Consider the following 144,179-nt stretch of genomic DNA (forward strand, 5'->3'; position numbering starts at 1 on the left):
AGGAAGTACCTGGAGAAACTAGGGAGTCACCTTGCCTTCCTTTTCTTTCTTTCTAAAATTAACCGTTAAACTCCATTTGCTCCAAATAGTGCAAATTGTATTTCCAAATTCCATTCACCTTTGTACAGCCAGAGGAAATCACTGAGAATTCTAGTAGAGTGGTTTCCAAATATAGGGAGGAAATAGATGAAAGTAATTTACAAACAAGCTACTTCCTTCTCAAGTCATTAGCTTTTTAAAAAGCTATTTTTAAAATACCATTTGCAAACATTCTCCTCTTGTCATATACTCTCAGACCATATTTTTAATGGGCCACCTTTCCTCCTCCTCCTCCTCCTCCTCCTCCTCCTCCTCCTCCTCCTCCTCCTCCTCCTCCTCCTCTTCTTCTTCTTCTTCTTCTTCTTCTTCTTCTTCTTCTTCTTCTTCTTCTTCCTCTTCTTATTGTTCTTCTCTTGCTTTTAAAATGTCACCATGACACTGAGAAGCATGCCACATAAATAAATAATTTACATTTTTGACATGAGCTCTGTGCATGGTCTTGTATCTGTATATTGTATAACTCTTAAGTTCAGTCTGCATGAGACTAATTAGCAGAAGGGTCACGCATGGATACTTATTTATGAGTAATCCCATTTCAAAGCCACCCTTGTGTTGACATATTTTGGACTACATATCACGACTCTGTAGCAGAGTCAACCCATTGATAGGTAATGGATATTGTCACTAACTTATTTGTTTGCAGGGTCAGCAAGGTGTGTTGTAGCATTTGTGATAACATGGAACACATGTGCTTGGATTTTTTATCTTTTAGGTCAATTCATGAAAGCATATAGTTCAAATTATTCTGTAATACAACATGCTAAAATCAGCATCTTGTTTTAAAGCAAGTGGGAAGAATTCTCAGTGTAAACAGCAAGTATATGGAAAAACGCTCATGTGGATAAAGAAATGGCCTTCTCAGTACCCCTGGGGTGAGCCTCATTGACTTCTGATGCTGGAAGGGTGTGTTTGACATAATCCTTATCATAGCTTTTCAGGCATGCTTAGCCTCTATCCAGTGAGATCCACCCAGTCAAGCAGAGAAAGGTGGGCAGGGCCCAGAGACCCAAATATATTGATTCAGGAGCATCCTCCTTCTAAGTCCTATAGTATTTTGGGAGATGTCTCTGTGTGACTGTTTTCCTTCTGAGTCTATTTAGGCAGCTGTAGCCACTCAGGTGAGGCTGGACTCTGCTGTTCCCTTATTAGGCAGAGTCAGGCTTCAGTCTCAAATGTAAAATTGGAGCATTGTCTCAGTCTCTGCTCATTGTGGGCACACTAAGGATTTTGGGTATTAAGTCCTTCCTCTACGGGAGTCTGGGGTTCAGACTTTTCCTCTCCAATTAACTTCGGAGCAGGGACCTGAACACACACACACACACACACACACACACACACACACACACACACACACACACGTGGGAGGCAGACAGGGCCTATCTTAATTAAATATCTTTGCATGCTGGCTGTACTGTCCCTTAGGGATTGAGAATTCCTTGAGAGAAGGGGCCATTTGATTCATCTATGTATTCTTTGCCATTCCTAGCCTGAAGTGGGTGCTTTGAAAGGTCTTGCCAAATTGAATTGGAAAAAGAGAGCAGAGGGCAGTCTAGAATTGAATCACACTCCAACACACACCTGCTTCTGTGTCGCTAAGAAACATTTTTTAGTGTTATGATTAAGGGTTTATTTTCCTTGTGTAGGATTTGAAAATCAAATCTAAACTTCTTGATTGTTGCTTTAAGCCTGAAAATTGTTCTCTCAGAAACAATTTAACGCTGATATCTGTATAAAACCCTGCTGGACACTTTGACATTTCTTGTATGCTTAGTTTTTTCGTGTTCCTGTCAATATTGTGGGATATTATTTTACCTAATTACCTCAGTTTCAATATCTTATTCATTCCTTTTATAATGCTAGGTGCCCTTTCCCATAATAGATGCTGTTTTTCTTTTTCTTCAGGTGAGAAAGCTGAAGTTCTTAGGGAACATGTTAGGAGGGGAGCAAGAGTGTTTCCTGAATTCGAGTCTTGCTTCTTTACTCCAAGACCCTTCTACCCCCAGACTAGAACAGCTATCTTTTTTTCTCATCATTCTCATATTCTCAACATCAAATGAGAATTTGCCATGATTTTACAAAAGTTATTGTTATTCAATGTCAGGTTGCGTTGAAGGTTCATGGATGTAGGGTATTGCCTTGGAGGTACTACAAAGAATGGAGATCTATTCATCCACAAGTTTGAGACATTCTGTGTTGTGGGAGAATTTTTTGTAAAGAAAGTACTTTATTTCTCTGCTGATTTTTTCGGAACTGTTTTCCTAAACCGCACGTAGGCCAGGTGGATTGTCGAGAATCTGTATCTATCTTCGCAGTATCTCTGTGACGGTGCAGAAAATGCCAGGATATGGTAGATGTACATAGATGGTAGGTGTTCACAGGTCTTTGAATTCTTATTATCTGCTCTAGTCCCTTCCTGTGTAGAGTTTAGCCTTTGGATCACAAGCATGACAATCTCTGGAGCCTTGTCAGCAATTCAAATTACCAGATTCCACTAAAGGCTCATTGAATCAGAATCCACATTTGATTTAGTAAAATCTCTTGTGATTCTTAAGCTCATTAAAGTTTGATGTAATTAGACCAGAGTAGCCTTTTCAGCAATCTCAGGCTGTTCTCCTGAAATACTACTTTGCCTTGTTTAAAATATATGTACACACGCAAAACTGAAATTAATCCTTAATTACTCTAGTGATATTTTTCTAATGTATAATTATACCTTAGGGCTTCTGTCAAGCTACTATTGGCCTTTGCTTGACATTCAGTTAGTTAAATCAGCTACTTCCAACTATAAATATCTTTCATACACTTCCTTGAGGACAAGAACTGCATTTTTAAAAATATTTGTATGTAAATGCCTGACAAACTGAAAGTTGAACCATGACTAAAAGACCTAATGAGCACACAGAAGAGGGGATATCTAGGTGGTAAATTTCTTGAAGACCAGGACAATATCTTAGTCATCTTTGAATTATGAATGCTAACAGAAGTAGTAATGTTTGTTGGTTAGTTTCTATTTGAAAGGAGACTAATTCTGGGATATGACTCCAGAGACTGAGAAACAATAGAAAGAAGACAAAAGTGCAACTTCGTGCATTGTTTCTTACCTCGCCCAATCATAAAAGCATCCTGTGAACTGGTGTAAACTGAATTATGAAATTCAAACACCTCGCACAGTTGTTGGGTGTGATTACCAGCACTTGCGTTCACAGGCGTGTTCTGAAGAGTTGGACTGATGGAAGAGTGATGAACCTTTATAATATAGAGTCTATATACGAAATTTCAACACACACACACACACACACACACACACACACACACACACACACACACACACACACACACACACACACACACACACACACACACACCGTTCTCAGTTCGTTTGAGCATCCGAAACTTTGTGGTTGCCGAAGAACAAGCTTTTGTTCTGGGGTTTCGATCAGACTGGGCAGGAACAATGAAAGGAAATCTACTTCCCGGCCCCGGACCCTTTCCGACGTCGGAACGCAAGTGCTAGACCTTTCCGATGCGGAGGGGACCAGAAAGGGACGGACACAAGGCCCAGCAGTTGCCTGGCAACGCCTGCTGGAGGAGTCCCAGCGTAAAAAAGGTCCGGGAGAAGTGTCAGCGGCCGGGAGTGGGACCCTGCAGTGCATTCTTTCCGTGCCAGCGGCTGTCCCCGCGGCTGGGCGGGCTAGGGCAGGGGAGATGTTGCAGGAGGAGTCGGACCTGTCTCTCATCATTGCCCAGATAGTCCAGAAACTCAAGGGCTCCAATTTGTACGCTCAGCTGGAACGGCAGGCCTGGGTAAGAGGGGCTGATGGGAAGCTATGGAGACCGGCGGGCCGCAGGACGTCCTGGCTGCCACACTGCCTTCACCCAAGCCAGAGCTCTCTGCTCTTCCCACCCCTTTTAGTGTCTTAAATCCCTCCCTGCGCTCCTCACCTTGGTTTGCTCAGACCCAAGCGTGGGGGCGATTGTATTTTTATTAAAGATGGGTGGGGCAGAACACGCCTTTCTTCAGGCCAGAGACCGGTCAAGGCTTCTCCTTCGTTTATTCTTGTAGTCATTTAAGGGACCTATTCTCTTAAGCTGTTGGACTCACTGAGTGGCATGTCTTCCTTCTCTTTTACTGTCTCGTGGGTGGACTGGGGCCCAATGTACATTTTTAAAATGTGTCACGTTGTTGCACTTCACTGGCCTTGCAGTGATTTCCGATGCACACACCTAGCATTTATTGACCACGGTCAAACAGACTAGGCACCGTGGGTATGCGGAATGACCGGGAGATCTTACTATATGAGAATGTCATCTAAATGGAATCACACAGTATGTAAACTCTTGTGGGAGCTTTTGTCAGCGTTAGGCTTTAGGGGTTCATCCATACTGTTGGTACTTCTGTACTTCTGCTTCTCTTAATTGCTGACCAGCATTTCATTGTTTGAAAGCCTCACTGTTAGTTTCTCTATTTAGTACTTACCTGGCAGATATTTAGGTTTTTTAGAGATCGTGGGTAATGATACTATTTATTTTCTGTGACTTTATTTTTGATCCATGGGTTATCTAGAAAATGCACTGTTTAGTTTTCAATTTTTGGGAGATTTTTTTCCAGTGTCTTCCTTTTGTTGTTTCTAGTTTAACTCTGGAAGGGAGAACATTTATATTAAGTTAATTATTTAAAGTTTGTGGAAGAGAAAGATTGTAAAGATCCAGAAGTGATGGATAACTTTAAGGACATGATGTCTTCCAGACTCAGCAAGACTGACGCTCATATGAACTCACAAAGACGGTAGTCCCATCACCCAGAGGGAAAAGTGGATACATTTTCCCACCTTTAATCAAGAAGCTATCAGCAATTGATATCCACTGGCAATAGAAACTCTCCCCTTCTTCCAATAGATTGTCACTGGGCAGATCACCCATGCTCCAGGGCAGCCCCCAGGCCTAGGAGTAGTTAGCCAATATAACATCAACTCCACGGCTTTTTTTTTGGTACACTTTATGTTTCACTTTGGCATTTTTGATCTTATTGATTTTTTGCTGTTTTATTTTGATTTCTGTGATCTTTTGTTTTTGTTTTTGACAGAGAGAGAGAACATAAAATGGGGTGGGTAGTTAGGTGGGGGGATCTGAGGGACATAGGGAGTGGGAAACATGATCAAAACGTATCATCTGAAAACTTTTTAATTAACATAGAAAAATGTGCCAATTAAAAATCAATGTAACAAAAGTGAAAGAAACTCAGTCTGCGTGTTTAGTAGTTGACAGCTATTGGCCCCTGTGTGTCAGCCTCCTTCCTTTCCTCCCATGCTCTTCCAAAGGCCAAATAGTGTGGAGACCAGTTTGTCCTTGGGTGACCTTGTTTAGAATGTGGCTCATTTTCCTTTCTTCATGGCTTCAGGTTTTCTTTGGAGAGGGGTCAGAGTGGATTCAAAATTATCATTTTATTCCAAATGGCCTGTAACTGGTGAGAACTGGATATTGAAATCACTCACTATTCCTGTGTTGGAGTGAAACCATGGTTTTCATCTAACAGTGTTACTTTCATGAAATTCTAAGATAATAAATAAACAAATAAATACATAATCCCAGTTAGGATTTTCAATCAGGTAGAGCGCTAAACTTTCCACTTCTATGCTTGCTTTTGGTTTTTCAATCTAGAAACTACTTTCCATTTCTACCTCTGTTGTTTTTAATCAAATGAATTTCTGTTAGTATTGTAAAATCTGGCAAAATTTTGTAAAATTCTCTACCTATTTCTTATACCATACAAAGTTCTTTGTAGTCTTATACTTTATAATACTTTTGTTGTATACTATATCTTGTTATATCTATCTATTGATATGCCTGTTACCGCTAAGTTTTTAAAGGCAACAATGCTATGACTCTATAAATAATATACATTTTTCTCATTGTTAGTCTGCAAACGATACTGTCTCACAGTGACTTTCTAAGATTTGTTGGCACAAACTCACTGACATGGGTGTTAAAGAGTACAGCTATGTGATGAGAGAAATAGCTGTATCATTTTTCTTTCTTATGTTGGTCAAGTCTTATATAAAGGTATTCTGGCCTCATAGAATGAGTAAGGGTGTGTTACCTTTTTCATTTGCTACGTTCTGCAAGTGTTAGGAACTTTTATTTTTTTAATATTGGGGAGAGTTCTCCAATAAAGCCTGTGTTTAGAGTTTTCTTTTTGGGAAGTTAACTATTTTAATCAACACACTTTGTTTTAGAATAGCTTCTGGTTTATATAGAAATTGAGCGGAAGGTGGAGAGTTCCTCATCACTGCTCTAACCTTCGGAGTGACTCCCTTTATGGTTACTGTGTCTCACTGGTGTGTGGTATCCCTTACAGATGCCTACAACTGATTTACTATTACTGGAGTCTATAGTTCCATTAGGGCTCTTTCTTTTTACTGTACAGTTCCAGAGCTTTCAGAAACATATATCATGTAAAATTCCATGTGCCTTACTGTACTATTCTTCATTTCTTTCTTGTCTTGAGTACCCAGACTCCACCTGTCGTTAGCTTTTTCTGTCTGAACGTTTCTCTTTGAAAATGTCATGCCACAACACTTATACAGTATGTGGTGTTTTCACTGGCTTCTCATACTTACCAATAATGCATCAGTTCCTAGTGTCTCTTACACGACTTGATAATTAAGTTTTCTTCTGCTAGGTAATATTTTATTGTGTAAACATACCATTTTGTACACTTAGCTGCTGAACAAAAATCTTGGTTTCCTCTAAGTTTTGACTGTTATGAATGAAGCTTCTATAAACAGTTCATGTTAATGTTTCAGGCGTAGACATACATTTTCAAATTTGAGCAATACCAAGGATAGTGATCGGTGGGTTGTGTGATAAGATTATGGTTAATTTACCAGAAAATGGCAACTGGCCTTCCCAGGTGGTCACAGTGTGCTTTTATTCTCATGAACAATGGATGAAGATTCTCTTTGCTCACATTTTCCCCAGTACTTGTCATCCATGTCTGGTATGTGTGGTGATAACTCATTGCTTTAGTTTTCAGGTTCCTAATGGTGTAGCAGTTTTAGGGACAGATTTTCTAGAGCAAATTGCTAGCTTTTGCTTTGGGGATAGAGTGCTAAGATCTGGAATTGGTCCAGAGTCTTACTTGCACTCCACAACTGAGTTATACCCCAAGTCTCAAATTTCTTGACTTTTATCCATCTAGTGGTGCTGTATTTGGCCTTCTAAGATGCAAGTGGTTTTCCTGCAGTGTGTTTGAGGTGTTACCTGCTGTCCTTTCCCTTGGCTCTGTTGAGATTCTCTCCTTTCTGACTATATGCTGCCTGCTTATTCCTGGTGGCTTTTAACATTTTCTTTCTGTTTGGGGGATTTCAGCAGATTTATTAAGATGGACCTTGTTAAGGTATTGTTGTTTTTATATTATCGTTGATGATCATTAATTCTGTTTGGATCTAATGTCTGTTTGACACAAGGGCAGTCTCTCAGTTGAGAAAATGCCTCCAAGAGATCGTGCTGTAGGCAAGCCTGTGGAGTATTTTCTTATTAATTAGTGATTGATGGGGGAGGGCCCAGCCCATTATGGATGGTGTTACACCTGTGCTGGTGGTCCTGGGTTCTATGAAAAAGCAGACTGAGCAAGCCAATAAGCAGTACTCCTCCATGGCCTCTGCATCAGCTCCTGCTTCCGGTTCCACCCTGTTTGAGTTCCAGTCCTGACTTCCTTCACTGATGAACAGTGATGTGGCAATGCAACCCAGATACACCTTTTCCTCCTCAAGTTGCGTTTGGTCATGTGCTTCATCACAGCAATAGCAATTCTAAGTAAGACGGTCTGGAGCCTGTTTAAAACCAGCACCAGTTTGGGAAATCAGCTGGATTAATTTTTTAATTAATCTCTCCCTTCCTGTTTAATTTAGAGATTTCCTTTGGACCTTCAAATTCATTCATCCTGTTTTGTACCATTTCATATCTCTGATAAATCCACCTAATGAGTTCTTGTGCATATTCTGTTTTTCAGTTCTAAAATTAACGGGGGCTTGCCTTTAAAGATAGACACATGAAGAAGAATCTGGATCCTTCCCGGGTTGATGTGACAGACCCTGAAAAATCCTTCATGGAGGCCCTTGCCCTCCCTGGGGAGTGGAGGGGAGATGGAGTGGGATGATGGGTTGGGAGGATTGGGGGATAGGGGAGGAGGGGAGGGAGAGGGACCTGAAAGTGACATGCGTAAAAAGTTAAATAAAAAATATATGGGAAAAAATAAACATACGTTTTTAATTTGTGCGGATGTGTGTCTGTCCTATGTGTGTGGATGTGTGACAGGTGGAGGTCAACAGCAGGCATCAGGTCCCCTGGAGCTGGGTTTGGGGAAACACACTCAGGTCTCTGGAAGGTCAGTGAGCGCTTTAACCGCTGAGCCTTGTCCCCAGTCCTTTCGGGTGACTATTATTTATGGAAGCCAGTTCTGAGTCAATTTTCCTAGATTTTTATGATAATTTTCCCATGTAGGTGTGGAGCTAGGTGCTGTGTCCTTCTTGATTGTAACAGTCCCTCTCATTAAAACTGTTTCCTAGATTGCTCACGGAGCACTTTGTAATCTCTTTTCCTCTTGCCTTTGTTTGCGTGATGTCAGTTAGACAGCAGCAGCAGGCCCTTATTGAAAGCTTTGCATTCTGGACAAATTAAAATATAGCCTATAAATGGCAACATCATTGTCATCTTCTCCCATGAGATAGTCTTGGGACTAGTCACCCACTTTAATGCCATTAAGCAATGTGTTAAGTCAAGGCTGAGTTTCCTCAAGATCAACCTCCCCTTGGTTCTTTCCTGGGCCTCCTAGCTTTTCAACAAAGGATTTGATGTATTCTGTGGGTCCTTTACATTTGAGTCTAAAACCTTAATCTTTTTTCTTGTTAAACTGTCAGAATCCTTTCTCAGTGCTTGTGTGTGTGTGTGTGTGTTTATGTTTTTAGCATTCTATCCCACAGAGTCCCAGTTCTTGAGGCTAAAACTGGCTGAGCATTTAATACTTGTAAAGTCCCTACTTACTTCTCCGTGTGTCTTTGGCAGCCCTGCATGAGGCTTTGTGATGGGCTGGTCCTGATTCTCAAGCCCATGTCTTTCTGAAAAGGCTTACAATCCCAGAGGAGTGTGACTATTGTATAGCCAGCTCCTCTCTCAGGATTTTCTAATTTCTGTTGACTCAGCAATGCTTTTCTACTTTTAGGTGTGTGTGTGTGTGTGTGAGAGAGAGAGAGAGAGAGAGAGAGAGAGAGAGAGAGAGAGAGAGAGAATCTTCATTTTTTGTTCTTTTAGATAGAGAGAGAGGAGAGACTCTACTCTTTGTTCTAGACAAAGGTATTAATAATCATCCATCTTGTACATATCCATTTGGTGAGGGCTGAACAAGATAATATATATGACAATTATACATAAGTGGTTTATGAAAGGAAACCTGTTTTTTTAAAGGTGTAAATGAGGCGGCATTTTTTTTAGCCAGTGTTCTTCATTGTCTCAATGTTGAATATAGACTTTGCCCTTCACCTTTGAAACACTGGCCCATTTATACCTTTAATTAGCTTTGCTGAAGTACTTTTGACCAGCTCATGGGATCCTATGTGTCTTTTACATTTAATTAGCATATTTCCCTGCTGGTACATCTGTACTGCCCCAAGTTTTCTGTTCAGGTGTTCACAGAAATTGATAGAGCAACTTAACACAGAAAACTGTAATTGCATAGATGTTTAAAAGCTAAGTACAGATTTTAGACTTTTCTCCTTGCAATCTAATGTCTTTAGCATTTTTAATAGCCACCAATTGTGTTTTAATGTATCCTCTTTTATATAGTAAACTGGTTATATATTTTTTAATATTCCCAAGTAATTGTCTTGAAGCCAATCTAAATCTTAGGATGGAGTTTTATTGTTCATTCTCTAGACACTGGGGTGACAGTCTCATTCCAAATTGATGTCCAATGCCACATCAGTATTGTTACTTTATTTTATTGTGGTTAAAATGAATGTTATATAAAGCCCTGGAATGTCATTTTTATTCCATTAAGCATTTAATAGATTTTGTTGTTAAATATAACTATTATAAGTAATAGTTATAACAGGAAGGACCCTGGAACAAGATAGGCTTTAGATAGAGGAATATGTAATAGGTATTATCATGTCTAGAATCCAAGAACATCTTAATATTTGTTTAAAAAAAGCCTCATGAAGTTATATCTCAAATACATAGAATTTACATTAGTATGAGACAGCTGGGCCACAATAAGAGCAAAATACATTTTATCTTTTAAAGAAGACTTAAAATTATTTTTAAAATTGTGTGCACATGTGTGTGTGTGTGTTTGTGTATTGTGTGTGTGTTTGTGTGTGAGTGGGTGTGAGAGCACTCGTGAATGTGGGTATGTGCTTGTGAATGCAGCTGCCCATGGATGCTAGAGGCACCAGATCTTTCTAAAGCTGGAGTTACAAGTGGTTGTAACCCACCTGATTTTGGTGCTAGGAACTGAACTTGGTTCCCCTGGAAGAGCAGTATGCATAGCCTGTCTTTCTTGTTATCTTTTTAGGTAATAATTGGCATATACGTGGGGAAGATCTAGATTGTACTGTTACAGTGGATATACAAATTAGAGACTTAGGATCTCCTGTAAGTGATGTCATCTATATCCATTTTATGTTGTATTTTGTTCTATCTTTAATTCCATAAAGGTAGAGTAATAAAGAAATGAGTGGTGGCATACAGAATTCCAGGAACTCTTGCCTGTATGGAATTTATACTTAAGATACAAGATACATATTACAATGTGAATTTGTCTTGTTAAGGCACATCTTATGTTTTATATCATTACTGAATTGCTTAGAAAATGTCACATAGGATTCCTGGATTAGTAAGAACAAGCTGAAAGGGTGAAGGGAGAAAATTGGTTACAAAAAGTGAACTGAGAATGATTTTATGAAAGGGTAATAAGAATAACGGTGAGAATAAAGGTAGAGAAGAGGGTGTAGGCAGAAAAATGGGTCAGCTTGGACAAGTCAGCAGAAGATAGCCAGGGAAGGATCCATCTTCAGGTGAGAGAAACCAGAGTAGGACTGGAATTAAATAGCACATGTTGAGTGTAAGGCACAGTCAGCGTTCAGGGCGCCAGACATTCCAATCTGAAATTAACACTTATTCCTGGCTACAGGGTGTCCACTGAGACTTCTAAGATTACAGCAATGAGTCTGCGCTACAGTTTTAGATGGAACCAGAAATATTAGGAAGTAATGGAGATACCCTATTCAACATGTTTTCATTGAGCATCTCATTAGTGATGGTAATGGGCTCTTGAGAGGAATTAGACGTAGTTTAGAACAATTACACTAATGACAAGGATGTGTGGGAATTACTGTGGGAAAGGCAATATCTTTTTAAGTAGTATCTCTCACTTTTATTTTTATGTCTTTAATTATGCTGTGAGATCCTCAAAAGTAAGGGAGGATATCTTCTTTTTATTTTTAAACTCATCAACTGGCATGTACAAAGAATTCAATTAATTATTGCAAGAGCAATGCAGATGAATGGGGCAGAAATGCACCTAGAAGAAACGTCTGGAGAGTCAGGAAGTCTTCTGTACACTGGGGGTGGGAAGGTGAAACCCAGTTGCCAGTGTTGGGGCAATGAGAAGGCCAAGTGCAGGAACTTTTGAGGTAGGTAAAGATATCTAGGTTGGGTGGGGCTAGCCTTTTGGAGAGTTAGAAGTTCCTGAATGAGTATTTATCAATTATTATTGCTGTTGTTGTTAACTACACAGGGCATGAAAACTGGAGGTGTTCTCAGGAGGGGGAAGCACAGGATTGTTTTCTGAGAACACTCATGCCTCTTTTCTAAGCAGAGTTGGGATAGGCTCTTCCTCTACTTGCTTTTACTTCTTTGTTCTACATGATCGTCTGTGATTCCATAAGCAGCGCACAGACTGAGCCCAGGAGGCCTCAACACTGCATAATGAACCACAGGCAACCAAGGAATGCTGAGAATGGGAGAAATAGTCTTCCCCAGGGAGGAGCACACTGATTATCAAGTCCTCAGGCCTGGAAACATGCATGCACAAACATTATACAGACTGAGCAGTTATATTTAGGAATATCTACACACACACACACACACACACTCACACACACACACGTAACAACTATTAGTGAAAAAAGATACCATGATTTGAAAAAGAGCAAGAAGAGGTACATAGGAAGGTATATGGAGGGAGGAAAGGGAAGGAAGTAATGGTGTAATTATAATCTCAAAAAATAATTTAAAAAGCACTTAGGAGTTACAAACAAATGGTATTGATTTTTCAAAAAGGAAACAGTTGGGAAACTGGCAAAAGATATTATAATCCACATGTATTCATGTGTGTACTTATCCATAGTATTCATTTGATTATTCAAAATATTTGGAAGATATTTTATCAAAAAATAAGTAAAATTAACATGCTCCTTAAAAAGAAAACCATTATGTTTAGTGATGAAATTTAAGCTTTGAATAAAAATGTGACATTGGGAAAGTGTGCCTGCCACTTTGAATGGCTTCCCAATATCTAAAAAACAATTTGTGCCATTAATGAATATTGCTTTTTGATGTTATTCAAAGAAATGTGTAAATCACTTGACTTAATTAACCAGTATTTGACCATGCATGGTGTTACAGAATCATATGTAGAAAATAGACTCAAGTTCATGGTTGACTGATACATTTTTATGTGTTAGAGATTGGAGAGTTTATTGATGTCAGATTCCACATCACAGCCAGTCTTTAGAAAAACACTACTTACCAGATTTTGATGTATTCTTCAAAGAACATCTTGAACTGTCTGAAAAGGACAATACAATTCTACTCCATTTGCAGTTGCATGTATGCATATTCCATATACATCAGACAAAACAGCAAGTGCTGTAGATTAATTGCCATGGAAATTTCAAGAATGTAATAGTTTCATCTACTAATTCATACACTCAAAGTTACGTAATGCTTCTCATTGATGTTTTGAATTTGTGTTTCTGAAAATTCAGCTACTTTAATTATTTAGGATAATATATAATGAGTTATGGTGATTATTTTAAAATGAATCAATTATTTTTTATTGTGGTAAGATAAGCATAAAGTTTACCTCTGCTCCTTAGGTGTGCACTCTTTTGGCATTAAGTGCACTCACACTGTTGTGAAACACACCACTGTCCATCTCCAGAACTGTTGAAAATCATCCGGGACTAAATCTGTGCGCTGTTAATACATACTGACTTCCCAATCTCTCCCTCTCCCTGGTCACCACTCCTCTTCCTGTTTTGATGTGCTATTCTGGGCAAAAGCAAATCATAACATTTGCTTTTGTTTTCTTATGTGTGTCCCTTTCATGTAACAAGATGTCTCCAAGTTCATCGATGTTACATATCATGCTTCAGAAATTACTTTTAAAAGGAAGAATGATATTCATATACACACAGCATTTTGCTTGTCTCTTCATTGTCTGTAGATATTTGGGCTGCTTCCACCTTTGGGGTGTTGAGAATAGCACTGGTGTCAAGTATGTTTTTGAGTTCCTACTTTGGGTTCTTTGGGGATGCAGGCAGAAGTAGAATTCCTAAATCACACAGTAGTCATCTGCTTCATTTTTAATCATCGTTACGTTATTTTTAATTATTTTTACTTTGACCAAATGGTGTAACAATATGTATAATCCACATACAGTATCCTGGAGTCCTCGGTGATTTTAAAGGAACGAGGACCCAGAGACTGAAAGGGTAGGAATCAGGATCTGGAAGATAAGTGAGTCAGGTCCCGTGGGAAGCCACAGCAGTAGGAACAAGTGAACCAAGTCCCTTAGGAAGCCATAACAGTGAAGACAGGCAAGGGGAGAGTTGCTCAGAGAACATCACGGAACTAAGACTATGATACAAGAGAATTTGATGACGCTTGAAACAGATGTGGCCTTGAAGAAAGCAAATTCAGAGAAGGCATGATAGCTATGATTAAAGGCGTCTCACTAAAAGGAGCAAGCCTACTGGCCCGAGGGTGGAGGGGATAGTGTGGCACGTGTTAGGTAAGTGCATTCGAATGAACAGGAAAGGCCCCGACAGTTGACAGTTGTTCAGAGCAGTCAGGTAAGGTGAGGTAGGACATGGCTAAGGTAGGAATGTAAACCTTTTCTAAGCTGGAGAACTGGTACAGCTTCCATAGTGGATTTTCTCAGGCAGAGGGCAGGAGGCTTTATGTAGTTAGTGGCATAGCAGAGCATCCTGCAGTCCCTGGAGTTCAGCACTGGTGTGTGAGTGTAGTGAGAAGGGGAGGTGATGGGCCCCACCAAGCAAAGGCTCATGGGAGCCCTTTCGGTGCACCCTGCTGTGGGGGCATGTGGCCTCCTCCCTCCCAACTGCAGCTGCTGATTTGCTTCTCCAGTTTCCTTGACTCACCCAGATCAGAAAGTTTAGAGTGTTCATAGGCAAGGCTTTGAACTTAGGACTGCTCTAGTAGGAGTGACAGCTGTGTGCATGTGCCCTGTGTGTATGCACACCCGTGCACTGGGAAGAGGAGGATCATGTGTTCTTAAGCGTGCAGCAGGTGATGTCGCCATCAGCCTGAAAGAATGAAGAGGATGCCCAGGGTCAAACTCTGACCTTCCTACCCACTGTCTTGCTCGAGGAGTGTTTCAGTTCTTGTGAGTAGGAGGCACAGGCTGAAGTTCACCAGGACTCAGATCTTCTTCCATGAAAATGTGTTACAGATAACCAGTCTATTGCCATCTGGGTGGATCTTATTTTGTCAGGTAACTTTATATTGGACTGCATAGCCTAAAATTACTTTGATAATTTTTCCTTGATTGTCATAATAACTTATTTTTGTTTTTTTCCTCTGTTAACTGAAGAAGAAACAAATGCAGAGATGTTAATTGACTTAATCAAATTAATAAGTAAGTCTCCGAGATAATTTCAGCTCTCTGGTGCCAAACCCATGCTCATGCCATCTTAAGAGCTTTTTAAACAGTGTTCTATTATATCCACTATTTAAAACAGGCAATTTAACAACTATATTAAATAAGTCCTCAAATTCATTAAGCATAGTCTGCATTGCTCCTGTAAACGTCCTATAAACGTCTGTGTTTGCATGTGTCTGTGTCTGAAGCTTTGCAAAAGTGAGGATGCAGCTGCAGCTATCATGTAAGGCAGGGTGTTGACCAGGGAAAGTGTGCATGTTCTCCAGGCTGCTCCCGTAGCCTACTGCTGGGGTGCAGCCCACCAAGTGGAAGGAACACCATGCACACTCACTTGAACAGCTGGGTCAGAAGCCCTAGTCTGAGTTCTGTGCTAGAGATGAGGGAATTTTAGATTTATCTTAAACATTTCTAACTCTCTGTCAATTTCCTGCATTGCTTTAGTTTGGGAGTGTGATTAGATTTCTAGGAAATTTATTAGTAATATAAATACTTCTCTGTGAATCAGAATTATTCTCCCTGTTGCACAATCAAAACAAAATACAGAAATAAGATACTGGAACTGTATCAGAGTGGAGCTGCTCCTTTTGAACACTGATTGAATGTTAGTGAGAGAAGGCTCATCCTCAGTGTGTAGTAAAGCTGCCTTCAGTGTGGTTTATAGAGCCGAATTCTTAATAGTGTTTCTAGTGAGTTTTCAGAGAGGTTCATGCTACTGAATCATGCATCTAGTCTTGTAGGGAGGCAGTCTTCAGCCAGTGTCCCAGGGGAAGAATGCTATGATGGTTATTTCCTATCAGCATCCATACATGGACCATGGAAGGGGTGGTTGCTATTCCTTCGTAGATCTGAGTCTCTGAAGTCTTTGACATGGCTGTGCCCATGTCAGCAGTACACACTCACTCAGGACTCGCTCTCACTCAGGGGGGTGGTTGCTATTCCTTCTGTAGATCTGAGTCTCTGAAGTCTTTGACATGGCTGTGCCCATGTCAGCAGTACACACTCACTCAGGACTTGCTCTCACTCAGGGGGGTGGTTGCTATTCCTCCTGTAGATCTGAGTCTCTGAAGTCTTTAACGTGGTTGTGCCCATGTCAGCGGTACACACTCACTCAGGCCTCGCTCTCACTCAGGGCTCCTTCGCTCTCTACAGGCTTGCATGCAGTATAAAAATCTACCAAGGAAGTCTAGCAACATTGAAATAATGAAAATGTTTAGAAAGAATAACAAGCTTTTTCTCTTCAAATTCTTTAAATTGGTACTCCATGAATCATTTCCAAATACAAGCCAGAGTAGGGAAAGAAAAACAAGAGAAGTTAAATTTCCATTTGTCTTGGTCATTGTGAATAATGAGCCTGAGGTTTTACAGCTTTTAAAATACTCCTGGGAATAATGAACTGGAAATCATTCTGCTCAGTTAAAAATAGTTTTATGAAGTTCCTTATTTATTCAGGATAAAATTGACTAAAAGGAATAGAACATGGTTGGGTCAATATAATTTTGTCAAGTAGCAATTAATGCCAGGGTAATACAGAGGATGCAAAAATAAACCTGGCCCTGGTCCTTCAGGTGATAACCCCGTCAGGAAGAGGAGCGAGAGGAGTGTTCCAGTATAGTTTCTGTGCTGTCACAGAGGACATGGTGCTCTGTCTGTGTTAGCAGAGCTGGGAAGGAAGCTTGGGAAACTACTATGTATTTGTGATGAGCAAGCATTTTTTCCTAAGGAAATGACATGAACAGAAGCTTGGAACCCTCAAGAGATTTCCAGTTGTGGGATCACTGGATATAACTTACTATGACTAGTGAGTACCGTGATGAGAAATTGAGGGCATTGTTAGCTTGGTCCAGCATTCCCAGTGGCAGATCTCTAGGGATAAAGTAGATATACATTGTAAAGGGACATGTATGCTTGTTGAAATTTTCAGGACCCTTTGTCTTTCTGGAGAACCAGGACAGACTTATATTTTAGGAAGAAAGCACTAGAGAGCAGATTGGAAAAGGTGATGTTTGTTCATTAATTCATCCAAGAAGCATGTATTGTGTATGTATTTTGTGAAGTATTTTAGGCTTGACATATAATTTGCCAATAAGCATAGTAAATGAATTGATTGATAGTATGCTGGGAACTAGTGAATGCTAAGAAAGAAGAAAAAGAACAGGAGCTTGGGAATGCCAGGTGAGGAGTGTCATCTAAGTAAGATAACAGCATGTCAAGTTCAGAGACTATTGCACTTACAAGTAAAAGATGAGGCCTGGGGCTGTGGCGATAACTCAGTGGTTAAGAGCACTTATTTCATGAGGATCTGAATTTGGTTCCTGGCACCCATGTCCAGTGCTCACCACTGTCTGTGACTCCATTTCTGGAGGATCTGATGCCCTCTCTTTGTGTAAATTTTAAAAGAAAAAAAAAAAAGAGAGGACTAGACTGAAGGTGAGACTTTAGAGTGGAGAAGGAGTGTTTTGGAAGACATGTTTCTTTTTTATCCATTTATTTATTTATTTCTACTAACTTGGATCAAGTTTCATGTTTGTTAACACTTTCACCAAAATAACCTCATAAATATGGAACTTTTGGTTTTCTTTTTTATTCCTGAAGAGTACAAAAAATTTTTAACAAGCATTTTTTCTTTTTTAATATAATTTTTATATACTTTTTAAATGTTTTTATTTAAATTAGAAACATGCATGCTTCAAATGTCAATCCCAGCTCCCCCCCTTCTCCCTCCACCAGCCCCACCCCCACACCCCCACTCCCAGCCCAGTCCCCACATCCTTCCCCAGGGAGGGTGAGGCCCTCCTTGGGGGAATCTCCAAGAGTCTGTCATTTCATCCAGGGCAGGACCTAGGCCCTTCCCCATGTGTCCAGGCCGAGAGAGCATCCATCCATGTGGAATGGGCTCCCAAAGTTCATTTGTATGCTTTGGTGAACACTAGTCTACTACCCAAGGCCGCAGAGATTTCTGAGGCCTCCTCACTGACACTATATTCATGGGATCAGTCCCCCGTTGGCCCCTTCGTCATCAGTCTGGGGTTCAAGAGCTCCCCCTTGTCCAGTCAGCTGTCTTTGTGGGTTTCACTAGCACGGACTTGACCACCTTGCTCATCACTCCTCCGTCTCTATTACTGGGTTCCAGGGGTCAGTTCAGTGTTTAGTTGTGAGTTTCTGTCTCTGCTTCCATCAGTCATAGGATGAAGGTTCTAGGATGTCACATAAGGTAGTCACCAACCTTATCATCAGGTAGGGGCTATTAATGTAGTCTCTCCGCTATTACTTAGTTTTCCAGTTGGTGTTATCCTTGTAGATCTCTGGAAATCTCACTAGTGTCAGCTTTCTCCTCAAACCTATAATGACTCCATCTCTCATAGTATCCCTCATCCTGGTCTCCTCTATTTTTACCCCAACTCAGCCTTCCTGCTCCTCCATGCCTTCTTCTACCATCCTCTTATCCCCCTGTATTTTTCCTGGTCCTTCCCCCCCCCCCCCCCCCGTTCCCAATCTACTCAGGAGATCTTGCCTCTTTCCACTTCTCTGGGGCATAATGCATATCTCTTGGGAACCTCCCTGCTTCCCAGACTCACTGGCCCTAGGATTGTAGGCTGACACTCCCCTGATCCATGTCTAAAATCCATATATGACTGAGTACATACAATGTTTGTCTTTTTGTGACTGGGTTACCTAACTCAGTATGGTTTCTTCTAGTGTCATCCATTTGCCTGCAAATTTCAAGAATCCGTTGTTTTTTTTTTTTCCACTGAGTAGCACTCCATTGTGTAAATGTACCACATTTTCTCTATCTACTCTTCAGTTGTGGGGCATCTAGGTTGCTTCCAGGATCAAGCTATTACAAATAATGCTGCTATGAACATAGTGGAGCAGACATCCTTGTTGTATGAATGGGCATCTTTTGGGTATATGCCTAAGAGTGGAATTGCTGGATCTTGTGGTAGACTGATTCCCATTTCCTGAGGAATCGCCATACTGATTTCCAAAGTGGCTGTACAAGTTTGCACTCCCACCAGCAATGGACGAGTGTTCCCCTTTCTCCACATCCTCTCCAGCATAAGCTGTCATTGGTGTTTTTGACTTTAGACATTCTGACAGGAGTAAGATGATATCTCAGGGTTGTTTTGATTTGCATTTCCCTAATGGCTAAGGATGTTGAGCACTTTCTCAAGTGTCTTTCAGCCATTTTAGTCTCCTCTATTGAGAAATCTCTATTTAGTTCAGCCCCCCACTTTTTAATTGGGTCCTTTGGTGTTTTGGAGAATAGCCTCTTGAGTTCTTTGTAAATTTTGGAGATCAGCCCTCTGTCAGATTTTGGGTTAGTGAATAGCTTTTCCCAATCTGTGGGCTGCTATTTTTGTCTTGCTGACTGTGTCCTTTGCCTTACAGAAGCTACTCAGTTTCAGGAGGTCCCATTTATTAATTGTCGATCTCAGTGTTTGTGCTAGTTGGTGTTATGTTCAGGAAGTGGTCTCCTGTACCAATTCGTTCAAAGGTACCTCCCACTTTCTCTTCTAACAGGTTCAGTGTGGCTGGATTTATGGTGAGGTCTTTGATCCATTTGGACTTAAGTTTTGTGCTTGATGATAGATATGGATCTATCTGCAGTCTTCTACATGCCAATATCCAGTTATGCCAGCACCATTTGTTGAAGATGCCATCTTTTTTCCATTGTATAATTTTAGCTTCTTTGTCAAAAATCAGCTGTTTATAGGTTTGTGGATTAATCTCAGAGTGTTCAATTTGATTCCACTGGTCTACCTGTCTATTTTTGTGCCAATACAAAGCTGTTTTCAGGACTACAGCTCTACAATAAAGCTTGAAGTCAGGAATGGTGATGCCTCCAGATGTTGCTTTGTTGAGAAGTGTTGTCTTTGCTATCCTGTTTTTTTTCCATATAAAGTTGAGAAATGTGCTTTCAAGGTCTGTGAAGAATTGTGTTGGAATTTTGATGGGGATTGAATTGAGTCTGTAGATTGCTTTTGGCAGGATTGCAATTTTTACTACATTAATCCTACCTATCCAAGAGCATGGGAGATCTTTCCATTTTCTGAGGGCGTCTTTAATTTCTTTCTTTAATGACTCAAAGTTCTTTGGATACAGGTCTTTCACTTGTTTGGTTAGGGGGTAACCTAAAGTAATTGTTTGTGGCAATTGTAAAGAGTGATGTTTCTTGATTTCTTTCTCAGCCATCTTATTGTCTGATATATATATATATACATATATATACATATATATATATATATATAGTAGGGCTACTGATTTTCTTGAGTTGATCTTGTATCCTGCCACTTTGCTGAAGGTGTTAATCAGCTGTAAGGGTTCCCTGGTAGAGTTATTTGGGTCACTTATGGAAACTATTCTATCATCTGCAAATAGTGAAAGTTTGACTTCTTCCTTTCCAATTTGTATCCTCTTGATCTCCTTTTGTTGTCTTATTGCTCTATCTAGAACTTCGAGTACAATATTGAAGAGGTATGGGGAGAGGGGACAGCCTTGTCTTGTTCCTGATTTTAGAGGAATCGCTTTGAGTTTCTGTCCATTTAGTTTGATGTTGGCTGTTGGTTTGCTGTATATAGCTTTTATTATGTTTAGGTATGTTCCTGTTATCCCAGATCTCTCCAAGATCTTTATTATGAATGGGTGTTGGATTTTGTCAAAGGCTTTTTCGGCATCTAGTGAGATGATCATGTGATTTTTGTTTCTCAGCTTATTTATATGGTGGATTACGTTGATAGATTTTGGTATGTTGAACTATTCCTGCATCCCTGGAATGAAGCCTACTTGATCATGGTGGATGAGTTATGTGTTCTTGGATCCGATTTGCCAATATTTTGTTGAGTATTTTTGCATCAATGTTCATGAGGGAAATTGTTTTGTCTTTGTGTGGCTTGGGTATCAATGTAATTGAAGCCTGGTAAAAAGAGTTTGGCAAAGGTCCTCCTGCTTCTATTGTGTGGAATACTTTGAGGAGAATTGGTATAAGCTGCTCTTTGAATTTCTGGTAAAATTCTGCACAAAAGCCATCTGGCCCTGGGCTTTTTTTTTGGTTGGGAGACTTTTGATGACTGCTTCTATTTCCTTAGAGGTTATAGGTCTATTTAAATTGCTTATCTGCTCTTGATTTAATTTTGGCAGGTGATATCTATCCAGAAAGTTGTCCATTTCCTTTAGATTTTCAAATTGTGTGGAGTACAGGTTTTCAAAGTATGACATGATGATTCTCTGAATTTCCTCAGTGTCCTTTGTTATGTCCCCCTTTTCAGTTCTGATTTTGTTAATTTGCATGCTCACATTCTGCCGTTTGGTGAGTTTGGATAAAGGTTTGTCTTTGTTGTTGATTTTTTCAAAGAACCAACTCTTTGTTACATTGATTCTTTGTATTTTCCTAGTTTCTGTATTGATTTCAGCCCTCAATTTGATTATTTCCTGACATCTACTCTTCCTGGGTGAGTTTGCTTCTTTGTGTTCTAGAGCTTTCAGTTGTGCTGTTAATTCTCTAGTGTAACTATTCTCCAGTTTCTTCATGTGGGCACTTAGTGCTATGAACTTTCCTCTTAGCACTGCTTTCAAAGTGTCCCATAAGTTTTAGTATGTTGTGTCTTCATTCTTATTGGATTCTAGGGAGTCTTTAATTTCTTCTTTGACCCAGGCGTGGTGCAATTGTGCATTATTCAATTTCCATAAGTTTGTAGGGTTTCTGCAATTTGTTTTGTTGTTGAACTCTAACTTTAAAGCATGGTGGTCTGATAAGATACATGGAGACATTCCAATTTTTTGTACCTATTAAGGTTTGCTATGTTGCCAAGTATGTGGTCAATTTTTGAGAAGGTTCCATGTGGTGCTGAGAAGAAGGTATATCTAGAGATGTCTGTTAAACTCAATTTGGTCATAATTTCTATTAGTTCCTTTGTTTCTTTGTTAACTTTCTGTCTGGTAGTCTGGTCTAGTGGTGACAATGGGGTGTTGAATCTCCCACTACAAGTGTGTGAGGTTTTATGTGTGGTTTGAGTTTTAGTAATATTTCTTTTACGAATGTGGATGCCTTTGTATTTGGGGGCATAGATGTTCAGAATTGAGACTTCATCTTGGTGGATTTTTCCTGTGATGAATATGAAATGACCTCCTTCGTCTCTTTTGATTGATTTCAGCTTAAAGTCTAGTTTGTTAGATATATTGTTTCTTGGGACCATTTGATTGGAAAATCTTTTTCCAACCCTTAACTCTGAGGTAACATCTGTCTGTGAAGTGAGGTGTGTTTCTTGCATGCAGCAGAAGGATGGGTTCTGTCTTCGAATCCATTTTGTTAGCCTGTGCCTTTTTATGGGCAAGTTAAGACCATTAATATTGGGGGATATTAATGACCTTTGATTGCTTGTTCTCTTTTTTTTTTTTGGAATGGTTGTTCTTGGTGGTTTTGTATGTGGATTTCTACCTCTTTTCTCTTTTGGGTGTTGGTAAAGTGGGGTTATCTATTGCCTATGTTTTTCTGGTTGTAGTTAACTTCCTTGGACTGGAGTTTTCCTTCCAGATCTTTCTGTAGGGCTGGGTTAGTGGATATGTATTGTTTAAATCTGGTTTTGTCATGGAATATCTTGTTTTCTCCATCTATAGTGATTGAAAGCTTTGCTGGGTATAGTAGTGTGGGCTGGCACCCGTGGTCTCTTAGTGTTGATAGAATATCTATCCAGGGCCTTCTGGCTTTCAGAGTTTCCATGGAGAAGTCAGGTGTAATTCTTATAGGTTTGCCTTTATATGTTATTTGACATTTTTTTCTTAGCTGCTCTAAGTATTCTTTCTTTATTCTGTATGCTTGGAGTCTTGATTATTATGTGTTGAGGGGACTTTTTTGGTGGTCCACTCTATTTGGTGTTCTATAAGTTTCTTGTACCTTCATTGGTATGTCTTTCTTTAGGTTGGGAAAGGTTTCTTTTATGATTTTGTTGAATATGTTTTCTGTCCCTTTGAGTTGGGTTTCTTTACTTTCTTCTATACCTATTATTCTTAGGTTTGGGCTTTTCACAGTGTCCCATATTTCCTGGATATTTTGTGTTAGGGATTTGTTGGACTAAAGATTTTCTTTGATCAATGAATCTATTTCTTCTAGTGTGTCTTTAGCACCTGAGATTCTCTCTTCCATCTCTTGTATTCTGTTGGTTATGCTTGCATCTGTAGTACCTGACCATTTCTCCAGTTTTTCTATTTCCAGCATTCCTTCAGACTGTTTTTTTTTGTTGTTTCCATGTCAGCTCTCAACCCTTGCACTGTTTGAATTGTTTCTTGTAATTTTTGCTTCGTGTTTTCCTCCCTTTCTTGAATTTGTTGGAATTTTTGGTTTGTTTTTCCTTCCATTTCTTTAAGGGATTTTCTTACACCCTCTTTGAGGGTCTCTATCATTTTCATGAAGGTGTTTTTAAGGTTATTCCCTTCTGCTTCATCTGCATTGGGGTGTTCAGGTCTTACTGGTGTAGAATCTCTAGACTCTGATGGTGTCATATTTGTTTTTCTGTTGCTGAGTGTGTTCTTATATTGCTTCTTCCAGTGGGCATAGAAAGAGTCTCTTCCTCTCCTGGTGAGTAGGGACCAGGGTCCCTTTCAGTGGGTGCAAGAAAATCCAATACTCTCTGGCCTCTACTCTCTGTCCTCTGCCCTTGCCCTGAGTGTGAACGGAAGTGGACCAGCTCTCTGCAGGCTCCTGGTTGCTTGATTATCCGTCCTGGCGGGAGCCGACCTGGCTGCAGTTCCCAAGCCAGGAGATCCGAGAGAGGGCGAGTGGGAGGAATTCGGGTCTAAGATGGGGACCTGGTGCTCACCTCTGCCCTCTGCCCTGAGTGTGGAAGACATGTTTCTTTTCTTTCATTTTTGAAGCTTTTCCATACAAACAAATGACAAGCCAGTAGTGTGTCGTTTCAAGGTAAATGACTTTGTAACACCTACTGTGGAAGCTGGTAAGACTGTCACAGCCAGACCCCTTGTTTTCCTCCTTAGCACTGCAGACCAATTCCTCCCTGGCTACCTGGTGTTTGGCAATCAGCCTCCTGCATATGTACATCTCTTAGTATAGCTTAGTCTTGCCAACTTAAGTGACAGTTACCTTCTAGTCTTTTAATATAGGTTTGTTTCTTTATCTGTGTGGTATATGTGTGTGTATACATGGTCACATGTGCTTATTATGCTCATGTGTGTGTGCTGGGGTGCATGTGCATGTGTTTGCATGTATACGGATGCCTGAAATTGAAGCCATGTGTTTTCCACAGCCATTCTTCACTTTATATACTGAACCACACTCTTGCTAACTTGACCCCTCTAGTGAGCTAGCTTACTCTGGGATCCTTTGTCATTGTCTCTCAAGTCCTGGAAATGGGAGCAGGCCACCATATGTGTCTGACATTTATGTGAGTGCTGGGGCTCCCATGTCCGGCCCTCATGTTCTCACAGCAAGCACTTTGTTCACTGAATCTTCTTTCCAGCCTTGTTCCCTTTCTTTGGAAGAATGCTTCCTCAGCTAAAGGGCTGGACCATTTATCTTAGCGTTTCTCATAGCCTGGAATTACTGACTGTAAACTCACCATGCTTGTGTGTTTTCTTAATTGGCAGCTGGACCCCAGGCTTCATCAGACTCAGGTGCCGTCCTTTTGGCACAGCTACTGGTAGTAGTGTTCTTTCACTGAGCAGCACATACTGTCTAGGTGTGTCTTCCGCAGAGTTAATAGCTGTGTCTGCCCAATGCCTAGAGTCAGCAATTGCCTGAGGTTGCAAAATATGAATTTTCATGATCTGTTTTAGTTATTAGATGTAGCTCTTTAGTTTTTATGTGTGTAAGTGTTTTGCTGAAATGTATATTATGCACCACATATATACCTGGTGTCCATGGAGCCTAAAGAGCATTGGAACCCCTCCAACTGGAGTTATGGACAGTTGTGAGCTGCCATGTGGGTGCTGGCAACTGAACTCAGGTCCTTTGTAAGAGCAGCAAGTGTTACCTGCCGAGCTGTCTCCCCGGCCGGTAAGCTGCAATGCTTACTAAATAAACATTTCCTTTTACTGTTTGGTTTCTCAGCTGTACAGTTCTTATTAGGAAGACAGGATAAATGTGCTTTCTTTTAGTTACCAGTTTTCAAGGTAATGAGTTGTTTCCCTGTCATCCACAGTTCGATTCCTTCATCCACGTTTTCACTCCAGTGTTATTATTAGAAAAGGGGCCTTGATTGGCTGAACTGCTCTAGTTTCTGGCTATCTCACACTGTTAGCAGCCCCTCCCTCCAGGGTTAGCCCTGCTCTACCATTGGCTCATTAGATGTCCTAGAGCATATTTGTTGCCGGTTGGGGGTTTTCTTTTTCCCCACACATGTCAGGTTCCCCTGATCTTTGGCTTCCCCTGCACAGGTGCTAACACTATAAAGGTCTATAAATGCTTTCCATGGAATTTTGGTTTTGTTATTAGTTGGTCTGTTTTTTTATGTGATAATAAGATTAAAAGAAAAAGCTTCAGACAGGAGAGATGACTCAGCAGGTACGAGTACACTGGGCTTCAGAGAACCCAAGTTTGATCCCAGCATCCATGCTGGGCAGCTCACAACTTCCTATAATTTCAGCTTCAGGGAGATCCAGTTCCTGTGTTTCCATAAGCATCTGAACTTGTGTACACACACTCTTGCACAGATAAAGACATATATCCACATAGCTACAAATAGTAACAGTAAGTCTTACAAGTCATTCACAGCCACCAGCCTCCTCTTTCCAGGAAGAGGCTGAGCCATGGAGGAGTTAAAGTGCAGTTGAGAATAGCTAAATTTGAAGTTTTTGACCTGGAAGATCAGGTGGTGGCAGCTTCCCTGAAGAAGATTTGAAGTTTGAGGAAAGGAGCAAGATACATGAGGAATGAGAGCAAGCTTTGTCTTAGTATGTTTGCAATGAGCATAAGATACCATGAAGTAACAGCAATGTCTTGTTAAGAACTGTACTGCTAACCTTTCCCAGATAGAGCTGTGTCATGAAACCCCAACTCCTAGAGAATGATTAATTCCATCACAAGTAGGAAAATAATGCACTATTCATGGCCAAAACTGCAGTGTGAAATACAGAGCATCCATCTGAAGATGAAGGAGAGCTTAGTAACCAACACGAATAACTTAGGAGTTTTATGTGTTTTTCATAAACTGGCACGACATGTATACATTGAGCAGCAATTCAAACTGCATGCACATTCAGAGATCTGGTGCTTTGGAGTCTAGGTGTGGATACCTTGGATTTGGCTGGAATATGAGAATAGATTGCTAAAATCTGAGCATATTTCTACTTGGGATTTAGACGTGCTAAGTATTTGTAAGCTGTACATCTTTTTGCTTTGTGTAGACTGCATGCTATCATGATAGTAGTGAGATCTTCTCCACGGTGAGCCCGTCCAGGTGGGTCTAAGCTGAGGTAGCCCCCGAGTGCATTTGAAGACATCAGGGTTCTTCTACACATTTGTTAGCATTACATATGAACTCAAGTGACTTGTAACTTTTCACTTCTGTTTTCTCTTTGCTTTCTTTTCCAAAATCTAGGCCTGCCTTCAGAGACCTGAGATCAGACTTGAGTCACTCAAAGAAGATATTAAGGAATTCTTTAAAGCATCAGGTTTGTAAAGTTCCCTGTCTTTAAGATCCTCAGACTTTCAGCTTTTCCCTCAACACTGGTATAACTTGGCTGAGGGACTTCTGTCTGGAGAGGATTAGAGTTCACACATTTTAATAAAATTGTACAAACACTCCAGGACACTGTAGGAATGACTGCTTTGCAATAATCAGTTGCTTTCTTCCTACTCAAAATATGTGCCAACTGTGGTGATTATATCCTTACTTAGTAGCTTGTCTTTTTATTTCCTGCAATGGCTATTCTCCTCCTACATTATTTTTCTATGCTTTCAAAAAAAGAAAATCTTAATTTGGGGGGGGGGGTGAGACAAGAAGGGATGACCTGGCATCCACACTTGATGTGGGAGCTGAACTATTAAGTGATAGCTCCTCGGAATGTTCATTCTGTTTTGCTGGCCAGAAGTTTGATGTTAACTAGTTGACTGTAACTGGTTCTTGAGTTCTGTCTCTGGTATGTACTGGGCTGTTTCTTGTCCTTCTCCCTGACACATCTATCATTCAAAGACATTGGCATTTATTTAGCACATTGACAGCGGAAGAAGGTATCATCCTTAACTTGAGAAAACGGTTCAGTAGTTTTACTTACATAGCAGTTGATAGTTGAGAGAATTCTTTCACAAATAACCATGCTGCCTACGTTTTAGTGAGTAAATCTTAAGTTGGGGCTAGAGAGATGGCTCAGCAGTTAAGAATACTGACTGCTCTTGCAGAGGACTCTAGGTCAGGTCCCAGAACACACATGGCAGCCCACAACAATTCTAGTTCCAGAGGATCCATTGCCCTCTTCTGATGTTTGTAGACTCATGCACAAATTTTGGTGCACATATACACATGAAGGCATACACACATAAAATAAAACAAATTTTATACTAAAATTTTACTATGTTTCATATTTAAGACAATAATATTTATTTTTCTAAACTTAAAAACAGGTTGGGAGAAGAAACTTCAGAATGCTGTTTATAGTGAACTGAATGTGTGAGTTCTTTTTATCTATTTTGACATACTTTTTTTTTAAAAAGTAGATTTACCTTGTAAGTAGTAAAATTAATGTTGCTGTTTATACATGTATTCTCATTTCTCATTAGTATACTAATAGGATTTCAGGAAAGTTAATATCACAAATCACTGCAGTCTAGTCTGAGAGTGAGTAATGATTAGGTGGTTCTTTTCTATATTACCATATTTGTATATAGAGAATGTATTCAACCAGCATAATTAGGTAATGGGATAGGTCTCATAATACTTATATTCTTTTTATTGTTAAATTTTGAATATCATACTTTTTCCTGTCATTACAAACTGATCATTCTAAACATTTCTTTTTCTTTGTAAGATTACTATTGTTGCTACTATTTTTATTTTTATTTGTCTTGATTTACTATCAGGGCTTTTTAAAGTTTATGGAACTTCTGCTCTAAAAAAGGAAAAGTCAGGGTTGGGCAGATGCCTCAGTGATTAAGAGCACATTACTGTTCTGGTGGAAAACCCAAGTTAGATTCCTAGTGCTAATATCAGGTAGCTCACCCACCTGTAACCAGCATAAAGGGATACAATGACTCCCTCTTTTGGCATCAGTCAGAACCTGCACTTGTGCCCATACCTCCTCCCCCACAAATGCTTAATCAAGATTAAAACCTTTTAAAAAGAAAACTGTAGGCAGTAATATTTGTTAGGTAACATTAAATAATTGGATCTAAACACATGCACTCATACCTAATAAAGTTCATCTCATTTTATTTGTTTTAATAAACACTTCAAAGATTTTAGGTTTCTATTAAACAGAAAGCCTTCCATATTCTGCTGTTGACATGAAATCTGCCACTCAGCTCAGTTTGGTACTTCCCACTTCATATTGCACACCTTGTTTCATTTTCCATTCACTTAAGATAAATACATGTTTACTGTTGCTTTAACAACTATCCAGATTATATTGGTGATAATTTGTATTGCTGGAATGCTTCTTAAACACATTATGTTCTTTGGCTTATTTATGTACCAGAACCTAGGTTCAATGTCCAGCCCTAGTCCCCTAAATTAATAAGAGAGAGAGAGAGAGAGAGAGAGAGAGAGAGAGAGAGAGAGAGAGAGAGAGAGAGAGAGAGCTGGAATGCAATCTTTATAACTACTTCTACCAAATAGAAATTCATATCATCACCATGGAAGAGTAATCTACCTGACATATCCAGTTTTTTGACATTTCACTGTTCATACTCAACTTCTCAATCAAGTTACATAGAAAAACAATTGCAAACAATCCAGTGATGTTTTAGTGGTGTGGTAGTTTGAAAGAAAATGGTCCCCATGGGCCCTTATGGAGTGGCACTATTAGGAGTGTGGCCTTGTTGGAGGAAGTGGTCACAGGGAGTGAGCTTTGAGGTCCCACATGCTCACACCATGTTTCCTGCTGCCTGCCAATCTGGCTGTAGAACTCTCAGCTCCTTCTCCAGCACCAGGTCTGCCTGTGTGCTGCCATGCTTCCCACAGTGACGATAATGGACAAAACCTCTGAAACTGTAAGCCAGCACCAATTAAATGTTTTCCTTTAAAAAGAGTTACTGTGGTCATGATGTCTCTTCATAGCAATAGAAACCTTAACTAAGACAAGTAGGTTGTGATTTTGTTTTGAGCCACATTCACAGCCATACTTGGGCACATATGGCCCAAGGGCTATAGGTTGGAAATGCCTAGATCATGTTTTAGTCTGTTTTGTGCTGCCCTTAAGGAAGACCCAGCAATTATTTAAGTTGGCGGCAGCAGTTTAAGTGTCCACTCCAAGTTCATGGGTGAGATGTAATTGTCACTGTAACAATATTGCCAACAGAGGCTCTAAGGAACCATTAGGGTTGGACTGAGATACTGTAAATGGCCAGGTTTGGCCATGTTTTCCCAGTGAACTTCTTAGCTTCTGTCACCAGATGTTGTTGTGATTTTCTTTTGGGCCTCCAATCAGCTCCCTAATAAGGACATGGGGACTTACTATTAATTATGAATGCTTGGCCTTGGCTTAGGCTTGGCCTACTAGCTCTTTTAGCTTAACCTGTTTCTACTCATCTACATTTTGCCTCTGGGCTTTTTTTTAACCTTTCTTTCATTCTACGTGTCCTACTTTCCTGCTTCCTCCATGTCTGTCTGTCTGTCTAGCCCCCAGCATCTCCCTGGCATCTCTTTTTCTTTTTTTCCAGGTCTAAATTCCTCCTCCTATTTACTCACCTATACCTCCTCCCTTGCTATTGGCCATTCAGCTTTTTATTAGGCCAATCAGGGGCCTTAAGCAGACAATGAAAACAGCAATACATCTTTACATAATTAAACAAATGCAACACGTTGTTACATAGTTAACTATTCCACAACATGAGCAAATGCAACAACCAGATGATATAGGAGAAGTCTGTCTTCAGATGTTGGCATCTGGATGTTTGACTTCCTGGAGCCTAGAACTGTAAGCTAGAGTGCTTCTGTTCTTAACTGATTATATTTTAGCTGATGTGGTGTTGCACACCTATAATACCCGCACTTGAGAGGACCAGTTCAAGGCCATCCTGGTCTGTACAGCAAGTTCTAAGCCTGACAGGGCTACCCAGTTGGACCTTGTGTGAAATACAAAACAAAAACATTACCCATTTCTATAATGGTATAATTAAAATTTCTATTAAATCGGGTATATACACCTGAACAGATACTCTATTTCATTTGTAGCAAGAACTGCAGAGGTAAGTAACTTCTTCTCAAGAGAATTCATTATTGCGCCCGCAGTATGCTACTTAGCTGCCTCTTTCTGCTTCTAGGTATCCTTTGCCCAGTCATCCTTCTGCACCTCCGGAGCATCTCAAGGAACCTTTGGTGTACATGAGGAAAGCACAGGTTGGCCACTGTTCATTTTTGTTTTCCTTTTCCATGCTAAGTAGTACAGTGCAGAGTATATTCTTATTGGCATAATATGTATTTATTCTTCATATAAAGACTGGGTAAGACCCTCTTAAACAGTGCTAATAATTCTTGTACACTCTGCCTGTTTATTTTTAGTAATCAAGATTCTTACTTGTTTAGCTATAATAACCATGGAAAACATTACATATAAAGAAAAAGGTCATGAGCTACACTGACTTGAAGTTTGAGATAGGATAAAGTCTTATATAACAATCTACTCGCCATGGCCTGTGAATTTAAAAGAATGAAATGCAGATAAACTAATGCATTAAAAGCAAAACATAAAAACCATAAAAAATCAAACCAAAACAAAAAAAACCTTTGAAGCCAGTGTTACTGATACCATATTAAAAATAGTTTTACTCTCACAGCAGGCTGCCATCATAGATGGATGGCGACAATGAAGAAATGGTGTTAAAAGGAAAAAATACAACACAAATAAGCACAAAACTACAAGAACATATTAGCATGTAAAGTTAATGAGCCTGTCACATGTCCCGTCTCTCTAGCTGTCCTTCCCTGGGCAGAGCCCATCCTCCTCTCTGGTCCAGCCATGCCCATGAACTTCCTGTGAGTGCTGGAGGGCCGTGGGCCATCACAGCCAGAGGCTGGGTTCTTCCTTCTCTCCCCCATGGCCTCAGAAATAGATTAAGTTTTTCTTTTTTGAAAGACATGAATTTTTTTATTTTAAAACAATCTTTTCTCATTTTACATGTCAATCCTAGTTCCTACTCCCTCCCCTCCTTCTATGCTCCCTACCTCTCCCCTCCCCCACTCCATCCCAACCACTCCTCAAAGAGGGTAAGGTTTCCCATGGCGATTCAAGGAAGTCTGACCATCTCTTTGAGTCAGGACCAATGCCCTCCCCCTATATCTAGGCTGAGCAAGGTATCCCTCTGAAGAAAATGGGCTCCAAAAATCCAGTTCAGGCACTAGGGCAAATCCTGGTCTCACTGTCAGTGGCCTCACAGACTGCCCAAGCCACACAAGTGTCACCCACATTCAGAGAGCCCAGTTCAGTCCCATGCAGGTTCCTCAGCTCTCAGTCCAGAGTCAGTGAGCTTCCACTAGCTGAGGTCAGCTGTCTCTGTGGGTATCCTCGAATGGTCTTGACCCCTATGCTCATAGTATCACTCCTCCTTCTCTTCGACTGGACTCTGGAAGGTTGGCCAGAGCTTAGCTGTTGATCTTCTCATCTGCCTCCATCAGTTGTTGGATGAAGGTTCTATGATGATAATTAAGGTAGTCATCAGTCTGATTACAAGGGAAGGCCAATTCAGGCATCCTCTCCTCTAATGCTTAGGGTCTTAGTTGGGGTCAACTTTGTGGATTCCTGGGAATTTCCTTAGTGCCAGGTTTCTCACTAGCCTCATAATGACTCCCTCAATATCTCTTTCCTTCCTTTCCTTTCTGTCCTTCCCCCATTTCCACCATCCAGTTTCCTCATGTTCTTCTCTTCCCTCTCCTTCTCTCCTTCCCCTCCCCTTCTGCCTTCCCTTCTCCCCACCAACCATGTTCCAAATTTTCTTGGGAACTCTTGTATATTTCCCTTTCACAGAGGGATCCATGTTTGTTTCTCTTAGGGTTCTCCTTGTTACCTAGCTTCTCTGAGGCCATGGACTATAGGCTGATTATCCTTCCCTTTATGTCTATTATCCACTTATGAGTGAGTACATACTTTGTCTTTCTGTGACTGGGTTACCTCACTCAGGATGTTTTTTGTAGTTCCATCCATTTGCTTGCAAATTTTATGATGTCATTTTTTTGCTTGTTTGCTTGTTTTGTTTTGTTTTTTCTGCTGAGTAATACTCCACTGTGTAAATGTACCACATTTTCTTTATTTAGTCTTCAGTTGTGGGGCATCTAGGCTGTTTCCAGGTTCTGGCTATTATTAATAATGCTACTATGAACACAGCTGAGCTACTGTCCTTGTGGTATGAGAGTATCCAAGAGTTGTATTGCTGGGTCTTGAGTAGATTGGTTCCCAATTTTTCTGAAAAATTGAAATCATTTCTACAGAAATCCTGTGGGCTCATCCCCCACTCCAGCATCATGCCATTGCTGCTACAGAAAATGTTCTCCCTTGTCCAGTTGTCAGGTTCACACTAGTGTACATTAGTAAGATTCTGACTTTCATTTTCATTAAAACCTCCTCCAGATTAGATGCAGATATAGACAGTGTAACAGAAACCATGGAGGTTTTGAGGAAATATGTAATCTATTTATTCTAAGTGGTATCTCTAGGATCAGATAACATTTATCTAGTTGTATGAAAGCACGATAGTTAAATATATTCTTGAAAGCACTGTGTGATTTTTGTTATAAAAATTTAAACTGAAAAAACTTAGAAGGGTAAGGTCTAAATATTTTTAATAGCAATTCTTTATTGATTTTTTTGGGGGAATTTCACATCACATACCCTAATCTCGCTCACCTCCTGCCCCTCCATATATGCTCCTTACCTCTGCAGCATCACTCCCAAAAGAAAACTCCTCCAAAAATTAATTAAAAATAAAACAAACAAACAAAAAGTCCACCTTGCTCCTCCACCTCTCCGACACCTCTTCCTAGTGGCATTGGGAGCTGCAGTGTGTCACACAGTATACCCTTTGGTCCAATCAGCCCCGCCCACAAATGTTCATTGCAATGAGTTATTGGTGTTTGAAGGCCTCTAGTTTCTGGTACACTATCCTCACTGGACCCTCACTGAAACTCCTTTCAGATATCCTGCTGTTGCCCCAAGTCATGGACATCCTGCGACTTTCATTCTGCAGGATTTCACAAGCTCCAGCAAGTCACAGATGTTAGGGTGGACCAACCCAAGACCCAGGATGTGGGCCTGCGTGTTAGCTGAGCTGGTCAGTTCAGGCCACTGGTTCCACCCCATCAGATGAGGGGCCCGGCCAGCTCTCCTAGGCCCATGACATCAGGGCCAGCTCTCCCACACCTGTGGTGGGGAGTGGGGCCATCTCTGTGAAGTGCTGTGGTGTGAGGATGTGCAGCTCTCCCATGAGGGGCAGGGCCAGCTATCCCTGGCCTAGTGAAGGGTGGGGCCAGCCCAGCATGGGCCCTCAGATTTCAACATGCATGGTTACTATGGTCCCCTGTGATAACACTGGCCATGGACATTAACACAGACCCCAGCTGCAGCAGAACCATGTACCCAGATATGGCCCTCAGCTGCAGCTCAGGCCTGTGGTACTTAGTGGCAGTGCAGACCACTCAGATCGGTATGGCCCTAATGCAGTGAAATCTTCAAACACCGACATGGCCTCAGGTGGCTGCCCTGATCCCAGTTATCCTCATGGCTTTTGGTGATTGCTGAAACCATGGACATCAACATAGACCCTGGTCACCATAGGGCCATGGACCCAGACATAGTCCTTAGCTTCAGCTCAGGCCCAGATGTCATCATAACCCCATGTGGCAACACAGGCCACCCAGATCAACATGGCCTCAGTGGAGGCATGGACCTTGGACACCAACATGGCCACAGGTTGTGGCCTAGACACTGGGCATCTGTGTGGCTGCATGGGCCATGGATATCAACATAGACCCTGGCTGTGGTGGGACCGTGGACCCAGGCATAGTCCTTGGCAGCAGCCTGGGATTGGATATGTTTTTTGGGAAAAATATTTTTTTTCTTAAGGCAGCGTCTTACTATGCAGCCCTGGCTAGTCTGGAACTCACTAGCCTCAAACTCACAGAGATCCACCCGCTTTTGCTTCTGTAGTTCTGGGATTAAAGATGTGTACCACTATGCCTGGATAGAAAAAAATAGTCTTAAATTGCAGGGTCTTACTCTTTGGCCCTTGCTAGCATGAGACTCCCAATGTTGACCAGACTGGCCTCAAACTTCCAAAGATCTTTCTGCCTCTGTCTCTAGAGTGTTGAGATTAAAGTTGTGCACCACAATGCCTGGCAGAAATTTTTAATTAATATAGAAAAATCATGTTTTAGTATGTCAGATATGAGAAAAAAAGTGCAGAGGTTGACTTTCTAGAATGACCGAAAGAAGAGATAGACAGATATGGTAGTTTGAATGTAATTGGCCCCCATAATCTCATAGGGAGTGACACTATTAGGTGGCTTTGTTGGAGTGGATATGGTCTTGTTGGAGAAAGTGTGTTACTGTGGGAGCAGGGATTGAGATTTCCTATGCTCAGGATAATGCTCAGTGTCTCAGTCAGCTTCCTGTTGCCTTCAAGATGTCAGACTCTTAGCTACTTCCCCAGCACCATGACTGCTTGTACACCACCATGTTCCCCACCATGAACCTCTGAAACTGTAAATGAGCCACCCCAAGTAAAATTTTTCCTCTATAAGAGTTGCCATGGACGTGGTGTCTCTTCACAGCAATAAGATACTGACTAAGACACCAGGCAAAGAGTAACTTCATCCCTAAAACTGCCAGTGGCTGACTCTGAGTGGTAGCAGTTTATTCTGTATAGGAATAAATTCTGTTTTCTTTTCAGACTCGGGACTTGTCACACTCTGTACTCAAGGCAGCCTGCCACCTATTTTTAAGACTAACAAAGGGGAGTTTTACAAGTGTTTTTAGCTGTCTGCAAAGCAAATTAAGAATAATATTAAGAACTGTATTGTGTACACCAAAAATGGCCACAAATGAAAACAACAAGATAAGCACTGGTGGGGTTGTGGCAGCCTGAATTAAAATGCTGTCACTTGTGGAGTAAAGTCTGACAGTTTCATACAAAAATAAGTGTATGTATTGTAACCCATAGACTCCATCCCTTATCTGTTGCCCAAAATGTAAAAAATAAGTATCCATGAAAAGACTTTTAGAAGGATGTTCATAAAAGCCTTATTATTATGAGTTCCAAGCTAGAAATCATCTGGCTGTTTATCAGTTAGAAAATAAGTAATAAACTATGTCCTTTGCATAGTTGGATTATCACTCAAAATGAAGAAAAACAAGCTATCAATATATACTATAATATAAAGAAACCCCAACTTATTATTTTGAGTCATATTAACTTTACATAAAGTATTATGTTAGGGGCTGCAGAGGTGGCTCAGCAGTTCAGAGCACTGGCTGCTCTTCCAAAGGTCCTTAGTTCAATTCCCAGTAACCCCATGGCAGCTCACAACCGTCTATAGTGGGATCTGATGCCCTCTTCTAGCATAAAGTTGTACATGCAGATAAAGCACTCATACACATAAATACATAAATCTTAAAAAAAGAATGTATGCTATGTTATTCCATCGATAAGTTCTAGGATGGGGAAATTAATCTATAATAGGAAAGTTTCAGAATAAGGAAGTTTGAGGATAGAAGTTTACAGCAAGTCATGTGAGGGAATTTGCTATGGAACATGATCATGTTCAATGTCTTAGTTATGGTTTAGGTGGTACATGTGTATCTATTTATTTGAGCTCCATGGAATGACACACTTAGATTATGCATTTTCTCCTATGTAAATTAACTATATTTTGAGGTAAGAATGGTAAGTAGTAATGGTGGTATGTACATGGATATCCAATTGAATTATTTTTCACCCTTTTTTTTTGTTTTGTCTTTTTGATTTTTGTTTTTCAAGGCAGGGTTTCTCTGTGGCTTCTGAGGCTGTCCTGGAACTAACTCTTGTAGACCAGGCTGGTCCCGAACTCACAGAGATCCGCCTGCCTCTGCCTCCCAAGTGCAGGGATCAAAGGCATGCACTACCACCACCCAGCTTAGTTTTCACCTTTTATATGTGAAAAAAATTTTAAATCTATCAACATTGAAAAAAATAAGTCCATGGCTCAGGAAAATGATAGGGATTAGTAAAATATACTTTTGGAAATAGTCATGCTTAATCATTTACAGTATTGTCTTTGACCCTTTTTGCACTGCAGGAGTTAAGTAGTTGCAATGGAGACCCTGTGACCTGCAAAACCTGTAGTATTTACCTGTCCTTTTGCTCCAAATCTCCAAATGTTTTCTGCCTTAAGGGCATCCGTCCTCAGCACCCTGCATAGTGCCTAGCCTAGAGAACTTCTGAATAAGTGTCTGCTGAATTAATCAATTCTTTAACCAGGCCATATGAAGTAAAGTATCTCTATTAGTCAGGCCTTTGTCACTGTAGTAGGCGTCCAAGAGAACCACTTCAAAAGGAGAACAGATTTATTCTAGGTCACAGTTAGAGAGGTTCAGTTTATGATCTTCCAGCTCTACTGTTTCTGTGCAGTGTTGGAGCAGAACATTATAGTGGAAGGGTGCAGAGGAGCAAATTAGACCTGTTCATCTCTTGGTGGACAGAAACCACAGGGAAGGAGAAGGGCCAGGGCTGAGATACATCTTTGCAGAACAGATTCCTAGTGACCCAGTTCTTCCAACTAGTCTCTGTCTCCTACTCTCACATCTTCCCAATAATAATGTAGTGTTATGCATCTCTAAGGGCATACATAATCCATCAATTTTCTCAGAGTTCTTATGATCCATTCACTTTCCAGATTCAATTAGCTGAAAACAATAAAAGCTCCTGCCCAATACATGAGATTATGGAGGCATCTCATATTTAAACTGCAGTGTTTCACTCCTTAGCTCCTAAAAGTTCGTGTTCTTCTCATACAGTGAGATGACATTTAGTTTATCTTCAGTGGTCCCAAAAGTCTTACCAGTTCTATTATTGCTCTAACATCTAGGTCCAAATTGTCTTCTAAGACTTAGGGAAAACTCTTTTCTGTAAACCCTTATAAATAAAAAAAAGCAAGTTACATATTACATAATGGTACAGAGTCAACAATTCTATTCCAAAAGATAGGTAATAGGGTCATGGAAAGGAAGGATAAACCAAAGCAAGACTGCAACCCAGCAGAACATTAATCTGTCATCTGGGACACATGGCAGTTTGATGTGAGCTCCAGAAGGTTTGGGCAGCCCCCACCACAAATGTTGCCAGCTGCAGTCCACATGGCTTCTCTCCTATGCTGGCTTTTCTTTCAGATGCTCCACAATGCTGGCATCCGTTTGTGCTTATTTGAAATCTAGGTGGATGTCTCCAGGACCAGAGCTCTTATATTTTGCATGCTTGCAAAGCCACTTCATGGATGACAAGAAGGTTGCCTCAACTTGAGTAATAACCAGGCTTCTCTGAACTGAACCTACAGCAGTCTCTGCCTCCCTGATCAGCTCAGTACAGCGACTCTGTGCCAGCAGGATGCCCTGTTTCCTCTATTCTCAGGAGAAAAGTCTTTTAAAGAATGTACCTTGTGTAATTTTGAGTTTGCAATGGGTGGGTTCTAATCAGTTCCTGAGATGCCTTCAAGATGTCTGTTATATTGTCTCAACTTCAAATATCTGGCTTCTTTTTAATAGTGTGAGTCTCTTCAGAAAACAAACCTTCCTTAACCCCAGTTTTAATATAGACTTTCTTGGCCAAATTTCAATGTTTGTAAGTCTTTCTGATCTCTTTTTCTTTTTCTCTTGGTTATCAACATAAACCACATGGTCAGGATTTGCCATAGTAATGACCCTACTCCTGGTACCAATTTTCTATTAGGTTTTTCATCACTGTGACAAGTATCTGGAAGGAAAACTAAAGAGGATGGGCCAAGTTTATGGCTCACAGCTTCAAAAGCTTCATTGCACCATCAGTTGGCCCCTATGCTCTGTCCCATGGTATAGCAGAAGGCTGTTGAGGAACAGATTTTTTCTCCCTATGTCGGATAGAAAAACGGGTAAGAATAAGGGGTAGTGGATAGGACCCATCTCTATAGGGTGTGTCCCCAGTAACCGAATTCCTCCCACTAGACCCCACCTTCTATTTTTCACTATCTTCCAATAAAGAAATTATATTATAAATCCATCAGTAGTTTAATCCATTAAGTCAGGACCCTTAGGATCCAACCAGTTCTCCAAACACCATTGACTGACAGTTAATGCATAGCTTGTGGAGTATAGTCAGTCTCCTAGTTAAATATCAGTTTTTCATCCTATATTTGATGTCCAGAGGAAGGCCAGTTCAGTTCCTTGTCTAGTTTTCATGGAGCCTACTTAGTTTAGATCTTACAACTACCATTTTACCATGTCCCTTCTTGGGCCTCATAATCTTTTCCTCCTTTAGAGTTATTTTTTGTTGTTCAAGTCCTTAGCCTAATGGTCCTTCTACTGTTTCCTCTCAAACTGTTGGCAACTTTGGGTCAGGAAATCACTTAATTCTGTTGATCATTAGTCCAAAATCATTTATTTAACTTGTAGTGGGCTAATTTTCTGCCTGCTACTAATTTAATACTTTTTACTTAGTATCTGCCTTTCCATTAGATTGTACCAAAACTTCACCATGCTTGGATGACTTACAGTTCTACTGGTGTCTCACTCATCTTTAGTGTCTGTCCCATACTTGGTTGAGAATGTTGTGATTGTCTCCTAAACTAAGCCATGTAGTACACCTCTGTGATTCCCAGTTGCCTAGAAGTGGAGCCCTAATCTAGAGTTCAGCATTTAAGGACCTTCACTCCCTGTTCTCATGTCCTCCACGTTATTCTTCTCTACTATCATGTGACTGTCCTATGTGCTCATCTAGGTCCTGGTGTCCTTTCCTCCAGCATTATGAACACTGTTTGCATTTTGTTTTTCTGTCCTGGAAAGAGCTTTCTGTTTACTGTGTGTTATCAAGATGCCATCTATTTTGTGAGGCTCAATTAAGATGGCATCTTTTCTCTGATGTTGTCTCTGCCTCTGCCTTCAACCTCACGTCTCTGTTTTACAGACCTTAGCATACGCTGCATTAGTCTCTTCTGTACACAGCTTTCCGGCCATGCCCCCACAGAGAACACTTGAAGCATCTTTGCTCCTATTGCATCTACTCTCCTGACCTTTATGAAGCAGGAACTTAGTTTATACTGAACTAAAAGTTGTAGCTTTTCTACCTGGTAGGCTTCCATAGTCACATAGGTTTGAACAACACTGGCTTAAGTGAAATTTAAGCATTAAAAATTTTATACAGTGTTATTTAAACTTCCATGATTGTGAAACCTCATTTCTGTATAAGAAACCTTGGGAACTGCTTTGGTACATTAAAAGAAAGCAGTATCTGAAGAAACTGGTACAAGTGTGGTGCTTGTAAGTGGATCAGTTTTCTTCCTAACTGGTACTAGTAGCACACAGAGCTCTAATATGCCAGCAACATAGTATTTTACATGTGGCTACTTGTTTAGTACTCTTGGCAACTGATGAGATGAGGCACTCTGCCTAACTTCACAAAAGCAGTCAGTGGTAGACCTGGATCTTGACCTGGGCATTATGCACCAGAGTCCATGATTTCTGGTGAAATTCATTTAGCCCTTATCTACTTGGGGAAACTCAAAATACATCATGTATATGTCTGTCAGTCTCCAAAATGTTCTATAGGATACCCTCTCAATGCCTTAAAGGAATTCTCACTAGGCTCTAGTTCTTAAAATTTTACCTTTCCTCTCAACTCTACACTGCTGGGGTTCAAGACTTTAATATATGGGCCCAATAATACTGACTATCCAAACTGCATACTGTTGGTGTCACAGCACTATGAACAGTATCTGATGCGAACTGAGAAGTAACCAGTGTTTGTGGAGTGAGCTAATGAGGACAGCCATCTCAACCGTCTTTGCCATTTCTTTCAGAGTAATGGTAATGGTGTTTTCTTATTAGCGTAGACATTAGTAGTGAAAAACAGTGATAGCTTGTTCCTTTTGTTTCAGGGAAGTTGGGAAAAAAGAATCCTGAAGAGTTTAAATAGTATGTGCACTGAACTGAGTATCCCATTGGCACGAAAGGTAAATTTAGCATTTTTCTGCTGAGGTACCTTTATTGGGAGTTAACTACTGAAAAATGTCACAGAGTTTGTACAACTGTTAGGCTTGTTATCCCTCATTTACTGGTGTATCAGTTTTTTAAATGCAAACCTGTAAGTGCCAAGTGTTTGTTTATGTCTTATACATATTCTTACTTTATATACTTTAGTATTTGTTATAATGAACCTCTGCTATAGCCTACTTAGACGCTTGGCTGCTGTCTTAGTACTTTACTATTGTTGTGCTAAAACAGTATGACCAAGGCAGGTTATACAAAGAAGGGTTTATTTGGAGCTAACTGTTCCAGAAGGGTAGAAGCCATCACTGTCACGGTAGGGAAGCATGGCAGTAGGCAGGCATGGTGACTGGAGCAGCAGCTGAGAGCACAAGCAGGGATCAGAGAGCAAATGGGGAATGGTGCAAACCTTTGAACTCACAAAGCGCATCCCCAGTGACATACTTAGTTCAGTAAGGCCACATCACTTAACCTCCCCAAATAGCACCACTTGTGGGGGAATCAAGCATTCCAATGCCTGAGACTTTAGGGGGAATCTCATTCAAAGCTCCACAGCTGCAAAGAGTGAGTATACTTTAAAGATTTTAATGGCAGTTAGTCTTTGCACACGCTGAGTTAGTGAGCATAATAGTACTATCCCTAGAAGTCCATGACGACTACAGTCTTGTGGTTGACAATATGATGACATCTTCCAGTATTAGTATAAGGAACGACAAGAATAATATGCTGTATCTCTGCAGACATGGACTTCTATTTAGATCTAGTTCTTACTTAATGGTTGGAAAGGTAGGGAATGCGAGATAAATCTCCAGGAGTCTGTTCTAGATACTGCGGCTGCTCACAGGTGGGAGAGAATGAGCTTCCCTTTGCTTCCTTTTCTGCCCACCAGTTACCCTCCACTTTTGAATAGACCAGGAGCATATACTTTTGATGAGAGCCAAGGAGAAGCCACTGAAGGCATCTCCAGGGTAGGGTCTAGAAAAATCTTAGATGAAAACCTGCCTGAATGTGTATGATGTGCTACTGTCTTGCACATTGTAAGATCATGCTACTGAGTCAGTCCTATTTCCTCCGCCAGTCCTCTCTCTTGCCATGCATGTTTAAGCTTGCTGATGGAGTGAGACGTGTAGGATCTAGCTGAGGAGCAGGTAGTTCTGTGGGAGATTTACTGGCCAGTCTGACCTTTTACCTTCTCTTCTTGAACTCATTGGCACAAAGTTCTAACTAAGCCATCAAGACTAGATATGTTTCAGTCTTTTTAAAAGTTAATTTAGGCATAATTTAAGTTTTCCATGTTTAATTTGTTTCTCATATGCTATGATGCCTTATGTAATCCTTTGAATAAGTTACTGATTTTGGAACTAATCAAAAACATTTTTAGAGACCAGTTGGAGAACAGAAAGAACTTCTCAATAAATGGAATGAAATGGGAACTGATGAGCCAGGTATGTGAAGGATTTCCTGCAGGATTTGTCATTTTGACTGAAGTTACCTAATACTTCTTTTGGAGGCATAACAACTTTCCACATCCACTTCCCTGATGTCTGATTTGCTGGCTTCTAGTTTGTAGCTTAATAATTCCCAAGTTTAGACTTAGACAACATTATCATTTTTTTCAAATAGCATTTTAAACATTCTCTATAAAAATACATATAGAATATTTCTGTCCTCTCTTCTGTGATGTTTCATGAGCCTTCGGTATAGGACTTTTGTTAATAGATTTATCAATTGGGAGCAAGATTGTTAAAGACAGAGGACCAGGAGATCTGCTGTGAGATTGTGTCTTCTATATAGAACAGGGAAGCTCTACCCTGAAATGACAACAACATGGCAGGGTGGCCTAAACAAGACCTGAACAAAGCAACACTCGTTGCTATGCCACCATGAATGGGGAAAATCTCATGACGCCCCCACTCATGGAGGGAGGACTGTAGACGGTTAATATCTGCTGATAGAGGGAAAACTAGCCTTCCCTAGGAATGTTCCATGCAGCTATCCAATACCATGTGTTCAGTCCTTAAAACAGGCTGTGAGCAACACTGAATGGACTTGGTTGGTTGTGTTTATAAATTTATATGTGCATACATGGAACAACAATAATGAAAGAAAAAAGACCAAGAGAACACACATGAAATCAGAAGGAGGGCTTGGGGCTGGAGAGAGGGAGAGTGGCAGGAGGGGGGATGGTGATGGGGGACTGAAGTAATCAGAGTATGTTACATGCATGTATGAAACTTCATAATGAAGCCCATCAGTTTGTACAGGTAATAAATGCTGATGAAAATGAAAACAAGTAAATAAGATTCATTTAGTAGCTTCCTGAGACTTGTCTTTAGTTAAGATAGGAATTCTGTAAGCTTAATTATGCTGAGGTGCTGAGGAGATTAACCAAGGAAAAGTAAATGTCAAGAATTAAAGTGTTTTCAATTGTATTTTGTTTCACATTAAACTTAATATACAGTCAGATTTATAAACATACAACGAGTAACACATGTATATTGTAGATGCTGATTAACTATGTGGACAGATGCATACACGGCTGCCCCATGTCTTGTGGCCCCACTACTAAAGCTAGTCTGGGAACCAGGCAAGCAACATGTGATGAGAAATGTTTCCCCTGAGATCAGAAAAGTTCAACACAGGCGGAGGAATTCACTGAGAATGCATTATTTGTAGTTTAAGTACTTTGAAAATTCTCATATAGAATCTTTATATGAAACTATTAAGATCTTCTACAATATGTTGTTTAAGCTGTCAAGGACTGTGTTTTTATATCTGTGTTCCCAGTGTTTTACACAATGTACAGCAAATAATCAATACCCAATAAATATGTGATCCATTTCTATAGAAACATAGTAAAGTAACAGTGACATTAGTCTTTGTAATCACTTCATATATTGCCTAAAATTTTGTTTTACTCTAACTCATTCCAGATTTAAGCCTTTTTCGACCTGTTTATGCACCTAAGGATTTTCTTGAGGTATGTTTTATTGGATAGATATGTAAATATGATGGGTGTAATTGAAGGTTGTATATGACCCCAAATGGCTTGTTTTTAATCTTTTTTATTTAAATTAGAAACTGCTTGCTTCACATGTCAATCCCAGCTCGCTCACCCTCCCCTCCCACACTCCCACTAACCTTCTCCACCCCACCCCGAGTTCCCACTCTCTCCAGGCTGAGAGAGCATCCCTTCATGTGGAATGGACTCCCAAAGTTCGTTTGTATGCCAGGGATAAATACTGGTCTACTACCTGAGGCCCCATAGATTGCCAAGGCCTCCTCACTGACACCCAAATTTAGGGTGTCTGGATCAGTCTCATGCTGGTCTCTCAGCCATCAGTCTGGGGTTCATGAGCTCCCACTTCTTCAGGGCAGCAGTTTCTGTGGGTTTCACCAGCCCAGTTTTGACCCCTTTGCTCCTCCCTCTCTGCAACTGGGCTCCAGAAGTTTAGTTCAGTGTTTAGCTGTGGGTGTCTGCCTCTGCTTCCATCAGACACTGGATGAAGGCTCTAGGATGGCATATAAGGTAGTCATCAATCTCATTATCCAGGAAGGGCATTTAAGGTAGTCTCTCCACTATTGCTTAGTCTGCCAGTTGGTGTCATTCTTGTAGATCTCTGGAAATATCACTAGTACCAGATCTCCCCTCAAACCTATGGTAACTCCCTTTATTATGGTATCTCTCATTCTGCTCTCTTCTATTCTTCCCCTGACTCAACCTTCCTGCTCTCCCATGTCCTCTTCTCCCCCTCTCTTTTTCCCATCTCCCTGTCCCCTCCCCCCATGCTCCCAATCCACTCAGGAGATCCTGTCCCATTCCTCTTCTCTGGGGTACCATGTATATATCTCTCTTAGGGTCCTCCCTGTTTCCCAGACTCTCTGGCAGTGGGATTGTAGGCTGGCACTCCCCTGATCCATATCTAAAATCCATATATGAGTGAGTACATACCATGTTTGTCTTTTTGTGACTGGGTTGCCTCACTCAGGATGGTTTCCTCTAGTGCCTCAAATGGCTTTTAAACAAGAGTTATCATGTTTAGCAAGGACACCTATACAAAAAAACTAACCAGGCTTGTTGTTTATTTTTAAAGGTATTAATTAATCTCCGCAACCCAAATTATGAAAATGGTGATTCTCTTAGTTTTAGGACTCATTTGGGTTTAATTCAAGTTCCTCTGAAAGTAAAAGACATCCCTGAATTGGTAAGTATAGACATTAAAGAATAAATTAATGTATATTTGATGATAACCACTAGAAAAATAATTTAGTGCAGCATGTATCTGTTGTAATTAGAGTCATAGACACATTAAACATTATTAAAGTGATATCTTTATAGCTGGAAATATGTACATAGAAAGAGCAAGTTTGTATGTGGGAGTCAAATCAAGTTTATGTTGACCTATAATTGCTTTGCCCATTATTCCAATAAAGAGTAAAAATTACGAGAGAATTTGTGGGGACTCAGGTTCTGATTGGAACAAATCATAAGATTATAAAAGGATATTTAAGAAAGCACGTGTTATTTAGTTTAGCCACCTTTCCTGGAGCCCTGAACCTGGTGAGACACTAAGAGAAATTGCATTTGCCTTGGAGCCCATCATTTCCGGTAGGCATTGGCTTGAAAATGAATTGTGAGATTTCCTGATGGTGAAGCTAAGCTGTCACTACTCCTTCTTTGTGACTCATCCTGAAATAATAAAGGACACATCATTGTCACCGTGTCTGTGCTGAAACTCCGAAGTTTAGACATGGAGAGGTCGTGGTAAATAACCTAAAGTCAGAGAGGTCAGAGCAGATGGGAAGGGTGGATGTGAGGTGCGCAGGAACTTTCCACTCTGATCTGCTGCATTACGCTAGATCTGCAGTATTTTCCTTTCAACAGCTCGCCTCGTGCTATCTTGTCAATAAAGGATGATTTTGGGGGGACATTTGAAAGGCTCCAGCAGGAGAAAGTTGCCTCCTTTCTGGTTCCTATGTATAGTAATGTCTGCCTCCAGCTCCAACCTGCTCCTCGTGGCATTTTTTCCCGCCGTCCTTGGATTTGCTCATGGCCTTGAGCACTGGGAGGACCCTTTTCTGATTTCATACTTCCTTTTCATTTGTGCTCCTAGAAGCCACAGTTGCTCTCTGCATTTGCTACTTCTGTTTTTCCCTCTTGACATCTGTGGCATGCCCTTTCCTTCTTAAGTAGATATTGACTGATAAAAGAAGCAACATGGCTTTCTTCATAGAACCTGGAGAAGGCTCAAGGATCAGAGACCGCATGAGTGCTTGCCATGGCAACCTATAGGGCCGAGAACGGAGAACGGAGACTCTGTGAAAGACTGTGGGGTGGAGCTCCTACCCACTCTTCAGTCACATGACTCTCCCCACCCCCATAGGAGTCCAGAGGCACATTCGCCAGAGATACAAACTCAGAGTAGCTATTAACTCAGAACCCTCTGATGTATTAACAGGGACCAAGTGAAAGTCTATGCAACAGTGAGACTGCTATTCTTATCTCTGCTGCTATGCTTTCTGAGCCTCTGCCCACTCTAGAACACCAGAAAAGCTAGGGAAGATGTGGAGAATAAAGCGGGTTGCCTGGCTACAGAGCTGTCTAACAGAATGTCCCACCAGTCTAGGGAAGTCTCTGCTGCATGGCTCCCAATCACATTTTTTATTGCTTTATTCCCAAGCTTGAATGATGAACTTAAAATCCCTAGATTTGAAACTGCTGCAGTTCAAGAGCATGGGGCAGTGAACTCAGAGACCAAAAGGAGAGGGGGATGGGACTCGAAAATGAGAATGAATGAGTATGAAAATATGAATTTATAGAATGACCACTAGTAGGTGTTGTAGATGTTTAAGGTTTGTGGTTAGAGTGACAAGAAGAGAATAGGCCACAACTTGGCCCCATACTAACTTCAATTTATAGAATGATACAAAACAGAAAACAGACATGCCAGTGTTCCAGCAAAAATATATTCTCTTGGTAATCTCAAACTCTGGCTTCCATCTTGGATTGGTCTATTTCAGGTCTTGGTAGAATATTTTCCTTTCTATTGTTTTCTCTTCATTGCCATTTCTGGAAATTCCCCTTCTCTGTGGTTAGAATAGTATGTACTGGGCAAAATAACAATTACAGATTCTACCCTGTGACCTATGATCTCGCAGTCATGGATTTTTTTTTTTTTGGTTTTTCGAGACAAGGTTTCTCTGTGGCTTTGGAGGCTGTCCTGGAACTCACTCTGTAAACCAGGCTGGCCTCAAACTCACAGAGATCCACCTGCCTCTGCCTCCCGAGTGCTGGGATTAAAGGCATGCGCCACCAACGCCCAGCTGCAGTCATGGATTTTGACAAGGATTATAGTACCAGACATGCTAGTCCCTCTTGTGAAGTGGGCTTCAAGCCCAGTCAGAAGTGGTTAGTTACACCAGAACAGTCATGCCTCTATTGCACCAGTGGGCACATCTTGCCTGCTAGGTCAGAATTGTAGCATGTAACATGTAGTATGGCTACTCCTCATCTGACTAGTCCCTGCCACCCGTATACTGTGTCAGGGTGATTCTGATTCTAAGTGATTGGATTATGTAGATTCTTCCATGTTACAAGGAAATTTCTTGAAATAGTCAACTACTAACTCTAAAGAGAATTTGTGATTAGTTTAGTGGAGCAGCCAGATAGGACTAGACACTGGTATACAGTATTTGCTGGGTCAGGTGCTTTGATAGGTACTGGGGAGCTCATTACTAAGAGACAGTCATCATCTTTAAAGGACGGCAGGCTATTAGAGAATGGACAGTAGAAGAACAATTATAGTATAGTACAGTATGTGTAGTGTAGTATAGTGTATAGTATATAGCATAATATAGTATAGGTAAAGACTGAGAAAAGATAATATATTGAGAGGTCCTTTTGTTAGCCTGGAATAGCAAGGAAGGCTTCTGAGGAGGCATGCTCCCTATGATCAGTTTTGATGGAAATCTGAGAATCTGCTAATGTTGAATGAAAAATAGTCCAGAGCAATGGCATGGAAAATGGACATCCAGATCTCCCATGTCATAAGTAAAATTCTTCATTTTGATTACAGGACCTAGTATTTAAGTGTGTATTGGCTGTAGATTTGTGTTTTAGTGTCCAGATCAATGCTATTCTTAAACTGAGATATATAATCATTAACAGAGGAAGAAGAGTCCTAAAATACATGGAAGACAGTGGTTGAAGGGAAAGAATCGTGAAACTCACCAACCTACATAACAGATAATTTGGAAAATTAAAATTAACTGAAATTTAAAAGCGAGGGAAGTATGGCTCACCAATCAGAATAGTTATAATGTGCTGAGCAACTATTAATAGAAATATTTGATTACTTGTAGAATAATGTGATTAATATGTGGTTTTCTAGTTTACAAAATACAGCTGTGATTATTGTCCTACAACATTACCAGATGAGTGAAGGAAGTCCTATGAATAATTGTAATTCATCCTTATTTTAGCTGAACACTTAGTAATTCAGTTTGGCTCAAAAGTGAACTTGTTTTGGATATTTTTGGTTTGGCTTCTTAACATTAGAGTAAGATGCCAAATCATAGAAAATACAGAGAGAAGTTTGTGTTGATAATTTTGGACAATGGTGTTAGACAAAATTGCTAAGTATGATGTGATTGAGTGACTCTGTGTACGTGTGTGTGTGAGGGGGGCTGCGGTGTGTGTGTGTGAGGGGTGTGGTGTGTGTGTGTGAGGGGGGCTGCGGTGTGTGTGTGAGGGGGTGCGGTGTGTGTGTGTGAGGGGTGCGTGTGTGTGTGTGTGAGGGGGGCTGCGGTGTGTGTGTGTGAGGGGGTGCGGTGTGTGTGTGTGAGGGGGTGTGGTGTGTGTGTGTGTGAGGGGGGGTGCGGTGTGTGTGTGTGAGGGGGGGTGTGGTGTGTGTGTGTGAGGCGGGGTGCGGTGTGTGTGTGTGAGGGGGTGCGGTATGTGTGTGTGAGGGGGGTGCAGTGTGTGTGTGTGAGGGGGTGCGGTGTGTGTGTGTGAGGGGGTGCGGTATGTGTGTGTGAGGGGGGGTGCAGTGTGTGTGTGTGCTTGCTTGCTTTAGGAAAGGTTAGAGCATTACTATGCCTTTACCCAGAAGGATAGGTATCATTTCTTGCTATGCTGATTTGTGGGTTATCTAAAGAGGCAAAATCAAGAAAAAATATTTTTGAAGAATTCAGTGCCAGAATTCATACTGACCAAAGTGTTCAAAGTGAAAAATTGTAGAAAGGAAAAAGTGATGAAAGAAAAATATTACCAAGAGTCCTGCACTGGGAAAGTACTGTATGTTTAAGTTTCTTTTCTCATCATGTATACTAATTTATCCTAAATGCTGTGGACTTTCTAGTCATGTTTATTTCACATGAAAATGATGCCTAGCCATATCTGAAGTACACAGCTGTGGTTATCCTGTTCCTCAATGTCTATTACTGTTCTTTTAGTTTTTAACATTTGAATGAAACAGATTCATTTTACATGTGATTTTTTCACTTGTTAATGAAGTAACCTTTTCACATGCACTAGAGTCTGAGATGTGTGCTAATTCTTTATATGTTATTTTTCAGAAAGAATGCTTTGTAGAACTTGGCTTAAATACAGGACAACTGGGTATAGATGATTCTACACAAGTGCCTCCTGGTTAGTATTTCTCATGTGACATTTAATTAGTGACAAGTAATAGCTTCCAAGTCTATAAGTCATCTGTGTGCAGATCAGTGGATTACAAAGTGGACACACTGTGTGACCTCCAACCCAATCAAGAAACAGCATATTACAATAGCGTAGAAGCCCCCTGGGCACAGGTACAGATTCTGCCATCCCCCCAGTTTCTGCCTGAAACATCATAGGGCTAGTGTGGCTTGTATGGAATCATTTGCTGTATCCACTTATATCTGGTTTCTTCAGCTTATTGCTGTCTATAAGATACATAGTGTTATGGAGAAAAATTATTCATTTCATTTTTTGTATTGTGATCCACCATATGTAAATACTGCTGTCTATCTTGTCTCTTGTCAATGGCCATGTGAGTTATTCCCACCATTTGGTTGTCATCAGTGGTCTTGCTGTGAATATTTTTTGACATTTTAGGGCATATACCTGAGAGTGAGCTGATAGTTATCATATCATGTGCACCTGCACAATGTCAGTAGATAGTGCCAGTTTTCCAACATTATCTTGCCAGCTTACACTTTCACCAACTTTGGATGAGAAGTTCATTTGCTCAATGCTCAGTCTTTTTGTTTGTTTTTTGTTTGTTTGTTTCTACCACTGTGTTGGCTCCATGTTTTCTATTGGTTCTAATTGTTTTCTCTGATGACTAATGTGATCAAGCAGCTTTATAGCATTGTTGGCTTATTTGTGTCTGGCAGTTGCTTCTTTCTGTAAGGCTGTCTGTCTTTCTTCATAAGTTCTGGATACAAGCCCTCCGCCACATACACGTTACAAATACATTCAGAAACTTACCTTGTTAAGACTCCTGTGATGGTGTTCTTTCTTTTTTGTGAACAGAAGTTTATTTTAATATGCTGTAGTTAATGAGTCTGTTTACAATATGGTTGATACTTTTTTAAAGGCAACTGTTCCAGTGAAAGCCTTTAAATAGCATTCACAAGGCCAAGCTTCTACACAGGAGGCAGGCTGTGCTTACACAGACTTTGATGCTCGAGTGGAGTGGAAATTGGACTTTATGAATGAAGCTGCTCACAATGTTGTTGGGTTTTTAACTCAAAGAATTTTTCTTGAGAGTTTTTAACTAATTATTTTGTATTATTCATGTGGTGTGTGTGTCCTTCTGTATGTATGTGTCTATGTGATTGTATGATTGTGTGTGTGTGCCTCGATATGTATGTGTCTGTGATTGCGTGTGTGTGTGCTTCTGCATGTAAGTGTCTATGTGATTGTGTGACTATGTGTGTGCTTCTGTATGTAAGTGTCTGTGTGACTCTGTGACTGTGTGTGAGGGTGCCTGGAGAACTGGAAGTAGGCATTGAATTCCTTGGAGCTGGAGTTGCAGGTGGTTGTGAGCAGGTCTCATGGCATCTTGAGAGAGTAGTAACAGCTCCTAACCCTGGGCCATCTCTCCAGCCACTGAAATGATATTCAAAACAATCTTTCTTTGAATTTTTTCTGAATGTACAGAAATATTTCTGTATAAGAATATATTCTGTTTTAACAAAAGAAAGCTTAATTTGTCCATTTTTGTTTCCCAGTTAAATATATGAACTCACTTTTTACAGTTTAGGTAAAGGCTTTCTACATTTGGGCCTCTTATTCCAGTTTTCAGAGCTAGTGTCGTGGTGTGTGTAGTGTGTATAGTGTGTACTGTGTGGTGGTGTGTGTAGTGTGTGGTGGTGTGTGTAGTGTGTGTGTAGTGTGTGGTGGTGTGTGTAGTGTGTGGTGGTGTGTGGTGGTGTGTGTAGTGTGTGGTGGTGTGTGGTGGTGTGTGGTGGTGTGTGTAGTGTGTGTGTAGTGTGTGTTGGTGTGTGTAGTGTGTGGTGGTGTGTGGTGGTATGTGTAGTGTGTGGTGGTGTGTGTAGTGTGTGGTGGTGTGTGTAGTGTGTGTGTAGTGTGTGGTGGTGTGTGTAGTGTGTGTGTAGTGTGTGGTGGTGTGTGTAGTGTGTGGTGGTGTGTGGTGGTATGTGTAGTGTGTGGTGGTGTGTGGTGATATGTGCCTTGAACTTAGAAGGCTGAGACAGCAGGGTTGTGAGCTTAAGGACCACAGGCTACTTAGTGGGAGTAAGACCAGCCTGGGCAGGACAGTTCTGTCTCAAATAAACAAACAAATGAATTCTTACATTTTCTACATAGTTATCCAACTTTAAAAATAAGTATCAGTACTGGGAAGCATAATTCTTACTCTAAATGTAGTTGATCATATTTGCATCTAATAATTTTATTTTCTGTTAACATTTTTAGAACTTTTTGAAAATGAGCATGTGCGTATTGGGCAAAAAGGTAGGTTTTGTCAGGTTATTAAAATCTATTTAAAAAACAAGACAGCACTGGGTAACTGTCAGCATGAAATAGCCTCAGGTGAAATTTATTCTCTGTAAAGTGAAGCACTGGAGAGTCATAATATTTAACCAAGCAGGTAATCTAACCGGAATCTTTATTGAGAAGCAAATACAGCATGTTAGCTGTCTCGGTCAGTATAAATTAAGCACACAGCTGGCTCGCTAAACAGGAAGCACAGCCCCACATTTGTCAGCTACATGAGAGACGAGCCTCTGCCCAGAATTTCATGTCCCAATCAAGGAGGCAGTTTCTCCTTAATGCACCGACACACCTCTCATTAGTGCTAATGAGGACATGCTCCTGCATCAGGAGAGATGGAGCTCTTAAATCCCCCTGACAGCTCACAGTGATAAGGCTTAATGAGCTTGGCAGGTCTCCATATCTTGGGGGAACAATTGCCCATCTTTTGGGCACTCTTTTTCTTGTTTTTAAATCCTTTATTGTCTTTGAGGTGCAAAGAAGGCTGTGTGTCAGACGAACCATCTCTAACAGTCGTTGTCATGTACCAATGTCCCTACTTCTGTTTTTCAGTCATCTTAATTTCAAAGACCTCTTTTGTAGGCTTGGCCTCTTTCATTAGACATTCAGATAAAGAATGCTCTTTTAAAAATTATTATGCTTCCCTTGTCTCTTTTCATCATATCTTTTTCATTTCGTGGAAAATTTCCTCTTCCATTTGAAAGGATGCAAGAAAATGATGCTGTTAGATAAGCATTGGATGCATAATATGTCTCATATTTTGTTTGTTTGATTTTATTTTGTGGACTCTATTTTCAGGTTGAATAGCTCATATTTTAATTAAAGAAAATAAGAATAAAAGCAAAATGATACTATACTGATTTTTATAAGGGTGCTTAATGATATTTTTGTTGAAAGTTTATTAGTCTTTGTTTTGTATTTCTTTTCCAATCTGACTTTTAAAAAAATTCTTCAGAACTAGGAAGTCATTTGGTATAGTGGGTGTCTTAATTTCTTACACATTATTCTTGGGCATGTACTGCATGTGCGATGCTGCTTCCCAATAACAGAAGCTCCATGACTTGGAGGCATGCATTTATGAAAGCTGTGGGTTCTGAAGATGAGGCTCTGCTTGGTCACAGAAGCCAGACACCAGTGTCATCAGTAGTTGTAGATATGGGGGAAAGCACAATGATCCTAAGGTGTCAGTGTTGAAAGCTTTGGTCAGGCCGAGCAGCCAAGGGAGGTCAGACCTGAAGCCTTCGGGCTGTAGTAGGGCCATCTCAAAACCCAGAGAGTGAAGGAAGAAAAAGATAGATGCATGCAGAGGCTGAAGTTTCGCTTCCCGAAAGATTTCTACTGAAAGATTTCCGAGGTGCTCCTGGCATCGTGAATTTTCTAACAGGATTATCACATCCATTTGACAGTTCTAGTGCAGCAGGATAGCGCTGCTGCCCAGCAGTACATCCGACAAGGAAGTCCCACAGCACTGAGAGCTGAGCTCTGGGCACTCATTTTGAATATCTCCAGTCAACCTGAGGTAAGAAGCAAACAGGAGGGATCAGATTGAGTTGTTCAGTTTGTTTTCTAAATACCATTTTTTTTCAAAGCAGAGAGCTGGTAAGTAGTTTGTTTTTCACCCTGCTTTTTGTTTCCACTGTTGTTTTAAGTTAAGGCAGGGTTTACCACCGAACTTAGACAGTATGCTCAACAGACACTTTCGTTAGTAAATAGTGTGATCGTGCATATGTGCGGTAAAACAAAAAGTGAAATTTTAAGAGCTCAGGTCAGTGAAGATGTCACAGACTGGGATGTTATAATAGCAAGTAATGAAGAAGAGCAGCTGAGAATGTGTGAGTTCTTTGTGGTGTCTTATTTATTTGGTTGGTTTTTTTGAGGTAGGTTTTCATGTAGCCCATAGCTTTAAAATTCATCTAGGCAGCTGAACTCCTGATGCTCTTGTCTCTGTTTCTGAAAGTGTTGGGATTATAGGAATGCACAACCACACTTGTGTTTTGAAATGTGTGCTATTCCCATGATTCTAAAATTTGGCAGATAATGTGGGACTATTATTTTTCCAAATGATGATCATTTTTTCAGGAAATACAATGAATATTAAAGGAAGTGGCCAAATAACTAACAGATAGACCATGGATTTTTTTGTTTTCTAATGTTGGCCTTCATGCATGCAAAGCAAACCCTCTACCAACTGAATTATATCCCCAGCCCAGGTCATAGATCTGGTAATGAAAACCTGCATAAGGCATTGACTTCTCTTAGAATATTCTCACTGTGCAAACATATGTAGTCACCTGTGTATATATATATATTTGTAAATTCACCCATTTAAAGATTTTAAATTATTGTCACACTGATAGTGTACCAGGTTCTAGATTATATAAAGCTGGTTTAAACTCAGAGTTCCTTCAACTTATGGAACACATGTACTGCTGAGCAAATTGCTTAAATTTCTTCAAGCCTCAGTTAACCTGCACGTACACATAGGTAATAATATTTGTATCACAGAATCGTGACAAATATACAAAGAGTAACATATATAAGTATATTACATAATAATGGACAAAAATGTTTGCCACTAATGGCAGTAATCAATTAATATTACCTGTAATTATGTTACAGATTAATTGTAATTAACCATTCTGATAACAAAATAAAACACTAATGTATATTATAAAAATTACATGTCTAACCCTTGGAAATTATGTCTAGTGTATGTGTGTATATGTGTATGGTGAGTGTGTTTTAGTCTCCATCTGTGAACAACACTGTCAGCATCTCTTATTTGAAAGAATAAAGCTGATGATTTATGCAGAGCATTTACATCTGAGATAGTGCTATCTTGGCAACCCTTTGGAGATAATTGTTTACAAAACAGATTTTTTTCTGTTAATATGCTCTTCAAGAAAACATAATTCTTTACTGGATTTAAGTTTCCAAGTAACACGCCACTCTCACTACTGTGGAGTTAGATAAAATCTGTTCTCTGTGCAAAGCAATTGCTACCTTTTCATAACTAAATTTAGGATTTTCCAAAAAATATCACCTTAATAATGACAGATAATGATTGTTTTTCTCAGTATTCCAAGCTGATTTTTACATTTGAATTTTGAAGTTGTAACCATTTAAAAATTAAATTAAAATGCCAAATCTATTTAATATTTATAATTGGAAGCTAGTATTTTCAGAAAAACACTAGAGAATAAACGTTTTCAAAATAACTGTTACACGTAATGCATTGAGGGTGGGGTGGGGAAAGGAAAAGGGGGAAATACTTTTTGATAAATAAATTTTCTATCACTTAAACTACATATCTAGTTACAGACATACTTGAAAGTTTAGACACATAAGCAGAATATTCAATTTTATTCCTCTAAATCTATACTTTAGAAGTTTGGTTCAACTCAGTGTATTGTCTTTGAATGTTTCCAGTAAATGAAAGCTACTCTAAAATAAAATTTTATTGAGATGTTTTAGTGTAAAAACCTTTGACATAAAACTTTGAATTCTTGTTATTTAATATAGTATATTCAAATAGAAAATTATTTAACTTTGACTTCTTGCTTTTTAAGAAAATAGGTGATATGTTTTAAAGGATTGCTTTTATAGGCTCATTTTCTATACATCTCCATGTGTGTCACAATGTATTTAGTAAATGTTGTTCATGTTTTAAATGTGCTTGATAGTAGTTTGTGAACTAAAAACACAAGCTTTTCTCTATTCTGTTCACTGATGAAACAACAGACACTTTATAAGGTTTCCTTTAACTGCTGTGTGTGTGTGTGTGTGTGTGTGTGTGTGTGTCTGTCTGTCTGTCTGTCTGTGTGTCTGTGTGTCTATCTGTCTGTCTGTGTAGGGATGCTGGGCATTAAACCCAATACTTCATACTTGCTGGGGCAGGTGAACTTCCCTCTCCATGTGGGTTTTAAGTTTTTGGTGTTCTGTTTCTTCTCATTTACACATTTAGTAACCCTCCTTAGCTCCTGCAGCTCCTTTCAGTTATCTTGGACTGACAGTCTTGGTGGGTCTTCCTGGAGGTTCAGATAGGATTGTGATGCACGTGAACATCTCCAAAGCACCTCAGGTTCAAGAGTTCTTCTGAAGTCTTTGTATGACTACTGTCTATCAAAGTGCCCAGAGGAAAGGCTAGTGTCACTCTTTTCTTTCTACCTGAATTTCACATCGTATTCATCTGTAATTCCCTCTTGACTCAGTTCCTCCATGTGTTTGAAATGTATGTATTTCTCTCTCTAAGTATTTCTACCATTCCATTTCAAAATATTATCTTCTTGTGCCTGGATTCAAACAGTCTGGTTTCCAGAATGCAGCCTTGTTCCCTACAAATACTTTCAAACATCCTTTCTCTAATGACATCTGATATCACTGCCTAGCCTCCTACCCTGGCACTGTCTTTTTTTCTAGACAGGGTATATCCCTGACTGTCCTGGAACTCATTCTGTAGACCAGACTTGACATAGAGATCCGACTGCCTCTGCCTCCCTAGTGCTGTGACTACCACCAGACTATCTCTGCCCTTTTCCTTAAAACATCTTAAACCTTTTCTTTAAGATTCCTTAACATACCCCATTTTTCTCTGATCTTTGCATATGGCCCATATGGCAAGCAAACAAAGAAACACTTGCATCCTCCCATCCCGCCATTACAGGCTGTGGTACTCCAAGTCTGTTATGTCCCTTTCTCCAGAAAGCCTGCCTGGCACCCACACTGACATTCGAACTTCCTCACTAGTTATTTAACCAACAAATATATACGTGGTACTGTCTGTTCTGAGTGCTGTGGCAAAAGAAAAAAATCATACCTAGCATACAAAAAGATGGCCAGGAAATATGTGTTGAATTACTGGATCCTAATTTAAAACTTGTGTTACTTTTAAAATTTTGTGTGTGAGTAGGTGTTTTGTCTGCATGTATGTCTGTGTACTAGATGCCTGCAGCGTGCTGGGAGGCCAGAAGAAAACCTTGGATCCCCTGGCACTGGAGTTTATAGCCTGGTGTTTCAACCAGAATCCTCTGGAAGAGTAGAGGGCCTCTAAGTGCTGAGCTATTACTCCAAACCCCAACTTATTTCATTTTTGAGAAGTCTCATGACAGACATATTCATTGACATATTAGTATGGCTATCGTTGTGGCCACCAAGTCCTTCTAAGAGAATGTTGTCCAAGTGAGATGAGCAAACACGACTTCAGGAAGAGTTGTGTCCCAGTGCAGCCGTCCCTTGGCATAGCCCTGACATCTCTCTGTTCTAAGAATAAAAGTAAAGTGTAGATTCTGTGTCTTTTGTAGCTGTCTCCTGATCCTCTTTCTTTTCAAAACTGCATCTTGAGCAAAAGTCTCTGCTGTACTGAATTTCATGAATGACTTACATTAACTAATATGATGAATTGCTTTATTTAATAAGTTACTCAGTCTGTCATAGTCTAGAATATATTCCCACTGCATAGCAGCAAATATCCTACACAAGTCTCTAAGGATCACGGGACATACTTTAATTCTTATGGCTGCTGTACTTAATACTATTCCAAATTTTGTCCTTGAATAATCTACGTCTTCATTTTAATTTACCTTTTCCTTTAATTTGCCTTTTTCTATTTTTTCCCTCTTTTCATGGGAGAGTAGGGCTTCTTGGAAGGCCATGAATAGTTACCTCTTCCTCTTCTACTGCTCTGAGACAGCAGAGAACCTAAAAACTGGATTAATAGATGTATTTAAATCTTGAAGAACTACAATAGTGTGGAACATAGAACTTACTTTTAACTTACTATTGAATATTTAATTTTGGATAATGATGTATTTGTATATGGTGGTCTACATTACAATAAAACTCGTTGCACAATGGCAATTCTAGAATAGGGTATCTTACCTCACCTTCTAAGAAATTTATCTGAACTTGTACCTTTATCATATGATTTACAAAATAGCTTTGGGCTGGAGAGATGCTCAGCAGTTAAATGCACTGGCTGCTCTTCCCGAGGATCCAAGTTTGATTCCCAGAGCCCTCGTGGTATCTTAAAAAAACTGTCTGTAACCCCAGTCCCAAGGGATCCAATACCCATGGGCACACACATGGTGCAGAAGCATAAATGCAGGCAAAACACCCATACACATACAATTCAAAACTTCTTTTAAGTCTTAGTTTAACTTTTGGAGTTTTTGTGAAGTATGATAACTTGTCTATCTAGACTCTTTCCATAGCTCTATCTTGAAGAGATAGCATATTAAATGTTCAAAACATTTTAAATAAAATATACTAAAGGTTAAGCATTTGTTTAGCTTAGTGATATGGCAATTAAAATAATTAAAAGCAAAGTACAAAATATTTACTTATATAATTATACTTCTGTACACAGAAGTTTTGGTATATACCAGTATCCATAAATTATTATAATTTATTTTGTGTGCTAGTGGGTACTAAAATCAATGTGAAGGTGCTATTGTTATCATTTTATGAAGCTTTCAGAAACTTCTTAATTTGCTTATTAGAAGAAGCCAATATATTTTAACTGCATAATGAAAAGAACGTGAATTTGTTTTATGAAGCATTTTTATATCTAGCCTGTGATGTTGCAGTTTTATGGACAGATGAGCTTCTGAACCAACATGACCTTGCTTTCAGTCAGTCACCTGGCATTTTGTATTTGCTGCTTTATTGCATAGTATTTTATCACTTGTCTAATTTTAGCCAATTCAGTTAGTTCACAAGATTACTATGTAATTATATGTCTGGGATTGTTGACTATTCTGAATAATTGAGCTCAGTTAAATTTTGCTTTGTGCTTAAATTTTTATTCAATGTATTTGAATATATATTTCTTCATAGAGATATCTGATCCTAAAATTAATATTTTAATGATTACTCTTATTAAGATATTTATTACTTTTTAGCAGTGGCCAGAAAAAGCATGTAATTAATTGATAATAAAAAGCATTACAAGTACAATTGCATATAAATGTTGTTGGATATAGCAACTAAAGTAAAAATCTCTGTGAGTATTTATAATTCGTAAGTAATAATGCAGAATAATTCTTTCAGTGTATAATACCCATGGAAATAATTCCTATAAATGACTGAATTTCATTCATTTATAAGTCAGGGTACATATGAACAAAAAGTTTTAAACAAGTTAAATATTAATAGTGTAAACTCGCTGAACCTTTTCAAAAGCACTGTTTTCTCAGATGTCACCAGGACTGCGTTTCTCTCTGACTCATATAAGTCCTAGGATAAAATGCAATATATTACTAATAATTTTCAACTGCTGAACTGTCCCCCTCCAACAGGAATGGTCATCTTCTCTAACTACCCATACACTGCAGATGGCCACTGAGGGAGGGAAAAGACAGCCTGTCCTGTTCAGCTTGGATCAACTGAATTCCCACTGGCGGGGCACTGAGTGGTGGGTGGCACAGCTACTGGGCCTCCAAATCACGTACATCAGCATAGTAATAGAGAACAGCAGCAGTCAGTGCCTTGAGGCTGAGAGTAAATCCCACAGCCGTTTCGAAGCAAATCTTGAAATGAAAGTGCTGAGACTTAAGACTGTTCCCTACATGTAATCGGAGTGCCAGTTGATCAGCAGTTCTATAGAATCGGCATGAGGCTGCAATTGTACCACTATACAGCATCATTTTTAAGGCTCTAGCCAATGTTGTAAGATAGGAACATGAACTGATTTATGATCAGAGGAAGAAGACACAGCCATATTACCTACAAATGGTATGATCATGGTTAAGTACCTAGAAACCAAAGGAAAAATACTATAATTAAAATATTTTAGTAAGATATATAAAATATTTAAAAATTGGTTGCTTTTCTTCATATTATCAATGACAACTTGAAATACAGAGAGAAACACCTGGTTTATAATAGCAGGACCATGAAAACATTTAATATAGAGAGGAGGAGAGCCCTGGAGCTCATATGAGGAAAATAGTGCACACAAAAGAGAGAGAAGAGTAAAATCTGACCCTTGGGGAACCTGCCAGGCACCATCATGAGTTTATGGCATGTATCTGTTTTCCCTCACAGCAACCCTACAAAGAAGGTGCTGCTTTCATTTCGCTGAAGCCCACAAAAGCTTGTGAATTTGCCTTCCATGACTAGGGTCTTCATTGTATTCTCGCATGGGATGCCTTAATATCATGAAACATCACTTTTTTCCAAAACACATATTTTGGAAAATCTCTTTTCTTTTTAACCAGGTGTAGTTACCTTAAGGTTTTTGTGGAGGTTAGATGTCTAAGAATAACCAAATGCATTACTAAAGAAAATGGAGTGGTGAGTTAATAAATAGCTCTTGCTCTATAATTTTACTTCAGTTGCAGTGCTGATACTGATAATTACCAGTTACACTAGCAGACACAATAATAAGTTCTGTGCTTGGCCAGCCAGTGGTGGCACACACCTTTAATCCCAGCACTTGAGAGGCAGAGGCATGCGTATTTCTGTGAGTTCAAGACCAGCCTGGTCTACAAGAGCTAGTTCCACAACAGCCTCCAAAACCACAGAGAAACCCTGTCTCAAAAAATCAAAAAGAAAAAAAATAAGGCAATGCACAGATATTTGAGTGAAACATTAGCAGTTTTTCAAAAAAACTATTTGCATGAACGTGGTGTGGAAGCCTTTCCTAATGCAAGGAAACCCAAAGCCACTAAGGACATTCAAGGAATTGTCAGTGTTTACCATAAAATTCAAGCAATGTGTTATTTTGAAGAAAAGTGCTTAAACACGGTGACAGAAGATTGGTTCTCCTTCTTAATGAAGAGTCCGATACATTATAGAGAGAAAAACCACCTAATGGACAGACAGATTAATACTGTGAAGGGCGAATCCCCGCTATGGAAATGAACACAACAATGAAATATCATTTCTTATTTATGACATAGTTTATAGAGGCATAGGTGTAGATAAAATGTTACCTTGTTTTGCTGGGGGAATTTTGAATTTGTATTGTTCCTAGAAAATAGTCAAGCCTGAGGTGTGTAGTTTCACTCTGCAGCTCTGCTTTCCCATTTATCCTACAGACAGAAAAGCATAGTGTAGGAAGGGATTTATTGCAGCATTATTCATATGGACAAACTGCTTAGAGACAGCCCGAGTCTCCATTTATAGGGAAGTGATTTTAAAATTGTGATCTACAAGACTTAGAGCAATTGAACTGGGACTGACCTGGAGGCCTTCTCCCAAGGACCAGCTCTCATAGTCACAGGTGCTTCACAAGCTGCCAACAGTAGTCCTGCCCAGCTGTAAAGCCTTGAGCCACGACATTGACCAGTCTGTGGCTTTGGACAGTGAGTTAGTGTTCTCTCTGGACCTAAGCTCCTCAAGTGTGTGTGCCGATAGTTCTCCCTGTGCTATTTACTTTGTAAAAGGAATCATAAGATGTACCTCTTTCATAAATATTATATTCATTATTATAGTTAATCAATTTAGCCAATATTGATTGAATACCCATTAGGTACCAATGATGGAAATAGGCATATTATTAAACATCTACTGTTACTTAACTATCATTGCATAGTAATGAATAAATGGATTATGAATAGAGCAGAGTACCTATTAATGGCTATAATTGTATTATTTTCATTTATTAAGGTTTGAAGCTGACCTTATAAACATTAAATTTTTGTACATTACTTTTAAATGTAGGACATCCTGTATTATGAACAGCTTAAGACCAATGTGATACAGCATGACCTTTTGGTGGACAGTCTAATATATAAAGTAAGTAAAACTATCATGGTTTTTCATTTTCATCGATAGCATTTACAATGAAGAGTTTTCTCTCTTCAGCGCTTGAACTGTGGGCAAAAGTACATATTAAACTTGAAAAAGAATTTGAGTGGCTGTGTGGTAGTGCATATCTGTGATGCCTGTACCCTGAAGGCAGAGAAAGGAGGACCAGGAGTTCAAGGTCTCACTTGGCTTCATAGTGAGTTTGAAACCAACCTGGGCTTCGTGAGACCCTGTCTCAAAAAACAAACAAACAAACAAAAAGACAGCGAGGAAGGAAATAACTGGGGTGATGGTTGTTCCTGTGATGCTGAGGCTGGCTCCCCTAGCTTGAGGTCTGTATGCAGTGTCCTCTTTCCTGGGGAACTGTTCTTGTAGTCTCTCCCCAGACCCTCCATGTTTGCACGAGGAGAAAAAGCATTGGCCATCTTAAATTCAAGTCTTTCACGAAAAGAAAAACAACTAGCATTATTTTGTCTATTTGTCTCATGATTATTTAGGGCTTAGTTGTATATTTTCTTTGTAATAAAGCTATTATAAACATTTTAAATTATATATGTGTGTCTTCATGTGGGAGTGTGTACCTGAGTGCAGGTGCCCCTGGAGTTACAGTTGTAAGTTGTCTGAAAGGAGAAAACTTGAGTCTTCTGCAAGAACATTACAGTACTTGGCCACTGAATATCTCTTCAGCCACATTAAAAAAAACATTTTTCTCAGCTGACCTCAACAAAGTGCTGCTCTTGAACCCCAGATTGATTGCTGGGAATCCAGCATGGGACTGATCCAGACCTCTGAATGTGGGTGTCAGTGAGGAGGCCTAGGCAATCTATGGGGACTTGTGTAGTAGATCAGTATTTATCCCTGGCATACAAATGGACTTTGGCGCCCATCCCACAATGAGAGATGCTGTCTCAGTCTGAACTCTTGGGGGAGGGCCTAGACACTGCCCTGGATGAAATGACAGACTATGGACACCCACCAGGGAAGGCCTCACCCTCCCTGGGGAAAGGAGCAGGAATTGGGGGAGGGGGATAGAGAGACTGATAGGAGGGTGTGGGAGGAGGGGAGGGAGAGGGAGGGAGCTGGGATTGACATGTGAAGCAACCTTGTTTCTAATTTAAAAATAAAACAAAAAAGTAAACAAAAAAAGAATAAACTGTACTTGTTATCTATACCAAAAAACAAAACAAAACATTTTTCTTTTTATCTTCTAAATGTGTGGCCAAGCATATCTCAATTTTGTAGTAGGGATCCATTGAGTAGTTGGTGCCAGAAGTTAGACTGTAAATGTAAACATTTCCCCCCGAGATGGATTGTGGCTAAGGAATGAGTGAGGAGGAATATTAAATGCTGTCCCTGAACTGAACTCTTAGATTCTTCTATCTGTACTGGGTTTTCCTCATCTCCAACAACTAACATAACTCTAGTTCTACTGTTTGCTGTGGCCTGCCAGTTGTACCAATGTTTCTCATTCTTTATTATCATACCCCTAAGGAAAAAGATTAATTAATCTCTTGTAATAATAAATGGCAATGAGCAAGATTCTGTTGGGTGACAATTCACTTTTGTGTTCTATGTGCCACCATAATTCATAGTTTTTACTTCCAAGGCCATTTTTGGCTCAGAAACAGCATCACCATTGCTGAGAAGGCACCACCTTCACCATCACCCATGGAACCTCTGAGTCAGATGAATGATCCAGTTCTCTCCCTGTACTTTGTAGTTTCAAGTTTTCTCCAGAGCTATTCATGACTCATTCCATCAATCCCTTGACTTCTGTTTGGTTCAGCTGCTGAGTTGAATGTTCTAGACTGTTTCAACTATGTAGTCATGGATAGTTTTAATATGTCATTGTGATTCTTCCCATGTTTTTATTACCATATCTTTCCATTGATATGGTAGTTTTTATGTTTATGAATGTTTTGTCTGCATATACATCTGCACACCAGAAGAGGGCATCAGATCCTATGGGGCTATAGTTATAGACAGATGTGAACCTCCATGTAGGTACTGGGAATTGAACTCAGGACCTCTGAAAGAACAACCAGTGCTCTTAACCACTGAACTATCTCTCCGACTGATATTGTAGACTTCTTGAAGATAAGTATCGTCTTTGTTTTCTTTGTTTGTGTTTTGATTTTGGTGTACTTCATACTGATCAACCAATCAGTACTTGTTGAGTTGAATATATGGTGGTCTCAAAAGTGTCACCAGCCTTTGGGTGTAGAGGATCTTCAAGGTATAGTATATCTACTTAAGTATATATTTGGAGGGGCTTTTGATCAACTCTTAGAGTTCTGAGTACTGACTTAGAATCTGATGCTATCCTAAACACTTCCCATACCTTTTAAAGTAGGTAGTAATGCAGCAGTACTTTATCATCAGACCACAAGCCTGCAAATAATGAAACAGAGACTTATTAATTATAAAAGCTTGCCTTTAGCTTAGGCTTGTTCCTAACTAGTTATTATGACTTAAATTAACCCGTATTTAAAAATCTATGTACTTCAATGAGGCTTGTTACCACATCTCCATAGTGTCCTTCCTGTTTCCTTGCTTCTGACTAATAACTCTACTTTTTCTTCCCAGAGTTCTCTCTCTGCCTGCTTCCTCTCCTGCCTAGCTCTTGGCCATTGAGCTTTTTGCTATACCAATCACAGAAACACATCTTCACACAGTGTACACATATCCTGTAACATAGTAATCTACCCATTTATAGACAAAAGTAGATTTCTGTTGTTGCGGTGACAGTATATGAGATACATTGAAGAAGGAAAGGCTTACTTTACCGTATGGTTCATGGCTATAGAGTCAAGGTAGAGCAAAACAACCTGCCTCAGGGCAGCTACCATGCAAAGGAATGGACAGAAAGGTACCAGACTTCATATGGCCTTCAGAGTCACCTCTCAGTAACGGGACTTCTCTCACTGGTACCAGCACCTAAAGTTCTCACACATGAAGTGGGAGAGGTCAAGTCTTTAACACACAGGCTTTTAGGGGGCCACTTATGAAAGCACAGTGACCTAGATATGGAGTAACTAGCCAAAGTTATGCAGCTAGAAGTAGTATAAACTCTTAGTCAGATAAAGTACATGATCAGCATGTTCAACTCCCCATAAAAACTGTTCAGAGATGGTCTAGGGGGAATGCAGATGTTTTATTTTTTCTTTGAGCTGGTGTTGGTTTGCTGTTGGAGAGGTCACCTATGTAATGATACTTTGCATGTCATCACAGAGAATGGCAATTGGGCAATTAGTTTCTGTTAATTTAGCCATTGAGCCATTGAACAAATGTTGGACACTTAAGTGCCAGATCCTGTGATGGAATTAAGTGTATGTAAAACAAGGCATTGGATCTGAGACAGCCCCAAGTCTCATTGGGAGAGTAGAATTCTTTTAAGTAGTCTCAGATCAGGAAATGCACATAGAACTATCTGAAGAAAGGACCAACATTCTATCCTTTGGATGTCATGAGCAAGCCCTGAAGAATGAATTCATGGGGTAGAAAATCACTTTAGCTTCCCCAGAGCATGAGGTAATTTAGGCAACCAATGACAAACACATAGGAGATAGTTGATATTTTGAAGGAATAGCTACGTGTGTTGTGAGTGGTGAAGATGGGGTTTATTCTGGGGGGGGAGAGTGTTATGATTCCTCCTGGAGTTATAATCCTGTTTTTCTTCTCCAGCTTTAAGACATCTAAGAGGAGATTAGCTGAAATAAATTGTAAAGAGCTATTAATGAAACCTTAAGGAATTAGAAACCAAATAATTTTGATACATATTTTGCTGAGTAAATATGTAATAGGAATAGAATCTCACCAGGAAATTTCTATAACATCACATAAAATATAAAATTCATTGTAATATTATCTCTAAATATTGCATTTATTCTTTAAGACTAGAGATAGATTCATTTGATTAAGTTTCAATGCTTTGTAATTTTAATTGTAGGATGTGAAGCTGACAGCAAGCAACGATGATTACTATTTTGTTTTTGAAGATTACTTATATCAGGTAAGTTTTTAAAATTTCCAGATCTTTTAGGTTCTCTAAATTGTAATACTTTAAAAATCTTCTATAGTTAGTAAATCTTCTCAGTTCCAAAATGAGTTTCTGGGCTGCCCCTTTGGTTATATATGCTGTAGCCAGGATGTGCTATCAAGGCAGTTTTCTTTAATTTTTGCTGGCACAAATTCTAAAACTAGATGTCAACTTAATACTCAAGCAATCCCAGGATGTTTAGAGAATACATTTTACATGACTACTGTTGCTGCTATACTTTAGAAATAATATTAAATGCAAGTATTAAATTTTATTAACTATATGTGGTGCATAGCCTATCTCATAAATTTATGATAACCTTTTGCGTAACTGAAATGTTATCCCATTGAATATCAGCTCTCTCTGTGCCCTCTCCAGACTATGGCAATGACGGTTTTCATCTCTGCTGCTGTGCAGCTTGACTGTTTAGACATCTCATACCAGTAGGATCCTGCCATCTCTGTCTTTCTGTGATAGGCTAACCTCAATTAGCAGTATCCTCTAGGTTCATCTGTACTGTCTCAGGTGGCAAGACGCCCTTCTTTTTGAAGACTAAATAGTATCATATTGTGTATACACAGTATTTTGTTTATTCATTTTTCTAAATAAGCTTCAATGCTGATCTTTATCCTCATTGCGTAAAGACAGGATAATTACAAGGCATAGTCAGGTGTTAATAAATACTTCCTTCACGATGATACTGTTTCCTCCTGTGCAATGTCTTATCCAGGAATCCCTAAACCATACTTCCCAAGCACTGATTTTGCTTCTTTTTTTTCTTTCCTTCTTCTGGACTCTGTACAGCATATATAGTGGTCAGTATGATGTCATAAGTTCAATGTCTCTGTTCACGTTAATACTTTTTTTCTGTTTCATAAAACCATTTATTCCCATTGCTTTATCTTCGGCTCTGGTGAATATATTCTACCTGTTCCAATCTGCCTTTTATCCTTCCAGTGAATTTTCATTTCAGCCATTCATTCCTACCTCCAGGGTTACAGTTTTGTTTCATTGTTGTTTTTCTGAGTTTGTTGTCTCTCACTTGGGGTTTCCATTTTGTTCAAGTGTCATTGTTCATTTTCTCACATATTTCTTTACCTGAGCATCACTGAGATCATTGTCCTAACACCTGAGCCTATTAAATTTGCCATCAGATCTTTTCAAGCACAATTTCATTTGGCTTTTTCATTTGCGTGGCCCATAGTTTCCCAACTCTTTGTATTTCTTTCTTTATGATTTTTGTTGAAACTGGATATTTGAGTATAATAATGTATCTCTGAAAATTACACATTCTTCACCTCTTAACCCGTATTTTTGGGGTGTCATTTGGAATTTTTGTTTTTGTTGCCTTGATTTTTTTAAGTTCAGCATGAGTTCTAACATTATACAGAGCTCTCCTGAGCCTACATTTTTACCTGGGCATGTAAGATTGCCTTGTCATTTGTCCCATAGTAAGGGGCATTTGTTATAATGCCCTGTCTCCTAACAAGAGGAAAGAAGAATGGAGCAGGGTGGGAGCGATCTGCTCTTTAAATCCAGAACTTTCCCAGCTAGAGAGCAGTGGAGTATGCCTTGTAGCAGACCCTTCTCCATTTCCACCCTCTGCCTCTGCACTCTGGGCAGACGTACTCATCATGGGTCAAGGAACAGGTGTCCAGTGTGGTGTGCAGCTCTGTGGCGCAGCAAGGAAGGAGCTGTAACTCCTCTAATGTGGAATTCCGTGTCTTATTTCTCTGTCTGCAGGGAAATGGCAGGCGTGCTAGAATTTGCTAGGATTTACACTGTAAGGAAATAGCAAATTTGATTACTTATGAAATAGGTAAAAATCACATTTGTATTGTGTGGGGTTATGACTGGTATTACTTGCTTTATTTACAAGAACATATACATGGCTGCTTGTCAACAGTGGGAGTTGGGGATGGTAAATGCTGCTGTGTCACAAGCTGGCATTGACCAGGTCAACCACAATTTACCAGTGAAGGTCCCCGTGAAAATTCCAAGATGTCAACAGATGCCACGCTTCCCAGATAGCTATATGAGACATATCTGTCAGCACAGTAGTGACTGGATAGGGAGTTAGCTGCAGGGGCTTCCTACTTCATTATCTTAGTAGAGAACACACGATAGAGTTCTCTTCATTAGCTTGGAGAAAATGCAGAAGTACACAATGGGGGATACGTGTAGCACTTGCATGTTAAAGATGTTGTCCAGTTGGAATCCATCATTTCTTTTGTGGTTTTCATTCCACAAATGAAACTTATTTCTCACTTTCCATCCCATTACAGTTATCTCTTAGAAACATTTAGAAATATACTTTGACATACTAAGAAAGCTTTTGGTCCAAGTAAACCATTTGTAGATATTCTTGATCTAACTCTGTGATATCAACCCACAGTTCATATTAGTACCCCATTTCTTACAATTCTAAAGAATGAGAGCCCGGCTATGAGTAATCTCACCTAGTACATTTACGTTTTTCTTTACTCGTTCTGAGTGTATATCCTAGCAGACATACAGTGAGCCTGCCGTCTCCTCACAGATAAAGAAGTGAGAGTTAACCCTGCTCAGACTAGAGCAGGAGTTGGCAGCTCCTGCGTGTATGCCAGGCTTGCATCCAGTACATGCTGTCTACAGCACTGCTCTGGCATTCTCACCTTACAGTCCAGTGTTCTCCTAGAGCAGGCTCAGATGTCTTGTCTTCTCCAGGCCACAGGCAGCAGAGCCTCTATGGGGTTATATTTAAGCACAGAGCTTCTTCTAAAGTTACTGTGCTACCCCAGCCTGCTAAACTAAGGGGATATTGATATAAACATTTCCTTAGGGTTTTCCTCTCTGAGGCAACAATAGATTGTTACAGATTTACACTTGCGTATTTTGGCCTTTATTTAGATTTATCGATGGTATTAGTTTATTGTTTGTATTAAATTGTTGCTGTGACTATAATGGATTATTACAATTCAATGAATCAAAGCAAATAAATCATCTTGATGTCCTGAAACACATAAATGTGTTTAACTTGGTTACATTCACAGTATCCACAGGGTTGCATTGTTTCTGGGGGCTCTGAACCCATTTCTTCATCTTTCCCAGCTTCCAGAATGCACTTTCTTTCTTTGGCTGGTTCCACCGTTTTCAGAGCCAGTGGATAGACAACATCATAAAGTCCCTCTCACCCTTCCTTGTTGCCCCTGTCTCATTTATAAAGATTTTAATGATTATGTTGGGTCCAGTCATACAATCCTGACTTCTATAAAATCAACTTTAAAAAATAAAATTTGAGGTTATAATTACATCATTTCTGCCTTCCCTTTCCTTCCCCCCCCCCCCCCGCTCTCCCACAATTTGCTTTTTTTCCCAAATTCATGACTTTTTTTGTCTACAATGGTTTAACTTTCAAATATGCTTATATAGTATGAAATACATACATACGACTCTCTCAGTCCATACAGTGTTATTTGTATTAACGTTTTCAGAGCTGACAGTTTGGTAGTTAACCAGTCAGTGTCTTTTCCATAGGGAAGACTGCGGCTCCAGCTCTCTGCCTTCCTTAGCTGATGTAGTTCTTTGTCTAGGGTTGAGGCCTCGAGAGTTTTCCCCCTTTCACATTTGCATGTCTCTTGGTCTCTTCCTTATTCGGGTCATGTTTAGGCAGCCTTGGTGCTAAGATTTAACGAGTGTAGCTTTGGGTATTTCTAGGAGACACAGTCTCACAATAAACTATCAGCTCTTCTCTCTTAAACTTTCCGCCCCTTTTCAAAATGACTCCTGAGCCTTAGATACAGGAGCTGTCCACGTATCACAGGCTATTGCTATTGCCCTTCGTTGCCCCTTGCCCCGGAAGTAGAAGTTAAGTCCCTATTGCTAAAGACAGTATGCACTTAAGACACGGAGCACAGAGGCCCTGGCTGGAACCGACCTGAGTGCCTCCTTCCTGAGGACTATCCCCAGGTAGTTGGCTAAGTTACCAGTACCAGGCTTTATTTCCCTCTTGGTGAGTCAGCCTTAAATTCAACTAGACTTACTACGGTATGCAGGCAAGGATTATACCCTTTGAGTTATTGTGAAACCATTGCAAGTGATCAGTTATGGACCCCAGCCTCAACTGATACCCTAGAACGCAATTCCTATAAGTCAGGTGCAGGGATCATTGTGGAAGAGGGATAGAAAGATTTAAAAGAGAGGAACAGGAAGTTTGCTGTGAGATTGTGTCTCCTAGAAATCTGCCAGAGAGGCTACATTCATGAAGTCTCACCAGTATGGCTGACTAAATGTGACCTGAACAAGGACAGCATCAACTGACATACTAACGAGGCCTCAATCCCAAAGTAGCACAGGCAACTAAGTGATGCTGACGTCAGAGAGCTTCTCTAGGAAAAAGCACACCGATTGGTTATCCAGTACCGAATGGTCAGCCCGGGAAGCATATACATGCAAGACACGTCATATGGACTGAGCAGGTTGTATTTATGTGTTTAGGAAAACACACAATCGTGCACACGAGAGCGCACGTGCACACACACACACACACACACACACACACACACACACACACACACCACCACCACCACTACCAGTTACAGAGAAAGAGTCCATGAATTTGAATGAAATGAGATGGGTTTACATTGGAGGGAATGAGAAGATGCAGCACCACCAACAACACAGGCACTGGGAGGCTGTGAGTAGCAGAGCGTGCTGCAGGAAGTTAGCGTGCCATTATACCCCTCCTGTAGGCATTTTGGTTGGATCGAGATGGGACAGGTATTCTGGCACTCGGGAGCCACAGTTCAGATAGAGTGTTACACAGTTCAGATGGAAAGGTTTCCTGGAGTTCGGGAGCCACAGAATACTGAGTGTTACCCAGCTCAGGTAGAAAGGTATCCTGGAGCACTGTCACCGTAGCTGAGTGCCGGGCTTTGTTTGCCTTTCTTTTGATGCACCCCTACTTCACCTGAGATGTGTGCTTGGTGTGGAGTGAGAGCAGAAGACAGCCAAATGATTTTTAGAAACCCGTGGAGGTTCGCCAGAGTGGACTTGAAGTGATAAGAATAATTGAAAAGGACAGAAGGCTGAATAAGTGTAGGCCAGAATTATAGAAGTCCTATGTAAGTAAATATAGGGAAAAGTGGGGATCATTCAAAAATCTAATGCTTGAATATTTTCCAGGAATGGAGAAACATAGTTGTGCCATATAAATAAGCAAATCCCAAATTAAATATATTAAGAATGGAGACTAGCCAAATATAGAAGATTAATAGCAATTTAGTAATAACTGTAGATAACCTTTTAATGTGACATACCCAGGTTCTATTCTTTTTTATTATTAAGTATGTTTTTATTTAAATTAGAAACATGTATGCTTCAAATGTCAATCCCAGCTCCCCCCTTCTCCCTCCACCAGCCCCACCCCACCCCCCACCCCCAGCCCAATCCAATCCCCACATCTTTCCCCAGGGAGGGTGAGGCCCTTCTTGGGGGGATGTCCAAGAGTCTGTCATTTCATCCAGGGCAGGACCTAGGCCCTTCCCCATGTGTCCAGGCTGAGAGAGCATCCCTCCATGTGGAATGGGCTCCCAAAGTTCATTTGTATGCCATAGTGAACACTAGTCTACTACCCAAGGCCCCAGAGACTTCTGAGGCCTCCTCACTGACACTACATTCATGGAGTCTGAATCAGTCCCCTGTTGGCCTCTCAGCTATCAGTCTGGGGTTCAAGAGCTCCCCCTTGTCCAGTCAGCTGTCTTTGTGGGTTTCACCAGCATGGTCTTGACCCCTTTGCTCATCGCTCCTCCATCTCTGACCTAGGTTCTATTCTAAACACTCCCTGTATACCAGTCAATCCCAATATACTTTGATCTCAGCATTGTTATCATATTAATTTTACATATGAGGACGCAAATACTTAGAAGTCCAGTCACTTGCCCTTGTCATCCAGTTAATAAACTGTGGAGCTTCAGTTTAAAGTCCAGCAAAACGAAGTCTAACTGCCTCATCTGTGCCCAGTTTTCTTTATGTAGCCATCTTTGTGACATCCTTAGAGTCCAGGTCTTCTAAATGTCCTTTCACTTGCCCGGGGACTGGACTTTCACCCCCAAATTCTGGCTAGTGTCATCAATCCAGTTTTTTCTATTGGGAAGCCTTGGTCCAAACTAGACCCTCTCTTTTATTTCTTGATGGAGTTGTTGTGTGCCCCTGCTAGCCAGGACAACCAGTTTCTGCCTTTACTATGAAAACTCTTGCTTTACTGCTGCCATCTGTTCTTGGGATGGAGTCCCCTTTTTCTTCCTCCCTTTCTCTCTTTCCTTCCTTCCTCCCTTCCTTCCTTCTTTCTTTCTTTCTTCATTCCTTCCTTCTTTCTTTCTTTCTTCATTCCTTCCTTCTTTCCTTCCTTCCTTCCTTCTTTTTTTCTCCATTCCTTCTTTCTTTCCGTCCTTCCTTTTTAACAAATATGTTTGTTTTCAAGACAGGGTTTCTCTGTGTAGCTTTGTAGATCAGACTGGCCTTGAACTCACAGAAATCCACTTGCCTCTGCCTCCTGAATGCTGGGATTAAAGGCGTGCGCCACCACCGCCCTGCTCCCCCCACCCCCTCTCTTGACATGCCCACCAGTCTGTTGCACACCAATTAAGTCTGGTTCCAATTTCCTACACCCCTGTGTTTGTGTGTGATAACCCCCAGGCGCCCCTGTGTGGTTCTCATCTGTTAGCTTTCTCAAGGTGATTTTAGTTTCCTGATAAAACACCAGAAAACCAGCACATAGTTAGCAGCTTGCGTTTTCTGGTGTTCAAAGTCTGGGGAGCAAACAGGGAAATCATCTTTAGGAGAACAGCCTTCATGAGGAGTCCTTCTGTGAACATTTAACCTAGGCTTACCAATAGAGGGTGCTCTTGCCATTGCAGAGCTCAGCACTGAACTTGGGCTGTCCCACTCCAGTGCCTCATCAGTATGCAGTTATAATTAATTTCATTGTTCTATAGCAGTGCTCATTGTTTGTTTTTCCAATGTTATATCCAGGTATTACTTTGCTTTTCACGGGATACGTCTGTATTGAGTCACTTTGCATACAACAGTGCTTCACCACCGAAATCATACATCAGAGGTAATATTTTGATAATACTAAAGATAAATTGCTAAAGACTTACATAATCACTCCAAGAATGTTTGATATATCTTATATTTGTATTTCCAGATTTTAAACAGAAAGTCTGATTTCTCTGCAATAGTAATTACTGTCTTTTCCTTTCAATGTCAGTACCCAAGCTCTGACCACAGACCATCCTCCAATGGTGACAGAGCATTGTGGTTGACTTTTTAGTCTTTGCCATATCCTGCCTCCTCTGTCCTGTCGGTGCCAAATCTGTCTGTTTTCTTCTCTTCCCTACCCACAAACTCATCACAGAGATTCGTCTTTTCAATTTTTCTTAACTTTCTTTTTGTAAATTAATGTTGGAGTCATCTAGCTGCTACCCTTAAAATTATGGTAAGAGTGTGTGCCCTTACCTCTAATTTTTATTCTAGTGTTCTCTCTAATGCTACCTGACTCACTGTATCCATGTCACTGAAGACTGAACTACCTTGAACCCTTCTCCACTTTTCACTGAGGGGTAAACACCCAGCGCTAAGATCTCACTGCCCCATTGTGTGTCTGTGTGTGGATCTTCTGCTGCCTCCATGAAGAAAGAAACCATTTCTCCAGGATTTTATCGCTGCCTGGTTGTTCCAACACTTGCCCTAGGACAGACTCCATCATCTTGTGTTGGAGTCAGGCTGCCCCAACTTGGCGCTGAAACAAATACATAAAAGCTCCCTTTTGTTTTTCTCAAAAGAGGTGGGTGGATGGGGAAGTTGCCTGTGGTGCAAACATGAGGAGCTCACTTTGGTTCCCCAATAAAGCCAGGCACAGCAGAGACCAGTGGATTCCAGATGCTCATGGCCAGCCATACTAGCTGAATCATCAGAAAATAAGATGGAGGTTGATGGGGAGACAATTGACTTTGATCTCTGGCTTCCACATACAAACACACACATACACATGCATGCACACACATGAATATACATATATGATATACACCCTTACATCCCATCCTGCACATATAATAATGTTAAAGTTTAATTACCTAGTGGGCTAAATGAGATGTAATTTTAAGACCTTCCACCTGCCCACACCATTTAACCTCATTTCCGTTCCTTCCCTGATTATCTCATAACGTGCTGTGTTCTATTCTAGCCCCCTCCAGAGCCATAGCACACGGAAGCTTCACGTTCCATCCTCGCAAATTATAGGTTCTTGATGAACTAGCCTGTATCTCATGTCTACCAACCTATCATCAGTTTCCCTCCGCTCTGAGCTTGAAACCCTCAAAGCCCATTTAAAAGAAGTCAGCAAAGTTGTTCCATTATTTGTGGTTTGGCTGGGATTATAACCCTTGTGGGTGGGGACTGTACCCTATATTTGCTATGCTTGTCTTGATATCTACTACTCTGATCAACTGTGTGTCTGTGTTTCATTATTCCATTCTTTCCTGTGACAAAGATCACTAAGTTCTGTGTGTCTTCTCTGTAACCTAAGATGGCCACACATTTTACTCTTACCTTCTCCCTGCCTTACACCCAACAAAAAATAATAAATTTTAATTTATATCCCAATGCAAGAATGAATGTCTTTCTAACAAACTCAAGTTGTTAAGAAAACTGCTAAGATGAAAGCCACCTGCCTTGGTTAGGGTTACTGTTGCTGTGGTGAAGCCCTATGAAAACGCAAGCTGGGGAGGACCGTGTTGATTTGGCTTATGTTTCCTTATCACGGTTCATCATCGAAGGAAGTGAATACAGGAACTCAAACAGGGCAGGACCCTGGAGGCAGGAGCTGATACAGAGGACATGGAGGGGTGCTGCTTACTGGCTTGCTTTGCATGGCTTGCTCAGTCTGCTTTTGTACAGAACCCAGGGCCTAAGGATGCACACACCTACCATGGCTGGGCCCTTCCCACATTAGTCACAGCAATAAAAAATGTCCTACAGGCTTGTCTGCTTACACCTGGTCTTGTGGAGGCATTTTCTCATTTGAGGTTTGATCCTTTCGGGTAACTTTAGCCTGTGTCAAGTCGACATAAAACTAGCCAGCACACCACCTAGAGTTATCCAGTGGAAAACGGGGAAAGTGAGCAGCTGTTGAACATTACAAGGAATGTACTTTCCTAGAACCATTCTGTTTTCAAATGCTTATCCTTTGTCTCCGATCATACAAACTCTGTTGGGAGTCAGGATATAGTGGAAGATACCTAGTTTTTAATTCCAACACCATTTTCTAAAACCATAAGCTAATATGGCAAGACTTCAGACTTGCTTTAATGAATTTATGCTTATAAATTATTCTCAAATGCTTGAGGAAATTTGAAAGTATTGTTTAAACAGTATTATTGCTTTTAATTCCTAAAAGGCTATGCTGGTATCAGACGGTCAACTGACAGATTTCCAACTAATTCCATATCATGAAATGAAATAAAGTTAGATTAAGTTATTTTTTAAATTCCATTCATTATACATTCATTGGTAGGACATTCACAGAATGTTGGTTTTTAAAACTTTAGCTGGGTATGGTGGTGCATGCCTTTAATCTCAACAGTCAGGAGACAGAGATAGGTTGGTTGATCTTTGTGAGTTCAAGCCAGTCAGTCTGGTCTACAAAGCAAGTTCCAGGACAGCCAAGGCTACACAGAGAAACCCTGTCTCAAAAACCCAAAACCAGCAAACCAACAATTTTACTGTCTGTGTGACTTTCTCTTACAGGAAAGCTAGGATTAGAAGAATACGCTGTCTTTTACCCACCGAATGGTAAGTGATGCTGCTGCTTCCTCTAGAGGGAGACGGGGAAATGACAGCTTTAGTCCTGAGGGTGTAACTTTCTCATTCTGTCCTTAAAATGGAACACAAATTATCATCTAAAATATTCCTTCTTTCTGTAAAAGGTCTATTTTACTGACTTCCTCCATGTTTGTGTAGTTTGGTGCCAAACTGTACATATCCTTCCCAGATCTGCTTGAGACCAATGGGAGATTTGTGAGAAGCTGAGTCAGTGCAGACACCCAAGTCTAAGGCATGTGGTTTTCCTTGAAGAGCAATAACTAGCTCAACCAGGACTTTCACTTGGTGTTATTGCCACAGTGCTGGAGCTAGGGGAACAGACTGCCATGTGCTGTACCTCCCTGTCTTCATTAGTGACCAGTGTGGTATTAAAGAAATACAAAGATTGTGAAGAAAGTCATTGAACTTGCTGAGTCACGATTGCAAATGACCCCATATTTACTATTTAGACATTCAGCGTACAGGTCTTTTAGTATGTGTAGAAATAGTATGTAGCTGTTCTTATCCTGATGGCATTAGCTACATCCTGAATAACTTTTGCTTTAGAGGAATTAAGAGCTTGGGCATTGTAACCCAGTGGATCTGGGTTCAGATTTGAGCTCTGCAAACTCAGCCTCTGATCTTGGTTAAGTTACGTGATTTCCCCGACCTCAAGTCTCATCAATTAGTATACGGATAATGATCACATGAGGTATGTTATGAAAACAGGAGCATGGGCCTAACATGTAATGAGTGCAGAAAGTACAATCATGGCAGTTGTTTTTAACAGTACAGAGCACTGTCTGAAAGTCAAGCATGGCTTTCATCTCTGTGACATGGTTTCTTATAGCCTTGTTTTGTTGTTTTTCTCCTCTTCTCTCTTCACACATTTCCCTATGTTTCCATTTGCTTCCATGGATTTATCTGTTCATTACTAAAATTTCTCTCTCCAGTTCTAACATCTTCTGTGATTACCCCAAACTTAGTATGACCCACCTTAGTATATTATTTTCCTGTGCCCCTCAAGATAAAAACAAACAAACAAAAAATTAAGCTGGGTGATAGTGGTGCACACCTTTAATCATAGCACTTGGGAGGCAGAGCCAGCTGAATCTCTGTGAGTTCAAGGCTAGTCTCGAGACGTCTACAGAGTGAGTTCCAGAACAGGCTCCAAAGCTACACAGAGAACCCCTGCCTTGGAAAACGAAAGAAAAATTAAAATAACAAGCAACCAACCTATGCCTGTCTCAGTTAACTGCCATTTTCATCTACCCAGTTACTCGGACTCAGGTCCTGAAACCTGGAAGTCATCCTAGATGCTTCAGTGTTGCCCAGCCTCCATCGATGTCTCTAGAGCCTTTCTCTTTCATCGGGAGTCATCTCTTCCTCTCTCTTATCACTGCCTTGCCCTCTATGTGACCCTGTTGTCTCCAGTAGAACTGTGGTGACTGTCTATGTCAGTGTTTCTTCCTTACCTTTTCTAGTTCTCAGTGTTTGTCTCTGTCGTCTCAGTTATACCTCCAAAATGAAAATATGAAGATTGCCATTTTTCAAGATAACTAATGTAGTTGAAAAGCTTAACACCCAAGTTTCTCAGTATGATATGCAGAGTGGGACCCCTGGAGTCTGACCTCAGTACATTTGACTCCCTAGCCTCATGTATTACCATTTCCCATCTCACTCCTGAAGAAATTAATATTGATATCCAGCTGTTTATTGTCACACACTCTGACACAACACTGTGCTGCTTCCTATGTCATGCCCAGCATTGTTCCCTGCTCAGGGTCGATCATTCAGCTTTCCTTCCCTTGACCATCAAGGAGGCTCAGTGCAGGCATGATCCTGTTAGTATGCGTCACGGACTCTCTCCTAGGTTAAGGGCCCTTCTCCTGGCTCTCATGTACATGGACTTTGGTGTCGCTCAGCTTCATCTGCCTCTCAGTGCTGCAACTTCAGAAGTTCCAGACTGTATTCTAGTTTCATCATTGCTCTCCCAGTGTCTAGCGTGTAGTAATACTGCAACGAGTTTACTTGAACTAAATTAGATGTGTTTTTTTTTCCTTCTGTTTTTCAAGACAGGGTTTCCCTGTATTGTTTTGGAGGCTGTCCTGGAACTCGCTCTGTAGACCAGGTTGGGCTCTAATTCACAGAGATCTTCCATGCCTCTGCCTCCTGAGTGCTGGGATTAAAGGCGTGCGCCACCAACGTCCGGCAGATGTGTTTTAATTTTTATGTGTAGACATGAATTGTTTTTTACCCTTTATTCCAAGGACTTAATTTTCCAGTAATTTTTTATATTTAAGAACTAGAAAACCAGAAAAAATAAAATGTGTTTAAGTAGCTGAGAAAAGGTATTCATAGACTCAAGGGAACAGAAGGCGTTGTTTAGCAGAACTTAGCTTTTACTTAAACATGTGCCTGACCTATGTCAGAACTGAAATGTGAAGACCTCACACAATAGAACATTATACAGGAGCACTCCAGCAAATCATCTTGGGACTGATTCATATAAAAGCCAGTAGCTCTCCGGTCTTTACAATGATTATAGGTTGTAACAAATTGTAATTTCAGCTCTTTTGTGTATGTGTGTGGTACTGTGTGTTAAACCCGTTATCTCAGTATGCTAGGCACATGTTCTACAACCCTAAAATAAAATCTTTATAACCATGTCAAGACATGTACATATAAGTAATAATTTATGAGTAGTTGTGGATGCATCAGCTAATATCTTCTGAGCCATACTAAGCAAGTCAGAATTATGTTAAGTATATTGCATGTATTAACTCATGAAATCCTTATATAACTCTATGATACAGGTACTACTGTTATTCAATTCATAGATAAAGAAACTGAGGCACAGAGGGTTAACTGCCTGGCTGGTGAGTGACAAAACCAGGCTGAACCCATGATATCTGGCTTCAGAAACAGTATTGCTGTCACTTGCCCCCAAGCCTCAGAACATGTAACTAAAGTTATTATAGTATCTCTGGAAAGAAAAGAAAGTGACCACAATATTGACAAGGTAAAGAGTTCCATATAGTAGTACTACAAAGATTTCTACACACACTAAAAATAAATAATTGCATACAAGCTGAGATCAACTCACAGCTGTTCATAAATTTAGTTCTACAGAATCACTCACTTCTTTGGGGGTGGTTTTAGGACTTACAGAGCCAAGGACACTCTTCTAGAGACAAAGTCCACTCAGTGTACGGACTCCTTTCTCTGAAATGTAGGTAGTACTGCACAATGTTTCATATTACCTGTCTCATTCTCTAACCTCTGCCAGAACAATATTACTTTGAAAACAGTCAGAACTGGCTTGACTTTCTTGGTCGCCTGACTTTCTTGGGCAGAGACATTCACCTGAAGATCTCTGGAGTCCTCTGTCCCTGACCAGCAGGTGCGTCCATGGATAGAGTTTTCACACCACCACCCACATTTTTCCTCCATGCACCCGTGACACCTTTCCTAGGATGGAGATGAAAGTCATGGTGGTATGAGGCATCACCTCACTGAAGACTCACCAGTGGACAGATCCTCTCTAATAAATCAAGTTCTTCTTAAACAAAATTTCTGAGCTGAGTGAGACATCTCACAGGTGTCTTACAAGTTTTTCATGTTTACTGTTATTATTCAAACACGTGTAGATTGCATCTGCTCATTTGCTGAATATTCATTTCCTGCTCTGACTAATGCTGTGTGACCCACAGTAGTGAAGTGTACAAATAAAGGACCTGCTGCCAAGGACCTTTCCTGCTAGTAAAGTAGATATACAAGAGAGAGAGAGGAGTATGTGAGGGTGAGGAACTGAGCAGTAAAGGTATCAGAAAGTATGGGCGTTTGGGGAAGGCCTGGCTGTTGCAGATCAGGTGATGAAAGGCACCTCCAGGAAGTAGAAACTAATAGAGTCCCAGTGAGCAGAGTGGGCAGTGTAAAACGGTGGGAAAAGAACATTCCAGAGGGAGATCATAGATAGCATGTTTAAGGCCAAGACCAAGACTGATGTTCTGAAGAGCACCACAATGGGTAAGGTGACTTCTAATGAGCTGATACAGGAAAGGGCCAGACCAGGGTGGGATATGATTGATGTAAATCCATCTAGGATCACTCAAGGATGATTTGTCTTAATTTCTTTTTACTTTTTCCCCTTGTGGATGAGCTGTGCTTCATTTCTGTGCATACCTAGATTTTTTTTTCCGTTGCTTGAAAATTGGCTGTCTTCCCTATTATAATGTGATAATTCTGGGAATCAGGCTGCCCCCCACAATTCACTGTTGTTGCTCATGCTTTAGAATTGTTTGTTTGGTGATTTATTTAAACTCTTTCTAAATTTACTATATTTATTATTATTGTGCCTACCAAAGTCTCTGTTCTTTTAGCTTAATAGTGAGCTATGATTTGATAAGAATTTCCTTAAATAGTCAAGGAAATTTTTTAAGCCTTGGAGTAGGTCACACCTGAAGGTTACCTAGACAATTTACAACTCTGTTAGTTTTCACTGTTTTTCAGAGGCTAAAGTCAGGAATGAAAGCCGGGTTCTCCATCCTTCCTAGATCCCTCTGTAGTGTATACATGGAAGTTTCAAAGTCCTTATTTCCTCATATAGTTCCTTTCTGGGCCTCTTCCTTTCCATGCTTTTCAAGCTGTCTATTATTTGCACCATCTGCTATTCCTTCTTCCTTGGGGCCATAGTGTATTTACTCTTAAATGTTCTTGATATCTGCTGCCTGCAAGACACTCCAGTCCGTGAAATCCCTGAGACTAGCAGGTGCAGCACAGCGTATCTGAGCCTGTCCCTCAGGCAGCCTGTAGACAGGTCAGAGCACAAAGGAAATTTCTCCCCCATAAAGATGCGTGTTGCTCCTCTCACAGCAGCAAGTTACACCAGGAATGTGGGCTGCTGTTTGCACGGCTGTTGCCAAGCTGTAGAGTAGGGGATGGCAGTGGGTGGATAATTTAAAATGCCGCAGTTATGTCTTACCAAAATTCTCGCTTCATTAAGCATCCCTTTGTTGTAAGGGTTTTTTTTTATTAGATTTCAGAGTATTTAAAAAGCTGATTCTAGCATTTTTTTTCAGTGAAGCATTGCTTTACTTCAGGGACAGTGTTTGGGAGTTGCCTCCTCCAGTCTTCTCAATGGTGGCTCCCTTCCACTTTCTGATTAATATTTTCAAAATTCATCCTGGATGTTGTGTAGAATGTGAGTGTCCTTAAAGAGTGAACTTGAAGAGAACACAGACTGTAAGTTTTTTTTCTCCTCAATATATGTTTTTATTTAAATTAGAAATATACATGCTTCACATGTCAATCCCAGCTCCCTTTCCCACCCCTCCTCCCTTGTCCCTCCACCCAATCCCCACATCATTCCCCAGGGAGCATGAGGCCCTCCATGGGGGGGATCTCCAAGAGTCTGTCATTTCATCCAGGGCAGGACCTAGGCCCTTCCCCATGTGTCCAGGCTGAGAGAGCATCCCTCCATGTGGAATGGGCTCCCAAAGTTCATTCATACACCATGGTAAACACTGATCTACTACCCAAGGCCCCAGTGATTTCTGTGGCCTCCTCACTGACACTACATTCATGGAGTCTGGATCAGTTCCCTATTGGCCTCTCAGCCATCAGTCTGGGATTCAAGAGCTCCCCCTTATCCGGTCAGCTGTGTTTGTGGGTTTCACCAGCACGGTCTTGACCCCTTTGCTCATCACTCCTCCATCTCTGTCACTGGGTTCCAGGAGTTCAGTTCAGTGTTTAGCTGTGGGTATCTGCCTCTGCTTCCATCAGTCACTGGATGAAGGTACTAGGATGGCATATAAGGTAGTCATCAACTTTATCATCAAGGAGGGGCTATTAATATAGTCTCTCCACTATTGCTTAGTTTGCCAGTTGGTGTTATCCTTGTAGATCTCTGGAAATCTCAATAGTGTCAGCTCTCTCCTCAAACCTATAATGGCCCCATCTATTATGGTATCTCTCATCCTGATCTCCTCTATTCTTACCTCAACTCAACCGTCCTGCTCCTCCATGCCTTCTTCTCCCCTCCTCGTATCCCCCTCTCTTTTTCCTGGTTCCCTTCCCCTCCCCCGATGTTCCCAATCTGCTCAGGAGATCTTGGCTCATTCCACTTCTCTGGGGTATCATGCATATGTCTCTTAGGTTCTTTCCTGTTTCCCAGACTCACTGGCACTGGGATTGTAGGCTGACACTTCCCTGACCCATGCACAGACTGTAACTGTTTTGATGACTGGTATATCTAGCATTTTAATCATATGTAGCAGAAAGTCTATGCTCAGTAAACATTGTGGAGTGAATATGCAAATGAATAAGGGAACTAATGCAGGAGAGTCCAGAGGAACAATAAGAGGGGAGGAGATTTTCCTGTGTTAAAAGGAAAAATACATGCCCACCTTCTGGGACTTAACTGTGAGTGATCCCTAAGGTCATGATGTACTGATCATTAACCACTAAACGACACCGAGTAGGGAAGTTCATGATTTTATGGTGTTCTTCTTCAGAAGCACTCTTTAATCTTAGTCAGGCTTTTCATGGGTTTATGCTCACACTTAAATGTGGTTCTTACTCAGTGAAGAGCATAAAATGACTATGGGCATTGAGCATCAGAGTTGTACTAAATATTATACTGGTATAATTTAAACACAACACCTCATTTGTGGTTGAAGGGAACCCATCAAAAGTCCATAAATTAAAATAAAAATTCAGAGAAAGGCGGTAACTTGACTAAAGTCACAAAGAATTCAAATCTATGTCTATATGACTCTGTTAAGTCTTTGTTCTTTACATTGGGTCATATAGAGCATCCTCTGATAGATCTTAATCACATGTTTATAAATGAGTTTTTACTTGAATGTTTTTCTTACAAGCCTTTAATGTGTTTCTAAACATTAACAGCATTATCTGGCACCTCACAGAAGATGCTGTGCTAGATTCTGAAGTTGATACATGTATGAAATGTGGCCCTTGCTTTGTGTAGAGCAGTTGCAGATGGCAGATGTTGGGAGAGTGAAAGTTTAACTGGCCATGAGTGATAATGGTGTGCATGCTTCTTTGTGCTGCTGTGCAGATCCCTAGCTCCATCACTCTCACTTCCTTATTGAAAGTGCCTTGTCCTAACTAAGTCATGTCTCACTTAGCGGATCCTCGGAATTTGCCGTAGATGAAAAGAACGGTAGCTCCATTTCAACCCACTGATGGGAATATTTCAGTAGAGGCTTAACAGGGAAAGACAGTATCAGTTTTAAAAAATATATCTTATTTTCCTTTTAGATGTAAATGCTGCAGGGGTGGGATGTGTATAAGAGTTCAGGTGCAGTGATTATCGAGATAAAGTTAAGAGGCTGGGGAGATTTTTAGGTGATAGCTCAGTCTAATAGAGTTTTCATAGGATGCATTTTATACAGATTACCATTAAAAACTACTAAAGTGTGAAAGTACCTGATTAAGCCTGCTGATAGCAAATCTAGTGTGCTGTACTTCAGAGGCTCCAGATTCAGGATCGTACAGGAAAGAGGAAGCAGATATATCTCAGGTTGCAGGACCAAGTCAGGGGTTTGAATTCCACTCTGTAGACTTTTAACCGGGGTAACAAAAGCAGAATTTGAATTTCAGTAATGAAGGTGTTTATCTCACTTATTTTAACCTCTCTAGAGACTACAGAGTAGGTATCTAAGTATCAGCTAATCAAACAAGTAGGAGTTCAGCAGACATGTGGCGGATAGAGGAAGCCCTGGATGCAGAAGAGGTCTTCCTCATAGTCTCAGCTGATTCAGTGGATAGATGAATGGGCAGCAGAAAGCCCTAGATGCAGGCGTCTTCCTCATAGTCTGAGGTGACATGTGGTGAATGGATGGATGGGCAGCAGAAAGCCTGGATGTAAGGTCTTCCTCACAGTTTGAGCAGTATTTCATTAGATAACTTGGGCAATTTCAAAAGTTGATTAAAGATCCAAGCATTTGGAGGGAGGGACAGAAATTAGGAGGCTTTTGCAGAACCACAGGTAAGAGCTCATCAGAGTCCAATTATAGACCCTGGATGTAGGTAACTAAATAAAAGGGTTAAAAAAAGCAGATGCAGACTCTCTAGGCTTCATGGTCTCTTTCTGCAAGCATGTAATGGGCACAATTATATTCTTGGCACAGTGCTTATCTTAGAGGAAAGATAAGCAAAAAGCAGTTCCTATGCCCAAAGGACTTATAGTTTATTAAAAAAAATGAATTATAGGACAGTGAGATAAGAGAAGGAAAACAGCTTGTGTTAGTTACTGACTTTTGTCAAGTTTTGTGTTGCATTACATCTTATTTACCTAACCATCCCATTGGTAACACTTTACAGGTGAAAGCTGGTCTATCCATAAGGACCCACCTATTATAAATCTAAATATTAAAATTTGTAAATCAAATCATTAATCTGGTAACATTTTCTTGCCTGGACACAGATACCTTCATAACAATCCGGAAGGCCAGGTTTGGATTTTCTGATTCCTCAGCAGTCCCTAGAGTACAGTACACACACACCCTTCTCATCCTGTTCCTGGCCACTCCCCTGTCCTATAGTATATATCCATCAGGACTGAAAAGAACATGTAAGCCTTATGAGCTGGCTTCAGGGAATTTGGCCTGAAAATATAGAATGGTTACTCAGAAGAGACATGAACTTTGTGTATGGGGTATAGTCAGAATAAAGCCCTCAGCCCAGGGTCACTGCCCTTAGCCTGGGAGAGTTCTGGAAGAACAAATAGTTTAAACGACATCCCTCTGTGTTTGTAGACAGCAATAGAGGTGGAATTGCATAGTGCTGCCTCAGTCAGGGCAGGTTAAGTAGCATAGGAGTGCTCTGTGATGGATTGTTTGGGGCAAGAAGTCAAGGACTGTTGGTAAATGGGTGTAGAGTGTTGCTAAATGTGATCAGAATACACTATATAAAGTTCTCAACTAATATATTTTTTTAAAACCTTGATGGGTAAGTCAGGGACAGGACTGGAGGAGAATGTCATTATCAATAGCCCTGTTCACACAAGGCTAAAGGGGATGCTGTCCGCTGGGGAGGAAGAATCATGTGTGTAGAGTAGGCAAAGGGATGATGTTGCTGGTGAAGTCAAGCGCACAGCTGACCAGAAGTGGGAATAGCCTAGAGGTTCCTTTCCTGCATGCCAGGGGACGTGCTGAGCATTCAGAGAAAGCATCCAGAAGGAGGCAAGATTCTGGATTTCACCGTTTCAACTAAAGATTAATAATGAGAATTCTGGTAGAGAGAGAATGAAAGTAAATATTACAGATGAGATTGGCAATGGCAGGATAAACACAGGAAACAAAACACATAAACTGGCTGGAGGGTGGTGACGCACACCTTTAATCCTAGCACTCAGAAGGCAGAGACGGGTGGATCTCTGTGAGTTCAAGGCCACTCTGGTCTACAGAGAGAATTTCAAGACGGGCTCCAAAGCTACAGAGAAACCCTGTATTGAAAAATCAAAAACTAAACGAACAAACGAAACTCATAAACTGAAGTTTTTGGAAAAACAGCCTGATGTGCACCCAGGTCATCATTGCCATGGTAAGGTTAAGATTGAGAAGGAGGTTTCAGGTGTCAGAAGCTACCTTAGTCATGGCAGACAGAGAGATCCAGCAGACAGAGGGACCTGAGACTTGGCAATCAGAAGTTAGGGTCATATAGGCAGAAACTAGACTTCATCATGTAAGGGTGTCTGGGGAAGAAAATGGAATTTGATGATGATGTGTAAAAAAGTCATAGGTCTCTCTCTCTCCCTCCCTCCCTTTCTCCTTCCCTCCCTCTCTCTCTCTGTCTCTGTCTCTATCTCTCTCTGTGTGTGTGTGTGTGTGAGAGAGAGAGAGAGAGAGAGAGAGAGAGAGAGAGAGAGAGAGAGAGAGAGAGAGAGAGAGAGAGAGAGAGAGAGAGAGAGATCTTTGAAAGGTTTGCAAGGAAACTAAAGGTACAAAAACTTAGGAGACCACACTTGCCTCTGCGCCTCCATAGTAGAAGTAAAGAACAGTTCCACTGCTGCCCACCTTAGACTAGCTGTGAGCTTTTCTCCTTCTCCCAGCCAGCAGCTGACTGCCAGGGCCTTTGGGACCTTTGTCCAGTGCTTACCTATACAACCTGTGTGGCTTCCTCTGCCCCTCTGGCCTGCCTGTCCTCCTCATCCCTCTTCACTCTGCTACTTTTCTTGGTAGTCCTTGTCACTGTCGGAATGTAGAAACTTACGATTTTTTCCCTAACACAAGGTCAGTCACAGTTCTTAGAATAGCATCTAGCACACACTAGAGGTTAGCAGATATTTGTTGAGCAATATGCATAATGGAGGGGAGAAGGGATAATTGATGGACAGGATTCCAAAACAAGATTGACAGACGTTTTCTGTAACAAGCCAGCTGGTCAGTATTTTCAGCTTTTCTGGCCACTGTCTCTCTGTTCCAAATTATTTGTTTTTGTAAATAATCCTTAAAAATACAAAAGCTATTCTCTGCTCACACGCCAAATGTAAACAAGTTGTGGAGTGAAATTAGCTTGCTAACAGCTGGAGATCTTAAGGAAACAGGATTTAGTGGTCTGAGAGGGGAAGGGGAGGGGTCTTCCCGCTGAGAATGCAGTGAGAAAAAGTGGAGAATAAACAGCACTCAGGTCAGAGTTCATGCCAGTGACTTCAGCCTTCTCCTGCAGGGAAGTAAGGTCTGCTGGGTGTTTAAAGTGAGAACATTTTCAAAGGACAGAGTAGCTAAACAAACAGAGATAAGGAGAACCCTGGTAAGCACAGAAACAGTCACAGTAGCCAATGACTTATAAACCAACCGCGTGCTGTGAGGCGAGACACCGAAGACAGAAATGAGACTTAGAGTGTGTGACACCTAAGAGCTATAACTTCTGGGTGCCTGGTGTACAGCTCAAAATTATAACTGCATTTAAACAAAGAAACATCACATCGCTTTGTGACTGCTGATATCAACAGTATACATGTATTACAAACCCAAGCATTTTAACTCTCTCTTAATGGCTGAACCACAGTCATTGTCTCATTTAATCTTGTAGCATAGATTCTAGCATGTTCTCTGATTTGTGGATAAGAGAACTGGAGCTCACAGAAGTTAAGAAACTTACTGGAAGACACAAAGAGCTCCTAAATGACATAACCATCTTAGCCTGCTGTTACCTCATCAGGCTCTTCACTGACTACAAGGTCAGTGGCTAATGAGCAGCCACACAAAGGGGCTTTCTGGGGACACTGCTGTCCTAGCCCCTGCTTGTTCACCAGTCCTGTGTTGCCTTAGATGAGAACATAGATAGTATGCATCACAGAGAACTGTAACAATGCAAACCCAGATTTCTCTCCTACTGGAGTGGTTCACCAAAGAAGAAAAGGAGCAGACAAGAGTACAGCCCCTACTCAGGTTCAAACCCAGCTGTTCAAACCTACTGTCTTAGCTGTGGCGTGTGGGAAGGAAAACACTTAGGGGCTTTAGTCCTAAACTTTCAGATGAGAAGAAATGAGAGGAACCAGGTCACTTTTTCTGAGGAACAATTCAAGAACCTCATAGAGCCTCCATGGGTACCCAGTTGTGACAGGGCTAGAGTGAAAGTAAATATTTCTGAACATTTCCCTGTATGACAGAAAGCAAGCTAGACATGTTGCGTGTGACCGTCATGGTCAGCGTTAGGAATGAGAAGAGGACATTACAGGTAGCTGGAGTTTGGTCCAAATGAGAAACTGTTCCCTACAAAGATGCCTTGGAAATGTCCCATGTCCTCTGTTGCTTTAGACTGAGAACCACCTAGAATTTCTTAGAACTTAGTCTACACGGCCTCCCGGCACTGCTTTGTTTTGTTTTGTTTTGTTTATTCCTCCCCACAGGTTAGAAGAACACAGAATTCCTATACTTTAAAATAAATAAATATAAACTTGAATTTTTTTCTAGAGTGCATTAGTCAACTGATTTAGTGTACTGTAAGATATTCAGGAGTATAAATTACAAACACTCTGTTTAGAACTAAGGCTATATTAATTCCAATTTTTCACAGAATATAGCAAAGTGTTCAGTGTACTAAAGTTAGGCTTTTAGTCTTTCTTTGCAAACAGTGTAGATGATTATAGTGCCAATGATTATACTATATGAATTTATAAAACAGCTCTGTCAATGTCTCCTAAGTCACTCACAGGATAGAATTATTAGTAAAACTGATGAAATACTTTTAGTTTCTATAAAGTGATGTTTACAAGAAATGTCTTGAAAATCTCACTGATCCTTAGCAGACTGTATTCTAGTAGGTGGGATGCAGTTGTGTAAGGGGGAAATTATCAACTAACTTTAAGATCATCACAGTAGTTCTCAAATCTCGTCCATGGCCACCCTTTACAGCTTGCTCCAATGCTTTCTAAGTGTGTATATTCAGTTCTGCTTGCTCTACCATCTTAATAGAAAAATTTTGGATGTCTCATCAGGTGAAGATTTCTTTTCAGGTCTGGTCTTTTCAAAGGAAAGAGTCCAGCTGAGAGATACAGAGTAGCAGAAGCTAATTTACAAAGCAATGTAAAGGGATAGTATAACCCAGAGAGATTGGAGCAGGCTGACCCAAATCCGTAAATGTGGGGCGGGGGCAGGGTGGGCAAATAGACCATATGCTTTGTCAATATGTTTTTACTGCTTTATAAATATTTATGGAGCCTGTGGTATGCTTATTCATGGGCATAAGGTAGCCTTTTTAGCCCTTGCGAACCATGATGAATCCTATCTCCTTTAGAAGGCATTTCTTCCCATTGAAAAGTCCACAAACTGTGATGCAAATGCTATTATAATTAAAGCTTAAACCTGGGCTTTTGAGGATGATAATAGTAACTTGACTCCTTGCTAGTCCAAGAGTCATGGTTAGGCAAAGGCAGTGCCTTACCTTCTGACTCAGCAGGGAGAACCCACCTGCAGTAAAGGATGTTCATCACAAAACCGATTCTTACCGTAACTGGACACACAGTCCACGACATGGGCAGTTTGCAAGCTCTCTCCTCCCCAACTCCCTGCCCAAGATGAAGACACGGCTGGAGTTATCCACAGTCGCCTCATGGCTAATGCCTTGCTTACTCAGCCTTGGATACAAGTTTGAAAATGTCTAGTTTACCCTCCTAAGAGTGTTAAAACAATTGTTACTGGTTACTATCACTGTCTTTTCTGATATTTCAAAGCGGCAGGAGAAAGTAGAAACATCTCCCTTTTCAATTTTGACCCTGTAACTCCTGCATGAGGCAGAGGTGTGTGACTGATACTCTTCTTACTTTTCAGGTGTAATCCCTTTCCACGGATTTTCCATGTATGGTAAGTTGGGCTTGACATAGTCATTACTTTTGTAGTGTTTTGGAAATTGAAACATAATGGTAATACTTTATATCTCACCATTCATACAAACTTAAAGTGCTATGTGCATTTTAAACATTAAATTCAGTATTTTTATATATGTCTAATTGAAAATCACAACTGTTCAGGTAATGGTTTTTCAGCAGATGAGAATTAAAACACACGGTGAAGGCTGCTGTGAGCATTGCCATCTAGTCTAATGAAATAAGGACACATTAGTAGTTAGCTCTATTATAGTAATAAAAGCAGCATGGGACTGGAACAAAACCAGACACACTGATTAAGGGTATCAAAATGAAGACATAGACTAAGTTCACATGCTGTGGATACCTGGTTTTTGACAGTAAGGTAGAAAATATACGCTGGAGAAGATACAGCATCTTCAACAAGTGGTGATCATCAGACTGGATGGCTACATGTAGAAGAAAGAAAATAGATTCATACTCATCACACTGCACAAAACTCAACTCCAAATGGATCAAGGACCTCATCATAAGACCAGATGCCCTGCCTCTGATAGCAGAGAAAGGGAAGAATAGGCTTGAACTCGTTGGCACAGAAAGGACATTCTGACCAGGACACTGACAGCCCAGCACTAAGACCAACAGTTAATAAATGGGACATTGTGAAGCTGGGAAGTTTCTGTATGGCAAAGAGCATTGTCTTTCAGGCAAAGAAGCAGCCTACGGAATGGGAAAAGATCCTTACCATTTATACATCTGATAGATAGTTATTGTCTAAAATATATAAAGAACTAAAATAACTGAGTATCAGGAAAACAAACAACCCAATTAAAAATGAGGTACAGAGCTAAACAGTGTTCTCAAAAGGTGAAACACAAATGGCTGAGAAACATTTATGAAATGTTCAGCATCCATAGCCATGAGGGAAATGCAAATCAAAACTCCTTTGGGATTTAAAGTCCCCAGCCAGAATGGCCTAGATCAATAAAACAAGTGATAGCTCATAATGGTAAGGATGTGGGGCAAGGGGGAACACTCATACAATGCTGGTGGGAGTGCAAACTGGTACAAGCACTATGGAAATGTAAGGATGGTGATTCCTCAGGAATCTGGAATAGATTTGTCTCACAATTCAGCTATGCCATTCTTGCTATACCCAAAGGACTGTCCTACTACAGAGAGACACTTCCTCATCCATGTTCATTGCTACTGTATTCATAGTAGCCAGAAATTGCAAACAGCCTTTATGTTCTTTGACTGGTAGATAACAAAGTGTGGTATATTTACACAGTGGGATATTATTCAGTTGTTAAGAAAAAGAAAATTATGAATTTAGTAGGTAAATGGTTGTATGCAGAAGGATCATCAAAAAACAAACATTGTATATTTTCCCTTATAATGTGGATGTTAAATTTTAAGCCTCAATATGTATGCTATAATCCGAATAACCACACAGGTCAGGTGACTAGTAAGGGGCTAGGGTGGAGAGAATCTCCAATACAGTGTTATGGGGAGTCAAAGGGAAACTAGAATAGGAAAATTAAATAGGGATGGGGATGGGAGAAAAGAGTAAAGGAAGGAATATGGGGAGGGACAATTAATACTAAAGGCCATTTGAAAAACCATATGGATACCTACTATTATAGAATTTCTGAAATATCCATACATATATATTTATACACATAAATATATTTATGTTGAATATTTATTTTATATAATAAATTAATTTATAGATGTAAATTTAGTATATAAATCAATACACTTTAAATTATGCAGTATACACAGACTTGCATGAAAGAAATATAAATGGAGTCACCAAATGATGGGGGAGATAGTGTACCAAGTAGACATCTTGTGTCACCAAGTAAACCCTTCAGTGCAAGAATGAGTTACATCTTGTTGCTTCATTGGCCGAAGGAGCTCCATGGAAACCCCCAAACATAATAGGAAATTGCTAAGGCTATTGGTTGCTCTCCACAGTCTGATGGTGGTAAGGCCCTATTGCTGAAGTCAACAGTTAACTAAATCATCAAACATGGAAATGTTGATCTGTGCCTAACTAGAAGCTTCAATAATGACGACATTATTGCATTGGACGGTACCCTTCAGACTGTCAGAGAAGAAAGGTAATCATCACTATCACCCAGCTACACCCTGTCTGATCCACAACAGTAACTTGCTTGTAAGATGTGGTGGTGCACTAGTGGCACACATGTTATGGGAGGAGCCAACCACTCTTTTGTGAATAGTTTCTTACATAATTTATCCTGATAAATTTCAGTTTCCCTTCTCTCCCAAGTTCCTCCTCACCTCATCTCCTATCCAGATCAACTCCCCTTCTGTCTCTCATTAGAAAATAACATACATCTTAGAGATGATATTAACATATAACAAAATATAATAAGATAAAACAAAAACTATCACATTAAAGTTGGCAGGACAAACCATGAGAAAGAAAAGAGCCCCAAAGAAGGTACAAGAATCAGAGACCCACTTGTTCTCACACTCAGGAATCAAATCCATGAAAACACTAAGCTAGAAGCCATAATATACTCGCAGAGGGCTTGGTGCACGCGCTGTGAACGCTGCGTTAGCCTCTGTGAGTTCATATGAGCTTTGTTCATGCTGATTTGAGGTACTTGTTTTCTTGGTGCTCCGCTCTGACTCTTGCACTCTTTCCACCTCCTCTTTCCATAGGGAGAAAGTAACCACTTTTTGATTGGATTTAAGGCCCATTCCATAAGATGGAATCCTTACCTGATACTTATTAAGTGACCAAGAACCTGAGATCATAGGCCTAGAGGAAAGCCCACTACCTTATTCTGCTAAAGGAACATAGCAATAAGATAACTCCTAATGGTATACTCTGTACCCCATAGATCAGTGCCTTGCACAGTCCTCATCAGAGAAGGTTCTCTCAGTAGATGAGAATTAACACAGAGATCCATAACTGGACAGTGTGCAGAGAATGAGAGACCTTGGAGCTCTCAATCTTAAATAGAATTTCTTCACAAAACCCCTCACCTCAAAGCCCATGCATGCATAAGATGAGGCAGAATGACTGTAGGAGCCAGATGTGAATGGTAACTCCAATAAGACTGATGTACATATAAACTCACTGAGACTGTGGCAACACACACAGGCCTATGGGGTCCCAGCATTGAGAAGGGAAAGTCAGTATTGGGTCCCAGCCCTTACCAACAAGCTATCTGCAATTAATACCTCCTGGCAAAGGGAAAATCCTCTAATGGAGTGTCACTGGTTATCAGCCACATTTCAGGGTAGGCCCCATGTCTAGGAGTAATTGGCCAATACCTAATAAATTCAGTAGTATTTTTGTGAGCTTTTTCATTAAAAATATATAACTCTAGTAGGTTCAAAATCAGGTTGCATAAATTTTTGGACTAGCCCTCATGAGTCTTCTAAAAGCTATCATGTCAGAAAAAAAATCTGAAGGAAGGGACAACATGATGTCTCTAGACTCTTGGTATACATGCTATTGATTCTATTGGAGCATTCATTCATCCTTAGGAAAATGCACATACAGGATGGAGAATTCTGAGACCGTTGAATGAGGAATAGTAAATGTTTAACAAAGATTGGCAAGAGGAAGAACTCATACCTCATAATGTCACTTAATTTGTGAGTGCTCATGAGTTATCTAAACTTAGGGCATCTACTATATTCCCATAAAGTAGATAACATTTTTTAATATTTTACCCTTTTAACACAAGCCAGCAATATACCAATATCTTTCCTTTAAAAATTACTTCCACTGGGTGGTAGTACATGCCTTTAATTCCAGCACTCGAAAGGCAGAGGCAGACTGATCTATGTAAGTTCAAGGCCTTCCCGGTCTGCAGAGTGAGTTCCAGGACAGCCAGGGCTCTTACACAAAAACCTTGTCATGAAAAACAAAAACATTTACAGTAAAATAGTTTAGTATACACAAGTGAATTGAAGTCTACTTAATGCCATGAAGGGTTAAACATCTGGAAGATTTTAGTAGTCAGACTCTGCCCATTCATGTTCATGATCCCTTAAGTCTGCTAACACGGATACACCTAAGGGAAAAATGTTTCATAAGGAAATAGATGATGTAAAATATTTGATGAAGAGTTCACATATACTGCATTAGGAAACTGGAGGCATCCACGATACATTAGCAGCAGCCAGTTAACAGCACCAGTGTTCCAGAACATCAAACCATCTCAAAGTAGTTAGCACTTTGCCAGTTCAGTTTCTTCATTTTATAAATTACAATATTTATCTGTTTTTAAAATTCCTTCAAAACTTACTAGTTTAAACTGCCTTCCGATCCTCATTCATATAGATTCACAGTCTTATAAGTGTATAGAACATTATAATCTCATTGGTAAAGTTCCACCACACATTTATGTAGCTTTAAAAGTTAATGAGTAAATTGTCCCTATCCCCTTCTCTGGGGGACCATATATGTGAAGTTATTTTTATGAAAGAACCAAGTAGGGAAATATGCATGAAATTATGGATCATGCTTGCTTATTACATATCATATGTAACTGATGCTTTGCTGTTTTGTTATTCTCTCAGGAAATTCAACAAAATATTGTGGTGTAGAAGTTTTCATATTATTTATATTTATGGAAATATATTTAAGTTAATTCTTCACCTCTGCATTAGAATGATTGTTAGTAATCTCAGAATCCATAAAATCTTCAGTTGGAGATTGCATATTTTACTAATAAAAATAATTTTTGAGAATTTCATACCATATTTACATCGTTTATGCCCTTCTTCCTCCAACTCCTCCCATACCACTCCTCCCCTTAAATCCATGACCTCTTCTTTAGTCATTGGAAATGGGAAATTCCGATTCTTCATTTTGAAGTTTTATTAATATGTGTTTGTATCACATTGTTTTCTCTTAAGTTGTTATCACAATTAAGGCATGAATTATGATTTTTAAGTATATGGAATGTTTTAATTTGGGCTATTTCAATAAGTAGCAATGTATTTTAGTAAGTCTTGAATGTTAGTTTTAGGGCACTCCTCTCTGGTTTTCAACTGTATCTCTATATAAAATGTGTGCTGTATATGACCTCTAGTCTTCACATGCTTGTAACATGCACACTCTTGTATATATGCACATAAACATGCATAGAACATTTTTTATTTTTTTATATGAAAATATAAATTACACCATTTCCTCACTCCATCTCCTTGCTTCAGTCCCTCCCATAACCCTCCCATAAGCATCTTGTTCTTTCTCAAATTTGTGACCTAATTTTCTTTCATTGTTGTTATATAAATAAAACAATTATAGCTTGTTCAATCTATATTACTTGTATGTATATAATTTTAGGGCTGATCACTTGGGATTGGATAGCCAGTTGGGGAGCTCTTCACTCAGGAAGACTGTTTCTCATGTTTTCAGCATTCTGTAGGCACCTGCATTTCTCTGTCTAGGGTTAGGGCCCCATGAGATTTGCCCTTTCCATGTTGTCGTGTCTATTGGTGTCATCCTAGTTCATATCTTCTTTAGGCAGTCATGGTGTTGAACTTTCATGTGATAGCTTCCCCAAAATTTCTAGGAGACCCAATCTTATAGCTGACTCCCTGTTTTTTGGCTCTTAAATCTTTCTGTCTCCTTTTCTACAATTGCTCTTGAGCCTAGGTGCAGGAGTTGTGTTGTGGATAAGTTGGGTAGCACTGTCACTTGTTCTCTGTTTTAGTTTTTTATTATAATATCCATCTATTGCAAAGAGAAATTTCTTTGGTGAGAGGTGAGAATCATACCTATCTGTGGATATAAGGAGAAATATTTAGAATGTAGTTAGGGATTTTTCTGGTTTAATAAAGTGTCAAGTATAGCCTTTCCTCCAGCACCCAGGATCTCACTGCTTTGAGTGGTTTACTAGATTTCCAGTACCAGGCATGATTTTTCTCTTGTTTTGTAGTTACTGCTAGGACGTGCATGCCCCTTTGTACTCTCAGCATTATTTTGCTGTACTGATTGTTGGAGTTCATAGGCATCATAGCTAGGTAAAACAATTATTTGTTTCCCACCCTTGAAAGCTTATATGACACCTTATGGTTTACTGAAATCTAAACCTCAGGGAAAAGACTTTCAGGATAAATCCAGATTGCATCATCTAAGACCTGTGTCGGAAGTGCGTGGTGTCTTCAGCAATAGGGACTTACCTTCAACTTCTGGGAGGTAACTAGTAGCAACAATTTTGGGGAGTATCTTGATCTAACATCACCCAACAACTGGAAAGGGAGCTTCTCATGCCTGGTGTTGGGGTTTCTGTTAGTCTTTGGCTCACTGTCAGCCCAGATGGGAAAATATCATTTACATTATACATGCATACACATAAACTTACATGTATCATATGAAATGCCAGGTGAATAGATCATAATATGATTCTTTTTCTAGCCATCCTTACCTTTATTTTACCCTCTTCCTTCCCTCTCTTTCTGTATTGGCAACCCTCCCCCACTCTTAAGTAGCCCCTCACACACTTTTCTCGTTTTCCTCTTCAAATCACTTGTACCACGCTTTTTCCTTCTCTGTTCCTCCTCCATCTCTCCTGATCCCTTTTTACTTTCCTAGTTTCTGTCATTACTTGAGATTATAGGATCACATCTGATATTTTAGAGTTAGGAGCCACAGATGGGAAAGAACATACAATACTTGTCTTTCCGGTGCTCCATATGATCTTTTCTAGTTCATCCATTTACTTGTAAAGTTCATGATTTTGCTTTTCTTTGCAGCTGAATAGTATTTCATGGTGTGCGTTTGCCGCATTCATTATCCATCATATGAAGGGAATTTAGTTTTCTCCCCATTTCCTAGACATTGTGAACAACAGTGAGTATGGCTGAACAATTCTCTGTGAAGTAAGATGTCCAGTCCTTTGGGCATTTGTCAAGGAGTGGTATAGTTGTGTTATATGGTAGATTGAGTTTTAGGTTTCTGAGAGTTCTGCACATTGTTTTCTGGAGTGTTTGGACCTGTTTGTAATCTCACCAGTTATAAACGAGAGTTCCCTTTTCTCAACTTTCTCTCCTGTACTTTTTATTAATTGTTTTGTGGATCTTTACCATTCCTACTGGAATAAAGTAAACTTTTGAGATATTTCTTATTTTAAGAACTCTATTTAGATTCCTAAGCCATTTTTTGAATGTCTTTTTTATTTGTTTTTTGTTTTGTTGTTTGTTGATCTTCACTGTTCTGACTGGGATAAGGTAAACTTTTGAGATGTTTCTTATTTTAAGAACTCTGTTTAGATTCCTAGTCCATTCTTTGAATGTCTTTTTGTTTTGTTCTTTATATAGTCTGGATATCAATCGGTCAGATTACTTTTGACAAAGATTGTCTCCCTTTCTTTGGGTCACCTCTACACTTGATTGTTCCTTTAGCTGTGTAAACGCCTTTTATTTTTGTAAGTTTTCACTTATCAATTGCTGGACTTTATTCCTGGGCAAATGAGGTCCTATTCAAAAAGTCCATTCATTCACCTAAGTCCTGTAGGGTACTGCTTATGTTTTCTTCTAACAGTTTCAGTTTTTCGGCTTTCATAGTTAGGTGTTTGATGCATTTGGAGTTAGTTTTTTCCCCCAAGTGATAGAATCTGATCTATTTTCAGTCACATAGCCATCCAGTTTTCCCAGCATCGTTTGTTGAAGATGCTGTCTTTTCTCCAATGTATGTGTCTGGCTGACATCTTTGTCAAATATTAGTTGGCTGTAGTTACATGTACTCATATTTGGAGGAAGAATTAAAGAACAAAGAGTCAAGAAACAAACAAACAAAGACACGTTCAAAAATTGGCTAGGAATCTGAACAGAGAGTTCTTAAAATAAGAAATGGAAGAAGTAAGAAGTATCTAACTGTTCCATCTGCATGTTTGTTTTTGTGCCTGTAGCATATTGTTTTTATTACGGTGACTCTGTAATATATCTTGAGGTATGGTAACCTCCCAGCATTGTTCTTCTTGCTCAGGATAGCTTTGAGGAGTTCTTTACAGAAACATGAGCGTGTTACCAGTTGGCTGCATCACTGAAGAAAATGGAATATGTCTCCCCCCATGTTAACTGAATATAAATCCTCAGGGAGGGTTGAGCCTGATGAGATCCTGCTCCGCTCTGTAGTCAGATGCCGACCCTGTGTGTCTCTTGTGTAGGCAGTCATAGGCACTGTAAGTTGAGGAATGCAATGGCCTTGTGGTGTGAGGAGTCTGTATTCATCTTTATTTCCCCACTGCTTCTTGCTTCCTCCACTCTTTCTTTCATTCTTTCCACCCATTCTTCCACGATGTTTCCAGAAACTTCAAGGGGGTGATATAGACATCCTGTTGCTCATTTCTATCCTTTTGATGAGTTGTGAACATCTGCAGTTATCACTCTGCAGATAGCAGTCACAGAGGGTAACTGGTGATGAATTTTATGAAAATTCACTATATATGTATATGAAAATGTAATGATGACACTCATTATGAACAATTTATACTAATAAGAAAAATATTTTTGGTAAGAACTGTTACCTAAGAAGAGGAGGGGATGCCTTTATTCTGATTAATAATACTTGAATATATAGTAAATATTATACTTAGTAATATTAAAAGGTTTGTCTCTAAGAAACTGATAAAGATGCCGTTTTGGTACCGCTTGTATTGTGTAATTCTTTGAAGGTCATGGCCAATGAAACAAAGCAAGATAAGGAAATAAGGAAATAAATACTGGAAAGAAAATAAAACTTCCATTGTTATCATATATCATGATTATGTGCATAGAAAATCCAAAAGAATAATCAGATAATCTGTGAGGATTAATAAATGAATTTAGTGAGGTTGATGAATACATAATCAATACAAAGATAAATTTTCTACCTATGCACTAACAACAAAGATGCTGAAAATGACATCTTTTGTAGAAGCTCTGGGTTAGAGTGAAAAGTGTAGAGTGTCACCTTTAAGATGTGCTATAGGGTGGGGTTCTGAACATCTCCAAGGACACATGAACAAAAAGCTGGTGTAACTTTGGGGAGGGCCTGGGCCCTCCCCAGAATGAAGTGACAAACTCTAGAGATCCTCCATGGAGGGCCTCACCCTCCCTGGGGAATGGAGTGGGGATTGGGTGGGAGGCTGGGGGAACTGAGGGAGTGGGCGTGGAGGGGAGGGAGAGGGAGCTGGGCAGACATGGGAAGCAAGCTTGTTTCTAATTTAAATATATAATAAAAAGTGTAAAAAAAAAGCTGGTGTAACAGGTGAAAACACAGACACTGGAACAAGCCTATGTTGTAGCCTTGGTTAAATATCTCAGCTCTCTTTTGCCTCAGTTTCTCCATCTACAAATCTCAAATAACAATTATTCTAATGAATAAGTTGTTATGATGATCCAAAAAAAGAATGAGGAACTTCCACTTGGGAGGCTGAGGGACAGAAGGGGCTCCGGGTAAAGGCCAGCAGGGGCTATGACACTTGTCTCAGGAAAAGGGTAAGAAACAGATGTTGCTTTTTTGTTACTTCGTTGTTATGCATACCTAGCTCTGTCACTTCATTCTCAGTTAAATGGCAGGCTGGGATTCTAACCACTTATAACTTGTATATCTATAATATTTAGCAGTTGTTTGAACTTTCAACATTAAAACACAATGTGTGTATGACAACAAACTTTGCTGTGGGTATGAACACTATACCTTCTTGTTTTGTTCTTTGCATTTCATGAACGTATCCTAAACACCTTAGCCATGCAGTATTACCAATTATTATTTCTTTTAGTTGCACCACTGTGTTTTCTGTATCACGAACCATACAAGTTGTATCAGATATTCCGGGAGATGTACGTCCGCTTTTTCTTCAGACTCCACTCCATCTCCTCTCATCCTTCCGTAAGTTCATAAGTTGGAAAAACTCAGACTCTGAACTGTTTTTTCCTTAAAGAAAAAGTCTCCTGTTCAAATTACAAAGGAAGAAACTTAATTTATGGTTTCAATTAATGTTTTAGGAATCAATGGGAGAGAAGAAATTGATGTTTAAATATTTTGCAGAGTAGAGAGGAGAGCATCTTGTATTAACTAGATTTTTAGCTTTCTGTATTAAAAAACAAAACAAAAAAACATGGGCTGTCTGGATTCTCATCCTTGACAAAGATGCCTACCTCCTTTGTTGATACCCCATCTGAGAAGGGAGGTTGGTGAGATCATCTGTGCTGCTTTGGGAAGTTTACGAAGCAAGCAGGTGAGGGCTGAGTGGGTGCTCTGCCCAGAAATAGCTACTTTCTTCCTTTTATTATTGCTATAATTATCACTTCATCTTTGCAAATGAAGATTGAGCATTTATTTGTATTGTGGTCGATTATTGGTTATTTTGCTCTGTGTTTTCTTTGTATTTATTCAGCTCCTATATTGACAGCACTTTAGTCTTTTGTTCTTTTTTTTTTTTTTACTTCTTTATCCTACTTATTTTTTGCCCATGAGCCCTGGCAAGGAAGCCTTTACTTTTCTGTCAGCTTTCTCCTCCAGTGGTCTTTGGTTTTCCTGTGGGTAGCCTGCCTACCCCTCTGTGAGAACCTGTCTGCTGGAAGGCAAGGCGGGCCAGCCAAACTGCTCAGTGAAGACTCCTACTAAAAACAGCTGGTCTTTATTCTTCCATTTACAAACATGTGTTCCGGCTCCACTTTCTTTGTCTTCGTTTGGCCCTTCCTGCATTGCTAGTGAAAGTTGGCAACTAAGAAAATTCTAGAATGTCACAGATAAGCTAACAAATCATCTGAGACTCTCTGGAGAAAATTGGATTGAGTTGTGATCTTTCATTCCTATTTAACCTCGAATAAGTAGAAAGATGGAATTAATAATTCCCCATCCTGTTGTCATTGTCACGATCACATTCTCATAACATACACACATACGCACACAGTCACACTCATAATATACATGCACATGCACACACACAAGCACACAGAAACATATGCACATACAGGCTCCATACACATTTTATGCCTCAGAGCTTTGAAAACACAAACGGATTTATCTGGACAATACCTAGCTGCACCTTCCAGCCCCATCCCTTTCCTTCTTTAACTGGGGAATTGATTGAGTAATCTCATTTTCAGGCTTAGCCAGACTGAAACTGTTTAAAACCATGACAGTTTCGAAACTCAAAATGAGGGTGAACCCCCTTATCAAGAGCAACTTGAGGATCACTGAGTCCCCTAATCAGAGTTGCTAAGGAATAAATACACTTGAAAACAAAACAGTTATTTAAATTGGTTACTTCTACTTTACAAATAATTCCCCTTTTAAAAAAGTAGATTTAGTAAACAAACAAAACTTTTATTCTGAGTAATCAGATATTTTTGTTTGATAATGATTATTTTTATTTGAGAACTTGATGTGATTCAAAGAAGTAAGAAAAGCCGGCAATGTTTTCCCAAAGGGTGAGGCTGGAGGCAAAGACACCCATGGGGAGAGAGGGACAGGGATGGCAAAAACACCAGGAAATGCCTGGAAACTGGAACACATCCAGAGAAAACTAACTGCTAGACCTGAGTGATGGTGTGTGGCTTACAAAGTGGCAGGTTTTCTGTAATGAATGTTTATGTTTGCCTTGGGTTGTCTAGCTATGGGGTCTGTTGTATTTAAAGGGACTGCTTAGTATGTCAACAAGTGCATATTTATGATGACATAAAATTTACCTTTAAATACAGTGTCCGAGATCCATTGGCATGTTCTGTTTTGATTCACAAAGACTATTAATATGCATTGTCCGTTTTAAATGACTTGTTACCATGGTTCATGTTTAAAGACTCAACTATGTCTCTTTTGACTCATTGTTGTACCCAGGGTATTGTGTCACTCTGCTTGCTGTTTGAAACTCTTCTTCAAACGTATCTTCCCCAGCTCTTTTATCATCTGAGAGAAATTGGAGCTCAACCGTGAGTATTTTTATTGCCTCGCTGCATCTTGACAATGCTTCCCCATGGTGAAGCTGGAAACACAACACTCTTGTTCTTTTCCTGCATGAATAGCCACAATATGTCCTCAAGGACGTAAGGCAACAATTCTCCCTCCAGAGTACTAACCATTAAGCACAGCTACATTGTGAAAAGAGAAGAAAAGAAAAGAAAAAAAGAAAAGAGGGGACCTGGGTTAGTTGGTCAGGGGGAAAGCTCTTGTCCAGCATGTGCAAGCCTCTGGATTCAGGGGCCAGCACTGAAAGCAAAATGTACTTGGAAGAATGACTAGTATCCTATTAGAAGTCCTGTTCACTGGGATTGATTTCTGTGTCTGGTGTAAGGGTCACCAAATTAATCTAACTTCAGTTCATAATGAAAACGTTTACAGAAACAGAGCCTAGGGAATGTGATGTTACCAAAATTAAGTCAGTGTGGACTAGATTTATCAGAGCACAACTATGAAATGTGTACAGTTAAAGTTTGCTGTTTTCACTAAAGGGAGGCAGCCCGAACACCTCCCAGAAGTTGTCTTGTGTTTTCTCCTTGCAGAAGTTTGCATTTGCTTCACTGTTCTCAATATGAGTAGTAAGTAGATTTATGTGACTGTGTGGATTAGCTCTGACCTCAGTAAATGGCCTGTCTCCTTTTAAATACTATTGTCTAGATTAGAGTTTTGTTCCTGTCCTCTCTAAGCAGCCTCACGCACTGTTAAGGAAGGTCTATATGGAAAAAAGACATTAACTCTTTGAGACTGTAGGACCAAGTATGGTATTTGTCTTCTTCATACACATCTACAGCCAATGCCTACCTTACTGGATATAAATGTAACGCAGCTGCAGATCCCCTTCCTATTAAGTGGTGCCATCCGGGTAGTTATTCATGCTGTGAATTCACATTTATACTTAAATCAAGATAACTCAGTTTCTTTATCTCAAAATGAAGAGAATTCCCACCTTATGGAATTGTTTTCAGTGAGTATAGACAAGACTCAGACATAGAAGACACAGATCTGAACGCTCTATCGCCTTTCTCTGAAGCCCCATTGGACTTGAGAAAGATCTCAAGTGTTGTCTAAAACACAGTACTTCTTAATATCCTTTGATAAGGCAGAATTGACACTCTTTGTTTTGTGGCCTCTTTAGAGAAGTATTCTATTCTTAAACAAGACTGTAATACAGGAGTGTGGCAAAAATAATTTATATTGCATGTAAAAGTCACTGGCCTCTGTCTACTGTTGTGAAATTAGAAGTTGGATAACTAGGCTTTGTTTTTTAATTGGGATGAAGATGTTTAGTTCATTGCTAGAAAATAAAATACTGGTAGTTTTTCTAATCTATTGTATACATTTTAAGTCACTACAAAAAACATATAGATTTTTGGGGGCTTAAAATTCTTCAACAGGAGGAAGTATAAAAAGTACAATAGACAGGTAGAAATTGATTTTTAAAAGGCTTTCGTGAGAACTGCTTCTGTTGTGGTTTTGTTTTTACTTATTTAGTGTACTCTGTCTGTCTGTCTCTGTCTCTGTCTCTCTCTCTCTCTCTCTCACACACACACACACACACACATGCACACGCACACGCACACGAATGTGTGTGCAGATCAGAGGACAGTTTGCATCAGTCTGTTCTCTTGTTAGAGTTGGTCATGGGGATAGGACTCCATTCATCAGGCTCAACAGGGCCTGCCCTGCCTCTTTTTGTTTATTTTTCTGCCTAGAGATTTATTAACTTTAGTCATCTTTGAAAGAATGACTTATGTTCTGCTGAGTTTTCTCTTGTTTTATGGTTTCAGTTATGCTCACTTCTGCTTTTCCTTTTTCCCCTTACTCTTGCTTTGGGTTTACTTTGCTCTTATTTAAGGTAACATTCTCTCCTTTTTGATACAAGGAGTAATGTTATAGATTTCTCTCAAAGTCCATTTTACCTCTACCTGGTAAAGTTTGATATGTTATCATCTCATTTTCATTCAATTAGAAACGTTTAATTTCCTTTATGACTTCCTATTTGATCATCAATTATATTAAAAACTGTGATGTTTATGGAGAAACTGAGCTCATGCTTCCATTAGAAGCTTCACCCTTACTGATTAGCATTCACAGTCCTAGAAGGTACTATATACAAATAATCATCAGTATTAGCCAGCTATGAACTCTGAGAGCAACAATAGCAACCTGCCTATAAGATATACGCACTGGTACAATAGTGGACAAATGTTATGGGAGTAACTAATCCACTTTTTATTAATTTAGGGCCTACTCCATGAGATGCAGTCTATACCTGGAACTGTTAACTAGTCCAAGAACAGACACAGAACTAACTAACTGCTAACAAGAACTAGATAAGTAATGGTCCCTAGAAAAAAAACTTACCACTATTATTCTACTAAATGAATATAGCAATTAAATGACTCCTAACAATATATTTATATTCCTATAAATCAGTGAGTCCCTCATCTCTCATCAGAGAATCTTCTTACAGCAAATGGCAATCAACAGACCCACAATTGAAGAATCTTTGAAACATTCAGCCCTAATGGGATGTCTCCATCAATCTCACCATCCCCTCTGTCAAGGGTCAGGGATGTATCTGAAAAGGAGGTTGAAAAGTTATAATAGCCAGAGTTGGCTCATGACTCCAAGTGTCTTCCAGATACTAAATGGCTGATTCACATATGAACAGAAACCGTGACAATATGCACAGAGAAGGGGAAGTGAACCCAAAACCCTTCCCCTAACCAAGAAGCTATTTACAGTTGGCCCCTGCTGAGACGGAAAATAAGTTTTCTTCAATGGAATAACCCTGGATATGGCAAGCACACATCGAGACAGGCTTCATGCCCAGAAGTAGTTGACCAACCCAAAACACACTCTCGGTTATTTGTTGTTGGTTTGGTTTGGTTTGGGGTTTGATGGGGTTTTTAAGACAGCTAAAAAACATTTAGGTGGATAGAGAAGGGAGAAGCGGGAGGCCAATGCAATATGGAATATAATATATTTATTTACCAGAGAAAGAACTTACATAAAAGCTGGGGGGCAGAAGCGTGGCAGACTTCCAGAGAAAGAGAGCTTCATTTTCTCTTTCACTTCCTCTTATCCTCACCTGTGCTAAATTTTCCTATCCCCGCCCTTATGGGTGTGAAGGGTTTTGTGGGCTCACCCCTACAGAAGGGGAAAGATATGATCAAAATGTATGAAAAACATTTTATTATAAAGATTCAAATTTGAGTTGGGTATGGTGGCCTTTAATCCCAGTACTTGGGAGGCAGAGGCAGGCCAGAGCATAGGCAGAAGCAGACAGATTTCTATAAGTTAGAGGCCAGTTTTGTCTACTTAGTGAGTTCCAGGACAGCCAGGGCTATGAAGAAAAACCCTGCCTCAATCCCACTTCAGTTTTTTAATGCAATATTACTTTCTGAATATTGGAAAGGTTGGAGATTTTCTTCTACTATTGCTTTCTGTTTTCAGTGTGCTGTTAGCACATTTCATATGCTTTGAATTTTTTAATGTTTGGTTTTGGCTCAAATATAATCTATCAAGACAAACGTTGCATATCCACTTGAAAAGAAGTTATGTTCTTAGGCCAAGGAAATGGCTCTGTGCTTAAAAAAAATATCTGATGCTCAAGCCTGACAACCCAACTTCCCATACCTAGGACCTACATGAAAAGCTGAATATTGTAGCTTGTATCTGCAATCCCAGCACTACTGTGGCAACATGGGAGGCAGAAAGAGATGACTACACCAGGAATCTGCAGATCAGCTATGGAGCTGCAGCACACACCAAAGCATTAGCCTTGGGCAGCAGATCAGTACCCATCCCGAGTATACACACGGACTTTGGACTCCCATAGAACAATGTGAGGTGCACTCTCACCCTGAACTCTTGGGGAAGGGTCTAGGCCCTGCCCTATATGAAATGACAGACTATGCACACCCCCATGGAGGGCCTCACCCTCCCTGGGGAAATGAGGGGATAATGGGGGAGGGGGTTGGGAGAAGGGCACGGGAGGAGGGGAGGGAAAGGGAGAGGGCCCTGGAGCTGACTTGTGAAGCAACCTTGTTTCTTATCTAAATTTAAACTGAAAAATAAATAAATAAATTAATTAAATAATATTTCCAAAAAAAAAAAGAAAAAAGAAAAACAGCCAGAGACCCTCAGAATGAAAATGGAAGACAAGAACCAACTCCTAAAAGTTGTTCTGTAACCATCAGCACACACACACACATATGCACACACACATGCATGCGCAGGGTTTGTGTTCCATGAATAGCTGGCAGAAGTTTGTAAACATCAATAAGTCAACCCATGTTGGAAAGCCTTCTTTCTACTTTTATTCAGATCTTTGTCAGTTTTCTTTTGTTCTTAATTATTGTACAATATTGTCTTTATATACAAGTGTGGATGTCTTCTTCCTTCATTATTATATATGACTTGAATCTCTGTTTTTAATAAGCTTGACCTAATTATTGCCCTCAATTCCTGACCATAAGTCTATTATACTGGATACTGGTACAGCTGTGGCAGCTTTTTCCTAATTACAAATTCCTTGATGTTTTCTATTTTAATATATCAATTATCAATGCTTTTAATATTCAAGTGGGTTTTTTTTGTCAAAGTATAGTTAAGTCTTCCTATATAGTGATCTGTCTTCTAGCTGGTATGTTTATACCACTTATTATTTAACATAATTGGTATCATTCAATTGAAATCTATCTTGATAGAATTTTCTGTTTCCTGTGTTCTTTCTTTTCATTTACTTCTGCCTACTTTTAAAAACTGAGCACATTTTATCCCAGTTTATATGCAGTATTCATTATTTGTTTGTGCTATTGATGAATGATCTTTGGTAGGTGCCTCCTGTTTCACAGAATTTCATCAGTAAAGAATACATTCCACTTTTAACCAAATTCTAAGCTTGGGTGTCTGAACTGCTTGAAATTCTACTGAACATCTCAAGTGGGATCATTTCAAACCTTCTTTTCCGTGGTTGCTATCAAGACTCCTATCTTTACCACTCAGCAACTTGATTACATGTATCTAGACTTAGGTTTCTTTGAGTTGATTTTGTTGGACTCTGTTGATCATCTTATGACTTGATGTCTGTTGTCATATTGTGGAACTTTCTGGTTAGCTACCATCCTCCAGATACGTTTTGTGCACCACACTTACTCTCCTCTTCTTCTGGGTTACAATGACACCATGTCAATGCTTTCAGTTTTGCCCCCCAGCCCACCCTGCTGTCAAGATGCTTGAAGCTGTGTATATACTTTTGTTTCTGTGTCTGTTTTAATTTTTGTTATTTGGTTTTCCATTCATTTTGTCTGGGACTGGGACTGTAGACTTCTTTAGACCATATTTCTATTGACATATGCAGATAATTGACTCTTTCCTTGATCATTTCAATCTGCTAACAGACCTACTCAGTATCTTGGAGGTTTTATCATTATGTTTCATCTTTTTCAAATAACTATTATATTATTCGATTCTGCATATTCAATTCTGCAATTTTCATCTTGTCATTCTTCTTATAAAACTCATGGAACTGTGTATGTGCAAGGGTAGGTTCTGCTATGCTAAATCATCCCTCAATAAACTTTATGCTTTTAAAGCTATTTCTGTGCTATCTCTATGGGAAGAGACACTGTTCCTTCCTCAAGACACTGAGAATTTGAGTAAAATGAAAATGATTGAGTTTAATATTTAGATGTATTTTTCAGTATTAAAATTTTTATGGACAAAGTTTTCTTTTGTTTGATTTTAAACCAGTCAAATGGCTTAATTTTTGAATACTACTGACTAATCCTTGGTCATATGAGGATCTAGAATAATTCAACAAAGAATTTGACTGTGACCTCTCAGGTGCAGTCAAGTGATTTTTAGATGCTCATAGACAATACAGCAATGTGAGATGTTTGTTTATCTCTTATGGAATTAAAACCACAGGATTCATTCCTGAATTTGTGGAAAAACTGTTATTATAATATAAATGACTTATAAAAGTGGGATCTCATACATCTTTGAACTTTTTGTAGTGGAATGAATTCAGTTGAATTGGATTTTATGACCTCCTCATTAAAACAAAGGGTTTAAAATAAGAACCCTGAGGTATGTTGTTGTTTTAAACTACTTTTCTTCCAGATTTCCTTCTTGTTGCTTTACTTTATTTTCTCCACCCCATGTAACAGCTTGACTGAGATGATGGGTAGATTGCCCTCTGAAAAACTATAGTGTATGATGGTTATAAACATGAACTCCATCATACACAGTTCTTCCTCTTAGTAGTCTAGGAACATCAAATTGAAGACCCACCTTCCTATCACTGACCCTTTTCAGCTTTTAGGAAATGAGGAGTCTCAGAAGATTTACAATAAAGACAAAATTGGTTGGATTCTTCTGATATTGCCTTTTTTGAGGGAAGGCTCTAACAACACAATTAATTCTTATTTTTCTTGTCTGCAGACTCCGTATATCATTTAAATGGATGGTTCGAGCTTTTTCTGGATACTTAGCTACAGATCAACTCTTGCTTTTGTGGGATAGAATCCTAGGATACAACTCTCTGGAAATTCTTGCTGGTAAGAGTAATGTTTGTTTGTGAAATCCATGCTGTTTCTACATGAAGTGCCCTTCCTGTCTAACACTCACTACCGTCATTAGAGACGGGACTTCATTCATCATTGAACATTTCATAGATTGAGCAGGCCTAGAAGACAGGTTCTGAAACTCTGCACTTTCGATTCATCCATCAAACTGCTCTGCACCAGTCTATTCCTAGTCTCTGTGAGGTATGTGCAGCAGATATACTTGCCTTCTGCTCTAACTCATGAGCTTCATAACATTCTGTCCCAGGCCACTTCTGTATATCTCAAAGCTCTTCTCCTCTGGACTGCAGTTTATCTTGGATTCCAAGCCTTTTCATTTTTGCTCGTAGTCTCTGGCTTCTACCCTGGTGCCCAAATTTCTTCTTTTAAGTATTCTCTCATGGGAAAAAAAGAGGCATTTCCTCCTTTACTAAAGGAAGCCACAGATCCAGCCATTGTTAATGATTGAGCAGTTTATACAGCAGATGTATACCAGTCATGCCGTAACATACCAGGTACATATTTCTTATTTGTTCAGCACCCCTAGTGCACTGATGACTCAGTTACTTAATCACCATGATTATTAGAAAATTCAAGTAACAAATAGGATATTTCTGCAACAACATACGGGGTACAGAAAAGCTGGCAATGTTTTGTTTGCTTCCTTCCTTTGCTATTAAAATAACCTCTCTGGGATATTATGGAAATAAGGCTTAGAAAAATAATGTGTCAAAAGTATTCTCTGGGTACCATATTAACATTTCCTTGAATGCCAGAGACCCATAGTATTTGGGTGACATTTGGAAAGGTGAAAGAAGAATAGCTATAAAGTACATAAAGATAAATGTCACCTCAGGTGCAGCCAAACTGTCATTGATTGATGTTTTAACAACTCGCAGTGTCCTTCTGTCATTTTTCTTAAAGCTCATATAAACTCTTTAGGGAAAAACAGTCTGCCCTCCTCATCTCAGGTAAAGGGCAGCGGCACATCATCAAGGAATGCAAGAATGCCCGAGAGTGTCCTCTAGCTTTTCAGACATTTCTGACCAACTGCCCCTAGCCTCTGTTCTGTACTTAAGTGCTAGGTAATCCTGCCCTTTCAGAGGACCCATTTCTTTATGGATATGGCTAACATGTGCCCTTCTAGGGCCTTTGAGATGGCTCAATGAGTAAAAATGCCTACTGACAACCTGAGTTAAATCTCCAAGACCCACATGGTAGAAGGAGAGAACCACTAGTTGACTTTGACACACATACCATGGCTTCCACATGTGCACTGTGGCACTCACACTCACCACATACATATGTGTACACATACAAAATAAATGTTAAAAGCATCCATTTTTTCTTTTTAAAGACTTATTATTGTGTGTGTGTGTGTGTGTGTCTGTGTGTGTGTATGTTTGCCATGTGTATGTAGTTACCCACAGACACCAGAAGAGGGCATTTGATCTCATGGAGGCTAGAATTGTAGGAAGTTAATGAGTCACCCTGCCTGGGTGCTAAGAACTGATGTCTGGTCATATGAAAGAGCAGCAAGTGCTCCTAACCATGGAGTCATCTCTACAGCTCCAAATATGCCCCAAGAAGTTTTCATGCTTTTTCTACTTTCTTTCTGCTATCTTTCCCTGGAGTCTCTATTCTCCAGACTAACCAGTCTGGTTTTCTGCTACCATTTCACAAATGTCTGGATTTTAGACTTCATCAAGTTAGTCTCATTTGGGTATACTGGAAACTCTGAAGATTGTACTCCTCAGCTTTTGCTGTCATTTCAAAGAAAATAGTGTGTGAGCTTAGGAGGAATCTCAGTGGGAGAAAGTGCTTTCTCAGAGAGGAGTTGAGTAGAGTGAACTTCGTCACCTGGAAAGTGGAAAAGTTTTAATGTGAAAGAGCTTTGACTTAGGGAACCTTCCAGAACTCTTCTGATTTAAGTTCTATGACTTTGTTCCTCATCACTGCCTTAGCTTAACGGAAAGGGAGAGAGAAGTGTGGAATATTGAATGTGCTCTATACCAGGTCCTCTGTTAGCTCAGTGCATCGATTAAAAATGGACTGGCACAGAGGCAGAAACTAATTTGTATAGTGCATCCATTCGCTTGTCTGGATGCTCTCAAAACTCGCAGAAGAATTTTAAAACATTGACAAATGAAACTGGAGTGTTGGGAGCTCTCAACCCTGGAATTCAGATAAAAGTCCATAATAATAGATCATTTCATGAAGAGATACACAGATTTCCATCAATATGTCATACAGTTTTGATGCAGATACTTAAGAACCACCTTTTTATACCAAATATGTTATTATAGAGTCTTAAGAAATCTTTTCATAAATATGTCTGTCTTTAACAATGACTTACAGACCACTAAAGAAGAGTTTCAGAGGTATCTTCATGTCATCATAGAGTTTATTAAGATTAAAGTAGTGAGAATAGTTGTAAAAATCCCAAAGTGAGCACAACAATTTCCACATTTCTATGCAGCATGATTTCAGTTAAGATTACTCCAAAGTATATAGGTCTCTCTCCATGGCAAGCAACCCTATTCTGTGCATAAGGGCTGAACAAACTCAACATGAAGCAAACGGAAAGGCACTTGAGTGATGTGACACCAAGATAAATAAAGGCTATGAGCACACATTTGGATGCCGCGTTCAATCAGTGGACTTCTCTACCTTAGACCAGCAGCTGACCACCGTCTCAGACTCTTTCCTGCTACAGCACAATATTTGGACATCCTGTCAAGCTTTCAGCCAACTGTTCAACTATATACAGGAATGAAAGTGGGAATCATATTTCTTAGCTTCCGAAGTGTTTCCACTGTCCAAAATAGGATTCCAGATAGTGGGAAGCTGTAAACATTGTTGGCCTACAGAAATGGACTTAATACTCTTGTAAGCATAATGTCTCATTGCTTTACATTACTTTTTTGTTCTTTTCAGTTAAAGAGAAACTCTTCTGATCCAGATCTCCCATATCCCTTGTTTCATGGTGAATAGTTGCAGCAGACTTATTTTAATTTAGTATCAGCTCTACTATTTCTCCCTGTATGATCAAAAACATGTCTGTCAACTCACCATGTCTCAGTTCCTACACTAGTAAATGTATTTGATCAGAGTACTTAATGCACAGAGCGTGGTATTAGCTGCCATGCTTTTTCCCATAGTAAAATCATTTACAAAGGTTTGTGTTGACTGCAGTGCACCCAGTAAGCAGTCTTCCAAATCATGTTTAATGTTCCATTACCATGTATCCCCCAACTTCAATGCTTTCAAGGAGAGGAGTGCACTGCCATGTCAGACCATGGGGAAAACTGTAGAGGGAGGCGTTTTCTCCAAGCAATTCCTTTTTCTCACCAGCGTTGCATGTCTAGTATATGGGTCCTCTGCTCCCCACGGCTCATCACTTGCATAGAGTTTCATGGTCATTCCTATATTGCTAACCAGTGCATGCTTGCCTGGCCCTTCTCGTGTGTGTTTAACAGAAGCAAAGAATCCCAATATTTTCTACTTAATGTCTGTTACTAAACTTCAAATGGCCTATACGTTTTCAAATTTGCAACTTACTTTTCTTGTAGCTAGCATTGTAAATATCAAGATTAGCCTCTCAACAGCCTTCTGCATAGAACTATTTGTGATACCAAGAAAGTCAATAATGAGTACATAAAGATATAAATATAACAAGATACTTATAAAATCACTTTTAAATGGTCTTGTGGTCATGTTTATATCAGGAAACCTCCCTCAAACACATGAGTTTTTAAAATGTAACTTCATGTAACTTTCTCAATTTCATGTACTAGAAATACCTGTGTCAAAAGGAACTGTGATTTCTAAGACCACCTTCAGAGTGCCATGCATTTCCACAGTTACAATGCTACTTGCAGGTGTGAGAGAAATCACTTATAAATGACTTTTTAGGACCACCCAGTTTTCCTTTTCCCACGCTAAGGGACTCACTCCGTGAAGTGGCCAGGCAGTGTTCTCTAGAATAGATGTCCTCTCCTTATGACTCCTGAGGGCAGAGGGCAGGGGAACAGCTGCCACGCTCCTTCGGCTTTCTGTGGTGGCTGCAGGTGGAGCATGCGTGTCTGGGCTGTTGCGGAGGCCAGCAGTTGAAATAGTGTTCATTCTTTTGCAGTGCTGGCAGCTGCCGTGTTTGCTTTCCGAGCGGTGAACCTGATGGAGGTGACATCACTGGCTGCAGCTGAAGTGAGGATAAGTTTCTCTGTGTGGGCTGGAAATAGTTGCCGAGAGGCCGCCAGGCCGTCACTCTAGTGTCTGGTGCACAGGACACACACTTGTTGTAGCTGAATTTTGTAACTCGGGTAAAACCTATAAATTCTGAGTTAAGTATTATTAAGTGCTCAAATTTCCCTAATCACTTGAAAACAACCTTCTTATGGAGGGTCATAAACAAGATTATTACAGGAAACCATTATCACCATTATGGGCAACCAAACACCTAGTAATTTTAATGGGAACCTATGGTACACTTTCTATGCCCATGTGTGACATACTGTGACATGTGTGACTAATTGAAAGAGTTAAATATTATGTGTTTGAGTTACACAAGCTTCGGACTCTATTTGGTGATGGATTCTTGATTTAAAGCCTGTTTTCTTCTTTCCTTCCTTTTTATGGCATCTCTGTTTATTTCTGTCCATTTCAAAAGCCAGCCATGATTCTTGCTGGTGCTTTGCCTTTCTTTTTTCCTGTTTGTGCCTTTTGCCCCCTTGACAATTACTTTCATATAAGCATCAGTGAATTTTGGTCAGTATCAGCCACTCTCATCACCCTTTCTCATCCCTCTCTCTCTCACTTGATGAACTCCTGTTTCCCATTAACCATGCTTCTTACTCCACTTTCCCTGACTGTGTATATGTGTGACCCCTGGGGATGAATTAGGGCTGCTTTCATGAGCTCCAGTGTAGGGGCTCAACTTACCAGCAGCTACACCACTGGAAAAAATGACCCCCTTCCTCCATCAGCCATTGACTCTCAAGAACTCCTCTGGGGCCATGAGGACCTTATGAATCTCTCCCCATGAGAGTGGAATTTTGACAGGCTTAAACTTCTGTAAGCCTCGTGAAGATAACCACAACTGTGTGAGTTCATGGGTGCAGTGACCATGTCTTGTCCATATGACACAAGCTCACAGCCCCCCCACCCCATCCTCTGCCTCTTACATTTTTCTGACCCTCTTCCACGATGTTTCTGAGCTTTACTGGAGAACCAAGCACTTGACAATCCCCTATTCTCAGCACTGTGACCAGTTATGAGTCTCTGCATTAATTGCTGCCCACTGCAAAGAGAAGCTTCTCTGATGGGAGGGTTCACTTAGCACTAATGTGTGGGGCAAGAGCCCATGGAGGGACTACTTGCTTAGTTCTGGCTTGGAGGTGAGTGCCATTTTTCTCAGTGGTATAACCACTGAGAAACTTTAAAGCTGCTTTCTTTTGATGATAGAGTATATACCTGAGATATGGTTCAGTTATCTCTCAGACAGATGTAAGTCCTGTCCTTCAAATAGCTGCCTACATGTTGTGTTTAAAGGGAAGAGGATGTTTATATGTCTTGCAACTGAATAAATATTAACTCCATCTCAACATGATTCCCCACAGTCAGTTACTCTCTACACTAGAGTAACGGGTCTAGGAGTCATAGTGGAGGGTTATTTATAGAAGCAAGCTGAAATGCTAGACCTTCTATAAACTCCCGCTGCCTTGTGTACGTGAAGAAAGTGTGAGGTCAGCTGATTTCCTTATGTGCATTTGAGATTTTTTTTTGCACAGGTTCAGAGATTCCAAGGAGGAAGTTGCATTGTAGCTCTGGGAGAGACTAAAGCCAGCTGAAGAACTTAGAGGGGATTATTGCCAAGCTTGCACTGAACAGGTGTTTATGTTGTGCCTTTGACAGACTTTGGTGTTAATAACTCTGTTTTTGGTTTTTTGTTCCAGGCAGTTCTGGCTGACCTTTCTACTTTAAAAGTTATGCCTCTTCTTCAAATTTTTCTGTTTGCTACTGTCACCTGATCTTCGAGGTCACTGACAACACATCTAGTTTTTCATTAGAAACTAATCATGAACTATGCAAACTCTGCATACAACCAAAATTAAACTTTGCATATAAGCCAATAAAGATCATGTTCCCTCCTCAGTTAAAGCTAAGAAGTCTTTCACTTTTTGAGACAATAGCCCTGCACACCAAATACTGCGCTTGCATGCTGATTGATGACTGTCAAGAGAAAAGCAGTTGACATCTCTTCTGCTGAACCAAGCATCCTACAGGCACAGACTCCTAACTTGTACCAGGCACGTACCATATATGCAATAAGAACTAAAGGCACTCTAATAAACTTCAAGAGGTAACACAGCTTCTTGTCAGTTTGTAAACTTCTCATAGATAATAGTTCCGTTTTATAAACTGCCCCTCACTAAAGCCAATGATGGGATAGGACATGAAAATGCTTGGAAATAATAATGTGTTTGAGTGGGATTTCAAATGTGCTTTGGTATTTTTTTAATCAATTTTTAATTTATGATGAATTTTCAGATCCCTTCCATCTTCTTTCTCCATTAAACATCTCTATCTGAAAAGTTATACAGATATCTCCGTCCCCTATTTTGTTGTTTGTTTGAGACAGTTTTATGTAACCCAGGCTCTTCTCAAACTCACTGTGTAGCAGAGGATGAATGAATTCCAGATCCTCCTGCCTCCATCTGCCAAGTGCTGGGATTACATGTGTGTTCCACCCCACCTGCCTCTATCTTATAATATTTTTTCTTCACTCTGGGGAAGTCAGAAGTGTACAGAGGGAACTCTTTGCACTCCCCACCCTTCCATCTTTTACATAGAAGCCTTGACACTGCTGAGGCCTGGTGCCAGACTCTGTTTCCTTGGAAGAATCCAAGGAGGAAGAATGAAAACCACATTGGCTTTGCTAAAGTTCGGTCCTTTCACATTGACTTCTGGAGCAGAACAGTTCATCAATTCTAGAACTGAAGCCATTGTTCACAGCATCAGATCTTGATTAGTGTTTATTATGAGCAAAAGGTTTGGTTTTATAGTGCTTTAATGCTATATCCATATATGAAATAATAGGATGTGAAAAAATATTGTCTTCTGATTTTAGACGAAAATTGAAGATGCTTATCACTCTAATAAAAAATAAATCAATAGATTGATACTCCCCTTATCTGAAATTTTATTAAGTCTTATCCAAATGTATCTTACAAGTGTATTATTTTCACAGCATATATTAGGAAAAGTATAAAATTCAACATAATACTTCAAGTGTGATGAAATTAGATATGAAGAATTTACTGAAAAATCTAAATTCTCTGATGCATCAGGTATTTGCTGTCTTAATGAAGATTTTATTCTGTCTTTGTGGGGAGTGAATGAGATAGGGTTTCTCTGTGAAACAGTCCTGGTTTTCCTGGAACTCTCCCTGTAGACCAGAGATCAAACTCACAGAGATCCACCTCCCTCTGCCTCCCTGGTGCTGGGATTAAAGGCGTACACCACCACCACCACCACCACCACCTAGTGATTGATTCTTAATAAATCCCCACATTATTGTTTTTGAAAGTGACACATTCATGTCATATGTTTGCCATTGTGCATGTCCAGATGCACCTCCATGGAAGGGACAATCAAGATTCCAGGGCTAGTGTCTCCTCTCTTTACTTCAGTGACAAAAAAATATTAGGAAGCGGTTGTGTTTTAGATGACTAGTAGATGTATGCAGACATGCCCATCTTTTTAAAGAAAAATATAAACTTACTAGAGACATTGTAGCTGTCTGATACATTAAATTATAGACTTCTGCTCTTACTGCAAGTTCCTGAATTATTAAATCTCTGTTATTGACAATTGAGAAGGAGACTGGACAGACGGTAACAAACATTATTTCTGTTGTGTTTGCCTTCAAGATTGTAAAGGGCCACATGAGAAAATACATTTGAATGATTTTTTAATGTGAAACATCAGTTAAATATGTTGAAATTAATTAAATATGGTTTTTTATGTGACAATTTAAGGTCAACTGCTAGACAGTAACGTGAAGAATGCCCAACTTCACTGGCATGTGTGTTGTATTTCATGACAGCTTGAGGCTATGTCTATTGAGAAATCAATCATTACATGATGGATGCTATCATTCAGTACAGTTAATTCTAGTCAGTAGCTCTCTGAATCTTAGTCCCAGACCAAAGCTGGTGGGCAACTTCCCACTCTGCCACTATGGCAAACCCCTATCAAGCTCCTCTTAGCTTCTGTAAGCACTGCAAAGAGAGCCATCAGGTCGTCTTCCCTCTCCACCCCTAACCGTTCCTCTTCCTGCTGCCTCACTTGGCTTCCAAGCATGGGCATTCTCCTGTGCCATCTCTGATTAACCACTGACACTCCCATTCTGCTTGGTTGGTGACCACAGGAGTCTGGTAGACTAATGGTGCAGTGCTAATGGTCATGGACACATAGTTAAGAAGCTTCACCAGCAAGATGTGTTTGTTTCTTGTGGACTCAGTTCACTAAGATGCACCATGGCTTTATGTCTGGAAGAGCCTGTCTGACCATCTTTGGATCAGAATGCTTTGATACTGCAGTTTCCTGGCTAACTGCAATGCACGACTTGACTGCCTAGTGCTTTTTGCTCAGCCTGAACTCTCCTCCCACTCCACAGGGAGCAGAGATACCAATAAGCTTGTACCTTCTCTCCCCTCTACTCCAAAGCTTAGCTTGATCCCCATACTTAATTTCTTCCTTCGTGTCTTAAGAGGTCTCTACTTCTATAGTTCTCTAAATGCTGATCAGTTTGGGTTATTTCTGTGCTTACACAGTTTGATTCCTTGTTGCTTAAAAGACCAAGTCCCCCAACTCATTAGCAAATCAGGAATAATTGCTCATAGCCTGGCCTTTACATTTGCTTGTCCCATGATGAGCCATTCCCATCAGCAAGTGCATGATGATCTTCAGCCAGTTCTGGCTGTTCTGATCATTTTATCTCTGTAAAAGGAACCCACTCAGAAAGATCTTCTGTTGCCAAGATATGCTGGATCCTACACATTAGAATTATTTCTGTCTTTTTCATCCACTCGTGTGGTGCTTCTAACAATGGGTATTCTTCAGGCAACTGTCATTAACTTCCTAGCTGTTCAAGTTACAAGAAGAGATTGTCTACATGTTTTTGCATCTCTTCAGTTACTCCAACATTGTTGGGATACATTTTTCTTAAACACAAGTATCTAGTCTCTCTTCTTCCACAAAGCCTCTGAGTTCTGCTTGCAGTTTGCCTCTTCCCTGTGTGTTTCAGGTGACACTGAGTCCTACCCCCAAGTTCTCTGGGTTGGCCAAGCTGTCGCACGTGGCATCCCACTGGCCATGGAATAGCTTTGGGATCAACCCAAAGTCTATGGCCAGTGAAAGCCAGTGACACTTGGTTAGGAGACTCTGGTTTAACCTTTCAGGGAAACTGAATGTGACAAAGAAAGACTATGATCCAGACTTGGTGTCCTGGTGTCCTATGAAGAGAGAGAAAAGCTGCTCATGGTCTTGTGGGTCCTCAGAACATCCCCCCCAGTAGGCTTCTGTTTGATCTTTTGTACATAAGCCCAAGGATTTTCTTTGCAAATTGAAGGGTCCTAACTTCTATGGTTACTTTCCATTGAGGTTTGAGATCCCACAGGGGTAGAAGCCCCATGCACACACTGTACAAACTGGTGTAGAGTTTCTAAACTTCCTTCAGTCAAGGCAACACTGTGGCCTTACAAGGATAAAGCCTGTGTTCCGTGCCTACCTGATATAACTAACCAGGGTCTTTGACCTTTGGCCTTTTGAACGCTTTCTCTTCTCTTCTTACCTAACTCAGGTGCTGAACCATCAGGAAGACTGCTCCTCATACCCTAAAGTAGCCCAAGTCATGCCAGTCTTAACTTGTCTTTCTTTTTGGCTTCATGGTAACTCCTCGAGGGCAGAAATGGTCTCATTTCAGCTTTACATCTTTAGAGCCTAACATCATCCTTACCCTCATTAAAGGCTTAACAAGTGTTTACAAGTGAGTAAGTGAGGCCATATAATTCAGTACTCATTTTACTTGTGACAGGAAACGTTTGTTTGGAGTGATGACTTGCCCAGCATCGTGTAGCCATTTTACCTGTAGTTTCCTACAGAGGAAGTTTCAAAGGGAATAATATCTTTAGAGGAGAAAAATTACTGCCTCGTTTTTTCATTTCAGTGACTATGTATACAATGAAGCTGTACATATGTAAAGTAGAATTCACAAATATATGTGCCTGTGTCACCACATTTGACAATTGTGGTAGCAGGATGTTTACATCACCCCAAACAGCTCCCTTTGTGCCCTTCCTATTCCCTGCACTCACTTCTAGCAGCCATACAACTGTGGTTTCTTCTCTGGAGGGTCCACATCTGGTCTCTTGTGTCGGCTTGCTTTGGTTGGCACAATGTGCTGAGATTCATACTGTGGGACTGGTAGTTCACTGTCAGCTACTGCCAAATACACATCTTATGTGGACATGCATCTTCTTTTCCCTGAGGCAGCTGCAATTTCTAGGTCACATGTAAGCACTTGTTTATTTTTCTAAGAAGTCTCCAAGTTCTTTTGTGAAGTGATTTCAGCATCTACATTCCCACCAACACATGAGTTGCAGTAGCTCCAAGTCCTGGTTGTCATTGTGTTAGTCAAGCTAATAGGTGCCCATGCTTTTCCTGTTATTTCCTCAGTTACATATAACAGCATCTTATTATGCTTAGCTGCTGTTTGTAGATAAAGTATTATTTTATAGTCAAATCTTTTGTCCATTTAAAATCAATTACCTTCTTATTGCATTGTAAGACTTTATTGTGGATAGAGCTTAGAAATCCCATTTTTTAAACTATTTTTTTAAATTTGCTCTCATTTTTCATACTTGCATACAACTCATTATTTCCCCACACAGAGCACTGATTGAACTATCTTTTTCAAGACCAAAAGCTTTAACTTTAAATCAAATTTAACTATTTTTTCTTTTGTTTTTTTTGTGTGTACTATCTATTAAATCTTTGCTTAACTCAAAGTTACACACACTTTCTCCATGTTTTCCTCTATAAACATTATAAATTTAGCTTACTCACTTAGGTCTATGATTTAATTTTTTAAAGTTCTTTTACTGTGTGTGACAACTTTGGGTTGAGGTTCATGTTTTCACTCTGGATAACCCTTTGCCTTCTCTGTCAGTACCTCTGTAAAGTCAGGAGGAGCTGTCTGGTGTGCGGACTTGATTTTATTTCCTGTGCATTTGTATCTGTCCTTACTGCTACAGCATAGCATCTTGATTTTTGTGTGTCTAGAGCAATCTTGGGATTGACAGTATAACTGTTCACTTATGTCAAAATTATTTAAGCTATTTCAGTATTGTTGCTTTTCTAGATAACTTTTAGAATCAACGTTTCAGTTTTCCACAAAAGAATTTGTTAGGATTTTTTAATAGACAGCATTAGCTCTATAAATAGATTTGGAGAAAATTGATATCATAAATATTGAGTTGTCCAATCCATAAGAACAGTATATTTCTCATTTCCTTAGGTTTTAAATTTTCACTCAATAATATATTGTATTTTGAGTGAACAGTTCTTGCATATATTTTATTAAAATTATCTCTAGTTATTTCACATTTATGTTATTGTAAGTTATATTTTTAACTTTCAATTTCCAATGGTTTGTTGTTAATATGTAGAAGTACAACTGAATTTTTAATTTTTATATTGACCCTGTATCCTAAGACCTTGAAAAACTTAATACGTCTGTTATCCTTTTTTTTTTGTTTTGTTTTGTTTTGTAGCTTCCCTAGGATTTCCTACATATATAGTATACTAACTACAAATAAAGATAATATTGCTTCTTTCAAATATTTGTGCATTTGGTCCCTCTCTCTCTCTCTCTCTCTCTCTCTCTCTCTCTCTCTCTCTCTCTCAGAACAGACTAGAACCTGCAGTAAATTACAGGAAGAGTTCTTCCTGAACAATTCAAATAATCTTTCTCCATGCCATGAGCAAATAGAAATAATGGGAAGGAGAAGCCAAAAGAGGAAGAAGAGAACCAAATTCGCTGGATGAGGGGAAATGGCCAAGCCACCCAACTAGTACAGTGCCAGAGCAGAGGTGTCCATCCATCGCTCTTGCTATCTCGAGAAGTAGCCACCCCTAAGCCGACTGCACCAGGCTTCTTCCTTTAAAAAAGGAATCACTATAAATCTCCCTTGAACTAGAAAGCATAAATTATCCCTAATAAACAAATTGCTCTGCATGCGTAATACACAAAGCTTGTCACCAATGATGTGGAAGATGGACTACCACAGAGGGCAGAGAGAGGGAAGGAAGAAAGGAAGGGGAGACAGATGGAACGGGACACACTACTTTGCATGCTGAAGGACTTCTTTCTCTAGAAGTGAAAGAATTTAAGGAGTGAAAGATAACAGAAAAAGCTGAGCTTGTGTGTAAAGAAGGATGCTTTGTGTGTGAGTACAGCTAACTGGATTCCACAGTAAGAACAGTCCACAACTCTGTCATCTCTGGATGATGCCAGGCTGCTTCAAGTACAGCAATGTAGTAAGCACTCTGTGAGTGACAAGGAACTCAACACTCCTCAACAGAAAGCCAACCCACATGTTAGTCCTGAAACAGTCAGTGGACTCAGCTAGAGAAAGGGTACAGCATATCTCGTGCATTCCAGATTGTTCTTAGTGATATAAATATGTGGTTGTATGAGGTCACCTCCCAGGGTTACCTACAGGTCTCCCTTCACTTCTAAGGTACCACCAGGACACTAGTCCAAGTGAGGGAGGTAGCTGAGAGGGGAGGAAACATTTTCTGTACATATAGTATTTGCATATCAGTCACCCTTGATCTGGAGACAAAGAAAATAGACATTACAATTACAAACATTCTCACATATAATAACAAATATCTCCCCATTTTTTTACAGTCTATTAAAAATAGACTTACATTCTACCTCCACCATTACTGAATGTGTTACCTAATATAACTTTCATTTCTTCATATGTAGTACATGAATGTCAATTAAATAGGACTTGGTCTGTTCATCACTCTAGAGGAAGTGGGGCCTGGGAGAATGAAGCTGATAAATGAGGTAGATTAAAGTCTCATGCAATAGCCAACTACTCAGAGGATCAGACACTTCAGAGTTAAGAAGAGTCACATGAGTAAAGTGTCCAATCACAAGGGCAAGCTTCATGTGATGGACAAGCAGCACACAGCAAAAGCATGTTTTTTCCATATAAATACATAACAATAGCCAATTGTAATGAATAATCTGAAGTAACCCTGCTCCTATCCACTATACCTGAGAGGGGAACAAAAACATGATGGGAATGTTCTTCTGTATATATGTTTGTCTTATTGGTTGATTAATAAAACACCATTGGCCAATAGGGCAGCAAGATAGGTGGGACTAGGATATGGGGAGTATTCTGGAAAGTGTAGGCAGAGAGGAGTAGTCATGTGATATAGCTGGGCAGAATCAGGATATAAGCAGGGACGAAGAGGAAATCGCTCTCTTCTCTGCAAAGATGCTGAACAATCAGGCAAAGGACTTGCAGGTCCAGCATTCCTGGTAAGATAAGACCATGTGGAAATACATAGATTAGTAGTTATAGGTTAAAAAATAAGTCAGAGCTAGCCAAGAGAAGCCACAGCCGGCAGCCAATAGTTTCATAATTAATATAGCATCTGTGTGCTTCTTTGGGGCTGAGAAGGGTGGCGGAACCTGCTGGGACCTGCCAGGTGAGAAAACTCATGTTACAAAAACACATTCCAAGAACAATTACATGTTTTTAAGAAACAGAGGTCATGAGACTCTTGCCTATTTTCTTGGAGTGCTCTGATATCAGTCCTCTAAATATGGAAGAAGAATGCATATAAGACATATAGCACTAGGCTCTCTAGGTCCTAGCCCCCGGTGGCACATCCTGTGCCCCAACCTATATACCTCAGCCCCAGTGACCAGGCAGCAGCATTCTCCCCACCCCCACCCAACCCAACCATCCCCCCACTGCTTCAGTGACCAAGGGAGCCACACACCCCATCTACACTTGAAGGAAGAGTGACTACCAGAGTGACAGGCCACATCTGCGCCTGGAGGGAGAGCAACCACCAAAGTCACAGGCTCCAACTGCACCAATCAGAGGAAAAGATGAGTGGAAGACAGTATAAGAATACATTCAACAAAATAAAGAGCAATACGACAGCACCAGAACCCAGCAGTTCTACAGCAGCAAGACCTGAACATCCCAACACAGATGAAGCAGAAGAAAATGACCTTAAAAATAACTTTATGAGGATGACAGAGGGCCTTAAAGGAAATAAATGAAAGAAAAGACGAATGAAAAATTTAAACAATACCCACCCAGCCCTACAGAAAGTACTAAAAGGAAAACTCCAACTCAAGGAAGTTAGTTGCACCCACAAAAACACAGGCAACAAATAACCTCATTCCACAAAACCCCAAAGAAGGGAAACACACAAACACTATGACAACCAACAAAACCAAATATAACAGGAATTAACAGTCACTGGTCATCAGTATCTCCTAATATCAATGGTCTCAATTCACCTATAAAAAGACATAGGCTATCAGAATGGATATAAAAACAGGATCCATCCTTTTGCTGCATACAAGAAACACACCTCAACCTCAAAGACAGGCATTACCTCAGAGTAAAAGGTTTGGAAAAGATTTTCCAATCAAAAGGACCTAAGAAATAAGTGGATATAATTATCCTAATATCTAACAAAATAGACTTCAAACTAAAACTAATCCAATAAGGGAAATAAGGGAACTAACAGATGATATGACTCAAATGGTCTTAACAGACATTTGTAGAACATTCCATTCAAACACAAAAGACTATACCTTCTTCTTAGCACCTCATGGAACCTTCTCTAAAATTGACCACATACTTGGTAACAAAGCAAACCTCAACAGATACAAAAAAAATGGAATAACCCCATGTATCTTGTCAGATCACCATGGCTTAAAGATAGAATTCAACAACAATGCTAATTGCAGAAAGCCTACAAAATCATGGAAATTGAGCAATGTTCAACTGAATCATACTCGGTCAAGAAAGAAAGAAAGAAAGAAAGAAAGAAAGAAAGAAAGAAAGAAAGAAAGAAAGAAAGAAGTTAAAAACTTCCTAGAATTTAATGACAATGAAAGCACAACATACCCAAACTTATGGGGCATTCTGAAAGCAGTATTAAGAGGAAAGTTCATAGCACTAAGTGCCTAAATAAAGAACAGGGAGAAAGGGCTGGGCAGTGGTGGTGTGTTCCTTTAATCCCAGCACTCAGGAGGTAGAGGCAGGCAGATTTCTGTGAGTTCAAGGCCAGTCTGGTCTACAGAGTGAGTTACAGAGCATGCTCTAAAGCTACAAAGAGAAACTCTATCTTGAAAAAACAAAAAACAAAAATTAAAAGAAAAAGACCATGGAGAAATCTCTCATTAGTGACATAACAGCATACCTGAAAGCTCTAGAACAAAAAGAAGCAAACTCATCCAGGAATAGGAGACACCAGGAAATCATCGGACTGAGGGATAAAATCAATAAAAATATAAACAAAGAGAATAATACAAAAAAATTAATGAAACAAAGAGTTGGTTCTTCGAGAAAAATCAAGAAGATAAACAAACCCTTATCCAAACTAAGCAAAAGGCAGACAGAGAATGTCCAAATTAACAAAATCAGAAATGAAAAGGAGGGGCATCCACAACTGAAGGGTGGATAGGGAAAATGTGGTACATTTACACTATGGAGTACTATTCAGCGGAAAAAAACAATGGAATCTTGAAATTTGCAGGCAAATGGATGGCACTAGAAGAAACTATCCTGATTGAGGTAACCCAGTCACAAAAAGACAAACATGATATGTACTCACTCATATATGGATTTTAGACATGGATCAGGAGAGTGCCATCCTACAATCCCATTGCCAGTGAGTGAAACAAGATCTCATGATCAGATTGGGAGAGCATGGGGGGATGGGAAGGGGAAGTGGGGAGAGAGGAGGAGGAAAGGAGAGGAGGGGAAGATATGGGGGATAGAGGAGCAGTAAGGTTGAGTCAGGGGCAGAATGAAGGAGACCAGGATGAGAGATACTATAATAGAGGGAATATAGGTTTGAGGAAAGAGCTAACACTAGTGGGATTTCCAGAGATCTACAAGAATGCCACCAACTTGCAAACTAAGTAATAGTGGAGAGACTACCTTAATTTAATTTCCCCTCCCTGATAATGAGATTGATGACTACCTTATATGCCATCCTAGAACCTTCATCCAGTAACTGATGGAAGCAGAGGCAGATACCCACAGCTAAACACTGAACTGAACTCCTGGAACCCAGTGACAGAGAGGGAGGAGTGATGAGCCAGGTGGTCAAGACTGTGCTGGTGAAACCCACAGAGACAGCTGACCTGACAAGGGGGAGCTCTTGGACCCAAGACAAATGGCTGAGAGGCCAGCATGGGACTGAACCAGACCTCCCTGAATGTTGTGTCAGTGAGGAGGCCTTGGCAATCTCTGGGGCCTTGGGTAGTAGATCATTTTTTACCGTGGTGTATGAATGAACTTTGGGAGCCCATTCCATATGGAGGGATGCTCTCTCAGCCTGCCCCAGATGAAGTGACAGACTCTGGAGATCCCCTATGGAGGGCCTCACCCTCCCTGGGGAATGGTGTAGGGATTGGAGGGTCTGGGGGGACTGGTTAAGGGGCAAGGGAGGAGGGGTGGGAGAAGGATCTGGGATCAACATGTGAAGAAAGCATGTTTCTAATTTAAATAAATATATTGAGGAAAAAAAAAGAAAATGGGGGCATACCAACAGACATTGAGGAAATCCAGAGAATCGTCAGGCCATACTTCAAATACCTGTATTCCACAAAACCAGAAAATTTAAAAGAAATAGGCAATTTTCTGGATAGGTAGCACATACCAAAATTAAAGCAAGACCAGATAAACAATTTAAATAGACCTATAATCCCTAAGGAAATAGGAACAGTCATTAAAAGTCTCCCAACAACAACAACAACAAAAAAGCCTAGGACCAGATGGTTTCAGCACAGAATTCTACCAGAATTTCAAAGAAGAGTTACTACCAACACTCCTCAAGTTGTTCCACACAATAGAAACAGAAGGAACATTGCCAAAATCTTTTTATGAGGCTACAGTTACCATGATAACCAAACCACACAAAGACACAATTAGGAATTACAGACCAATTTCCCTTATGAATATTGATGCAAAAATAATCAATAAAATACTGGCAAAACAGATCCAAGAACACATCAGAAAAATCATCCACCATGATCAAGTAGGTTTTATCCCAGAGATGCAGGAATGACTCAACATATGAAAATCTGGCAATGTCATCCACCCTATAAATAAACAAAGATAAAAAACACATGATAATCTCATTAGATTCTGAAAAATCTATCAACGAAATCCAACACTCCTTCATGGTAAAGGGCTTGGAGAGATCGGGGATAACAGGAACATACCTAAACATAACAAAAGCAATATACAGTCAACCAACAGCCAACATCAAACTAAATGGAGAAAAACTAAATGTGGTTCCTCTAAAATCAGGAACAAGACAAGGCTGCCCACTCCATATATATTCAATATAGTACTTGAAGTTCTAGCTAGAGCAATAAGATAACAAAAGGAGATTAAGGGGATACAAATTGGAAGGGAAGACATCAACTGCCACTATTTACAGATATGATAGTATACATGAGTGACCCCAAATATTCTACCAGGGAACTCTTTCAGAAACTAGACACCAAAATACCAAATAATTAAATTAAAAAATGAGGTACAGAGCCAAACAGAGAATTCTCAACAGAAGAATCTCACATGGCCGAAAGACATTAAGGAATTGCTCAACATCCTTAGTCATCAGGGGAATTTAAATAAAAGTTACTCTGAGATCCATCTTACACCTATCAGAATGACTAAGATAAAAAATACTGAGGACAGTTTATACTGGAGAGGATGTGGAGTAAGGGGAACACTCCTTTATTGCTGGTGGTAGTGCAAACTAGTACAGCCACTCTGGAAATCAGTATGGCAGTTTTTCAGTATATTTGGAATCAATCTACCTCAAGACCTGCAGTACCCCTCTTGGGCATATACCCAAAAGATGCACAATAATACCACAAGGACATTTGCTCAACTATGCTCATAGCAGCATTATTTATAATAGCCATAACCTGGAAACAACCTAGATGCCCATCAACTGAAGAATGCATAAAGAAAATGTGGTATATTTACACAATGGAATACTACTCAGCTGTAAAAAAACAATGACATCATGAAATATGCAGGTAAATGGATGGAACTAAAAACAAAACAAAAAACAACAAAAAACCATCCTGAGTGAGGTAAGCCAGACCCAGAAAAAACAAACACAGTACATACGTATTCACTCATAAGTGTATATATTAGATGTAAAGCAAAGGACAACCAGACTACAATCCACAACCCCAGAGAAGCTAGGTAAAAAGAGGGCCATAGGAGGGACACACATGGAGGGCCCAGGAAGTGAAAATAGTTAAGATCTCCTGGGTAAACTGGAATGGGGCAAAAAGGGAGGAGATGTGGAATGGGAACATGAGGGATCAAGAAGGCTGAGTTGGGAGAGAGACATTGGGGGCACAGCAATGAAAGAAATGCCTTGATAGAGGGAGCCATTATGGGGTTAGGGAGAAACCTGGTGCTAGGGAAATTCCCAGGAATCCACAAGGATGACCCCAGCTAAGATTCCTAGCAATAGCAGAGAGGGTGTCTGAACAGGCCTTCCCCTTTAATCAGATTAGTGACTACCCCAATTGTCATCATAGAATCTACAGCCAGTATTGATGGGAGCAAATGCAGTGGCCCACAGCACTAGGATGAGCTCCTGGAGTTCAGTTGAAGAGAGGGAGGAGACATCCTATGAACAAGTGGGGTCAAGACCTTGATGGGGAAAGCCACAGAGACAGCTGATCCAAGCTAGTGGGAGATAGTGGACTATGGACTGACAGCTGGGGAACCTGCATGGGACTGAACTAGGCCCTCTGAATGTGGGTGACAATTATGTGACTTGATTTGTTGTGGGGGGGGGGTCTGGCAGTGGCATCAGCGCCTATCCTAGGGACATGAACTGCTTTTTTTGGAGTTCATTCCCTATGGTGGAATACCTTTTTCAATCTTGATATGGGGGGAGGGGCTTGTTCCTGCCTCAACTTGGTACACCAGACTTTTTTGACTCTGCATGGAAGGCCTGAGGAGTGGATAGGTGATGGGAAGGGGCAAGTCGGGGCCAGGAGAAGGGGAGGGAGAACTGGGGTTGGTATGTAAAATGAAAAAATAAAATACTTAACACTAGAAAGTTGAACTATCAGAAGGAAAAGAGACACTATTCATTGCCTGGATTATACAATTAAAATGTACATAGTCATGCAAAAAATAAAAGTGATGTCAGAATAGCATCCATCAAAAATACACTGCCCTTTAGAGTTTTCTAATTATAAATTTTGGAGCTCTTCTATACTATATAGCCCTCATGGGAATTCACACTGCACATAAGGACATTAGAGACTGAGAATTCTTACAGTGAAATTACCCGATTAGTTGCCTGAACTTCTTATTTTTGCACATCCTGAAGGTTAGGCTTCCTCAAAACACAGTCAGAGAGGATTCCCACTTTGGAAGAAGATGGAGATTAATGACCAAATTTCGACTCTCTAAACTCATATGGTGAGCCCTAACACCCAGTGCGACCAGACTAGAAAACAGGTACTTTGGGAGGTAAAAGAAAGCATAAACTCGGGAGGCAGAGGCAGGCGGATCTCTGTGAGTTCGAGGCCGGGCTGGACCGACAGCCTCCAAAACAATACAGAGAAACCCTGTCTCATAAAAACCATAAAAAAAAGAAAGAAAGCATAAAATAGAGCATCCAAGGTGGAGTTAATATCTTTATAGGAAAAGGAAGAGATTGATGCTCTCCCTAAATGTTCACACACAGGCCCCTTGAACACATGGTGAGATTGTGGCCACCCACAAGCCAGCAGAGGAGGTCTTAGAATGACTCCTACCTTGCTAGCACCCTGGGTGTTCTAGCTTTCAGAACTATGAAAAATGAGTGTCTTGTTTTTAATCCATCCAATCTATAATACTTTGTTCTGGCACCCCAAGCAGTCTAAGATAAAGGATAGGGAGAAGCAGATTTTCCAGAAGAAACAGCCATTCTCAAGTTAATACCACACACTAAGAGCTGTGAGCCCCAACTTGATGCCTGTAGGATGATTCAGCTGTGCAACTTAAGAAGGGGGTTTCCTTACCTTTCCCTGAGGTAAGGAGAAAAGGCTGTGACAATAAGGACAATGTAACAGGAACTTGGGGAAAGGACAGCGTAACCAGAAAGGAAAAAAAAATACACCAGGAGAGAAAACAAAGAACCTAAAAGATCCCTCAACTATACAGCCAGAGCTTCCCTCTTGTAAGGAGAACTACTCAAGGTCAAAAGAGAACTGCTCAAAAGGATTAGAGGGAACAAGCCTTCAAGCTCACGTGGGGCCCAAAATAGAGCCTATCCTTACCAGCCAGAATGAAGAACTTCCTAATACCTAGGGCATTAGGTAGTATTCTCAGAAGGGTGTTGACCCATTAAGGGGGAACATTAGTCCTAGGCCAAGTGCTATTCTGATCACATCCTACAAACTTTGAAAAGGCTCAAGAGGATTAAATGATTCCTAGGTAACTTATCCTAGAACAAAACTCAAGATTACTTACAAGAAAAAATCCAAATGTATCCAGCACCCAGTGAGGTAAAATTCAAGACACCAGGCACTTCCTTTAAAACACTGCCAGACAAACAAGAAGTAGGAACAAAATTAATAAACTGAAAGTAACATTGATGACAGAGCTGGCAAAAAAATCTTCTTATAAATATTTCCTGTTTGTGAAAGAAGGCAGAGAAGAAACTGGATACAGTAAGTGGAGTTTGGGAGACACTGTTAATTTAACCATGTGCGTATGTGCCCAGGTGTATATATTTATTTATGTGCATCCTGTGCGTGTCAGTACCTGTGGAGCCGGCCAGCGAAGGAGCCAGATCCCCTGGAACTGGAGTCAGAGGTGATTGTGTGCCACCGTGCAAATGCTGGGTACAGAACCCAGTGCTCTGCAAGAGCAACAAGGGCTCTTAACTCCAGAGGCAGGCGCCAGCCCCATGGATGACACTTGAGTTCCAAGACAATGTTCTAGAGGGAATGCAGCATCTATCATACAGAATAAGGGGCTGCTTTAAAAGCAGGCTAAGCTTGTTGGAAGAAAACACTACAGTGAATGTGGAGGACACCACATCTGGAGCAACCAACATGAAGCAGGGAGAAGAGATCAAGTGTGAACTTTAAACAACCTGGTGTGTGTGTGCATGTGTGTGTGTTTGTGAGGATATGCAGCAGAAACTGGAACTTTTAGGAACAGTTTAAAATAGTATAAATTGGTGCCACTGCAATGGAAAACAATAGGTTTTCTCAAAAAGTTAAAAATAGAAGTATAATAACATCTAACAATCCTCCTTAGCATTTATGCAGAAAAATTGAAATGACCGTCTCAAAGATTTGTCTGAACTCCTGCCGTTTGTTGCAGCATTGGTTTCAATAGCCAAGACACACACTTAACCCATTGGTGAATAAACAGAGAAAGAAAATGGGGTAGAAACACACCACATAAAAGATGGAAATCTTGCATGTTGGATAAACTTGGATAACCCTTGGGAATATTATGATAAGAGAAATGAGATCGCTGAAAAAGGGAAAACACTATATATACGGTATGTGAAACAGTCAAAACAGAAGCTGGAGTTCTCCTTGCTAGAGGCAGGGTAGTGAGAAATGAGGTAATATGGAGCAGGGAGGTGGCGGGTAACTCTTCAGCTATTCAAGACAAACAGGTTCTGGAGTGATCTTCTGTACAAAAGCACGTTTATAGTAAACAGTGCCGTATTGTGTACTGAAAATTTTGCTAACAGAGTCGATTTTGTGTTCAGTGTTTTTATATATTTTAAGTACTATGAAAAATAAACAAAAGGAAATTGAACCAAAACTAAGTAGGGCAAAGGAAATAATAAAGATTACAGCAAAACATTATGAAATAGACAAAAACAGGAAATATCAAAATTAAAAGATGGTTCTTTGATAAGATAAAAATAATTAATAAACCACTACATGAGTGATAAGAGTATCAGAAACAACAAGCATGATACATGCATGAAAACATGAAAAACTTCTTGTCTATATATTTGGCAGCAGGCAGAATTAGCTTACTGACTTTGTTATAGTCTCAACTTGTTTTGGCTGTTCTGAATTCTCTGCATCTGTATGTATTGTGGCCTGGAGCCAGACTTAACTACTTGGAAATAGGCTACCATCTTTGCAATACAAACAGACTACCAGGCTCTCTGTGTGACTTTGTGACCCAGCCACAGACCATTACAAAGGCTCTACATGACAGATCTCAAGGGAAGAAGCTGGCATTCCGACACCAGAAGAGGCACCCAGCAGGTGCGGCACCTTGTCTTTGGTCATGGGCTCTGCATGTGCAGCCTTCCTCAGAGCCTCCGTCTCTCTTCTCTGGAAGAAACTGAAGACACACTTCTCCACACTGACTCAGTGCCCAATACTTTCCCACCAATAGCCCTTCTCCCTCTCTCCTCCAGGTCCCCAGCTCTCTACTGTATCTTATTGGGGTGCCTGGGCATTGAGACAATTTTCCACACCTGTCCTGACCTACCTGGCTGTCAGCCAGAACTATTTCTTGGGGTAAAATGAACAAGCTTATTGGGGGCAGCCCCCTTTTTTAGGTTATTCTCTTCCTATCCTATCCTGGTAATGGCTACTTTCGCCTACGCTTGCTGCCTTCACCAACTAGCCACTCTGATACTAGGCATCCTGGCTCTGGACATTATGAATCCCAGAATCCCATTTCAACTTCTGAAAACAGAAAAGGCTTCTGGGATTTTGATTAGAATCTCAAACTGAATCCACGGGTCAATTTGGTTGAAGTTGACAATGAAACCATCAATTGCACGGTCCATGTTAAATTCCATTCAGCAATGTTGTCGCAGTCTGTCTCTGCATTTGTCGTCAGGGTGTGGGTCTTGCACAGTTTTTGTCAGATGTTTCCTCCTGAGACGTGGTCTTACCATGTCGTCGGGCTGGCCTGGAACTCCAGAGTACAGGTGTTCCACCTGCCTCAGCCTCTCTGCTGGCTAGGACTAGAGACATGTACCACCCTGCTCTGCTAAGATTCACACACAAGGACTTGAACCAGCAGCTCCCACATGCTAGGCCAGCACTCTTCACACTGAGCCACACCCAAGCCTGAGTCACACTCTTCACACTGAGCCACATCCAAGCCTGAGTCACACTCTTCACACGAGCCACACCCAAGCCTGAGTCACACTCTTCACACTGAGCCACACCCAAGCCTGAGTCACACTCTTCACACTGAGCCACACCCAAGCCTGAGTCACACTCTTCACACTGAGCCACACCCAAGCCTGAGTCACACTCTTCACACTGAGCCACACCCAAGCCTGAGTCACACTCTTCACACTGAGCCACACCCAAGCCTGAGTCACACTCTTCACACTGAGCCACACCCCAAGCCTGAGTCACACTCTTCACACTGAGCCACACCCAAGCCTGAGTCACACTCTTCACACTGAGCCACACCCAAGCCTGAGTCACACTCTTCACACTGAGCCACACCCAAGCCTGAGTCACACTCTTCACACTGAGCCACACCCCAAGCCTGAGTCACACTCCTCACACTCAGCCACACCCCAAGCCTGAGTCACATTTTTCAATGTTATAGCAAATGCCATTGTTTGATTCTGATATATAAGAAGAATTGATTTTTGTACATTGATCTTCTATCCTGAACATTGGTAAAGTTGTCTGTTTGTACATTCTATACCCAAGTGACAAGGGACGATGTGGTCTGTAAATAAAGACAGTTTTATTTCCTTCTTTGCAATCTGAATGACCTTTTTTCCTTAGTCTTTTTACATGGGCTAAGCTTCCCATAACACGCTGTGAGAGTGAGTGAACATCCTGTGCGCCCTGAATCTAAGACGGAAGCACTCTTGCTTTGTTAAGATCGTGTGAGAAGCCAGGTATTTGCTGCTGCTGGTGTGAGTTTTCTTACCGGGTAGTTTCGGAATGTGCTGAAACTCTCTAAGTGGATGAGGCTGGCTATGAAAGCATGATCCTACTGCATCAACTTCCTGAGAGCTACCTCCTTCAACGCTGTCAGTAGGAACAAATAGGGAATGGAGGCAAACCAGGCTGAGGTACTGTGGTCCTGGTGTGTTAACTCTGACCTAAATTAATGAATTCGGACAGAGGCAGAGTTGCTCCAGGCTCTTAGGGGGTTCAGGTACTTTAAACCTAGCGTGTACTGTGCCTGATGCCTGTGGGGCAGACTGTGATCCCTAGGGCTCAGCGGGTCAGCCAATATCCAGGCACTTCCTGGAGCCCCAGGGCCACAGCTTCTGCAATCACAGCCTCTTTTTCCTGCCAGTGCCCTTACCATCCATTTATGGTTTCTCTCCATGCTTCTGCTTCTCTTGCTTTTCACGGCTTCCCGTGTCCCGGCTTCTTGGTTTGGACTGAATTAAAATTTTAGTCTTAGCCGTAAAACCAAGGAACTTAAGGCAGGAGAGGAACAGGGCCGTGGTGATGAGTGCCTAGGAGAAGTGACGGGACCGAGCTTGATCAGTTCTCCACCCTGACTCCATTCATGACAGGCAGCATTTGGTCTGCTGAGTGCAGTGTGGCAGGATTTAACACGCACTGTTCTCACTCCAGCTTATAATTTACATACTTTCTCTCTGGCAAGACCTAAGCTACTGTCGTCAGCAGCTTGTGAGGGACTTACCTCACATGAGTCAAGTCTGTGTTGGGTTCAGCGATAGCTCAGAGCTACGCCTCACCTCCCCTGGCCTGTGGGGTAAAGCAGCAATGATTGATTCTGAAGCAAAGGCTGGGTACAGTCCTGTTTTCTGGGGTGGGGACCAAGGAACCCCCACTCCCACCGCACTTTAGCTGACAGCACCGGAGATGGAGGAACACTTCCCCCAGAATGCCATTGACTCAGAGGTGGCCTCTATCATGGAGCAAACTAATGCACTTTTTTTCTAGACTTTCCAGAAAGGAAAACCGAGAGCTGAAACTGTCCAATGGGAAGACGGCCAAGGAAGACTCCAAAGTTCCTGCTCCTAATACACACACAGATTCTACAGCCCCTAGCTTGTTGGCAGCATCAAAGCCGTCAGGGAAAGCTGCCCCAAGACCTGAAAATTTTCACATAGCCCTGAGGTTTCTTTACAAAGATCATCAAGAGAAATTAATCCTAATTATTCTCCAAAGAATATCGGAGGAAAGGGCTTCGTTTCCCAAACGATGTTTCAACAACCTCCCTGAGACCACTGCCCTAGTAGGCGAATGATCCAGTACCCAGAAAGCAGGCTGGCCAGCCTCTGGGGCCAGTCTCTGGTTGCCTGTGGCTGGCCAAAACAGGTTTGTGTTCTCCTCCCCGTACCCCAGCCCCCCAACCCCCATTCTACGATCACCTCCCTTGGGGCTGTTATTTAATTGTGGGGTTTGAAGATGAAATAAGAGGAGAAATATCCTGGCCCATAAGTGGGTAATTAGCCTAATGAAAACTCACTTTAGGGATGGCTAATTAGCCAATAGAGGACAAGCAACGTCGGAGGGAAGTCCCTGGGGGTTGAGAAACCCACTGGGCGCAGACAGGCTGTCTCTAGCGCTAGAGGTGGAGCAAGGCGGCAGAGCCCCTGAAGCTTTAGGCTTCCAATTAATTAGATGAATGTGTCGGAGGCCTCTCAGACTCAGGCCTTAAGCCAACTGCCTTTTGTGTTCCACAGTCTTGCTCTCTCCCCGTTTCTCAGTGTAGTCTCCAGGAAGCGGCATCAGCGTCACCTGGAAACCCAGGCTGCTGAGTCAGACCCAATGTCTGGTAGAGGATCTCACAGGCTGTGCTTAACAGGCTGTTCTGGTAGAGGCTCATGTTGGAAGGCCACTGCTTTAACGCGATTCTTTTAGCCCCTTTAGGTGAGACTGAATGGGGATCCACCAGCAGTAAAGGGTGGGGGGTAAAGTCACAGAGCAGGCCTTAAATTCTGCTGACCATGGCCTTGAGACCTGATGGTTATGCGACCTGGTTCATGGGTTTCCTTGACTCTAAGATGGGACAGATAAAAACCTCTTCTCCAGGGAGATCGTCAGCGTCAAGCATTTCAAAGTTTGTCTCAGCGGGCCACGTATCACAGGCCTGAAAACACAGCTATCTGAGGGGCTGGGGACAACCACAGGGTCAAGGCCAGCCTAGGCTATGGTATAAACTCCAGCCTTGTCTGGGTGACATAATAAGGCCCAGTCTCAAAATAACAAATACAAAAAGGCTGCAGGGGCCCTCTTCCTGATGTGTCCAATTAATGAGATGCACTTATCTAGGAGTGTAACTCGGTAGAGAGCAGAGAGCTTGCTTGGCCCTGGAGTCAATTCTCAGAATTGACAAAAAGAACCCTACAAAACGAAACACACACACACACACACACACACACACACACACACACACACACAGAGTTTACTCTTCCTTACCTCAATCTACCTAAAGGGAAGTCTGCAAAACCTAGGACAAAGATCTCAAGACAGCAGATGGCTACATCCATGAATACAATGCTGCCCTTAATGCGTTTTTAATTAACTTTTTAAAATGTTTCTGGGTACTTCAGCTTAACCTCTGAGTCCTGAGGATAAGGATTTTTTTTTGAAGCAGAAATATGTTTTCCAATGCTATTATCCAAATAGTTTCAAAGATTAGATTAAAACTCTTTAAAAGTGGAAACAGCTTCATGCACTTACACTTCAGGGAGTAGTGGTATCTTTTATTTTGTTGTTTTTTTTAAAGAAGAACAGATCATGTGATACTTTTGTTTTAAATTTGTAATTAAGGAGTAAATCTAACAAAACTAACCAAAATTATTTGAGCATTTACCTTACCTTGTAATGGAGAGTACTTTCACTGCATTGTACACAGTGTAGCTTTCTGTTATAAACATAGACATCTTTAACAGGAATTCTACAAAATACAAGGAAATGTGAAGAAGAAAAATAAACCCTATCCTTTCACTCAAAGGAAATAGTTATGTTAGTTATTTCTTTGTGCCATTTTTCTGCTTAGATGTATGTTACTATGTAAATAGACTTATAAAATTTTAAGGTGATGTTGCTGGGATCCCCCAAATTTTATTTAGGTTCCCAAACTGACAATGCCACATGAACAGCACACACACACACACACACACACACACACACACGCACGCACGCACGCACGCACGCGCACGCACGCACGCATGCACACACACACACACACACACACACACACACACACACACACACACACACACGGTCCCTGCTCTGCAGAGAGCCTCAGTAAAAAAAATGCCTTGATTGTAGAGGAGGTACTGAGATGCCAATGCCTCAGACATCCTGCTACATAAAAGGCCTTTTGCTCTGTTAACCAGGTGCACCTATGATAAAGGGACAGTCAAATATCAAAACCACAGTTCTAATCTCCTTTCATGGACATGTACAGTTTTGAATCTCTTCATTTTTTTCATTGTACAGACTATGTAAGAGGAGAAGCTTAAACCAAAAGTTTTATTGTAAAGCTAATTTTTCTTTGGCACTGAAATCTTGTGGTTATTATGCCAGTGTTTCTCACAAGTGAACATTTATTTACTTATATTCTGTAAGAAAAGAATGTGTAGATTAAAAACACCACTGAGGTTTTATTTTTCTCCTAATACAACCAAAAGGTCACAGAACAATAAAATACAGCATATCCTGAAAGCCAGCTTGCCCTGTAGAAAGAGGGTTCAGATATTTTGTTGTGGAGATATATATAACCACACATGGCTTTCAAATGTAGTACAAAACGGGGCTGACCGTAGAACGTGCAAGCCGTGTAACCGCTTTGCTTTTAAATATCATCCTAAAAAGTGCAGGTGCCTCTGATCCTATAGTTAGAGTCTCTGCCATGTGACAATAAGAGATAAGTCAGCTTCACACATGGCTCTAAAGTAACCACAGGGCTAGTTTTTCCATCCGTATGAAAGAATGTTCCAACATCTTTAATGACCGAAGATAATCCTCTGTCATCATCTCATGCATCTAGGCTATAAAAATATATACACGCCTTTGAAGAAAGGTCCTGGTCCACTGATGTCAACTGCAGGTCAGATTATGGAAAACTGGCATGGCTACAGCAAGGAATGAAGCCTGCTTATGTTTTCACTTGGTATTTTGGACAGAGAATTTCACTATGCAGTTTTCTATTTGGAGATCTATTTAAGGCATGCGGAGCGATTGATTTTAGATGCAGATCACTGTCGGTCAACTATCAGGGTTGGAAGTAGAAACACTTTCTATTGAACCACACAAGGGAAAACATTTTGCTTCAGAAAGAAGACCTGGAAATGTTTTATATAGATGGGGAGGATCCAAACAACTTGGCATGTCCTATACTAAGTTAAAAAAGCACTTTTAAAGAGAAGTGGTGTGTAGACACATCAGCTGCATTTCCCCCTTTGTAGAAAGCTTGGCATCTTTGATAAACTTGAGTGGGTATGCTTTTTGAACTGAAGTATTAAGATTCCCAATGCAGTGTTAATGCATACACTGAGAAGGCAGGTATTCATTTGGATTTAAAGATATGGCCTGTTCCTATTTCCATGTGTTATAGGGTTGAATGGCCATGTCAGACAGGCTCTTGTGGCACACTTCTGGTGTCCACCATCATTACAAAAATACTATCCAACTGCTGTCCTGGCTACCACTCTTTCTCTCCAGAGTCCTCTATACTAAGCCTACTGACACTTTTAGCCACATAATGACTTTGTCTCTAAACAACCTCTCCAACTCGATAGCTTCATTCTCAGTTGAGTTCAGAAAGCAACCTGATGGTATGTACACAAGTAGCTGGGAAAGGGAGCAGGGAAAGCAGTCTGACAGTGCCTGCTCACTAAGGGGCGGGTAGGGAGAGGGGCTGTCCTTCCCCTTCTGCCTCAGCTTTGGTTGGTGACCATAGCAGGGGAGCAAGGTCAGCAAGAATCGCAGAGGATTCCCTTGGGCTTCCTGCAGTGGGCAGTCTAGAGAGTCATGGGGACTTTGTCTTTGAACCATGTTTATATTCTATAGCCCAATATTGGGTCATAGAAAGAGTAAAGATGATTTTCTAAGCTTTTGATGAAACCTATTGAGTGCAGACTCGGGTCTTGGGCCATAGTTAACATCGGCATCTCACTTCTTTTAACTACTGGTAAATGCTAGGCAGCTAGATGACTAGTAAGTTATCAAAAGCCAGTATGGCTGGCCCTGCTCTCCACGTTTCCCTGATCCAAAAAGTGACAGAAATCTCTCTTAGCCCTGGCTTCTCTCTTCCTGTCCCTCTATCAGACTTCCTCAGTCCTCCAACATCTCTACGGCTAATCCTGGTCAGCCAATAACTGACTCTGTCCTTGATTCAAGGTGGCTTTATTGGCACAGCTGATTGGCAGCGGGAACAATTCTCCTGCTTGGCCGATCATCAACATTCCTCTCTGCGCTTCTTGACTGCAGATATAATGTGACCAGCGGTTCCAAGCTGTTACTGCCATGCCTTCCCGACCCTGAGGAGTTGTATTCCCTTGAACCCCTTGAACAGTGAGCCCAGACAAACCCTTCCTTCCTTAAGTGGTTTTTGTCAGGGACTTGATCACAGAAACAGAAAAGGTAGCTAAGAAAGCAATCTAAAGCACAAGAGGGCATCTTCATGGTGTGTTTCTCCAAACATCTTCATGGCCTGTTCATCATCATCCCCAAGGGACATCTGAGAGCTCTCTGCCCACATCTGCTTCCATTGTCTGTAAAGCCGGTAAGGTTTCCGACTGCCTGGCACCAGGCTCTGTGGGATAGGGTTCTCTCCAGACATGAAACAGGAAACTCTGTGGCTAACTCCTAAGCATGAGTCTGGCGAATCTTCTCAAAACACGCAAGACCTTAACTCTCAGCTACAGCATGTTTTGGGATCTTTCTATCTTCTACAGCTGTTATTTGTGAGAGGACAGGCAGCCGTCTGCATTGGAGAAGATTGGGGAACTATTTCTAGAGAACTGAAAATGCCTTTATGTGAACACAGGTGAAGCTCTAGGTTGCATTTCTTGCTGTTGTTAAGTCTGGACCATGAAGATAATTGTGACACTAGGCCTGACTTATTGAACACTGCTTCATGTAGCATGCCCTCCTGTGTCCTGCAGCCACAGCCTCCGTGGTGCTCCTGATACCACCATGAGAATAATTGTCACTCCCCTAAGCATGCAGTAAAGCTGAGGCTCGGTGTGTCAAGGTTTACCCATGCTCAACCATCCTATTAGAGGTCATTTAAAAGTCCCTTCAGCTCCTCATCTCTTTGTACTAGAATTGGTGATCTTGAAATTCAGTTGGAATAGCTGTTTTTCAAATATGCACTAAAAGGAGAAAATATGGTGGCCTAATGTTTCTGACAAATCGCTCAAAACCTAGAGTCTACAATAATAAGTGCCTCACTAAATTATGCAAAGGTCTTCAAAACATAACCCAATCCCTGGGAAATGGAGGCGCACTTGCCTCAGGATTGTGTCAATGGATTAATCCAGCTGTGGCCACAGAGTAGACACCACAGCATCTGTGACACTTCTCAGTGAGAAATGTTAACCATCACCCCCATGATAATGGCCAATTCCTTCTTTCTATGTGTGTCTCCTGAAGGAAACAATAACATAAGCACATGACAGTGACTCTATACAGTGAGAGAGATGCAGAAACTATGGCCAGCCCCAGGGGCGACAGAATGCCTAGACTGTGGCAGGGTGTAGTGGGAACAAAAGCTTTCCCACACCAGACTTAGAGTGCGCTGTACACATGTGACTCCTAGTTCTCTGGGGACAGCACAGGCTTGGGTTCAGACAGCTCACGCTTGCCCTGCTTCCTTTTGTTTGCGCCACACGGCACCAGGATCTCCCGGGGTTTCTAAAGATAACACTTAGGACGCTGCCAGCAGTGTTTTGGATTTGCGTTCTAGGCATCAGAGATCTCGTTGTCATACAACCAGGCAGCCAGCAGGATGGAAAGAAAATGAATTATGTCTGCTAAGGAAGCTGACACTACATTTCCTGTGATTGCAATCTCAAGGGTAGCTTTTCATGTTTATGTGGCAAGGTTTCTTGACAGCAGTGCTGAAAGTTTTAAAAGCCGAGCTGGGCTTCATTTGGCTCAGGGCTTTGGCAAGGAGCTTATCGTGTCTTGAAAATTCTTGCATGACCTTCCTGGGGCTTGTTGCCCAGTGGCATTGACTCCTGGATCCCAAGAACATGTCTACCCAGGTACCCCAGGAATATTTGTACCCAAAGAGTGGGTATTCAGTTGTCTTCCAGTTGTTCATCTAATGCCCTCCAAATGTGAGACCAGCCAGACTTTGTAGGGATGCCTGTGTGTGGTGTTCCTAGGACAGTTCAAAGTAATGGCTACTCCAGCAGACACACCACAGTGGACAGACAAAGCAAGGTCACAAACTTTGAGTGACACAGGACTTTGGAGCATGTAAGATGCTATCTTACTACATCTAAATATGGGAAAAGGACACATGAATGGGTGGATTGTCTGTTGAGTGGACGTGTACGGTAGGGTTAGCAGATGGGTAGAGAGGTCATAAGTTGTATATAAGTATAGCATAATAGTTTTGAGTCTAGACAAGACTTAATATTCTATGATTTCTTAGTGATGTGACATCAGAATATTTAAACACTGCTCCAAAATTAACTTCTCCACCTCTAAAATAGGGATGACACTATTTGCGTGGCATCTTTGTTAAGGGAATCAACAATGAGGCCTGTAGAGTGCCAAGCAGGTAGTAGCAAGAGAACAGCTTTTCAGTCACATTAGTGGTGTCTAGAAAACCTTACAGGCATTCCTGGGTTTTGAGCCAGGCTCAAGAGGTGGATGGGAAGGAAGAACCGGTGGTTTCTGTGCACAAGACCTGTGCCCGGAACTTTGGAGGCTAGCGTGCTGCTGGGGGCTGCTAGAGCCACAGGGCTGGGAAGGCAAATCAGAGCCTGAAGACTAGTCATGCTGAGGAGCATCCTTGGATATCAGCAGAGATTTCTGGAAGGTTCAGGGGGAACTGGGAAGGCTCCCAGGGGCCCCTTTCTTCCACAGCCTGACTTGGACAACATCCGGACTTCCTCTGAACTGGGAAGCTCTGTTTTTAGCAGTATTTATAGTTCTCTTTACCTTTTACAAGTAACCATGACTTCCTGTGTCCACAACAGCTGCAGGATCCTGGCCATGAGCTCTCTCCCATCCCCAGGGAGCAGCTACAAGGCTGCGGCAGACAGAAACTCTCAGATGGCAGGAAGTAATGTAGTTGGAGGTTTTGTTTTGATTTTTTTTTTTAAGACAAAGCCTACTCACATGACCCAGACTAGCCGGGAGTTCTGTAGTTCTCCATGTAGCCTAACACTGACCTGGAACTCTTGACCACCCTCATGCCTTAGCCTCTCATGTGCTGGGATTATAGGTGTATGCCACCACACCTGGTGCCAATGAGTTTTGAAGCTAGTACTGAGGAAAGCAAAGCCTTCAGCCTCATTTGAATCAAAACAGCAACCGGCTGTGTCCTGACTCACCCTCTCAAGAGGCTCCAGAAGGCTCTGTGGCTACAGATCTGGGGGCACGGTTCCAGATGCCTGGAGGCTCCTCAAGGCCAGTGATTCTGGGCCACACCAACTGCAGAGAGACTGGAACAAAAATCTAGAGCATGACTGGAAGGTCCCTTCTGTAGGAAGCAGTAGAGTCCAGGTCAGTGATGGTTGCCTTTGGGGAGCAAGAGCCCAAGAAATCAAAGTGCTCACTGTCACACCTGGTCTGAGTGGACAATACATAGAAACTCTGCAGGGAATCTGTGAACTCTATAGATATAGGCCGGTGAGTTCATTTTGTGAGGAGAGGACCTACCCACTCTTCCTTTTTCCCCCTCCCTCCCTTCCTTTTTCTTCCCCTGTGTTTTCTTTTTTTTTTTTTTTATTTTTTTTTTTTTTATTTTATTTTCCAGTTTAAATTTAGATAAGAAACAAGGTTGCTTCACAAGTCAGTTCCAGGTCCCTCTCCCATTCCCTCCCTTCCTCCCGGGCCCTCCCCCCCCCCCGTTATCCCCTCATTTCTCCAGGGAGGGTGAGGCCCTCCATGGGGGTGTGCATAGTCTGTCATTTCATATAGGGCAGGGCCTAGACCCTTCCCCAAGAGTTCAGGGTGAGAGTGCACCTCACATTGTTCTATGGGAGTCCAAAGTCCGTGTGTATACTTGGGATGGGTACTGATCTGCTGCCCAAGGCTCAATAGATTCCCTAGGCCTCTTCACTGACACCCAGATTCAGGGGGTCTTGATCAGTCCCATGCTGGCTTCCCAGGCTAATGCCTGGGATTCAAGAGTTAACCTTTGTCTGGTCAGCTGTTTCTGGGGGTTAAACCAGCCCAGTCTTAATCCCTTTGATCATCAGTCCTCCCCTGTGTTTTCTTTTTTCTTTTCTTTCTTTCTTTCTTTTTTTTTTGTGGTGTTTCTCTGTATAGCTTTGACTGCCCTGCAACTCACTCTGTAGACCAGGCTGGCTTCGAACACAGAGATCTGCCTGCCTGCCTCTGTCTCCCAAGTGCTGGCTGGTAATAAAAGGCATATGCCACGTGCCCTAACAGGACCTGCCCTTTCAATCAGACACATTTTGTTTTAAGAACTTGGAGTATCAGTTGACAGAGACTCACCTCCTCATTTTGTCACCGCAGTGATTGGCCCATTGTCATACAACTGGTCCACACCAAAGGAGTCTCAGCCTTTCCTACTCCCCTGACCCCATGAGAGCCTAAAATGAGCAGCCCTTTTGTGACATTTCTAATCATGACTTCTAGACAGAAATTAAACATGGGAAAGGCTACTTAGAAAGCCTTCATACCGCAAGCCCCACCCTCCTCCCAGCTAGCCTTCCTCCGCATAGCCCCCCACCTACCTGTCAGGCTAGCTTCGGGTTAAGGGGACACCTCTTGGTAATATTCAAGATCACTGAAGGTGGTTCTTAACTATCCAGCACTGTCAGGAAGGTGGAGCCGGCAAGCTCTGGCCCAGGTGGCCACTCAGTTGGGAAAGAACAACTGGGAAACAAACCAGAAGGACAGGATGGGGTGTGCCATGGCCTTTTGTTCATGTGGATGACCAGTTGTCATCTTAGAGTGACTGGCTGAATTCTTACCCTTGCTGTCATGACAAAAAGCCCACATGGAGACTGACAGATCTCTTAGGCATCGATGACCAACTTTTAGGCAAGTTTCTTGTCCTTCTACACTTGGCTTTTTCCTCTATGTGAATACTAGGAATCTGTCATTGGCAGAAACTGGCATGTGACAGTTAAGACATTCCTGCTATACTGCCAGATTGGTCCGCCCAGTCCAGCTTCCCTTGCAGTTAGGGTTGCTGTGTAGTTAGATTCTCTTGCCAATGGAACATGATCCTCCACTCTCTCTTAAACACCTGCTGATCAAGGGTGTGTCAGACCCAGGGGCCTTGGGGAGTGATGGAGCCGCCCTGTGGAAGAAGCCCAGTGCCCTGAGTTACCATGTGAAAGGCTGACTGCCAAACATTTTCACTGAACACTTAATTTAAAAAACCAATTAATAAAATTAAAAACAAAAATTCATTAAGATAAAAGGCTTAGAATTTAAGGGTGAGTTTTTATAAAGGATATTCTGCCTCACAAGGGTATTGGCAGGCTTGAGTTAACACAGGAAAGTCTCTAGAACAATTTCTGGGATATATATAAATGATCTATATACATGAGTACTGTTGTAATTGATGACTAGATAAGTAGAGCTTGCAAAGGCAGTTGACCACAGTCTTGTGTGTGTGTGTGTATTTGGTGACAAGATATGAAATTATAGAAAAGTATTTTGAGTAATTTATTATTATTCATTAATATCATGGTCCTTATTGAAAAACAAGTTCAGTCAGATAGATATATTTTTAGATGAGGTAGATGACTAGAACATTCATTCTCAACCAAATATAGTGTTTATGCAAAAATAATTTCCATTTTTTTCTTCTAAATAATCATGGACATACTTGCCTGTGTGTGGGATGGGTGAGTAAATGAAGTTGGACTTCCTGCGATGCTCTGCAGCAGCTGCTGGGGTCCACCCCACAGTGTTGCCTTTCTGTCCCCATGAACAAAGCATAGCCCCCAAGTCATCTCTAGTTTTCTCTTTGTCACCAGGATGACGTGGCCAACCTACCAGCATGTCTTCACTGCCTGGGACACTCCCAGATCCCCCTTTACTACCACTTTTCCCCTGCCCCACATCCTGCCTCTCACGGACTTTCCTAGAAAAGGACCCAAATGGCATGCATGATTTGCGGGGTGGTACTTGCTATGTACTTATGAGCTAAATTAGTGAATAATAAAACAGGTTTAAAAAATCTCTCTGAAGCTTACATTTGGATGACAGAACCTAGAGAATAAGTAAGTGAAACGGCATGTCAAATTAATGTAAAAACAAGTCAGGGGGCATAATAATTTCAGAATGCAATTGGAAGATGCCATTTTAAGCCAGGTGATAAAGACTCATGTAAGAGTAAAGTATTTATACCAAGACTAGAGAAAGGGATGGGTGGGCTCATGATGAACACATGGGATCAAGTGAGGCCTTTTTGAGCTTCATAGGTAGGGTGTTGTTGACTTTGAGCAAGGAGGAAGTCATGGAGGGCTCCAGGCAGAGGATGACAGACCTGACATATGTTTCGGAAGGGTCATGCTGGTTGCTAAATGAAGGATAGCTAAGCACAGGCAAAGCACGAAGCCAGGATAGGAATCTTGGCAAGAGATGATTGAGTATGGTGACTTGGTCCAGGGTGAGGATGAAATGAGTGGAAATTCTATGTATATCTGAGGATAGAGCCAGGCAATTTTTTGTCCAATTGGGGGTCGGAGTTCATCAAAAATGACTCCATGGTTTGAAGCCTAAAGACATGAAAGTCTTGCCGTCTAATGAGACAGGGCAGGAGCTGGCTTCCTGAGGGAGGATGAGTTTCCTTTCTGAGATGCATGTTCCCCATCCAAGTGGGGATGGCAAGTATGCAATAGGAATTCAGGGGAAAGGTCCAGGCCGAGAAATAAATTTAGAAGTTGTCAGCATATAGATGGAATTTAAAGCTGGGAAGCTGGCTGGGATTATAAGTCAGAACACATGGATAGAGTAGACATTGAAGAAGCACCCCCCCCCATAGCAAGGGGTCTGGAAGCCTGGAAGGAACCACAAAAGAGATTAACCAAAGAAGGGGTGGCTCCTGGGAGGGACACCTGGCAGAGTGCAGGGTTCTGGGAGCCAAGTGAAGAATGTGCTTCCAGAAGAGGTGGATCAGCTACCACAGAGGTCAACAAACTGAGGGCTGAAAATGGACTACTGGAATTAGCAACATGGAATCTTCTAGAGACTTAACAAGAGCAAAATAGGAGCCAAAGACCAATGAGAGTGGGCTGGAAAAAATCAGGATAGGGAGAGTGGAGATTAAAAACTCAGAAACGACCTGTTCAATAAGCGGTACTCTTAACAGAAGCAACTAACCAAGACACAGCTGGAAGGGAACACCAGGTCAATAGGGGGTTTCCTTCAGGCAGGAAAAACTGCATTGTAATTAGACACATTGACCAAAGTGACCAGACGCAACAGTAAGTTTTCTGTAAATGTGAATTTTCCCTTTTGTTCTGAAGATTGTTTTAATTTGTGAGTAATCTGATTGCAGCAAATCTTTTAGTAAAACTAATCTGCACAAAGAAATGCTATTCTTGTCCCATTTTCAGGCACACTGGACGGGACATGTAGGCCATTGTCTGAGAAGCTGAGTTTTGCTCGAGCCTGCTGGTCGCCCCAGCCGTCCTGGCCTCCACCCCCAGCACAGCTGCTCTGCTGCTGCTCCCTCCCTCTATTTCAACACAGATCACCTCTGCCTGGATCCTCGTAGCCTCCCACCTCTCCAGGAAAATAGACCCACTAAGAAGG

General features: G+C 40.6%; 1 protein-coding gene across 3 annotated transcripts; it reads left to right on the forward strand.

Annotated features, from left to right (window-relative positions):
• Positions 1-3,672: 3,672 nt before the first annotated feature.
• On the forward strand, positions 3,673-113,515 carry Tbc1d19 (TBC1 domain family member 19). Of its 3 annotated transcripts, XM_005068763.4 has the most exons (21): positions 3,674-3,903; positions 26,614-26,686; positions 27,636-27,681; positions 30,492-30,567; positions 40,318-40,392; positions 41,808-41,871; positions 43,360-43,406; positions 44,521-44,631; positions 49,004-49,076; positions 51,354-51,392; positions 52,838-52,950; positions 61,095-61,169; positions 65,131-65,193; positions 72,232-72,316; positions 75,007-75,051; positions 88,362-88,394; positions 98,161-98,270; positions 100,224-100,315; positions 106,797-106,912; positions 111,054-111,124; positions 112,873-113,515. In XM_005068763.4, exons 1-21 carry the CDS (start codon positions 3,805-3,807, stop codon positions 112,945-112,947), a joined length of 1,581 nt encoding a protein of 526 aa, XP_005068820.1. In that variant the 5' UTR covers positions 3,674-3,804; the 3' UTR covers positions 112,948-113,515. The 3 variants fall into 3 exon arrangements, with proteins under 3 accessions (XP_021082063.1, XP_005068820.1, XP_040603016.1); XM_021226404.2 differs by lacking the exon at positions 61,095-61,169 and having other exon boundaries at positions 3,673-3,903; XM_040747082.1 differs by lacking the exon at positions 27,636-27,681 and having other exon boundaries at positions 3,859-3,903.
• Positions 113,516-144,179: the final 30,664 nt, after the last annotated feature.

Source organism: Mesocricetus auratus, unplaced genomic scaffold (genome assembly GCF_017639785.1).
Source record: "Mesocricetus auratus isolate SY011 unplaced genomic scaffold, BCM_Maur_2.0 Super-Scaffold_100006, whole genome shotgun sequence".
Classification (NCBI taxonomy): Eukaryota; Metazoa; Chordata; class Mammalia; order Rodentia; family Cricetidae; genus Mesocricetus; species Mesocricetus auratus.

Bases quoted from the DNA above. Each gene is read 5' to 3' on its own strand.
- Tbc1d19 (XM_005068763.4), top strand. From the start codon at position 3,805: ATGTTGCAGGAGGAGTCGGACCTGTCTCTCATCATTGCCCAGATAGTC. The intron at 27,682-30,491 runs GTGAGTTCTTTT...TTCTGCTTCTAG, and splicing joins GTTTATAGTGAACTGAATGT to GTATCCTTTGCCCAGTCATC. The intron at 88,395-98,160 runs GTAAGTTGGGCT...TATTTCTTTTAG, and splicing joins CCACGGATTTTCCATGTATG to TTGCACCACTGTGTTTTCTG.